At 45.8% G+C, this 144,179-nt stretch overlaps 3 protein-coding genes across 4 annotated transcripts in view; all 3 read right to left on the bottom strand.

The window, feature by feature from the left end:
* Positions 1-5,265, bottom strand: part of LOC115325007 — an 8,624-nt gene extending 3,359 nt beyond the window's left edge. Inside the window, exons 1-5 of one of the 2 annotated variants that reach the window (XM_029985703.3) lie at positions 5,002-5,265; positions 4,766-4,914; positions 2,808-3,093; positions 2,485-2,720; positions 2,064-2,242 (exon numbers count right to left, since the gene is read on the bottom strand). In XM_029985703.3, coding sequence (XP_029841563.2) covers positions 2,064-2,242; positions 2,485-2,720; positions 2,808-3,093; positions 4,766-4,914; positions 5,002-5,137 — 986 coding nt within the window. In that variant the 5' untranslated portion in view covers positions 5,138-5,265. Of the gene's footprint in view, positions 1-2,063; positions 2,243-2,484; positions 2,721-2,807; positions 3,094-4,765; positions 4,918-5,001 lie in introns of both variants that reach the window. The other variant, XM_040219898.1, reaches the window with a different exon arrangement.
* A 10,526-nt stretch (positions 5,266-15,791) lies between these two features.
* LOC115325008 lies at positions 15,792-25,380 on the bottom strand. The gene is made up of 5 exons (XM_029985705.3): positions 25,013-25,380; positions 24,223-24,480; positions 24,025-24,125; positions 19,639-19,732; positions 15,792-17,465 (listed from the first exon to the last, which is right to left on the bottom strand). The coding sequence occupies exons 1-5, from the start codon at positions 25,242-25,244 to the stop codon at positions 16,609-16,611; spliced, it is 1,542 nt and encodes a 513-aa protein (XP_029841565.2). The 5' UTR covers positions 25,245-25,380; the 3' UTR covers positions 15,792-16,608.
* A 41,256-nt stretch (positions 25,381-66,636) lies between these two features.
* LOC115325013 (SKI family transcriptional corepressor 1 homolog-B) lies at positions 66,637-120,394 on the bottom strand (the record flags this gene model as incomplete). The annotated part of the gene is made up of 10 exons (XM_040504602.2): positions 66,637-67,973; positions 68,876-68,923; positions 69,980-70,045; positions 75,370-75,444; positions 78,008-78,082; positions 79,859-79,915; positions 80,031-80,114; positions 80,535-80,577; positions 108,140-108,527; positions 119,181-120,394. Coding segments are annotated over 10 exons (2,133 nt in total), but the record flags the coding sequence as incomplete, so codon positions are not given.
* Between the last annotated feature and the right edge of the window lie 23,785 nt (positions 120,395-144,179).

The raw sequence follows: 144,179 nt of genomic DNA, 5'->3' as shown, positions 1-144,179 counted from the left end.
CACCAGGCTCAAAATACAAACGTGCGATTGTCATTTACGGATATTGTTGATCATATTCAACCTATTTTTAAACACGACGGTAATATTTCAAATATTGTTGAAGTATCCCTTTAATAAATGCAATAATGGTATCAAGTTGCATATGGTCTTAAAGGGGCACTGACACCCCAAAGGTTGTATTTTTTTTTTAATTGTCTAAAACAATGCAAGTTGTAGTCATAAACACGCAAAAAATACCGCATCGCAAAAAAAAAAATTTCTTTACGCGCACGCGCGCCTTTTTATTTTTGGCGTTTTTCTCTCCCACTTCTGACCTCCTCGCTTTTTTTTATTTGTGAGGTCAAAAATCATGAAATTTAGAAGCTTTGCAGGCAACATTTCTCTAACATTTAATAATGGCAGTCGTAAAACATGATTCGAAAACTCTTGAGTCCGGTGTGACGTCACCTCCTGGATTTGTATTCTCCCTCGGAAAACTTGGCGGCGCCTGACGCACGGAATCAAACCGGATGTTCCCAATCCGCCGGCGCCCTTCTCTCCTGCTCCTCACCTCCTCGCTTCGGGTTGTGGTGGCAACGACGGTTTAGAGCAAGGAAACGTGAAAGAAAGTCGACTCGCAGGGCTCCGCAATATTTGACGTCATCGCACTGGTGCAGATCGTGCGGGAACTTCAAATTCGGCAGGTGTAAATTGTTTTTTTTTACTTCACAAATACTGAATTCACAAGTTTTGAATTTTGAGTGTAATGTCCCGGCATCGTTTTCAATTGTTTCAGATATTTAAAAAAAATAATAATTTTGATGTGTCAGTGCTTTTTTAAGGTAGCAAAACAATAGACAACAGAGGACTGAAAACTGTATTAGAATAATTTCTTGGTACACACCTAAGATTTGTGCAACCCAGACCTCTTTACAAGTTGGGGTAAAACACATACATATCATTTTCGAAATTATGAACAATACTTTTGTCTGCGTCATGCAGGAAAGCAATTACTACTAACTGCTTACTGCCAGGATGTCTACCTAAGCTGCACACTGTGATTAGAATGATTAGATTCTGAATTATAATACCCACATCATTTTTTAATGAAAATTGGGGCCTACAAAACCTGAGCATCAACATAAATCTTACACCATAGAGGAGCGCACAGTTGTGCTAGCTAGTATGTCATTACTGGAAAGGATAACAGTGTTAAATGACAACAGACAAGTGTAATGATTGAACAGATGGAGCAGTCAATCTGTTAGCTTGTTTCACTTATATATTGCCTACATTCCAGCTACACTAGGGTAAACATTGTCAGTAGGCTTTAGAGTATATACTTTGTTTTATTGCATTGCCAAAAAAAACATGCAGCCCACCTCCAAGTCACAAGCTCTACATTCATGTGACCAAAGCCAAAGGCTTCTTTGGAGGCTCATGTCAGAAAGGCAGCCATTTTAGCTATGTGAATGTACGGGGCAGTGGTGCAGTAATTCAGCTGATATAAAACAAACTATTGAGAGCCAAAATTGCAAGTTTTTTTTTGGCAGAGCAAGTGCTCCAAAACTTTGTAAAACATTTAGAACTGAAAGTATGTACCGTATTTGCTCGAGTAATAGACGCAGTACTTCTGAGCAAGGCCCTTACATCTACTTTCCTGCAGAACACACATACAACCGATCATCGCGGTCTGCTTAAAAAAATGCAGCAAATCACAAAGTCGAGAACATGATCCTCCATAAAAAATGTGATCCGAGCAGATAGCATTTTTGCGCAAAGACGTTATCTCTGGCCCGTATATCGCTGTCATTTTTCTGTCTGCTATCCCCATGCTCCGTGGGAAAGCAGATCCACAGGCTTTGTTCATGAACAGTGCGGCTATGGCTTGAGCAAGTTACAAGTACCCAAGTCTGAAGACGTACAAAATGTTATGGAAGGTATTATCCTGAATGCTGAATATGCCCTTGGCAATAGTGACCGATGAATTAGTGCTCTCATTGTCTTCTGTGCAAAATGTAGTTTTTGCAAGGAACGTTCAGTTTGTGTTTTCAAAAGCAGGTGGAATAGGTGAGGCATCCAACCTTTTCGTAGCACTGACAATTGGTTCCCTCAGAATCCCACCAAATCCACAGGTGTCATTTCTATAGGGAAGTCTCTGAAGCCACCCTTTACACAAAGCTTCGGTGAGCTTGGCAGAGAGCAGGGGGATCCAGCTCGCAGTTCTAGTGAGGTCTGCTTCCATAGTGAGCGAGCAAAGTCCCTGGAAACATAATGATCATTAGTATTAATTACATTACCCTTTGGTAATTAACATTTTATGCCACACACAAGCACTTGTGCTCGTTGCAATATTTATCAGTGTTTTCACTCATATATGGCAAAATGTTTAAAACTGAAGATAGGTGTGGGTTACATTTGATAATACTATGTACTGGCCATAAAACTTGCTTTATCATAATCGCAAAGCTTACTCACAGTATAGTTTGCCTTAAGAATACTTGCCTCATCTAATATCTCCAGGGCAAGGTTGCTCAAAATGGCACATTCACCGGTCGACACTGCCAGTAGGCAGTCAACAGAACAATCATCAAAAGTGACAACGTTGGGACAGTGTTTCAAGATATTGTACCACATCTTTAGTAGAGAGCATGAACAAACATTCAGGCTCCTATCTTCACGTTTGGTATGAACAGCAGACCACCATTTTCTCACTGTGTTTTCAAGCCTTGGGGTTAACCCTGAAATACAACAAGGAGGTCTGTCATGTTCGAAGTCATAAGCATGTCTCATTTCCTAGGCATTTTATGGGGGTAAAAGTTCTGTACCATTGTCGTCATCCCGTTGAGGTTCACATGATTCGAGGGAAGGACAAGAGGGTTCTTGCCCATGCTGAGGATGGCTGCTTCTCGACTGCTGACTCAACATGAAACTTATCAACTTGTAGTACCGGTCTCGTTCTTCTTGTAGAAGAGTGTCAAATCTAGTCACCTCTTCGTCGAGGAATCTGAAGACCTTACTCTGTATGGATTCATTAAGCGTAGCAAGCGAGCTCAAGGTAAGCATGCAACTGTGGCGTATGAAGTTGTCCGGTGTCGCCAGATGTACCTTGAGCTAAGACAATAAAAAAGAGAAACAAAAAAAATACCCCCATTAGTCTTTATATCCTCACGTATTACAATGTATTTATCGTAAGTGAGTAGTAAATTGCTCCAATTAAATAAAATAAGAAAACCGGCCAAAAAAAACTGTTTCGAAGCTGGAATCCAAACCTCTGATTATATTTGTGTCTGTGACCAAACCAAGGAAATGTGGTGTCGGACAGCTGAAAACTTAATCAAAAAGAGGCACTGAACACGCCAGTAGGCACATACTGTGTTAGTTTATACAACTCTTAAGTATGGTCATGGCCCGAATATTTTATAAGCTGCCCTTTCAGTCACCAAGGTTCCTAACAATGGGTGATCGGTGGACAAGCGTGTTAACGCACCGCAGCTCGGAGCATGTAGAATTAAAGCTTACGCCGCAGAACCCAGGGATCCCGGGTTCAATCCCCACCCATGACTGTTTCAACCTGGAAGAGCATCGCACCAGCATGCGGTTGCGAGCCGCTACTGTGTGATGCAGTAGATGACGGTCAATAAACGACTATGCGTTGTTAAACCAGTGCATTGTGTCATTCTCTAAGACGGAGAGCAGCGAGAGAATTCCTACAACGTTAAAGACAGCAGGCTATCAGTGGTACTGCACTGGCTAAATTTCTCGTCTACAGAGGAGTTACAAGACGTCCACTAGGGCTGACTGATACCTGTACCACACGGGCAACTCGAATGCCATTTACAACGAATGACATTTGAACGACACTCCGAGCGTGGGGCGTTCCACGCGCGACAGATCGCGAGCCGATTTGTCGATCACACGAATGTCATTCGTTGTAAATGGCATTTGAGTTGCCCATGCGGCACGGGCATAACTTCCTGCTATCTAAAATACATCATTACCTTTTGGTAGAAATATTCGCTTTATCGACATTCAAACAGTAACCAATTCCAGTTTATGTTTTTTGCCAGTCACCACAGCTAGGGCATTATTTGCAGCTTGTGACTGGCCAGATGTGTTTGCAAAGACAGTCAAACCCATATTTGGCCAATGGCATTTTCTCACTTTTGTGCCAGTGCCATAGATGGAAGTAAATAAAAATTCTGGTTTGATGCGTACGTCCGACATAAGCCCAGATTTGTAATCAAAGGTAGAATATAGTTTCAGTCCTTCTATGATTTCAAGTTACCACCGTTCAAGGTAACTTGGAATGTTAAATTTACTAATTAAGGTGACAAAAGCTCCTGTCTCGGTGATAGAGGAATTGCAAGACATGTATTTCCTGCACCAAGTAGCGCGTGGTTCTGTCGATTGCGCAGAGTTGTTGATGGTGCTGAGGTTTTACGTATTATATCGTTGGACCTCCCAGTGCTGGGACACTTTTGGTCCTGATGCGCCGGCCACCTGCATAAATGACACGTCTCCAATGCCTCGTTGACTAACAAAGGCATTTTTGCTTTAATTAAAGTTATGGTGAGCGCGTTGGTCCAATTTTATGTGAATATTTGTGTTCTTAAAAAGCAGTACATTGTTTCCCAGGACACTCGGCTGTTGGCAGGCACTACGGTATATCTGTCTATACCTCTCTATCTATAGCTTAGTTTATGTCAGACTTAACGCCATGAAAACACTGCGTTAGACGACGCAACATGACAGATATAAAAGACACATGTATACTTGACCGTACCGTAATTTGAACGATTTGGCATTGACGACCTATGTTCTTCACAATTTCTAAGAGCGCGGGACATATTTTCCGAGAACGCAAACTTTTCACCGCAGCTTCTGATGTGACGTGAAGCAAGGTAAGGAGAATTAAAGTTGACTTTTCGTCGCCTGAAACAAGCGGAACAATTAACACGCACGTCAACATAAGGTTTCTCGACATGAAATACTCATCTATTCAAATGAAAAAGTGGATACCTGCTGGCGTTCGTCCTTCTAGAAAACTGTCGATCAAGGACTGGTACTCGTGCTTCACATCGCACGCGCATCCAGTCGATAGAGCGTCGTTTATTTTCCCCGCCTCTAAACCACTGCATGTGGTATGAAGACTCATTTCTCATACTGGCAGTATTCGATACCGCGGAAAAGACTGCAAACGAGACCTTATTCTACTTTTGTCTCCGAGTGGCAGGCGAGCTGAATGATGAATGAGCGCGGCCATTTTTAAACCAATTCTGTCACGTGATATCAGGACACAAATTAGCAAAGCAATGTGCTAGTTATATTAAAACTGACTAGTTTAGGTTTACTAATTCATGTATTTGAAAATTGCAAATAATAATATTTTAATATTTACATTTAGTCATTCAACTATGGTGGCTAATTCAACCATAGAGTTATTATAATGTACGCTAGAGGTTCAACTGGCGCTAGTGTCTATGCGACTTCCGTGACGCAAATTGAAGCAGACAGCAACCAGTCTGCTTTTCCAGTCTTCCTGTGTATTCTTATGGGAAAACGCGCGTGCATTTTGTCTCTTCGCCGGAAAATAACACGGAACACTTTGGTTATTTGGGTCGTACCGAATAGTATGTACCTTGATTAACACTGTAAAAGTGTAATTGCTTTAGTTAGCGCATTTTTCTTCATCAGTGACCGATGTTTAACTTCGCTACATTTCAGTCCCAAACATGTGTTCCGCAGCAGGTGTGTAAAAACAAGCGACGATTCGAAGCAAAATTAAATAGAAAGGAAAGCAATCCGGTGACGCTTATATATTGATAATATGCCAGTCCTGCCACTATATAAAAATGAACCCGTCGTGCATGAGCGGATAAAAACATTCAAAACGTAGAGAATAAAGTCCGTGGGCTATAAAAGTTGTCTCTTCGTATTGTTTTCTCTGCCGGTTAGCTTTTATCGGGCACTTGTTCTCAACGATTTCGAGCGTGCGAGTGATATTTTGAACGTAGAACAAGCAGCTTCGCCCAGAGCAGAAAGAATAAAACGGTACTTACTTATTTAAAATAGGAATAGATTACGTGGCCTTCAATTAATTTTGATCGTATATGCACGTGTAGTTACTGATCCGGTGTTACTGCGTAGTTCTTGCCGTCTTTCTTAATTTCCAGATGTTCTTCGTTCGTTTGGCACGTATACATCCCCCACGCTTAAAAGCGCCGACGTCGTGTTCGCGCTAACAGTGTCCGACAGTGCACATAAATACATGTACGAAGATGTTTTAGCACCCTTTTTAATGCGATGAATTTGAAAGAAAAACACCGTAACTGACCAATTGTTTCGTCGGCCTGACTGAGAAATGTTCCAAGCTACCTAGTACGTATGAATTATTCGGGATATTTGCTCTTATGATCGAGCGCAGAGAGAAAATGCACTCACTTTTTCCCATAGAAATGCATTACCGGAAGTCAATTTTCGACTGGTTGCTGTCTGCTTCATAGCATCCTCGATCATCCGCACCGGTGCGCACCGGGGCACTGAGGTGCGCCCCTTCATCTTCGATCAAGTGCACCGGTGCGCACCGTACGTCCTCGATCAACGAAGCGCACCCCCCCGGTGCGGCTTTTCGTTGCCCCAACGCGCACCAAGAAAATTGGCGGTGCGCCGGGGGGCAGTCCCATCAGACCTTGCGGCCAGGAGCGGGAATCGAGAAGATGGCGGGAGTAGCAGACGCGCAGACTATCGAGATGGCGATCTTGCAAAAACGAACACGCCTCGCAGCTGCACTAGATGATTTCCTCGGGTCTTCTGACGGCGAGACGACGAGCTTCTCACCATCGCCGCGATTACTGGCGACTGCTGCGGTGGCAAGGAGCGCCCGAAAAGCACGAACTTCGTGGAAAGCGGCGCGAGGCGTTTCGATGACAGCGAGGTACGGCTATTATCTGGTGTTTCGTTTTCTTGAACTAATAATGATGGCCAACATATACATGTGGACTTGTCACCCGCTTCGTGACCCCATCGACAATCACGTCCACGATGTTTATTTCTGTGGGACCGTCAAATCCGCGAGTAAATAAATAGAAGAAATTGACAGCAGACGGGCACCGTGCGCTGATTTACGCAAAATAAACGAACAAAACGCGAAGTGACGCAAGGTGGAGCTCGCCGCGGTGCACCGGCGCGGCGCAGTTTGTCTGGTTTGTCCTCGATGTTGCACCGGCATCGCGCTGCACGACCGAGGAGCGCTGTGCACTGTGCTGGTTTCAGGGCGATTCCGGTGCGAGTTGATCGAAGATGCTATCAATTTGCGTCAGCACACTAGCGCCACTTGAACCTCTAGCGTACATTATAATAACTCTATGAATTCAACCACCTTAACATGGATGAATTCAGGTGAGCCCTTTGAATCGGGCGGTAGCTTACGCCACCTAGCCATTTTGTTTTACCATTTAAGCTTAGAATATTTAAATGTGAAAACTATACGCACTCCGCACTGAGAAGAAAGTGAGGCTATAAATATCCCTTGCCAGATCGCTTAGTATCTATAGTCCGTTGCAACGGTTTCAACCTGAGAACGAAGGGCAAGGGTAAGACGGGCCGGGGAGGAGGAAGCGGACGGAGCGCTAAAGCATAGAGATCATACATACTAACTCTAGAGGAAAAGGTCCGCCATTTTCCCATACATTCTGGCTGCCGCAAGCGGCGGATCATGCAGGCAGACCTTCTGGGTCCGAAACACGGTTACATCATCAGAGCAGTTTCGTGAACTTCAACAATTCACGAACTTACCGGTGGAAAGATATTCACGTTCCTTTCGAAGCTTTCTTTTTGAAAAGCGCGCAGATGTACGGCCTCGCGTTAACGCTAAACTAAACCATATACCCGGCTTCGCCAGTGGGGCGCGGCTGGCCGCGGTTGAGGAATACGAAACTGCGCAACCACCAGATTTCGACAGAAGGGAAGTTAATGCAGCGTAATGAGTTTATTGCTTTTTATAAGCGTTAGAATAGCTCATAATTTAGTTTACAACGTTAAATTATCGCTGTTTATATTGCTAAGAGTTTTCACTCTTCGCGTTACCATGGCAACGTTGCTTTCTTTCTCTCGTGTTCTGTCGCTCTCTTTTACGTTCGTTCACTCGGGACCCAGGATGTCGGCGCACGGGATTTGCCACCCCTCCTCACCCACCTTTACCCCCCTGCGCTAAAGAGAGGAGGAGGTTTCCCCCTCTCTTCTTCAGCGTTCCGTCTGCTTCAACCTCCCCGGCCCGTCTTACCCTCGCCCTTCGTTCTTACTCCCTCGCGTGGGCGCTGCCATCTTGGAATTACGTGACCCGGTAGCCATTAGGTTGCTCCAACTGTTTTTCCGCTCCCCCCTCCGCGCCTTGGCGGATGCGTTGTATTAGTGCATTATTCGTGTTTTTCGCCGCGTTTCACCGCGCTTTCTTAACTTACTTCGGCAACTGTAGTCCGATACGTCTACTCGGCGACTAAGACATCACGAAGGTTCAAAGGTCCTTATGACAACTGAGGTTTACATAAGAAGCGCGTATATTTATATCGCGCATTCAGGATCGGAAGGCGTCAAAAATAGTCAGCGCAAGAAGGCTATATGTATTTAATGAAGTATCATTTTTATTCATAATATATCGAAAACAGTTCATGTTGATTATGTGAGGAAACTCGCGGAGGAAATGGAAAACGAACGATTCACTTGTATTTTATCGGAGGATAGAAATATGGGCACTTCAACATCAGGCGATTTGTTTGTTCATAATATTACACCTACATCTGCATGAAGTTCTCAATCTTTTTTTTTTCTTTTTTGCAGTGTAAACATTTGGTTGGTCGGTTTACTTCTGAAGTTTAAGAAATTTATACCATGCTGGCTACCATTTCGACAGTCAATTAAGTGATTTATTAATTATCTTTAGATAACCAGATCAATTTACTTAATGGACCTTTTGTAGAAACCTCGGTTCGAGAGTAAATGGTTCCTGTACCCTCTCTCTCTTCCTTCTGGCCGAGCAGAGAGGGAAGATGGTTTCGTTGTGTCGACTTCGGGGCGGAAGATCACCCACGATGGGGACAAAGGCGAGTTTGGGGGAGCCATATCTAGGTCACAGCGCCTCAATGGGTGAACGGGATGTAGCTGACGCTTCGGGTGTGGAACGGGTGGGAGAGGCCTTGTGCGCGCGTTGTTTTCTCGCCACGTAGCCTCGAACCCAGTCGCGTGTCTAGGTGGCAGCACATATTCGCCAAGAGGTCCATTTATTTTAACAAAAAGGTTGGGACTTAGTAACGGTTAAGAGTTGAGCTTGTTGGTACATACTTGTAATTATATAAGCTTGAACTTTATTTATATATATTATAGCGAGTTCGTTTCACACATTTCTAAAGTTCAAGCTTCCTGTGTAACTGCCACAGACAACTTCACAGTAGCAAGTTTTAGAATCGCGTGAACAAAAAAAAAAAAAAAAAAAAAACACGTCATTTTTATTTTGAAATTTAAACGCGATTTCGATTCGGCGCATGCGCAATAATAACAACGTTTTTTTTTTTTTTTTTTTTTTTTTTGCGTACGTTGTTTTAACTTCTGTTAGTATCTGGCAACGTTGGTATCTGGGGTCAGCAACATTTGCCGCCGGGAAAAAAAATGTCTGCATTTTATTTTTTATTTTATTTTTTTTTTTTTTTTTTTGTCTAGGGCTGTCGATGGCAGATAGAGGTTTACTTTTGGTCCTTGGCGACGCCGAAATTTACAACGCGAATCTGTTCAAACAAATAAATGTTTGTTCACACAAGCCCGTGAAGTGGCCGGTGCCTAGCGCTAGAATTCAGCCAAACTTTCCGAGCTATTTCTCTTTCGCCCTTTAATTTAGTTTGGCCAATTTTACGGAAGACAAATGCCAGATTTAATTTCACGGGTCAGTCACTTGCATAATATCTTGAGTAAGCAAATGACATAAGAATAATTTATTTCCTAGGGCAAATATCGCGAAATGCTGCTTATGAGTACAGGGTGTCACAAATGAGAATTTACACGGTCTTTTTTACCGCAAAAATAAACTAGGCATCGCCGAAAGCTCATTCTGCGCCCAAAGGTAGCGCTAGAGGTCACAACCAGATGCCAAAGTTTCAGCCCGATCCGATAACTTAATCAAAAGTTATAAGTGATTTTCTGAAAATTTCAATGGGAAAATTGAGCCGATTTTTGTCCGTTTTCGGTTTCTGGTGTCATAGAGCTCCATGTGTTTGAAAACTCCGTCGGCCGCCATCTTCCCATTGAAATTTTTCAGAAAATCACTTATAACTTTTGATTAAGTCATCGGATCGGGCTGAAACTTTGGCATCTGGTTGTGACCTCTAGCGCTACCTTTGGGCGGAGAATGAGCGTTCGGCGATGCCTAGTTTATTTTTGCGGTAAAAAAGACCGTGTAAATTCTCATTTGTGACACCCTGTACTTTAGGAGGGCTGATGAAATTTCCTACTCGGCCTGTCAAAATATTCTCGAGTACTAAATTTAAAAAAAAGAGGCCGAGACGGCACTGCTTGTTTATATAAATTATCTACGTCATTACACGACACTTTTTCAGTCCGCGAGGTTCACTAAAGTTTGGGTTCCCACGAAAACCAAACAGTGAGTAGTAAACTCGCAAGTTCATCTGTTCTGCTCGATTCAGCACAATGCTAATCAAGCTGTCGATATGCTTCTTTACATTTCCGTGTTAGTCTCTTCATTAGTTGTATTTTCTCGAAGCTAGTGTCATCGGGTACGGCCGTAGAGGATGGTAATCTTCCCTGCGCATTAGTCGGGCGTTTCGCAACCGACCATAATTTGCTACATCAAAGGAGTTCGTAAAAAAGACCGCAATTTAGGCTAAAAAATGCCTTGTAATCCTCAAAGTGGCTCAATGTCACTGCTTCATAGGTTCTGTGCTACAAGCAAAATAATTGTATCACCAAATTAAACAAAAACCATGTAAAACAGCAACATAACCGCATGCACGCGTTCAAACCGAAACCAACCAAATTGAAGCAACCTAATAGCGCCGAGTGTTTTAGCGCTCTCTATCCGCCGGTGAGGCAACTACTAAAATGAACACTCGCCATCAAGATTCATTTTTTACTTTTTTTTGTTTGCACAATTTGTAGTCCCACACCTCTCTTGGCTTCCCCCTTCCCTCCACCCCAAAGTAACCAAACAAACAATGGAGCAGCAACAACCAACCTCCCTGGAATGAACGACTTTTAGCGAGTTCGTTTCACACGCACTGGCACGGTTCGAGTTCTCTCCCAGAATGCATCGCACTCACAGAGTGTTGCACGGAAAACTGGACTCAAATAGGGGTGTCGCGAACTTTTGTCGAACCAGATTTTTTGGTCGAACTTCCGGGGTTCGACTGAGTCGAACCGGTTCGACGAACCTTCGACCTTTTCACCAGATTCGACCGGTTCGACTTTATGCTATGGACAGTGTGGCCAGTCCTTAATACAAGCATGTCTAGGTTTGGAGAATCTTTTTTTATGCAAGGGGTTATTTTATTTTGTGAACAGCTGCAATTAAAAGAAACTAATTTTAATCACTGAAGAAGTTAATAACTTAATTTTTAGTGCTGTATTGACTGAAATAGCCAATCAGCGCTCCACTTAATTCATCTCTTAGCCATTACCATCCAATCCGAAGCCAACTGGTCAGCCTGTCGTGCATGCGCACACGAGTCGAACCTCAATACAAGGTTCGTCGAACTTTCCACTAAAAGTTTGAAAAAGTCGAACCTGGCCGAACTCGAACCACGACCGGTTCGCGACACCCCTAGACTCAAACGAACTCGCCAAATGCACCGAGTGCAGAAGACTGACGCTGCCGCCATCTATGTTGTAGAAAAAGTACGGACTTCAAACCGAAACTAGCGCCTTTCTGTTCGGAGTGATGCGTGGGAATGCGAGAATGCAGTCGCTACCAACGTTTATCTACGAACCTTCAAGCAGCTAGGCTTCCGTAGAGATGATTACAGACGGCGTAAATTTCCGCAACCAGCTGTCTACAAAGCAGCTGGTTGCGATCTTTCAATTCTTATAACCGTTTACACTGAAAACTGATGATGCTGTCCGAGCAGAAGCTTGATCTGTTTGAGCATGGTATTATTCGTGAACCACTGAAAGGGTACGGCTTAAAACTAGCCTGTTGGAATATCCAGCAAAACTGGGACTTTCGATTTGGATCGTCATTATAGGTGGATTAGATATTAGCCTTGGTGAGGGCGTCGAGAACGAGAGCTTTCTCGAACAAAATACGATGGGGCAAGTTAGCTGACGTAGGTAAATGTTAAACATGGTGATGTTGCCCAATCCTCGGGTAAAGTCTCCACCTTTAGCTTTCTCTGATGCTTATTTGGCAGTCAGAGGTTTCTGCCGGGGGAGTTTTGTGGACAAATGTTAAATTTTTCACCCGCACATGGATGGTGATAGACATCTCGGGGGCCGCTGTTGCGTTTGTTCTGAGCATTTCTTTACACACTGGTATATTTCAGCGTTTGTGCGGCAACAGAGCGATTTAAAACCTGCAAATAAATCACGGGTTGTCAATTGCTTCCTTCGTGAAATAGCAGACGCTCACAATTCAAGCTCGTGTTTGATTTCGTTGCCCGCAGGACGCGATTTCTATCAGAAAATCTACTTTTTTTTCCGTTCGGTTCCGCGACACATCGTAGCAGACGAACCCTCGTCGTCTGCTCCCGCTCCTCGCCGGCCCCACCGGAGCGAGGCATGACAGGATTGCATTTTGGCGCACTCCCGATTTTCTCGGTGCAGCAAGTGCATGCACGCGTGGGGTGTCAGCTGTGTCAGCGCTGAAACGAACTCGGAGAGTGCAACCACTCGTGGAGTGCCGGCCGAAACGAACCCGTTCCACGCTGCGAATGGGCACGCGTGGGCACGAGTGCCGTGAAACAAACTCGCTATTTGATAGCACCATGATGGAACTTAACCCGAGACTGGGGAACAAACAGAAACTTAAAAGTAGAAGGGACAAAGACAAGTGAAGAAGAGAACGTTTTGAGACATTCTCTTCTTCACTTGTCTCTGTCCCTTCTACTTTTAAGTTTCTGTTTCTACCCCAGTCTCGGGTTAAGTTCCATCATGGTAAATATCCACCAGCTCGCCTGCACTTTAACCGTTTTTTCTTTGATAGCACCTTAGCTTGGTTGCGCTTCTCGCGCAGGGGTTGCGATGTTAGAACGCCAAATTAGTGTTGGCCGATTGGAAAAAAAAGTGGGTAGACATCAAGGCATCTAGCATTGATGTCTACCCACTATCCTTTCAATCAAAGCCACTCGGAACTCGGCATCGTCGGCATCGTTCTGACGTCACCGCAACCCCTGCACGAGAAGCAGATCACTTGCTCCCCCCATTACTTTTTATCTGTACGCCGACGTCCACTACGGTCGACGTTAGGTGGAAGGATTTGTTTTGTTTAAGACGTATTTTAATGATTTTTCCACCACCTCGACCTTACGTCATTTGTGGGGAAGATGAGGGGTGAGAGATGGGGAATACGATGAGGATGAAATGTTTAAAAACAGTGCCGGAAGTCGGCTTCTCGAACAAGTCCAGCACAATCTTCCTGTGCTGTATGTCGCCCCCTGGTCGCGTCCATTCTACGAAAGTTTTGGGTCGATGACCGCCTTGAGCGTACAGTGGCTCTGCATTCCCAGAGAAGATGTATTATAGTTGCTGAGAAAGGGTAAAAGTACAGGCGAGCTGGTGAATAACTTCCAACGTAAACAGGAGACACGGCAAAATAAAGAATAAATAAATTAAAAAAAAAAAACGGACAAAACAACCTACAAGTCTAAAAAACGAGATAAGGCTTGTTGTTTTGTCCGTTTTTTTTTCTTATTTTGTCGTGTCTCCGGTTTACGACGGAAGAGGTGAAAGGAATAATTTTTTTATTTCATGTTTTTTTTTAATTAGTTTCAGTCATGGGTGAAATGCCCTGTATGAACATACTAATCAATGAACATCCTAGGAGTTACAAAATCACGCCACACTCTCAGCAACAGTGCTGATCAGGATCATTTTAATACTTTAGGAATGGGATTATCCCAGCATGTCGATCCAGTTATTATTGTGGTTCAGGTCGAGTTCAGCTTTGTATTTTGTTAGTTCGGTACGTGGTTTAATTACTGGTCCCACCAATGCAAACCAGCTCATAACTCTACCTCAGATCGGGGCCGACCCTGTATTTTGTGCAAAAAAAAAAAAAAAAAAAAAAAAAATGATTGTCATTTGTTTAAAAAAAAAATGAAAAAGTGAATTTACTTTAGCATATTTGCATTAAAAACCACCAAAAAAAGACTGGTCACCAGTAGAAATTCTGGCAAAACGGGAACAGCAGAACAAATATGTTTAATTTTGCTTTGCATTCTCAACTCGGCAACAGTATGCAAGATCAATCAGTCAGCCCGTGCCATAGAAACCGAACCAAATTAGTCGTTAGATGTTTAGACAGCTTGAGGTTATAGTCACCCAGAGTATGGCAACATTACCTACATGCTGCAGATGAAAAATATAGCCAGTGCGGTACAGTACCACTGCTAGCCTGGCGTCTTTATCGTGCATCGCGCAGTAGTGATACATGACTGCATGCTAATATGATGCTCACCTAGATTGTAACGGGCAGGGGTAGGGATTCAACCTGGGATCCCAGGGCACGACTACTTACCTTGAATGACCGATTTTGAAGACAAGAAGGACAGCAAAGGGCAGTCAAAAGATTATTTAAACACGAAAGGAAAAGAAAGGAACAAGTGATATGCTCAATGTGAAAAACAACCTCTTTTTATGCAGCACCCAGAGCTACCTAAAGCTAATGAAAATCAGTTCATCGAACAACATTTCCTCGACAGATTGTTTCATCGACAAATTGTTTCATCAACAGCATCGAACTAACTTTTTTTCTGTAATAAGTTGCATGAGACTGTCGCTGCAAAGCAGCGTGTCAAGTCGGTCAGGTGGGTTACAGTTTTGTAATGAGCCATCGCAGACTGTCGCCAGAAAAGTGGCGTGAATGCAGGTGGGGGGGAAGGGGGGGGTTAACACGCATCCCAGAGCAACACGCGTGATGAAATGTTCCTACTGCGTGCCATTCGCGCAACAAGTGTCGATGAAATGTTCCTGTCGACGAAACGTGTGTCCATGAAACGCGTGTCCATGAAAAGTTGTACACAAAACGTAATTCTACAAAACGAGTTTCAATGAAACGATAGGGACCACCTAAAGCCCTTTCGTGTTTTGAAGTAGTGTTAGGTGCGTCGATGCAAGAGGCACGTGTAACATGCAGCCTTTGGGAAGATCATGGTGGCACAACGCAGCACTTGGCTAGATTTCAGATGCCATGTTCTTCCCAGAAGTGGCGCGCGGCACGGGTCTCAAGCATTTCCGCAATGAATGGAGTCACTTTTCCAAGGATAGAGGGGCTTTAGAGCTACCTGGCGATAAGTGTCCCGGCACACTGCCTGCCATCATGCTCCTCTCTCCAGTTGTCTAAGTGGCACCTCCAGTTTTTGTCACCACAGAACAACCAGAAGCCAAAAGCACCTTCTTTTTGTCTTTTCTTTCCTTCAAGATTGTTTTGCAGCAGCAAAACAGGTAAAGAAAAGCTCTTGAGCCTCTTGGCATAGTCAGCTATGACTTTAAAATAAGGCAACTTTTTTTACCGAAAAGCAAACAGTAAGAAGGGAAAGGAAATTAAGAGAGGATGCTTTACAAGTGAGAAAAACAAGCACACACAAAAAAAATACTTGATGTTCTTGCTTGCATGCTTTTATACCAACACTGAATGCATACTGCACCGCATTGCAAACCACAAATATCACCAAATTACTTGGGGACATTCAACTGACTAATGTACAATGCGTGCAAGTTTTAAGAAAGAACTTAGAAGTGTGAAATTATAACCATAATGCAAAAGCATAAGAACCAAACACAACAGTATGGTGGGCCCATATTGGGCGGCACCACATCAGTACATGCTTTGCAACATGGTGCTGTTTCCTGGATAAGGCATATATCAACCTCATTTGCAAAGACTCAAAACAATTTTCAAAACAATTCCACAGCATATTCAATCGTCCTTTGGGCTATGTGTCTACTGGTGGCATGGATGTCGGACACCCTGGATCACCATTTGACTTGTTAGGAAGATCACAGTTAAGAAGAGGTGACGCAGCTGCATACCACTAAGTTGCCTCATTGCTTGGCAGATGGTCCTCTGCTGTAGCCTCATCATTAATAAACAAAGTGGAGTTCAGAGGCAGTTCACAAATGTCCTTTACACAGGCCAGACCAGACACAAAGACAAGCTGCTTTCCTTCCAAGAAAGGGTGCAGGATTGAGGACACAATTTAAGAACCGCCACGACGTAAAAAACCAAGCTCGCACCACATTCCATCATAGGCAGTTCCCACATGGCTAGTGACGACAAGGACCCTCGGAGCGATTTCTGAGCACAACCAGACAAGCTCCATCACAAACTCTTTTAAAGCAGAGTTATCGATGCACTGCCCAACCAAGAGATAGGCAACTATGTGTGTCCAATGCTGATTCATACCAGAAACCTTAAACATTAAGATGCAGTTTCGACTTCTCAAGGCGCTCTGAATGTGGCACAGAACCAAGATGACACTCCACAACTTGCGCAATCTCCATCTTGTCAACGAAAAGTATATAGTCTTTTTCTGTGTCTTCCATGCCCTCAGTCTTGCACTTTAGTACATCAAAAGCTTCCAAAAGAATGCCTGAAAATGAACTCTGGCTCTGTAACCTTCGTTCGAGAGTTGAGATAGATGGCAGTGGGTACCCCAGGTTCCTTAGTGTTTCATAACCTGCCTTCCCACATGTATCTTTGATCTGAAGGGCTTGCTTGATGGTGTTTGCAGACCAAATGAAACCTTGCACACTGTCCCCTAAAAGTGCCTGAAGCTGATCTTCATTCAAGAACTTCATACCATACTTAAGATTCTGGAGTTCAGTCTCAAGAACACCTACCTTCATCCTTAGACAGCTCATGTCCTTCTTTGCCCTCTCGCAGTACTCCTGTAAGTCTGCATTCTTCCTCATCACATTAACCAATTGCCTTCTAAGTTCAGCACATTCCGAGCTGGCAGGGAGGTTGCTCGGCTTTGCAGAAGGGACGCTGGGATTCGACTCTCTCCGAGACAAAATCGGAGGGGAAGAGGACGAGCTATCACCAGCTGCTAAAACATCTTTGTGCAGGTTATGCAGGTCCACTGCAGATGATGGTAATGATGTTGAAGGAATTTCGGTGCTTTCTGCTTCAGCAGAGTCTTCAAGCAGATGTATGCTCACTTCACATAGTGTAGATAGATCACAGTTGTTCTCAGGACGAGCAGGAACAGATGGAATGGACTTGGACCGTCTCTGCAGCACCGGTTTCTTTTTCTGTTTCGATGCACCTGTGAAAATGGAAATTGACATGCAAGATCATTGGTGACTGCAACACTGAATGTGGCAGTTTTTGTTGGCAGTGCCAACCTGTGCCTAATGAAGTTTAACTAACCATTAGCTACTATGCATTTGTGGGCATGTCCTTCCAATGTAAAAACAGCCCTAGCTACTTCTTTGGCAGTCTTTGAAAAAGTTACTTTTCTATGCATATTCACATGTGCAGATAACTTCCAGCTTTAATGAAAACTATATTTACAGATAGCTCCTGTTAATCTGATTTGTTGACGCGGAATTGTCCATGTCATTATTTATTTTATAGATGCGAGGTTCTGAAACGTCACCAGGACCAGTTGACACGTGAAATTTTTGAGGCCTTAGAGATAGCAAGATCAGGCGCTGTGTGTGTCAGCAGTCCTTCGATTGCCCTGCCAAGCAAAGAGATAGATTTTCTTGTTTCTTAACTTGCTTGTTTTGTGTGCATGCTCTGTATAACTCTTGACTGTGACTGTGTTCGTGTTCTTTGTTCTTGACTGTGCAAGCATATATTGCAGTTATAATCAAGAAAATTTAGCGGAGTCAGCGCTATATGTGTTTCTTCATCCGGTCTCTCATTTTTTGCACTGTTAGAATTATCAAGTTCTATACCAAATCTTTTTTAGTATAAAACGTGATTGTTATTAAGCAATTAATTTATCTTAGAAGTATGACCCACTTATGTAGAAATGCTATCAGGAAAAGTTTGTATTTTCCTCTAGTTGCAATGTAGAAAGTCAGGAATGGTTTGGAATAGGTTTATGACTGCAGTTACAGTGACTTCTTTAGTCAACAGCTTTGTCTGTTTTGTCCAGGTTTTCCTAAATAGGTTCCGAGAGAAAAGAACAGCTGGATTACAGTACTATTGCTAAGAGTATGAGTAGGAACACCAGAGCTTGTGGCCTTTGATACATCTTGCGGTACACCGAGGCTGAAAAAACTGTGGACTGAAGCGGGGGCTGTGAGAGTGTGCGCTTACTCTGATGAACACACCCTCACTACTGCCGCCCCCCCCCCCCCCCCCCCCCCCTTCTTTTGTTTTATCAGATCTAGCGCTCCTGGTCACACTGTTCACGATAGTACCATTGGAACTTACCGTAAAATATTGGGCAAGCGCCCACTCAAAATTTAGAAATAATCGCGAAAAAATGGGGGATGGGCAGTTGTCCGGTCATCAATTTTACATATCAATGTACTGTGCATATTTTCTCAGATCTTACAAATTTGGGAATGGGCGCTTAATGTGGAATGGGCGGATGCTCGGTATTCTACGGTAGTCCATTGCATCAAAATATGAATTCCCAGTGTGTTAGGATGGACCCAAAGCAAAACGATCCATGCTCGCATGGTCGCACCTTGGGATTATAGTTTTGTATTGAAGGTTACGTTTACGGTAATTAAACTTGCCGTTCATAGAAACCTTATTCACAAGCTTTTCACCTTCACTGCTATACCAAAGCAGAGGCTTCGGGGCATATTTGGGAAGTTCACAGTTGGTGAAACATTTCTTACTTGCGTTCAGAGTGACTGAAAAGTGGTTCAGACATTTGCATTGATTATGCCCAGAGCAACACCGGCCGGGAAAGAGTGTGACTTGTGAATGCATGATGAAGCTACTGCTTGTATTGCTTGCCACAGTGTATGGCAAGCCCCTGTTTAGGTTATTCTTGTTATTCTGGCTTATGTCACTTTGGATGGAACCAATGAAACTGTCTGAACCAGCCATAAAATCAAAGCAAGAATGAATTTGCACGGACAAGTGTTTACAGTGTGAGAAGCAATCCAAGAAGTAGCTTCATGAAGCAAACATGAGCTATGGTTGTATCAATGTCTGTCGTTGCCGTCATTTTGGTTGTTGTGGATTGCAGCCGAAGCAGATGTCTGCCAGGCTGTCAAAAAGTTATATTAAATGCCCTTTACACTGCCCTATTGGTGACGGAGGTATATAAAAAAAACTAATATTTAGATTTTTGTTTGCCGTTGTTTCCAATGTGAGTTTCAAAACAACTCATGCCCTTGCAACACGCTTAAAAATTAGACTCAAAGTAAGCTTCCCTCTGGATCCACTGAAAGGTTTGTGAACTTATTTCTTGAAGCTTTTCTATAGTTACCAAACAACAAACAGGTGCGACAGAAGCGTCAACTTACGACGAGAGGGAGGTTGTGTCGGAACCGCGTCTGGCTTTGGCTTCTTCCAGTTGTCAAGCCTGTTCTGCTTGTAATCACATGGGCGAGAGTGTGCCTGCAAACGCCGCAAGAGGTGTGGATCTTATCAAAACAGTCTCTTCCGTTCACAAGAGCACACTGGGGTATTCACTGGACGCCATATTGAAAGCAACGTTTAGAGCACATGCTCAGAACCAGCTTACATTAGCTTCGTTCGATTTACCCGCACCTCCTGCACTGGTGCAATAAAGCGTAGAACGGCATACTTCCGGTCGGATCTCAATACAGATACCAAGAGTACACTGCCCTACACTTTTCTGCACTGCTGCAGAACGTGCAGGTAAATCAAACAAAGCTATTAAGAGCCTTCCAAGACCGGCAATCTTGATAGCACAAAATGAATGTTGCAAAAGAACTGGCGAAGCTCGCCGTCAGCATGCGTTCAGCAGCCGCGCACACGGCCAGCGCTGACACAGCCACGGCCACTAGTGAATAATCCCCATACATAGTTTTCACAGACATCACTGCCGGGGCTTATGGGACATGTCAGCGCCATCGCCTGGAATTCCACACGCCAGGTGCGGACTATAGCCCGGAAAATATGGTACATATAGTTCTCACGTGACGTCACTTCCTGTACTTCCGCCCGCCATTGCAAAGTATTAAAGGGGCCCTGCAAGGAATTTTTTACTGGTTTATAATTTGCACCGAACCAGAGTGCACTGAACGCAGTAACTCAGTGAAACTTTTCTTTTCTCGAAATTCGCTTTATTTTAAAAGTTATAGGCATATTAAAATTACAAAGACAAGCAAAAAATAACCTCCCTCATGACGTCCTTGGTTGCTTGAGTGGCCGTGAACTAGAGGAGGGGTAGTGAGCTCATCGAGTGCTCACAACTACCGCACTCCCGTGTCGACGGCGCGAGAGGGCACCACTAAAGCATGTTCTGGATAGGCTGTATGCAGCGGGCAGCCAGAGCGGCTCTTAATGCATTTGCTGCGTGATTTAAGACTAATTCAGCATGACACTTCATTGGCCACAAACAACAGCAAACACGGGGTAAAAATCAGTTCAGGATGGGAGCCATTTCGCGCTGCCATACCGCGAAACGGCCAAACCGCAAGACAAAGTTCCTCGCCGAAGGCCCTCAGAACGCTCGGAGCCGGTCGGATCCTCCTGTCCATACGACCGCAGTGCCGCCGAGTACATCCGGGACCTTTCCGTGTCAGCGCCTGATCCCCCTACTCCTTTCTAGTATGCGCCGCCTTTTCTACCGCTTGGTGGCGGGTATGTCGACGAGTCATTTCTTGTTTCTGTACTTTATAAACTGCATTCGTGTCTTTTCTGATCTAAAATACTGAACAAAATCTACTTTTATGAATAACTGAAATGGTTCGCGCCAATTCTATTTTATATCTCGACTAAAAAGAAGCTTTTAGCGGCTCTGACCAGTAGTAAGCCCCGAACCAAAGACGTCACGTTTTGCGGGCTTTCGGTACCGCGAGTCGCCCTCGTCGGTGGAGGAGGTTTCCACGTCGTCCGGTTAAAATATGACGCAGTGGTATTTAGTTTCTTTCTCCGTGCCCGCTGGCTTGCCCGAACCCCAAGAGATGTGGAAACCGCAAAAAAGGTAGACGCTTAAATATGAATGCAGGACCCCTTTAAGAAGCTAGACGCGGACGCTGCTGCCGCCGCATGTGCGCCGCTCGATTGTGACCCACACGCAGCCTTTCAACAGGGTACAAGTGCCACCGGGATATTGACTTCTCGTCTTCAAAAAGAAAAAAGAAACGAATGGACGACATTCACGAGGGGCCAACTGCTGAACGGGAACCCCAAGTTTGGCCACAAGTGCAACCGACTGTGCCACCTCCACCAACAGAGGAAGAGCTCAGTATGTTCCACTCAAAACTTGCGGAGGCCGGAGGCTCCTTCGCAACTTGTTGTCCAAAGAGGCTCAATCGTAGGACTTGCCAGTGCTGGTTTGCCGTGCCAAGAAGGTACTTGCAGAACTTGTTGTTACTCAAGAAATGGCTGACAATGTTGAAAAACACACAAGGGGGCAGTCGAAATGTGCCAAGTGGTATGCGTATCATGGAGGGGGAATTAATGCATCAGTAATAAAAGGCGTGTACTCAACAAGTGCGACTAAACCCTCAGGAAGCGCACTGAAAAAAATAAGCTACCCTGAGCAACAGATTTTTTCCACTGCATCCACAGCTTGGGGAATCGAGCATGAGGGCGACGCCATTGTGAGATATGTGGAATGTATGGTTAAAAGTCATACCAACTTCAGGCATCGCATGACAGATGTTTATTTAAGCACAGAGTACCCTTATCTTGCAGCCAGTCCCAACAGTGTAGTTCGGTGTGCATGCTGTGGCAAAAGGGTTGTCGAAGTGAAATGTCCTAGCACATTGGCTAATAGCATGCTGAAGCAGAATAAAAAAACCCTGACTTCTGTATAGGTGATGTCAATGGCAGCCTGCACCTGAAATGAAATCACCCGTTTCTCTTTCAGGTGCAGACACAGATGGTGGTATGTGGTGCCCCGCACTGCGAGTTTGTTGTGTGGGGTCCACTGTCAGAGCTGCATATTGAAAGAGTGGCCAAGGACGATGCATTCTTTGAGGGTATAATTTCGAAGGCATTAGATTTTTTCACACAAGCAATCTTGCCAGAACTGTTCTCACAATACTTCACAAAAAATATAGACCAAAGTCAGGGGCAAGTGCAGGCCCCTTTTGCTACTGTCGGGGGCCTGAAGTGGGAAAAATGCTTGCATGCGATGGTCAGCATTGCAAGTATGGTTGGTTTCACTACAGCTGCCTGGTATCACGCGAGCCCCAAAACAAAAAGAGTGGTTCTGCAAAGATTGTGCCGCTGAGAATAGGAGCCAACAGCGAACCGCTCATCTTGCCAAGAAAACCGCACACAGATGTAGTCCATTGTTGAAGTAAACATAACATTAAGTGCTTTGTCTGCCATCAAGTGTCTACGCGAGATGCAGTAACAACACCTGCGTAGCTCCAGTGTTATGCTATGGTCTTCTCGTTAATAAACCAAAGTGACAGACTCCACATGCATGACTACATTGCTTCTTTCCAAAAGCCAGGATTACCAAACTGAACATTTCAACCGGCATCATGAACAACATTTATTATGCGCCGAAGGATGGTAAAATGCTCGCTTGGAGAAAACCCGCGAGCCACGTAAAGGGAACCAATAAATTATATTGTGATAACTCGTACTCACACATGAAAATAACAGCTGGCATTGGCAGTTGACCAACATATTCAGCAGTCAACAAATCAAATGCAGAGGCAAGTGAAAAAAAAGATGATTGAACCATCTTTTTTTGTCTGTTAACAAGTTGTTGTCATGAAAGGAACAAATGTTGCAACTGTGGAAGAACATCATGTGGATATTCTTTGGTTTTTAGGAACTACACAGGGGCAGAGGTTAAGAGGGCGCAGCAGACTGTCACTATTTTGTCAAGAGGTGCAAACTTGTGTCCTTGTTTAAAAGTAACAAAGTCAATTGGCTGAACAGACAGACTTCATGATATTTGTTGTGCACCACGCCAATAACCCTCTCACATGAATTCAAGCATTTGCGAGTTTTCAATTTAAGGCAGAAAGTTGCTTCTTGCCCTTGGTGAAGGCAGGAATGTGGAGCTTCACACAGTACACACCTAAAGTGTCAGCAATATGGAAGTCCCTGTCTGCTAGGACTACATCCCGGCCCCTTGTGCTAAATAGTCGAGAATTCTAGAGTTTTCAGTTATGTGCTTATCACTTGCTCTCCCACCCCAGCCTTCTGATATAAACAGTATCGCACCTGGAGGACAGGTGCCAATTAGAAATTTAGCAGTATTGCTGCCTTTGTATTGGGATCAAGTCTCGCTTTTTGGGAGCAAAGATGAAGGCCGTCATATCTTTATCTCGAAGCAGCCAATGATGACTGCTACCATTGGACCAAAAGAGTCAAAGAATGCCCGTGGCATCGTTTTCTGAATGTCGCTCCTCGATGGTTACAGAATTTGCGACTTAAGCCTCCAAAATGCAGCGTGCAGCCACTTTTCAAAAATCCTGCGCTTACAGTTGCGTCTGAGATGCCGAACCTGTAAGCAAGATCTTGAAAAGGGAAGTTCCACTTGAGCTCTTCATTACAAACATGAGGAATTCCTAAAACTTCTGCAAGTAATTTTGTGGTGTGTGCTTTACAACAGACTCTACCAGCTGAAAAATTGCAAACAAAACTGAAAAGTTAGCAAGGCCTGTATAAAAGAAAACATTCGCTCTGTGATCACAAAGCGATGCTCCGGTTACTTCAAGCTGTTCCTTTTGCTTTGCCAATGTACACACCTTTCGCTTTGCCAATGAACGCAGCTCAGAAGCAAGCCTCCTGTTATCCGCTTCAACTGCTCGCAGGTCCTGTATCGCCAATTCTGTTTGCATGGCAGCATCTATGCCAACAAAAAGAAATTTTTGTGCATCAAATTTCAAGCGAAAGGAATGTCATTCTCAGCTGATTAGGAATGTAAGGATATGACTCAAACAAACCTTTGTTGCACGCTGCTGAGTCTAGTATGCAACTAGAAGAGGGAACATGAGAGTCCATGGTGCAGTCTGGCGAAGGTGCGTTATTTTCAAGGGATTGGCAGAATTCAGTGCTCGCTGTGGCGGTTAACGCTCGCTTTTTTTGGCGTTTCTTGGAACGCTGGAAACGGGAAGCCGGAGGTTGTTCACTACGTTCGTAACCCAGGTGCTGGGTAGGCACCCAGTCGGGGTTTGTGTCGTCCATGAGAGCTGAAGGTTTGCCTGCAAACGAAGAGATGTGCCCGTACTTGACGCATTAGAATTCGCAGCACCTTAGCTGTGTAAACTCGGCGCCACCGCCGCCGCAACACTATCGACAGAAGTGTGCCACAAACACCACACAATTAAAGAAACGCTGTGAGAAAGGTAAAAGCAAAGACTAATAATGCCATACGCACAACGTCGTGCACCTCGACCGGAAGTGGCTGTACGCAAAGGCGCGGAGAGCTCGTGCCGGACGGCGAGTGTATCACTGGGGAGCATGTGAAGCCACTCACCTCCCTCATCCTGCTCCCCCCTTCCCTTCCCTCCTCCCTAGTTTCGTGACACAAGATTTGCCAACAAGATGCATCTTGTGAATAGACCTTACGCTACGCTACAGCTTCGAAAAACTCATTTTGACCATCCAAACAAGTTTCGCGAGGGGTCGAGGTGCACCGTGACGCTACTCTGCTTCGTCCGCTGTTGCATTGCGCACAGGGCGCGAACAGAAGCATCCAGCGATCCACGTACCGTTGAGCAACTGATTTCTTACCTGTAATGAAGTGACGACCGCAGACACGGACGTTGTCTAGGTTCTTAAGATCCTTACGATGTATCCGAGCAAGCCAGAGGCTTCGGCGTTTCTCAGACAGCACCTTTGTACGCTCACACTGTCGCGTTATCACCTTTGGCAAACAGTGCAGCCCTACATTTGGCTCTGTGTTACTCTGCTGCGCAGAGGACTTGCTGTTGCTTCGGCAGCCGAACATTGCGCACATTGGCATGACTGCACTGACTGCACCACCGGCACCACTGTGGACTGCACCACCACTATGGTGCCTGGAACGCGTCTCGGACTGGTGTTTTTACCGCAGCCAAAAAAGTGGTCCCTCGATTTCAGTCTGATGACGTCATAGAAGTGTCACGCTGTCGCCAGTCGCGACCCTGGCGGCGTTTCAACAGTTGTGGTACTACTAGCAGACGCCTGTTCTGCTGCAGGCCGCTCTCCACTGCAAGGCGTTCTTGCTCCACTGTGATAGTTCACGGAAGCTTCGGCAGCCGGAAGTTGGGACGCCTGGGACGCCGTTGCCAAATACCGTAGATCTCTCTGGCGTGACATGTCACGTGTGAGAATCCTTCTCACACGTGACATGTCACGTGTGAGAAGGATTCCTTGCAGGCTTGCGCGCGCACCGTCCGGTAGGTTTTATTAGACTAGGCTGCAGCGGATTACCAACTTGATTTTAAGCGGAGAAGCAAACTAACCCCCCCCCTCCCCCCCCCCCCCCCCCACCCCACCCCAGGACCGGGGGGCGACGCCGGCCTGTGTTTCTCCTGCCCAGTGGCGGCTGTTTCAGGGGGGGGGGGGGGGGGCGGCAAGACACATGCTTTGCCCCCCCCCCCCCCCTCTGAGAACGGGGGGGGGGGGGGGGGGGTGCAAGGGGCAAGCCCTTGCACTCCCGGTTGGTACGCCCATGCTAGCCTAGTGTGTTCTAGCCAGTTCTAGCACCCCATAGTTAGACGAAGGCACGGTGGGAGGACGAAGGCTAGCTACGGTCACGTGATGTCACGTTGGCTGTTCTATGGTGGCTAGAGAGTTGGGTGTGTCGAGCGGCGGCCGGCGCGCGGCACCAAAAGGAAATCTGTCGCCAGGAGGCGCCTCGGAAGCCCTGTATGCTATCCGACCGCGGCGTCAGCGGCAGTTTGGCTGCGCTGGGACCGAAATGCGCTGCGTGCGGACCTTTTACCGGCCACTTGTCGGCTGTGTTTTTTTACAAAATTAATTGGTGTGGCATAATGAAAGTCTGATAAAGCTGGATTCGATAGTCGACCCGATTTTGGAGCGTCGACGAAGGTAAATCCGCACTTGAAGTCGTTCTCTTCTCATCACAACGCTCTCGGGGTAATATAAAAAATGGGGCAATTTATTTTTTTTTCTCTCGTGTACTATGTTTTCAAAATACGTGAAACGACCGCCGAGGTATCAACAGCCGTGACGAAATTTCGCGTTTCAAGCCGCTGTGTTACGTCTATCAAATGAATCGACACTGAACAGCTCAGGCCTTTTAACATTAAAATATGTGTGAGGACGCTGGATACTTCTGGAGCAATTCCCCTGTGATTCAAGAGCAGACATGGCTGGCGAGAAACAACGCGAAAAGTTGTCATGACACAAAGCAAACAATGCATTTTTGGCACTTTACATGTTTATGCAACGTGGAAAACTAGCAATGAAATACAAAATCGATTTTAAAAGAGAGTGAGCGAAGTAACATATTATACATCATAGGCTGTTTATTTATAACAAAATCGGCGGATGTTTATCGGCGTTTATTTATTTCACCAATACCGGTGCTTTGGTGAATTTTCTCATGCAGACGCTAAAAGCGGGGATCATCGGGGGTGGGGTGGGGGGGGGGGGGGGGGGGGGGGGGGGGGAAGGAAGGGAAGAGAGAGATTGCGAATGTAAACCACCGCTGAAGACGAAAAACATTCCAAATTTTATTTACGTCTTTTACACAACCTCTTTCACACAGGATTGTTGTTGTATATGCATGCATACATTCCTAGGCTCATGTCTGTCACTGACGCCCGCTCCTTCCTGTTGACGACGCGAAAGGTCAGCTTCATTAAAGTCGTGTTGAAAAGTGCATGCAACCAGCTTAAAGGGATGCTGAACCGAAATTCGGATTTCAGAAAATAAGGCCGCAGACAGCGTTGGGTAAAATACATCTAAAAGATACTTCAGGTAATTAAAGTACAAAGTAAATGAGACGTGATGTGCTTTAAGTAATTTTGTATGAAATACACTGGGAACAACGTACTTGAAGTAAAGAACTATAAGTACAATGTACTTTCAATGTAAAGTACAAGTATTTTAACACAATCTTTCATGATGCTCTTTCATTCCCCTATACAGTGTTTTTTTTTTCCTTAATTGGTATGCATTGCGGAGGGGTAATCAAGGGTGCAATGCCTCAAAAACAGCGGCAAATATTTGATAAAATCAAGTGGCCATAATTTTTTTTTTCAGGAGTGGAGCCAAATTCAGAAGACCCTCTTCTGAATTTGGCACCCCTTGCACTGGATTGTAGCACCCAAGGGGGTTAAATGTAATAGGACAGAGCATGACGTCAGCCCCATAGCTCTCATAAAAAAATATCCTCTAATTAATAAAAAAAAAAATGCCTGTCCAAGCGAGCTGGTGATAATTAATCATAACGTGACACCTGAGATTTGGGTGCAAAAAAAATTAAGGAACTTTCAAATAGAAGGAAAAGACAAAAGATAATGTCTTAAAACATTGTGACGTCCTAGCTCCTGTGTTGTCTTTCACTTCGACTTGAAAATTTAATTTTTTCGCATCACAGTCTCAGGTGCTACATTATGATTAATTTTGCTCTCCTGATATCTTAAACCTCGTTGCTTGCGCTGACCGACAGAGAAGTAGCGAGAGTTTAAAAAGCTACGGGAACGCCGCCCCCAAAACAAACGGAGCGATCCGTCGTCTGCTCACGTTTCTGGTGAGAGTAGAATATTCCTCCTAGTATTTCTTCGTAGTTGACAAAGCGTCATTTCGTGACACAAATTTAGCAAAACCAAATTCGGGGAATGTGCTTTGAAGTCGGGAATTGTACTTTCCTCGGAAAGTAGCAGAAAAAAAAGTACATTACATACTCAGAGAATGTACTTCAAGTAAAGTACGAGTTTCCTAAATCTAATTTAAGTAGTAATTTAAGTGCAATGTACTTAAGTACATTGTACTTTAAGTACAATGTACTTAGAGTATGTACTTCCCAACGCTGGCCGCAGACGTGTTCAGCAGGACGCTACGAGCCCCAAAACATCACTCATACAGCGATATATCGAACGGATCGAGCGATACTTTAGAGAAGTATCGCTTGATGTACCGCTCGTCAAAGCGAAGTGCGCACACCACAGAGTTTTCCTGAAGATGCGTGTCTCCCCTCGAAATATTCCTGTCCCACTGAGAGAAGAGGACTGGGCCCTTCGGGACGGTGAACGTGTGTTTTTCTTTTGCAGACCTGTAGCCTGTCGTGTATCCTGGAACTGCTTTTTCTTTACGCCGGAGGTTGACGGGGCAATGTCCATGGTCTCCGCATGTCACCTGACTGACGGGCACGCAGGAACGGTTAAAATAAATTCACACGAGCGCTAACGAACAGATGAAAGCGGGCGTGAACTCGTCGCTACCCGCCTTGCCGCACGGAAATCAGTGCGCCAGCTGCGCGCGCCTAGCATACAGGCTGATTAGAGCGCCCCTGACGGTGATTTTCCAAACCGGCCGCGGCGATGCATGGGAGAGCCTGTGTAGGACGCCGATCTCACTACCCCTCCGCTTCGACTACGGTAGTGGTTATGGCGTACGCCAAAATCAATACCGTAGTCATTTCGGCGTACGCCATAGTCAATACCGTAGTCTTTTTCGCATACCCCAAACACACTACCCTTACGCCAAATTCAATACCTTGAATAACGTCGGTTCAGCAGGGGTTGAGCTCCGCATTCCGCTAAAACTGGCGGAAGTAACTTTCTGCGGCAAAGTACTCTGATTGTTTGTTGTTTGTATGAGCCACGACCAACTCGCGCGCGGCAGGCGTTGTTAATTTTGATTAGCGTTGATACGGCTGACGGCGCACAAAGCTGAAGGGCACAAGCAAGGAAGCTTGGAGTGATTCTGTGTCGATGTGATTTGACGTCGCTTCTTTCTGTTTCTTCAATCATGGTGCAAATGCAGGTGCCCGACTCCCGAACGATTCGAAGGCAAGAGTGGTAGCCTGCCTATCCGCTGGTCTTTCAATCGCATCCACTGTCGTCATTTTGGGCACAGCGGAAGAAAATAAGACGTTCACTATTTTAAATAGCGTGCGATCGGCCTGTCTAGGTTCTGGCGATACCGTTTCAGGCTGTAGATGAGAAAATTTAGCCACTACAGTACGACTGCTAGCCTGGGGTCTGTGCCTCACAACAGATCGAAACGGGTAGGGGTGGGGATCCCTGGCAGCGGGACCTTTCGCCGTACGAGCTGCGGTGCGCTAAACACACTCGACCTCCGATACCCCCTTGGGTCACAGCGCTTGCTGAAAGAAATTTGGATCGTTTTACGCAGATTTTGCAGTGCGTACGAGACGAAAAACTACGTACTACGTCCTAGATGCCCAAACTGAGGCTCGCTACGTGTTTGCGGCTCTCGTGATCTGGGGAACAGTATGCTCGCCATGAAAATGTTGCAGTGAGAAGTACGGAAAAGTAATATTATAAAAGTAGAGTATTTGAAACTGGCTTGCATTGTCGCTGAACATATGAAAATAAAACTGATTAGGAATGCTGATCAGATCGGGTGGGAATGTGATAAAGATCTTTAAATAGGCTCGGGTTATATGCGAAGTTGCGTCGGAACAAGTGGGCAGGGGTGCTATACTCTCCATCCCCCACATAATTCAAATTCCTTGCCCCCATCCCTGTTCCTATATTCTTCTAATGTTACTGGCAGGTTCTTTTTTCTTTTTGTGCCTAAAGCTGCAGTTTTCTACACTTCATCTCCCCTTAGCATGGACTGTTGTTAGCCAGATTCTACAAGTTTGAGCTAATTGCTTTGGATCACACCATGGCGGTTGCACGAGTACTCATTCACTGCAAGCGCTGTGAAGGCAGTCGAGGCTATACCATCTTGTGCTTGCGCAGCCTTTGCAGTTAGAGGTTTCGAGGTCCTTTGTTTTGGCCTGTTCTTTTGTGTCTGGGTTTCATGTTTTTTTTTTGTTTCTTGTTTTGTATGCTGGATATGGTTGGAAGTTATGTTACCCCTAGTAGTAGGATCTTTTGTAGAAACATTGGTTTGAGAGTAAATGGTTCTAGTACCTTCTTTCTTTTTCTTCTGGCCGAGCAATGAACCTTTTGTAGAAACATTGGTTTGAGAGTAAATGGTTCTAGTACCTTCTTTCTTTTCCTGCTGGCCGAGCAGAGAGGGAACATGGTTTCTTCGTGTCGACTTTGGGGCAGAAGATAACTCACGATGGGGACAAAGGCAAGTTTGGGGGAACCGTGTCTAGGTCACAGCAGCTCAATGGGCGAACAGTATGTGGCTCACGTTTTACGTGTCGAACAGGTTAGAGAGGCCTTGCGCGCGCGTTGTTTTCTAGCCATTTTTTATTCTCAAACCCATTCGCGTGTCTAGGTGGCAGCACGTATTCGCCAAAAGGTGAATTGTGAAGGAGGTATGGACGTGTATATAAGGCGCTGTTTGTTGAATAAACTTCAACCTGTGTCCGATACTTCAATGTTCATTTCATTTTTTTTTTTTTTTTCTTAAGTCTCGGGTTTACTATGTTTGTCATTCACCAGCTTGCCTGTGTTTTCTCCCTTTCTTCATTGAATAATGTACTGGTCAAGAATTATCTGGTCTTACTCAAAGTCGAAGGAAGACCAATGGAGTTTGAGGTAGACACAGTAGCTTTCCACCTTGACCAGGGCAAGACCCTAGATGACGTGTTGCTGACACATGAGGAAGTTCTTGACCCAGGGATGAGCAGGCACAAAGAACCCTCAGTGAACCTGGATCTGAAAGAAGATGCAGCACTGCGCTTTTTGAAGGCTAGCCCTGTTCCGTTTGCAATGTGTACCGCAGTGGAGGCAGAACTCCGGATGCACCAAAGCTAAGGCACATGCAACACTGAACGCGGTTGAACAACTGGCGGTAAATCTGATGCGGGCTGTAACAGATTTTGTGGCGAGCGTGCTTGGAGGCACTTGGAGGCACCTTACTAATAATAATAATAATAATAATTTTTATTTGCACCAGAAAGTTTGCCTACTCAGCGGCTTGCAAGGCTAGACAGAAAGGTTAGTACCCTTACGCATGTTCACCTGCTAGCCCGCTGCTGAGTAGGTTTAAACATAAACAAACAGTAGTCGTAAGTACAAGATAACGCATATACACGTATGGAAACAACGAATAATCATAACCCAGAGGGGAAGGTAAGAAAAATCGCTGTGCCCAAACCCACCCCCATGCAGACCACAGCAGAGGCCCCAGCCACAAGGCATTCCACTAGCTGTGTGTGACAGTGGAGACAGCAGATGTGCTCACCATAAACACCATCAAAGGACTACACAGAGTGAAAAGGATGTTCTTGAAAATTTCGGCTGCCGCGGCAACTTTCCAGCTCTACAAGGAGACAGTCCTAGCAGGAAAACCAATCGTGGAAATTTACCTGGGTAATGTTATTGTGATGATCTGGATCGGTCATCAAGATAAATGGGCACCGTGCTCAGGAAAGACATGTCAACGTCATCATCTGCCATGCCAAAACTACTTTTGTTTCGATCATGAGCGCTCGCACGAGCCGCTTCAGAGCAATGTCTCTTTTGCAGCTCGTCACATGCCAAGGTTTTTAAGTGTCAACCTGATATCACGCTCCCACGCGACAAACACTAAACAAATACTGCATTGAGCAATAAACACATGATTCAATAATGATATACATACGACGTGATAAATGAGAAGAAACTGTATAAACAAGTTTGCATGCTACACATTACAAAAGTTCAGTCCCCAGGTAGAGGCTGCACAAATTTGACGACCGGCTTCAGTTTCTCCACGTGCACTACATCGCGGCCAGTGCTGTCCACGAGTTCAAACTCGCAGTTCACGGGAGAGAGCCGGCTCACAATTTGGCGAGGGCCAGTAAATCGTAGTGTTGCCTTGACTCTGATGAGTGGGGTCTCCTACAACACGAGCTAGTCCTTCTTGAAAAGAACATACATGTGCCACTGTCAAAGTCGCTTTCTTGCTTTTCTTGAGCAAGCTTGATTTCTCTGGAGGTCAACTTCCGAGCTGCATACCGCTGTTGAATGTGACACCAATGTTGGTGCTGAGGGTTGACAACTTTCCAAGGTTCTGAGACAGAAGTCCCCTGGCAAAAGAAGGCTTGATCAATCCGAAATTGGCTCAGTGTCCGCATTGCTAAGCTTAATTGTCTTGATGCCCACTGCAGCAGCAGAGGTGATGTGACAAACTACTGATGAATCCTTCCAGGCGGTAGGGGCATCAGGTTTTCACTTTCCTTCGTCAACAATTAATTCAACAAACTCAAGGTGCCGTTGCCATTCCAGAAATTCTGGGGTCAGCTCTTGCCGGCATCGTGTGACCCCCCCCCCCCCCCCCCCCCCCCAAAGTGGCCACTCGTCTTACAAATGAGACAGAGCGGACGAACTTCACGGTATTGGGACGAAGAACACCGAAAGTCCCGCGAAGTTTTTGACGCATGCTGAAGCAACACATGCTGCTTCTCTTGCTTCTCTGTTGCAAAAGGGTGCTGGTGACGATTGCTGTCGTCAGCGTTCCAATGAGGCGGTGACCGGCCCTGCTTCGAGAGCAGCAAGGAGCGCACTTTCTTTGCCCCTAGCTACACAGCTTGCACTGGCTCTGCAACGAAAGCCAAAACCAGTGTCTTTGGTTGGCTGAAGACAACCTGGTCAAAGCCAAGGAAAGAGTCCAGCAGCTCATTTAACGAAGCAAAGCGCCTGTCGAAGCATGCTTTCGTGCTTTGTGAAAGAGTGTGGCCAGAATAACCTTGCATTTCTCCGCCTTCGTCTCTGGGTAGCTGCACTCGTAGATGAGCTCCAGTTTACGGAAGGCGAAGTTGGTGCAGGACTCTCCCGAGTGCTGACTTAGCATGGACTGTTTCACCCCAGCTTCGTTGTCCAGGTTGTAACGACGACGGAAAGCTTTCTTCATTTGCTCCTACGTTGTTAGCTTGGCTGTCTTGAGGTGGTACCTAATCCACATGGAGTAATTAGATGGTAGCTTGGATACAATCAATGGGACGGCCTCACCTGGTGCAACTTTAAACATCCCAGGCGAAAATTTTCAACTGGGACCAGTTGGTCCCAGTTGCAACTGGTTTATGGAACAATTCCCAGTTGCAACTGGTCCCAGTTGAAGTCGTCCAACTGGGACCAGTTGGTCCCAGTTGCAACTGGTTTATGGAACAATTCCCAGTTGGAGTTGGTCCCAGCTGGAATTGGTCCCAGTTACAACTGGTCCCAGTTGGAGTTGGTACCAACTCCAGCAACAATGAAACACGGCACAAAATGGAAGGTTGACAATACTTTATTGTCAAAAACTTGGAGAATGAAACTAAATATGTTCGTTGACGTACACGCTCCGGGTTTAGCCACTTGCTTGCGACGGTTGAATCGCTTTTTCAGAGGTGGTATTGATGAGATGAAGGAAGATCGGCCGCTGGCGTCTGTTAGTGAAGACGTCCTCAGCTTCTCTTCCCATCGCGTGAAGAAAGGTGCTCACCCGTGATCCTGCGTTGCGCAGGTGAAGTCCTGATAAGATGCGGTAGCGCTCCCACCTTGCGATCTCTGTCACAACAGTCGAACATTTTCGAGGTAGACCTCCCGCCATTTTCGCCATTGTGCTCTCCGCGGCGTGTTCTCTTCCGTCCGGTCTATGTGCGTCCGGTCTTTCCTGGGTGCCCTCCGATCGCTGAACTCCATCTTTCCATCCTCGAAGTTCACCGCCGCCACAGTGGTGCGTGTACAGTTAGGTCCAAAGAAGCGCAGCTGTAGTTTTAACATTTTCATAACCACGCCAACTTGGGCGATGGCGACCCTTCTCTACCGCGTCCGTCCGACTCCGGCGTTCCCGGCGTCAGCATAGGCAGCGCCATCTGTCGACAGCGCGTACCACTAATCCGCACCCGCGTGCCACGGCGGCCGGCTAGCTCTGATTAGTCAAAAGATAAATTTATTTATTAAAAGAAAAAAAAAAAAGAAAAAATACTGTAGGTATTTAAATAAATGTTTTAATATATTTTAATAATGCACTAAAAGTGTAAATGCAGGTGAACACATTTTGTCACTAATTATATTTTCCAATTAACAAATTATTTAGTTAATTAAAATTTTTATATTATTTTTATAAATATATAAATGTACCCCAGTAATTAAAATTCCCTATTTGTATAAATCTAAAAATGTTAGTGTTTTTAGTTTCTTCATTAGCAAAGGTCAATACACCCCCAACTTGTCCAAATTGTTGCCCAGTGTGAACTGGGAACGGGAAAGGCATTAGAAGTCCGACTGGGAATCGCTCCAACCAGTTACTTTCCTAACTGGTTCCAGTGCACTCCATTCCCAACTGGGAGTCAAACCAGTTGACTCCCAACTGGGAATGGTTCAAACCAGTTGACTCCCAACTGGGAATGGTTCAAACCAGTTGACCCCTCAGCTGGCCCCAGTTGGACTCCTATTGGTCCCAGTTGATTCCCAGTTGGGACCAGTTAGTCCCAGTTGATTCCCAGTTGGGACCAGTTAGTCCCAGTTGAAACCAGTTGAGGTGCCAACTGGTCCCAGTTAGAAATTTTCGCCTGGGATCTGGAACCAGAAATCTATCTGGTGAAACCAGGCGATGATGTCCGTGCCCAGCTGAGAAACCGAGCTGACAGTCACGTTGGTCAGCGACTGCAGTGTCTTCGGCTGACTCAGCTTGAGCAGGAACCTTCTTCCTAGGCGCCTTGGACCTTTTTTTCTTTGCGGACTCTTGCAGCAGTGTACGTCAGAATCCACGCTGCACGAAAACTCCGAGGACGAGGTTTTCGGCATCCTTGCCTCAAGCTGATCAAGACGATCCATGATGATGACTGGTGCCAGCAGGTTACTGATCAAATTCAGTGTTGCCTGTAGATGTGCGTTGAAGAATCTGAACGCAGACATTTTGAGCAGACTGCCTTTCATGCGGGCAATGAAGAGCCCAAACCTCCCACAGTTCTGCTCATGTTGCAAGTGTTGACAAGGGCGCTATAGTCTGTTGGAGGTCAAGAATAGCATGAGAGTGGAGAAGAGGAAACCACCTCTACTTGTCACGATAGGTGGTTTGCTCCTCTCCAGTGTTTGCTCCGCCAATGTCGGGAGAGAGGGACAGAGACTTCTCCTGAGCTATTCTTGACCTGCAGCAGACTCTAATTATGTTCCAGAAGCTGGCAGAAAAGACCACATAAAATTTCACTCTTTCGCACGTTTCCGACGCAGTTTGGAGTAGAAATGTCGGAGGCCCCAAAGAGGATATTTTTTACCTATTCAAGAGTTTTGTTACGTTGCTGCTGCCGCTATTTATTCTGGGAACTGCAGTCCCGTGCACGCGCGATAACCCCGCTGAGGGCCTGTGCGTGCAGCACACGAAACGACATCACCTGTCTTGTGCACGGCCGTCTGTCCCCTGTGAGGAGTTATGGCGTCACCAAGCATGTGCACAATAGTTGGTGAGATCAGTGTGTTGGTGACATGATGTTGTTTAAGGCAGGGATCATGTGTTGTGATACCAATGGATCCACGGTCTGGGTCGCTGACTCTGGTGCGCTCCGTATACTGCAGAATCATTGCCATGAAAGCCTGTGCCAGAAGCTATATGTGTGATGGCCAGGAATTGGTGAAAATAGCATATATGGCAGAGTGTAGGACAATATGAGCCCGGACAATATGGTCCCAGACAAAATGGTTCCGGGCAAAATATTCCCGAACAGTATCATGGGCCCGGACAATGTGATCCCGAACAATATGGTTCCGAGCGCAAACCTGGACAAAATGGTCCCAAGTAAAATTTCCGACACTTCTGACGCACTGTCTGGAATGTCGCTGATATCTGCAGCGATTACTTTTAAGGTGAGTGATAGATATGAAGTACGGTCCATTCGTGACATGTCGATTCGTCATAGGGGGAATAAAGGCAATTTATTGTGCAGATACCGCATGTTTCGATGCAATGTTAGAAAATAAGAATGGAAAATAATAAACATGCTTTTGAACACATGACACATTTTATTACGTTCCCACAAAAGGTCTACCCTTGTTTGATGCTGTTTGGCCTCAGCAGCCCTTACGCCATAAAAACACAATTTCCAATTCAAAAGGTCTACGATCTTGAAACGGCACTTAATTGGCCCACGCCCTTCAGAGGGTCATTCATGATACGGCTCCCTTGTACGTACTGTGTGCAGATTGTTTGAAGTTGCTGTTGCAATTCTCAGTAGACTGGTTGAAACTCAAGTTGAACACATGAAAAGTAGTACAAATGGCGAAAATTATGCGTGAAAAATATAAACTCTAGATTGACAAACGGCTCGATATACAAGTATTTTGCGAATCACGTACACTTAATAACATAACCCTGTGAAGACCAAGCAATAAAAAAAGTAACTTCAAAATGACCAACGGCTCATATGTCACAAATGTTTAGCAAAAATAAAGCAAAAAGCAAAAAAAAAAAAAAGAAAATTGCCGCGAAAATGACATGGGACCATTTTGTCCAGCCTAGCACTTGGGACCATTTTGTCCGGGACCATATTGTCCGGGATCATTTTGTCCGGGACCATATTGTCTGGGACCATAATGTCTGGATCCCGTACTCATGCAATGCCAAACAACCAGAAAACCAAGCTAAAAGCACTGACACATTGAGAATGGCCAACAGCCTGAAATGAAATTCACTTAGGCTTTGCTGGTTGAGTGGAAGGAAAAGCATTTCAGGTTGTTTTACACCAAGTGGCTGGAGGTGTGAGTGGTTAGCAGCATGTCGTCGAGCGTAGTAATCAAGTATCTATGGTCTTTGTCAGACACAATTGAAGTGCTAATGAAGGTTTGTTTGGGCAACGGTATGATTTATTGCATGAATATCATCTGAGTCACCAGCGAACCTCATCACCGGCAACTCACAGGCTGAGCAGATGGTACGGGAGCTCAAGCAATTGCAAGGGCAACTACAGTAGATCAAAAAATTTCAGGTTTATGATTGGTTAAACGTCATGTAGGTACAACAGCGCAAAACAAAGAGGACCAAGGAAAGGGACAAACACCACAGGACGAACGCTGCACTAGTCCTGTGGAACTAGTCCTCGTTGTTTTGCGCTGTTTTATCTTTAGCCTTCAATAAAGTGACCAGATGTCTCCATTTAGGCGGGGACAGATAACGCTTTTCCGACCAAGGTCGCTGTCCCGCCAACGGGCTTGTGACAGCGCGCTTTTTCTTTTTTTTAGGGGCAAAGCTCCTTAGGGGCTAGCCATGGATGTCCGTATGTCCATCCGATGTCTGGCGTCGGGTGCGAAAACAACCGCATCTCCACGTGGTGAATGATGTTGATGGGGCGAAGCTCTGGTGGTGCTTGTCTGCGTAGACGCGCTGAGCCGCAGCAGGCCGAGCCTTTCGTTCGTTTTCATCCATGCATGTCAGAAAGAGAATGTGTGGTATGGGACGTGGTTATAAGCATTTGAGCATTTGACCGCAGCGTGACATGGATGAAAACTAGCGAAAGGCTCGGCATGCTGCGGCTCAGCATCTACGCAGACAAGCACCACCAGAGCTTCGCCTCAATCAACATCATTCACCACGTGGAGATGCGGTTGTTTTCGCATCGGCTGCCCCGAACCCAGAATAGATGAAAGACACGGTTAAACGAAACTATCGCACCAGTTGCTTTCCCTGATGAAGGGACAAATTATGCTTGGCAAAGAAGATGCTGGTGCTGAAGGTTAATTTGCGTATGACATCCCAGTTGAGAATTGGTTTTCAGAAAACCAATTTATCCCTGCCAAATGGCAGCCGAATTCGCTAAAGGGAAGCTCATCGCCATCTTCTCTAAACTGGGTTCTCCCGATTCGATAAACCAGGGTCGATAAAACGGCGTTCGCTAAAACGAGCTTCTCTAAACCGGATGCCTCCGAATTATTAAATTCCAATTGATGAGACCCATTGGCCAATGTGCTGATTGGAACCCACTAAAACCAATCGATTCCGGTTAAAACCAGTTAAAATTCCAATTGGATCTAATGGGAATTTTAGCTGGGGATCTACTATACTAAGAAATATTCTAACCAAATGTATTAGATGTGTATACCAAACAGTATGCAAATGGCAAGGAAATGTTTTCACAGTGTATACGGAATAATAAAAAGGAGTGATTAGTTACCAAATTTAAACTTTTCAAGTCTCGTAACACAATAATACCCCCTCCCCCCCACCCCTCCCCCTGCAACACTACGATTTACTCATGTATACACCGTGGCGCGTAGCCAGGAGAGACCCATGGTGCCCAGGCTCCCCCTGAAATCTTCCATTTTGCTGGGACCACCTCTCCCCCCTCCCCCTCATACAGAATTTAGTCATGGGCGGGCGCCCCCCGAAACAAAACCCTGGCTATGTGCCTGCACCGTGCAATGGCTTAAATGTCGGCTAAATATTGCTTTGAGGCGCTTTTGCAATATGTGCCTAATAACTAGTGCCTACCCTAACCGATCTGTACCCGTGCACAATCATCTCCATAATACCTCACCCCCTTCCTCCTCATGCCTTCCGCATCTGTCAGTTGGAAGAGCTGGACCACCCCACCCCGGGAAGCACAACTGACACCATGGCCCCAATTAGTGTCACACATTCTCAACGTCGCAGGGACCATGCTGCCGCCCTCACTACCAGCATCTTTTTGACCGCTAATGAGATGCAGATAATGCAAACGAAGCATCATTGTAAATAAAATTTCTCTCTCTCCCTCCTAGCTGTTAGCCAAACGTCTCCAATTAGATAAAAGTAATTGATTTTTTGGCTAAATGGATACAAGCTCAGCATGTTAGATTTCCTCACACCTTAGCATGGACTAACCACTAGGGCTGCATGTGACCCCCCCCCCCCCCCCCCTTCCGAGGTCACATGACCCCCCCACCTCCCCGAGGTCACATGACCCCCCCTGAGCTCACATAACCCCCCCCCCCCCCCCCCCCCGACGAGATTCAAGAATGAGGGGAGGAGGAGGATAAGGAGGTGAGGAGGGGTATACCTTCCCCTCAGTACTTCCCTCCTCCTCCTCAAGAGCTGCGCTCTAATTCGGCGTTACAGGGTTGTAAACGGCTTTCATTTTTTAATTCGAGATTAAAGAAAGAATATTTTATATGGCAAGATTTGTAAATTCACTCAATTAGGTATGATTGGCTGTCTCTATAGGATTCATTTTATATCAGATCCGTCGTTTACTTGTCATCCCATGACATCAGACCTTCTGAGGTCACAGTTCATAAATATTTGATAGTTAAACTTACCTTATAAATGAACAAGTAGAACAACCTTCACAATTTTAGCTGGGTTTTCGTCTAAGCATATAATAAAGTGAAAGGCATGGGAAAACTTTTCAATATTCAAATTAAAAATATTTGGCCAAAACTTTTCGCTTCAAACTCAAAATCCACTACAGTAAAACCTCGTTATAACAAAATGGGATATAACAAACTAATGGATATAACAAAGCAATCATAATTCCCCTTGCACGCCAATAGGGAAGAAATGGACATCGGCTATAACAAACTAATGGTTATAAAGAAATAATTACGATCGCTCCTTCAAGTTTGTTATAACGAGGTTTTACTGTATTTGCATATGACTATAACTTAGAATAAACCGTTTTTCAAAATTGTCATCGGCCCGCTTCAGTTAATATTTTTGTTTATTTTTGACCCCGAAACGACTCAGGACACGGATGATCGCATAATTACCTCACGGGATATACTCGGAAGCAGGCCTGAACGTAGCGGGTCAAACAGTTTCGAAAGAATATACAGGAAAGGAGACAAAGTGAGGCCTTCTGGTGCTCAACGAGAATGTACGACGACCACTGCGGGGTCTCTGTCGAAAAAGCCATTTGTGGTTCCACAACAAAGCGTCCAACCATTGAGGTGTTTCTTGAGGTTATCAACGAAAAAGGCAATTTCATTTGAACCTGCCTTCGTGTTTACTCGAGCGGCTCTGAAGAGAACAAATAAGTGAAACAAGCGCCGGCTTTCTGCACAATGTGGGGACGGCTTCCTTGAAAACTAATAGCTAGGGAAGAGGAGACAATGACCCGCTGGGTGTAAAAATGACAGCGCATATCCTACAAAGGCGAAAGGAGAGGGGGGTGCAGACACAGCCCAGACGGAACACTCAGAGACATATTGCACAAGCACCGACACCTACAGATGGTCCCCACATGAGAAGAGTGAGACAAAGTCGGTGAAACGGACATTGTTCGCCACCCCTACCACCGTGGGTGCTGCTTCCTTTATCTCCCGGTTTCGTGCTGACTCGATTCTCAGTCGTGTGCTAAACCAGACAATTTTTCGTTTGTTTAATGCGTGGAGTTACAGTTACAGTTACCCAATACAAAAGAAACAGTCTTACAGTTACAAGTTACCAGCAGTAAAGAGTAACTTGTTACCAAAAAGTAACTCTAGTTACCAGTAACGCATTACTAGTAGCTAGTTACTGCCCAAGACTGCTTGTCATGCACGGTCTGGATACGAGTGCTTCGCTCTTACCAGCGCTTTGGTCGTATAAAAAGCGGCCTTTGGGGCGTCATCTTCGATGTCGCTCATCAAAAGCATTGGCTTATCAATTATTGCAAATAAATTATGCACATCAAAATGCTGAAATGGCGAATCACACAAAAAAAAGAAACACCCTTTGGGTTTAAATTTTTCTAATTTCTCAGTTTACCTTTCTTCTTACTGTATAGTGTAACAAATAAAATAATATTGTTTTGGTTTGTGATTTCTTAAGTCCAATTTTTGTACTGTGACGAGAAAGTAACGGCGTTACTCTTTTTGCAGTAACTGTAACATTTTACTTTTTGAAGCCGGTGACTGTCACTGTAACAGTGTTACTTTTCCCCCCTAGGTAACTGTAACTGTAACACTGTTACTTTCTGCTGTTAATGTGCCCACGACTGATGACTAGGTTCGATTTCTTTGTTATGCTGTGGTAGTAAACACTGGGCCGTGGGGACAAGTTCAAATAAAGTACCCCTTATAGTTTGATCTCCTGCCCATCGTATTATCGGGCACCGAACAATGGTTCTGAGCACTGCGACACTTTGCGCACCATACTGCTCGACATTTAAAGTCTTTACCCAAAAGGAGACTTTGCTATCTTTGACGACTTAAATTTTCCAAACATTGACTGGGTTCATCTTACCACGAGCAGCTCGAATGCTGCGCGAGAGTTTTTCATGTTTGAATTTTAACCCGTTGTTGAACAACCCACCTGTGGCGACAATATTATTGACCGTACCCTTACAAGCACACCAGAAATAATAAAAACTGTCAACTGTGTTGCTGGCTTAAGTGACCACGGCATCTTGAACATCGAGTTATCTATCCCTGTGCCGACGCTGAGCCCAACTGTTCAAACAATTCGTGAGCTATAACAAAGGTGATTACTACGTCACCATAAATCGGAATGTGTCATCGTTCTATCAGTCGTATGTCGAAAACCTTCGTTCAAGATCGGTGAAAGAAAACTGGGCACTATTTAAAAACAAACTTAATATTTTAACTGAGCAATTTGTTCTGAATGTTATTGTACAGAGCGACGGGCATAACCCCTGGTACAATATAAAACTTTACAATCATTATAAATAACAAAAAGAAGCACATGTATGAAAGAGCTAAAAAAGTAAATAATAACAAAGTCTGGGACAAATATTTTTCATGTCTCAAATCTTGTACAGAGCATAAGGTTTGTCGAAAAAAAAGTTATTTTCTTTGGGCCTGCCAAGAATTCTGCAAAGTAACCCCCAGAAGTTCTGGAAGGTATTTTCACCCAGAGATAATACTGACTCTATCCGACTAAAGAATGAAAATGTAGATGCCGTGTGTGAGCCACATTGCGCTACAGCTTTAATCAAATATTTCTCTTTCATACTATCAAACGAAAGCGTTGATCATATACCTATATAGTTTGCCTTGCTCTGGTTTTGAGCCCATGACCCCCATTGACACTAACATTTCTGCTTCCAGAATACTTTGACTTATAGGTTTAAAACTCTCATCATCTTGTGGTCCAGACAATATTAGCCCCAAAATTCTTAGCAACACCAAAGTAATATGTAGTGAATTCCTCACATTCATATTTTCTTAGTCATTGCAGCAGTATTGCCTATACTCCGTTTCACCTTCAGTCCGAGCACAGCGGACGCTAGGAGCCATCCCAGCCAATCCAGCGTTGAGAGAGTGTCATGTGACCTTGAGCTCCCTGCGTCGCTCTGGCCAACTGAAAGGTCACACGATTTTCTCCCGACGCTGTATCGGCTGGGATAGCTCGTGGCGTCCAGTGTGCTCAGACTGAAGGTGGAACGGCGTACACCATTGGACTGGAAGCTGGGGAAGGTCATTCCGGTCTTTAAAAGCGGTGATCGTGTGCTGGCCTCAAACTATCATCCCATATCATATTTAGAAGCCAATCATATTTTTTACAATCATCAACATGAATTTCGTAGGGGTTTTTCATGCGAGACGCAACTCTTTGAACTCAAACACAAGTTAATCGCTAACCTTGACTCGTAGGGCCAAACCAATGCTGTATTCCTCGACTTCTCGAAGTCATTCGACAGAGTTCCCCATCGTCATCTAATTTCAAAACTTTCTATCCCGGGCATCGACCCTTTGGTCCTTTCTTGGATTCGTGACTTTCTCTTTTCTCGCACTCTGGCTAACAACCATAAGTCAGATTTTACTAACGTTATATCTGGGGTTCCACAGGGGGCATTACTAGGTTCACTACTGTTTCTTATTTTTATTAACGACTTATCAATTGTAGGCTTTGTCTCTTTGCTTATGACTGTGTCCTATATCGCAATATTACTTTGTCTGATGACCATTTGAATCTTCCGAGTGACCTTGACCTGATTCATGCCTGGTGTTTCAAATGACTTATGTCATGAAACATACCAAAATGTAAAGTACTTCGCTTTACTTGAAAACATGTAACACCATATTTTTCGTATTCCATTGGCTCTGGACTAATCATCTCTGCCTGCCTCCATCTATAAATATCTTGGTGCAACACTGCCTAGTGACTTAACCTGGAATAACCACATTGAAACAGACTCAGCAGAGGCTTCGCACACTCTCGGGTACATCAAAAGAAATCTGAAGGTGCCACCATCTCATCTCCAGAAAATGGCATATGAGACTTACGTTGGACCTAAGTTGGAGTATGCAGCAGCAATTCGGAATGCTCATCAAATTTATCTCATTAACCATCTTGAGTCAGTTCAAAATCGCACGGCCAGGTTGATTCTTAATGATCATTACCGAAGAACTAGAGTCTCTGCACTGAAATTCCAGCTGTATAAGTCACGCCATAAGATATCATGCTTAACCCCATTTCATAAAATTTTCTATTATAATCCAATGCTTCATAACCCACTCCTACTTCCTCCTAGAAGAGCATCGTCACGACTAAACCATCCATGTCACCATATCTCGGATCACAAACTATTTCAACCAATCGGAGAGGGAGAGAGAATAAACTTTTATTCTGAGCATTTCAGCACGATGGTCTCTGCCAAATGGAAGGGCTTCCCCCTTCACGAGATCCTATATGCTGCCTTGTGTGCCTGGCCCCTGTTGACCAATTGAAGCTGATTTTTCAGGGCGGGGCTGGACAGCAAGTTCTCCCATCGCTCTACAGGGGGAAGGGTGGGGGTAGTGGGTGGTCTTGATTGAATCTACACTCACCTATTTTGTGACAGAGGGTTCCTATCTCTTGGCACACTGGGCAGTTCCCACTGTATTGAGTGGGGAACATATACAACTGAGTAAAAGGAGGTGAGGGAAGGACCCTGACTGAATTTGCCTATATGCTACCTGTTCCTCCAGCGTTAACTTAGGATGCGGGGCTGGCAGTCTTCACCTTTCCTTGCAGTAGAGTGTGACTAGCATTTCCTTTTAGGTCACCATGGGTTGGTCCTGCACCTCTTCGATGGCTGTGGCCCGGTAGGTCAGCGCGCAGGCCTGCTGGTGAGCAAGTTTGTTGCCCTCTACCACGAAGTGGGCAGGTACCCATTTAAATTCTATGGGCTCCTTTGGGGGTCTTTTGTTTTTGAGCACCTGCAGCGCTTTTCAGGACACCGAGCCCGACTGGAAGCTCCGGTATGCTTGGTGTGAGTCTGTGATTACCGTGGTTCTGCCCGGCAATAGGTGACCTTGTCTTGTTCCGCAATGCTTCGATTACTCTTTTAGCTAGTGTATTTATGTACCAGTTTTATTTCACACACACTTGTTCTCACTGTTTATATTACTCACCAGCCCTGTAGGTGTCAGCCACCTGTCTGTTCATATGTTGATCTTTTGTATTTTTCATGTACTCCCCCCCCCCCCCCCCTTCCCTTCCCTTCCCCCGCCCCTTATGTAATGCCCCTGCTGGGACTTTTGAAGTTACAATAATAATAATAATAATAATAATAATAAAAAAAAAAAAAACTGCCAGTAACATTGGAAAAATTTAGGAGCGGGGGTGGGGCCAACAAGTTTGAATTCCTGTGCCGACGCAACTTCACAGATAACTTGAGCACATTATATCACATTCCCACTCGATCTGATAGGCATTCCTAATCAGTTTTATTTTCATAGGTTCAGTGACAGTGCAAGCCAGTTTTAAATACTCTACTTTTATAATATTACTTTTCCGTACTTCTCACTGCAACATTTTCATGGCGAGCATACTGTTCCCCAGATCACGAGAGCCGCGCACAAGTAGCGAGCCTCAGTTTGGGCATCTAGGACGTAGTACGTAGCTGTCGTGCGTCTCACCTACGCACTGCAAAATCTGCGTAAAACGATCCAAACTTCTTTCAGCAAGCGCTGTGACCCAAGGGGGTATCGGAGGTCGAGTGTGTTAGCGCACCGCAGCTCGTACGGCGAAAGGTCCCGCTGCCAGGGATCCCCACCCCTACCCGTTTCGATCTGTTGTGAGGCACAGACCCCAGGCTAGCAGTCGTACTGTAGTGGCTAAATTTTCTCATCTACAGCCTGAAACGGTATCGCCAGAGCCTAGACAGGCCGATCGCACGCTATTTAAAATAGTGAACGTCTTATTTTCTTCCGCTGTGCCCAAAATGACGACAGTGGATGCGATTGAAAGACCAGCGGATAGGCAGGCTACCACTCTTGCCTTCGAATCGTTCGGGAGTCGGGCACCTGCATTTGCACCATGATTGAAGAAACAGAAAGAAGCGACGTCAAATCACATCGACACAGAATCACTCCAAGCTTCCTTGCTTGTGCCCTTCAGTTTTGTGCGCCGTCAGCCGTATCAACGCTAATCAAAATTAACAACGCCTACCGCGCGCGTTCCACTGCTCATACAAACAACAAACAATCAGAGTACTTTGCCGCAGAAAGTTACTTCCGCCAGTTTTAGCGGAATGCGGAGCTCAACCCCTGCTGAACCGACGTTATTCAAGGTATTGAATTTGGCGTAAGGGTAGTGTGTTTGGGGTATGCGAAAAAGACTACGGTATTGACTATGGCGTACGCCGAAACGACTACGGTATTGATTTTGGCGTACGCCATAACCACTACCGTAGTCGAAGCTAGACCTGTGCGCCGGTGTTTAAACCTCCGGCGGCGGCGTGTTGACGGCGCGGCGATCAACGGACCGGCGGCGGCGTGGCGCGGAAGAGAGAGGGGAGGGGGGGGGGGGGGGGGTGTAAATTAGAGAGTGAGGAAGAGAGAGAAAGGAGTCGTTTAAATTTGGAAAACAAGATGAAAATACCATAAAAAGGAACACACTATTTTATTTTTTTCTCTGAAGAGTGCGTCCGCTAGAAGAATCAGGTACTTCGGCGTCTTGTTTATTCTCGTTTGTAAGAGAATATGTCGCCGGCTGGCAGCCGCGGCGCAAGATACTCCGCAGGATGAGGACCGACGACAACAGTTATTTTATCACCGCGTTCCACCTCACCACGCGCTTGTCGCACGCCCCGTGCCAAACAAGTCGACCGAGCACGTCCTTCGATTTTTAGAACTCGTACTCTCATTCGATACGCCGCAAGCCGTCATCACCGACAACGACAAGGTCCTAACCTCTCGTTCGGCTTCGCGGTACTTCGCCGACAGGCACATTCAGAGCATCCCTAACAGTACTTTACGCTCCCGAAGCTAACGGCTTTGTCGAACGCGCCAACGGAAAAATCCTTCCATGTCTGCGCGAAAGAACGTCAACGGCGACATCGACCATTGGAGCGATTATCTCTAGGCAACCAGCTTAGAAGTGAACCAGCAGCCGTACGCCGGACTCCAGGCATCAGCGTTCGAACTCCTGTTCAACTTTGTCTTACGTCGACCAATGGAATTTTCCCCGCTTCCCGGCGAGGTCGGCGACGTCCGCGCGAACTGCGACGCTGCAAACGCGAACCTCGCTTACCTTCACGGCATGAAGCGTTCCTACGATGCAAAACATCGACCAGCTCCATTCAGGGTCAGTGGCGGGGTATGGTACACGAACGGCGTTCCTTCCTCGAAACTTGGCCTGCTTTTCCACGGACACTTAATTCATCACCAACGTGAACAATCAAACCTACACCATTTCCGGGTTTACCCCGCAAGGCACACCGGATTGCCGCCAAGCTGCCGCCACGATAGATCTTTTCTTCTTCTTTTTTTCTTTTTTTGTTTTACGAACAACCTGCAGCGATTGACGTCGATTTCAACCAACTCGCCTTGCACCGCGGCAGATCTTCCGATTACAAGCGCATCACGCCGACGCCGCCCTCCCCGATGGCGAGACGCATAACAGAAGATCATGACAACATCTACAAAATGTGCGAGGGTGCAAGGATTTTGAGCTCGGGAGTGTAAGCAAATACTTTGGCGGCAAAGACCGGTAAGGAGAGCCTCCCCGACTCGACCGGATGGGGGCTCGACTTCGACCCCCGATGCTGGATGCCGGCGTGGAAACGAGAAAGAAGGACCCCCAGAAACACGATGTGACAGGAACAAGCCAGGCGTGTGGATCAAAATAAAATACGTTTGAAAGAAGCCTGAAAAACGGACGCGAATATAGCCCTTTTGTATCAAATTATTTCACAAAAATTTCATTTAAATCGTTTTGCGGTCTACAAAACCGTTCATTCCGTTATAACACTTTAAAAACACAGGCGAGCTGGTGAAGAACTTCCATAGTAACGGGAGACACGAAACGATAAAAATAACGCACAAGACAACAAGTCTCAAACACAGGTTTTATACCCGTTTTCACATCAAGAACTCTAGTAAAAAGAGTCCGACTCCTTGCGAACCATTACTAATTTCCACCTTTATGTGGAGAATTAAGATATATGTAGCTGGATTCTACTATATATATGTTATCAAGACGTACACGTTCCAGTGCCAAAATCATCGCTTTTTTCTCCGACAACCAAATCTCGTAAGACTTCGCGTCGCGTATACGAACATCTTTGTTTCATGTATGTGCTTTCCCCCTCTGTAATGCCTTCGGGCCCTGAGGGTACTTTGATAAATAAATAAAAAAATAAACAGTTTATTTTAATAAGGAATTAACGCTCTTATATATACGTCAAGACCCTCACAACCAAAAAAGAACTCTTTAAAAAAAAAGGGTATCACTATACACCCTTTTGTCCCAGATAACGCACCCCAAAACTTTAGTTTGACGCACAGCGCACAGACGGCGACACGTTTTACAAGGGGCTTGATAACGGAGCGATATAACTGATTAAACTAAAGTACGTATCAAAGACCACAGAAAGAAAACACTGATGTTTCGCAGCCCCGATTATTATTTTTTTTTTGTAGTCAGTAAAACGTACATTAGCTATTTTAATAAGTTGTACCACACGGCTATCAAGCCTCTCGTGAAAGTTAGTACCGTCAGATCGACGTCTGAAGTTTTGGGGTGTCTTATATGGGACAAAAGGTGTAAGAATATACCCTTTTTTTAGAGTGTAGGTCACTGAAAGCCGGACATTCGGGCAGATCCAAATGATTCATGGTCACACTAACCTGCCACCCAGACGACCCCGCTTGATGACTGACCAGCCATATATGCGATAACAGGCAACTCCATCAGAACCCTTACTAATATATGATACACGCGTGACGAGATGTCCCTACAGCGTGCACTTCGCCAAAACGTGCGTCCGTGAAACGTGTGCCCATGAAATGTTGTCTGCGATAATTAATTCCACGAAACGAGTTTCGACGAAATGAGAGGGTCCCTACACCACTCCTGCCTGAAAAGTTACATCTGGGTTCTTATGTTTTTTCTCTGGCGCCCCTGAAGACCACCAGAAAGGGGGTTGACCTTTCTAAATTGTGCTGAGCTTTGAAAACTAAATTTACACCGATCGCCACTGATATAAAGTTATGAGAGATTCCATGGTAGTAAGGCACACACACGACATTCTTCACAGCCGGTTTTTCCACGGGAGCCGGATTAAACCTTCAGCACCTTGAGCACAACTCTGACAATTACATCATTGTGATGGCCCGCTTCCAAACGACGCATCTTTTGCAACTCAACTACCTCACCAACCCAAAACATACGGGATTCTTTACAAGCGTTATCCATCGCAGACGCCATTACACCACTCTTAACTATTTTCAAGTGACAACTCTCAGCTGCCAACAGAGGCTTGGCTGATTCCTTGCCGTACATCCAGCACAGGCCCTTTTCCGTGTGCAACAGTAGGTCTATAAGTATTTAATTTGACTGTGGCGATGGCAGGGTTTTGCGGTCCAATCGACAAGGACCGCACAACCGTGTCAACGTGTACATAAGTCTCGTTTAAAAAAAATCTCGGACAACACTGGAGCAATTCACGACCCGATACACACACCCTGTTTTTGAATAAAAAGAGAACCATCAAAGTCTACGGCAGTGGACTCTAAATGAAACTCCAGAATGCTGATAAAACTATCTACATCAATCCCATTGGCAGGCTGCAGCTTCACTAGATTATCATCACACCACCTCCTGACCCTTATTAACAGCTCCGACTTATCCATAGAGTAACGTAAGTCCTTGATGTCTACAGTTGTCACATCGCACCTTCTCCCATGATGCGGATTCAATATTTCAATCAATTGCTCAGAGTTTTTGAGTGACAATGGGCTGTTGCTCCACTCCTGTCAGGCATTTCTAGATAAAAACCGACAACACCTTCTGCCAAACTCAATTTTCGTTCACAACCATTTGAACAATTACACCAGGATGGGATTGTTACAGTTGTGCTCAAGGACCTTGAGCACAACTGTAACAATCCCATCCTGGTGCAATTGTTCAAATGGTTGTGAACGAAAATTGAGTTTGGCAGAAGGTGTTGTCGGTTTTTATCTAGGTGTAAGGAACGTACGTTTAATCCGGCTCCTGTGGAAAAAACCGGTTGTAAGGAATGTTGTGTGTGTGCCTTACTACCTTGGAATCTCTCATAACTTTATATCAATGGCAGAGAGGTTCGGTGTAAATTTAGTTTTTAAAGCTCAGCACAAATTAGAAAGGTTAACCTCCTTTTCGGGGTAGTCCTCAGGGGTGCCAGAATAAAACACGTGCACAACACGTGCCGGAACTATTGATGGCGTCCGCCTCAATTATTTCTCTAACATTCTTATCTGTGTGCCTAGCGAGAACAGTGGAGGAAGCAAATAATGGTTTGCACCTGCAGTCATGCGTGGTTTCAATTGACTTTGCAGAAAAAGAGATCGCTTATTCGCAGTCCGCGGCGGGGCCACGGATTGGTTGCGATGTGGTGTGGTGACGCAGTGTGTATCTACGCTGAGGCGCTTGGATTAAATCAGTTGAAAGTAAGCGCTCTGTGGTGTTCTTCCTCTGTCTATGTCTTAAAGCGCAATCATGTTTTCTCACGCAGAATACACACTCGCCCAACAATCAGCAATGGTCGGAGAGTTCTGAGGGAGACCATGCGTATTTTGACCTCTGGTAATTGAGCAAGCACACCGTCCTTGGCATTGGACAGTGATATGAAGCGTTTTTTTGTGTCTGTTTTCTCAGAATTGTAAGGGCTGTGCTGGAGCTGGAGTTGCCTGTTATCGCATGTGGCTGGTCAGCCCTCAAGCGAGGTCATCAGGGTGGTGTAAATCATTTAGATATGTCTGAATCATGAATCATATGGGTTCTGTCTGAGTGTCCGGCCCTCGGTGACCTAGTGAAGGGGAGGTGTCTCTTTTTTGGTGGTGAGGGTTTTGAGGGATATGTAACAACGTTCGTTGTTCAAATAAACTACAGACGGTGTTTGAGACTTGTTGTTTTGTCCGTTTTTTTTTGTTTGTTCTGTGTCTCCGTTTTTTATGGAACTTCTACATCTATTGATATATTTACAGGAATAAAAATGAAAGGCAAAACAATCTATTCATTTTTTATGCATAATATAGTACGTAAACCCCATATAGAAGCAGCAAAAAAAACAAAACACCAATACCCCCCCCCCCCCAAAAAAAAAAAAAATGACGGCGCCGGCGGCGCGCCGGATTTATTGTGCGGCGGCGGCGGCGGCGTGCTGGATCTGGGGAACCCGGCGGCGGCGCAGGGCGGCGAGAGCAAAACAGGCGGCGGCGGCGGCGCACAGGTCTAGTCGAAGCAGAGGGGTAGTGAGATCGGCGTCCTACACCCGGCGCGCTCGACACACCCAACTCTCTAGCCACCCTAGCTGTTCCAAATCTCACCCGAATGGATCAGAGATACTCCGGCGGGTCGTGTCACGTGACATCATAGTTTGAAAAGCGCTGGACGCGGGTAGGTTTTGAAACACCAAGGTACAAAACCCTTACCCTGGAGTAAGATCGAGTAAATTTTGGAACACGGCCGTTGGCAGATTTGTGCAACTTACCGCCCATGGAACGCGTCCGCAGCGCCATTCGAATCCCCTGGTATCTGGTGGCTGTACTAAAATCAACATGGCGGCACAGCGAAACCAAAACCGAAACCGCACGGCAGCGCCATTCAATGTTGAGCGCCATTGTACTTGGATGGATGGGTGGTAGCTTGTGCCACCTAGAATAAAAAAAAAAAAAATAATAATAATAAAGATTGCAGCTTTTTTTTTTGCCATTCTTTTTGTGTTTCTTTGCTCGGCTTCTGCTGCTTTGTTGCTGGTTTTCGCGTTTCAATGCTGGTTAATGTGCGTTGAAACGCACACAAGCCAGTACTGTAACGCGAGACCAGCAGCAAAGCAGCAGAAACCTAGCAAAGCAACGAAAGTGAGACATACACAAAAAATACGCGATACTTGTTCTTTGGCCTTCATTTTTATTCAACAGGCAGTAGAAAACACAGAAGGAATTTCTCACTATTTTGCACACAAGAATCAAAGAAATGAACAACAAAACAGGATAAAACGTTAAGGCTACGTGCGACGAAGGTGATGATATGCGTCCTTGCAAAAACACTTTGCTAAATTTGCATAGACTCTCTGTAGGCTCGTGATCCTTTTCGAGCTTCTTGGCGTATACTCACAAGCCTCGCGCCTTTCAGCCACAGGCGTGGAGCCTAGCAAAAAAAGTTGAATTACTTGCTTGATTGGCCTTTACATGCCTGACATGGTCAAATGAAAACAGCGAGCATTATCTGTACCTCCTTTCAAAAAACGGTACTTCAAGTTCAACACAGCGACATTAAATACTCGTGTCGCCTCCGTTTTTCTTCTCCTTGAGTTAAATACCTCCACACTAAATTGACAATCATTTCGAATTTTATTATAAAAGTAAGCGTAAGTAAAGACCTACGACGGTGTCTTGTAACTAAAGGAAACTAAGCAATCAGGATAAAAAAAAAAAAAAAAAAAAAAAAAAAAAAAAAAAAAAAAACAGAAGCTCAGTCTTTGGTACCGAGTCTTCATCGAGAACCTGTATTAGTTTTTAATATTATCACTTAAATTTACGAGTGCGTCACTGCTAAACGAAACGGGAAACCAGTACGGATCGCTCCATCGCTCATCCTCAGTTCATCGACAAATATTTAGGCTCATTTTCACTCCTCGCGAGCAGACGCGTGAATCGCTGACAACAATCCCCAAAAAAATAGCTCACTGCAAAAAGTTTACCATCTTTTGAAGTGAGCATATGTGCTCAATCTTGATATTATATAGAAGTCGCCAGATATTTGACAACGACATATTTCTCACGGGGAATGAACAAGGGGAATCCTAAACAATGATAGGATTTGGTTTCGTGATTTGAAACCATCGCAGCTATTGGTAAAATCAAACAATTAATACTCACTATCACTGCGACAGTTAGGTTCTGTTGCAAACATTTAATCAGAAACTTACGCAAGAGAAGACCAAAAGAGCGTACCTCACGTCACGTCCATTGGAACTCGAAAACATCGGTTTTCCGGCTTTCGGTGTGGTCAGTGTTGCCATCTTCTTTTTTTTTTTTTTTTTTTTTTTGCGCGCCGCTAAATTGAGATTAGGAAGTCACTAAACAGTCGCTAGATTCGGCAGGAAGTCGCTAAAATATTCGCTGAATTCCAGAAGCTTATTAAACTCTTTTAAAGTAAGTGAACCTCAAATAATCATATCTCAGGTATTTTGAGAGGTTAAACTTACACTGAAAAACAACTAGGACGGTTTTTATTTGTAATTTTTTATTTGGGAAACGACTAGGCGGTAACTACGTAAGTACGAATAAGAAACGGGTACTTGTTAATTTTAACACGGAAATAATGACTGCTTTGCCTTCAAGAACAGTTCAACGGAACAGTCTAGAAGACGAAGAGTTCTTCCTTGATGGTGACTGCACTCAAGTCACCTAAATCTGCCGATGTCGACGGTTCGTTGCCAGCTTTGTAGGCTTCAGCTGTGCCGATTTGCCGAACAACTTTTTCTGTAAGTTCGTAGTCGAAACACGTTTTTTCGTGCCTTTTGAGGCCAGCTCTTATAGTCAGGATGACGTTTGGCGGAGAGCACGTGGGTATGTGGGCGCAGGAGAGATGGTCTGCAGTGTTGACAGTGTTGACATTTTATTTAAGCGCGCCGCTAAATTGAGCATATATCCAAAGCAAACTCGGCTAGAGAAGCAAGAGGGTTTAGCCAGCGAGCATCTCAAAATTGTTCAAAATAACAAGATTACGGTTAAACAACAAAGTCGATAAAAAGATCGCTGACCGCTAAATTAAAAAAAAAAAAAGAAAACTGTCGCTAAATGTATAGAAACTTGCTAAATCTAGCGACAAAATCGCTAAAATGGCAACACTGGGTGTGGTGATGACGAAAATCTATGCTTGACAACATTACAAAAACAACGAGTTCCCACGAAAAAAGAAAAGCCGCGCACGCACGAACGTGGCACGAATCTCGCGCCGCGACGCACCCCCAGACGCGAAACACCTCGCGGGCTCGTGTCTCTCGCGCGTTCTAACGGTCCACCGACTTCGCCGACTTCCCGGCATCAGCGGCCAGCGGTGTTGGGCCAGCGCATCTCGAGGCGCTAGGCGCTAGGCGCGGGTTCGGAGAGAGAGAAAGCGCGCCCAGACACGTTGAGAGAGTGAAAGAAAGTTACGATAACACGCTTGAAAGCCATTCACACCTCTAAAACAACTTCATCTTTATTTCACTTCATTAAATGCATGAATCATATTTATTAAAATAAAATAACCAGTGCCAACGCCCGCTGGGAGCGCGGCAATCCGAAGCAGTTCGTCGGACCGGACGAACGTCATAAATATACGCGGCCGGACGGAAGTAGCCGAGAGCTTCATCCCCCTGACGTTGCCTGATAAGTGAGGAGAGTAAGGAGGAAAAGGAGAAAGAGGCGAGGCGTCAAGGGAGCATGGCTTGTGGAGGCTACGCGGCCAGGGTCATGCCCTCTCCTACCCTTCTATCCTCCTTGGACAAACACCTCTTGGGCGGCGTGCTGTTCGTCAACGCCCCTGAAGCGCAGCGCCACCGCCATGTCTGGTTCGTACGTAACGTCCGGCTTTAGGCCCGTGCATTCCGGTATGACGTGCTCCGCCGTCTCGTCTGTTCCTTGCGTGCACATGACGCAGTTCACTTCCACGTCCGTGTACTTCGCGCGGAGCACGCGGGTCCGCAACATGTCGCCTCGGGCGTCCGAAAGCAGTGCACTGCCCTTGCTGTTGTCCATGAAAGGTATTCGCTTCACCTCCTGTTTCTCTCTGGCATACAGGGCCAGCGCTGGTTTCCGACGTGCTGCCTCCGCCCACCGCCGCGTCTCGCTCTCCATCACCCTCGTGCGGATGCTCTGCTGTAGTTCCGGCTGCTCCGCGGCTGGGTAAGGAGTGGGCCGCTGACCTCGTACCGCTGTGCCAGCTGGCGCGTCCGTCGTACCCATCGGGTTGGGACGGACCGAAGATGCACGTACTTGAAAGTCTGTCTGGCCCAGCGCTCTTCGCTCATCCGGCTGAGGCGGCGTTCGAAGTCCAGCTTGGCTCGGGCCTCCCTGGCCTCAAGACCGGACCAGCCCATGTCTCCTTGGACGGCCTCGTTCGGTGCTGTTCGGCTTGCTCCTAGTGCTGACCTTCCCACCTCCCTCTGACGGGCCTCGAGGTATTGGCGGGTACCTGTTGGCAGGCACAAGCATGCACGCACCGAGTTGCCGAAAGTGAGCCCCGGCACCGCCACCATCTTTCAGACCGCTCGGGTGACCTCTTATCGGTTATATCCCCAGAGGGCCCTGGCCGTTGCTATGCCCTTGTTCCTCCTGCTCTTCGCCTTGACCTTCATCTCGTGCTCTAGGAGGTAGTGGTGTCCCTTCTGTAGGTTTATACCCAGATATATGTAGCGGTCCACCCAAGGTACAGGGTTGGCCTGAATGGACAGGTTCGCGGTACCATTTTCCTCTGCTGCCCCAAAGGCCATCAGCCCAGATTTGTGCGAACTGAAGCTGAGCCCCAGGGCCTCTCCCATTGCACCAAACTCGTTCATGAGCCCCTGCAGGCCCTGCAGTGAGTCCGCCATCAGCACCATATCGTCGGCATAGATGAGTCCCGGAAGTTTTCCTCCCTTCTGTTCCCCACCCTCCAAATATTCCAGTGAGAAGCCCTCCCCACTCTCCTGCAGCCGCCTTTCGATTCCTCCTATGTAGAGCATAAACAGCAGCGGCGACAGCGGGCAGCCCTGTCTCAAGCCTTTGGAGCAGGTCACTGGATGTGTTGTCTCCTGCTGCCACTGTGCCACCACCGCCGTCCCACTGTACATTTCTCTCAAGAGGTCTATCCACTCACTGTTGAGTACCCGCTCTGCCAGCTGCGTCCACAGTTTTCGATGTTCGACCCATTAGTAAGCCTTGCTGACATCGAGAAAACAGAGGTAAAGGGGGCGGTTCTCCTTCTGGGCGATATCGGTGGCCTGAGTCAGCACAAATAGATCAATTGCCCTCTAGGCGTCTTCCACATCGAAAGCCATTCTGCAGCTCGCCCAGGATCGCCTCTTTCTCTGCCCATGCCTGCAGTCTGTTCCGCACCACCTGCATAAACAGTCGGTACAGCACCGGTGTGATTGTGATAGGAAGGTAGCTGCCGAACGAGGACTTGGGTCCTTGGCCCTTGTATGAATCGGAGCCTTGATTTTCGCCATTCGGCTGGAACTTGTCCCCTTTTCATGATCTGGCTCAGGGCTTTCTGCAGGAGTCCTCTTGTCTCCGGCCCCAGCTCCTTCACCAGCCTCATTGATAGATTGTCTAGTTTTGTGGCTGTTGCCGCTCCCATCCTCCCTATCGCTTTCTTCAGTTCTTCCCTCGTGATGTTGTCCATGCTCGGCTGTACCCCTCGCTCCACCAGTCCCTCCGGCCCCCCATTCTCGTCCACTGCGTCCGTGCTGCTCCCCGCAAACATCGATCTGACCCTCTCTTCGATGTATCGGATGGTTTCCCTCGGCCTCAGCTGTCTTCCCGTGGTGTCGTCTTTGAGCATTGGATCCTCCCCGGGTTTACCCGTCTGGTCCCGAACATGTCGCCAGAACTTGCGAGGCGCTTCCCTTCCCGCCTCCTTCAGGTCCTCCAGGAACCTCTTATCTGCCTTGGCCATCTTGGTCTGGAACAGGGTCGTCACTTCTACTTTCCTGTCCTGAAACTCCCTCCATGCCATAGAATCCTTCCCTCAGAGGGATTCCCCCCTCCATTCTCCTCCTGATCTCTCCTCAGAGAGCTCTGCACGCCAGTTGTCTTCCCGTTATTGCCTTCCTCACCTCAACGTCCCACCATCGCTTTCTTTTCCTTCCCTTGTGACGTGTGGGTCTCTTCGCTTTTTCCAGGTGGGGAATCCACCATTGCATGAGGTCCTCGTGTATTTCCAGCTGCTTGTTTTCAGCCTCTGCTTCTATAGTTTCTCTGCAGTCATTTGGGCTTCCCTTTGTGTAACATTGCACTGTACAATTGATTTGCTTTCTTTGGTGTCTGCCGAGTTTCCTCGAAATGGAATGAGTAACCTGTTGTGGTCGCTTCCGAGGCTCCTGTCGCCGTCCTCATCTATCTCCATGTACCTTAATTTCTCGTACACGTCTGGGGACATTAGGCAGCAGTCGATAGTGGAACTCATCTTCCTGGGTGTCCATGTTATCATCCCTGTGCATTTGTTCTGACTGTTGACTACTATAATGTCCAGATGTTCTACCATGTCCAGCAGCAGTTTACCATTGTAGTCTGTTCTTCCACCAAACTCCTCAAGGTGCGCATTAAAATCGCCCATTATAATGGTGGGCCTTCCCAGTTTGTGGTAGTCTCTCTCAATACGCCTGACCAGTTCACTGTTCTTTTCCCTACTGCCTGCCCCGGTCCACAAATAGACCACTAAACCTGCCACCTCTTGCCCCGCTATTCTCCCCGTCATCCAAGGGTGTTCTTGACACTCTGGATTCTGTCTTTGCCATCCTGGCCCACTGAAAAACCCCACCCCACCCCACCCCCTCTTCTCCCTTTACCCTCTTTGTTACATCCTTCCCAGACCCACCCTTCACACTCTGGGGGCCTTTCTTCATCTCTAAGATGTGTCTCTGCCACTCCGAAGACACCAATGCCGTCCGCTTGAAGCATTTGGAAAGCCTCTTCCCATTTTCCCGCTCTTCTTGATCCCTGCATGTTTAGAAAAGCCATCCTTACTTCTCTCCGCCTTTTCTTTGCTCTCCTATTTCGTCCTTTTGCTTTCAGACCCGTTGCCCCCCCCCCCCCCCCCCCCCCCCCCGTGTTTTTTTTCTTTCACTGTTGGTTGGGGGTCCCCTTCTCCCTCTCTCGTCCTCCACTGTTCGCTCCTCCTCACATCCGGCTACTGCCTGCAGCCGATACTTCGCAGGGGGTACTCGTTTCGCCGTCTCTTTACCAGCTGCTCTAATACATCCCATGGGACGTCTACGCTGGGTAATTTCCTTCCCTCGCTGGCATTTCGAGGAGTCTTTGGGCGGGTCTGCTGCCCTAAAAAAGGGGGCTATCATCCCCGCAATCTTCTTTGTCACTCGCGTTGCACTCCCTCATTTGAGTACAGCGTGCCCTCGAGGACAACGCGACATCACCAGGGTGCCAAAGGAAAGACGGGGACGAGCCTGAAAGGGACAGGGAAAGGACGGCAAAAGATAGACAGGTGCACTCGTCGGAGTCAAGTAACAACGGAGAGCAGAGACCAGCCGGAGTCCCTGTCCACCCCACGGAACCAAGACGGACCCGAGTCCCTACCCAGCCCACGGAGCAGAAAAGGGCAGGATCGACACCAATGAGACCACCAAAGGGGTTCAAGAAAGAAATAATTCTGGCAGAAGATTGAAATGTAGAAAGATTTTCGTCGGTGCTGGTCCAGGAAGTGGGGGTGAAGGACAGTGGTGTATTTCTCTATCAGAGGGGAGCGACCTTGGACCAAACTCACGAGGCCATCCGGGAGTATGAGGCACAGGCCCGAAAACTCCCTAGGAAATATGTGCTCCACTTGGGCCTCAACGAGGTCTTGCAGGGCACAGTGGAAGACCTGACGGCCAAGTTGGAAGAAACATGGAAAGGACTGGAGGCCGAGCTTATCATCTGTTCGATACCGGAGGTGTCCAGCCGGGCTGGCGCCCTGGTGATATCATGTTGTCCTGGGCTTGTTCTTGGCCGGCTGTTGTTGGCACTACGCTTTCTCCCTTCGCCCCGGGCGCCATGTCCTCTTCCTCAATCCCTGTCGGTTCTTTATCTTGTATCTCCATCCTCCTCTCCAATCTCGTGTACCTCGCTGCCTCAATCTGCCTCTCGTTCTCTAGACTCTCTATCCGCTGCGCGAGGAGGCCAATCACAATCCTGTCCGCCTCCGATTGCCTCACTAACTCAGTTAGCTGTGCAAGCACCTCCTGAAACCGCTCCTGTTGTCCTTGCCCCAGGGTTGTCCGTCTTTCTATGTCCATGCTTGTCACTTCCTCGCTGTCTGTCTTTCCTTCATTTTCTACCCTGATTGCCTTCTCCCCGTTCTGGACTGTCACTTCGCTGTCCTCGTCTACCCCTTTTGGGTTCCGTTTCCGACCTGGGAGTTTCTTTGATCTGTCGGAGGTGCCATCAATCCCTCTTGCCTGACCCGGTCTGTCTCCTGTATCCTCCTTTCTCCTTCTTGCGTCATGTGAGGGCTCGGAGGCCTCCTTTCCTTCCTTGTCTCGCCTTCCATTTCCTCTAGTGTGTTGATGAGCTCTGCAACTTGCTTTTCTAGCTTCTCCCTTTTAGCTTGTTCTGCTGTCCTCAATGTTTTCTCCTCTTCAAAAAGCGTCTTGCGACACTCCTCTCGTTCTCTTCATTCTACTTTTGCCTTCATCAGGGCGTTCTCTAAAATCTGCTGTAGTACCTCGATTTTGATGCACAGCGCGCAGCTGTAACGGCTTGCCTCTGCTTCGTCGAGTGTTTCAAATGGCGTCGCCTCTAGATCTACCCACCGGTCGCATCCCTCGCACTTTACCATCCCTCCACCGTCATTCTCGATCGTATTTGCATGCTTCGTTGTCTCCTTCTTACTCGGTTTGCTGGCCTTGTTGTCTGTCCTTCCCCGAGGCGTGCATTGGGGTGTTTTTCTCGTTCTTGCATTTTTTTCTGCCTCGCTTGCCTCGATCGGAGTCACCTCTCGCTCCTTCCAACGGTCGCATCCCGCTTATTACCTCCCTACCAAAAACGCTGACTATCCCCTCACCGTCGCCGTGTGGCAATTAGACTCTTATCACTTTTCAAAAGTACCCACGCATTAAAGAGCCTCTGACACGCCAAAAAAAAAAAATGTTTTTTTTCATGCTAGGCGTTCAAATGGCATATCAGGACATCACAAAAACATTTTTTCACTATAGAGTTGCATAGTTTTTTTTATAAAAAAATAGAAATACGAGGCCCAATTCAAAGTTCCCGTCGTGCACTGTGACGTAACAGTGTACCGCAAGGTGTCGGGGCGGTCAGAAGGGAGGCATCGCCGGAAGTCACGCGAGTTGTATCCCTTTTCGTGCTTACCGCGAGCGCGTGTAATATTTTTTTTTAAACATTTTTGTTATTCTTCGGATCTCCACGAGCGATCCAAGCAGACAAGGTTTCTTTTATTTGCTTTTCATCGCTTAATAGACAGTTTTAGTGGACCGTACGCTATAAGCTTTGCGTACGCAAGGAGATTGCGGGTCGTGAGTGCGCATGCGCAGAACACAATAGAAGGGCTAGCACGCAACGCTGGGGATTTTGCGTTGCTGGTTAAGGTGTATCCACACGACGGACCGGGCCGCGGACCGATTGATCACGTGATGCACGGCCCGCGGGCCGCCCGGCTGCAATGAGCATCCACACGGCGGACCAAAAGAGCAGACGACAGAGCGAACGGGCCGGTCTAACCCTCGACCTCACAGCTCCGCCAAACGCATGGAGCGAGCTGCTTTGAGGCTATTTGTAAGGAGCCAAGATGGAGGTTGAACGAAAGAGACGTTTGGCCGCGGTGGCCTTGGCGTTGACTATTGAGGACGAGGAGGACTTAAGTGAACCGAAAAGGGCATGGGGACATATTTAGATGATTATTTGGGTAGTCGTCGCGACTATTGTCCCACGGAGCGGGGAATTGCCCCATGAGCGCGATGAAGTAAAAAGTTGCATCGTCGGACAACAAAAGGTTCGTCTTCTTCGTCTTCAACAGTTGGCGCCAAAAGAAAACGACTTTGGATATGGATTCCAATCCAAACAGCAAAAGTCAGCTTGTTGCCAGACTTAGCGCTTCAATTATACTAAAAACGCCGCGGTCCGCCGCCAAGGTCCGGGCAAGAAAAGTCGCTTGGCATTTCTCACAAGCGCGGGCCGCGGACCGCCGGCGGACCTCAAAAACCGGTGACGTAAGATCACGTGATGCGCGGCCCGCGGACCAAAAGAGCGATTTGGTCCGTCGTGTGGATACACCTTTAGCGGGCTTTGCGGGACGCTCTCGAGAGATCTCGGACCCAACGAGAGCGCCAGTTTCAAGATGGCGGTTGCCTCGACTGGCGCAGCGAGGGCGACGTGGTGTTTTCGAAGTTCTGTGTTACGTGAAATTGCGTGGTGTTCAGCTCGGCGATTCTCTCTGGGACGTACCGCGGTCGAATCAGATCGCCCTGCAGCTGAAGGAGTGCACAGTGGAAATGTTCACCGCTCGCAATGTGCGTCGACGCTGCGATCTGCCCAACGCTAAGCCTATTCCCACAGTTTATCGCCGACGGACGAACGACTCTAAAAGAAATCGCCGAAGTTCTCGCTATGCACTGGACATCAGGGTCATGAATTTCATTCCACGATAGCATTGATAAAAGGCGCCGTTTCCACGGGACGACTGACGGAGGCTCCGTGATCGAATTTGGCTACGCACTCGTACTCGTAGCCTCTGTAGCCCGCAGAAAAGCGCGCTTTACGAGGCAGCTGTGGCTTGGTTTAATCTGAAATAAAATGATTGGACACTTTTTATTTTTCAATATTTCTTTTCAGGAGCATGGTTGCGCTATAAGCACGCGGAATTCTACGGCTCTAGCAAATTTAACCAAGATCATGTGTTCACTCGAAAACGTAACGCACAACTAAATTCGGTCCGAGCAGGTCATTTTTAGCGTACGCTATTCTATTGCGTATTGCGTACGTAAGATCCAGCAACGCTATACTAAAACTGTCTAATGTTGCTGTAAAGGTAGAAGAAGCGGAGTCAGTGAATTGACGTGATCTACAATGCCTAGAAGGTGGTGTGTGAGGGACTGTCCCGGTATTTCAGCAACTGAAGAAGAGATCACACTGCATGCATTTCCGAGAGACATACATCGGCCGCATGTGCACCTAGTAAACAAGTTCTACTCATGTTCTAGACAAAATACGTACTTTGTGCTCGACGTTTACTTGTACTTGGTACACAAACCAGTTCGTATTCTTTAGACGGCAGGCATCTTTAGCCTGGAGAGTATCCGATGATTCAACGACCTCGGTGTCTGAACCTTCAGCAATGCGATCGGGCGTGACGTATGCTAGCAATCCTAGTTTCTGCGAGCGTTCTAAAATTTCTTTTTCAAAACGTGATAGCTTGTTTTGCGCCCAGTATAGCTCTGTATCATCGGACTGACGGCATGCACTCGTACACTGGCTTGTACTCGCAACGTTTTCATCACGTCGATCCACTGACTCTTCGTCCTCAAATTTTACAGCACGCAAACTAACCAACGGTGCAGCGATAAAGAGCTAGTGGAACTGAAACTTCGTTTTTTACGATCGCTCGTACGAAGAGCAGAAAAAAAAAAAATCTTAGGCACGGTAGCGGAGAGCACGAGGAGTGAAACTCACGTGACTTCTGGTGAACCCACTTTTAGTGATGTAGGTCGAAGCCTCCCTTCTGACCGCCCCGACACCTTGCGGTACACTGTTACGTCACAGTGCACGGCGGGAACTTTGAATTGGGCCTCGTATTTCTTTTTTTTTTTTTATATAAAAAAAAAACTACGCAACTCTATAGTGAAATAATTTTTTTTGTAATGTCCTGATATGCCATTTCAACGCCTAGCATGAAAAAAAATTTTTTTTTTTTTTGCGTGTTAGAGGCCTTTTAAAGGGCAACTCCGCTCAATTCTGAAAAAATTAGGTTTACATGTGATTCAAATTCACAAAGCACGACTGAACAACTCTACGTCTTCGGATTCGCGAAATGTGGAATATTATTTGTGTAATCCTAATTTAAACATGAGCCGATACCGAAACCGAAACTTCGGTTTCGCCAGGCAACATTGGTCTCGTGGGGTCAGAGTCATGGCCGCGTCACGTCGAACCACGTGGTCTTGTGACGTTCGGGAGGGAGCGAGGGACAGGACACGCGACGCGGAAAGGTCGCTTCGCAAGGCGTGGACGGTGATGGCCCGGGGGAGAGGGGGAAGGGGAGAATACGAAAGACGAGAAGGAGAGTGGAGAAACAGAGCGATAAGCGCGCAGGGCAGCGCAATCTAGCGTGATCACGTGGAAGCCCGGTCAGCCAACACCGGGAGGGGAAACTCATGACATCATCGTTTAATTTCGCTCTGAGAAGTAAAAACAAACAAAACGTGAGAATGACGTAGTCATGCCTCTGACGTGGTGGTTCAACGTTGGCCGCTCCAACTACGTAGCATTGACTGCGCTGACGATTGCGCCTCATGTCGCACGCTATAGAGTTGGCAGATTTCGGCGACTTGGCTCACTTGAAGGTTTGTTGGCCAGTTTATTCAATATATAAACGGAATTAGATCGTAATATCTTACATGGGGTCTTCCTATGTGATACTAAAGAGGGCTACATAGTTTTCTAAATATAAAAAATGAAGCGGAGTTGCCCTTTAAAAGCACCTCTGTAACTCGTTACAATTACCTACACTGCGACACAAATTTGAAAATCACAAACACAGCAGTGGCCAACGCTGCCAGCGCCGATCCCGAAATCGAAACTATGTCGGTACCCGGTAATGGCGCTGACATATCCCATCAACCCCGGTTGTGACGTCCGTGAGAGCTATTTTCCTAACAAAAAGGGGTAAAACATATGCAGTTTATGAACTTAGTCATGGTCATGAAGTAATGCATCGTTCGCTACTTACGCTGTAGACTGAATATGATGGAGTTGGCTGCCAGCCGTCGTGTTTGATTTGATCGAGCCAGGACCGCCCCCTCTGGGAATTTGTTGGGAGACAGCTGAATAGCCACTGCCCCTTCCTAGAATGGTTTGAACAGTGTGGCACGCAACATCCAGGCATTTTGCCATATGATCACAGACACTGATCTCTGAGCTGAATGACTATTGCTGGATCGCGCTTCCCGCTCCCGCGAGTGAAGCCACCGAACGGCCATCTTGCTCGTAGAGGATTTGCGGTTTTGCTAGCGTAGAGGCTGGCGGCAGCATGCTGAAGACACGTTTTCTACTCGTTCGTCGTCATTCGTCGAAAAATTGTAAGACAATATGTAAGGGTTCAGACTTACCGTTGACAACTCGAGGAAATTTTTACGAAAGCGCAGTGCAGCGGGAAAAAGCCGAAAAAGTAAATAAAGATTTTGTACTGCTGATTTGATTGGCATAAGCGTCTAGTAAACAAAACAAAACAACGCGCCGCTGATGCCCCCCCCCCCCCCCCCCCCCCCCCCCCCCCCCCCCCTCTTCCGTCGCCACTTCGCCACTGGACGCTGGATCAAGCTCATTTCTGGACCGCAAGTACCGCTAGTTACAAACACAGTCAGAGTAAAAGTTAAACGCTGCCCAGAGGTACATACGACTTCACGCACATTGAACTCGCAAAACACATCCACACGGCGCCGAAACAAATCTTGATCGGTATTCAAGCGTGCAAAGGCACAGAGACGCAGCACTTCGGTGTGCCAAGGAAACTTTGAGCAGGCCGCGAGACCGGTGACACTTGCTTTCGACGAGTTGTACTTTTTGATACGGCTTCACGCACATTGCACTCGCAAAATGCATCTACACTTTGTCAATTCTTGATCGGTATCCAAACGTGCGAAGGCACAAAGACGCAGCACTTCGGCGTGCCAAGGAAGCATTACACCCGCCGCGAGACCGGCGAAACTTACTTTCGACGAGTTGTACCTTTTTCCTGTGGCACTGCGCTTTCTTAAAAGTTTCCACGTGTTCACAACAAGTCTCAACGGTTACACAGAGTCTTAAAAAACGTCTTCTGCGAATGACAACGAGTGAGTAAAAAACATGTCTAATCACGCTATAAAACCGCAGCAAAACGCTAGCAAAACCGCAAATCGTCTACAAATAAGATGGCCGTCCGGTGGCTTCACTCGCGCTCAGTGGCACAGGTTGTTGGATCGCGCAACCCCGCTTGTTCGCTGCAGCGCGAGTGCGGCGAGTGTATGAGCAATTCTTGTAAATTTCTCCCGCTAACCAGTACAACAATATTTCATGAAATGATGAACTATATACAGGGCAACACACTGGCAAGGTTTGAAGACCTTTGCTTTTATAGATACGGAGAAAAAAAAAAAAAAAACTTTAATCCAGAGCGTTATTGCGCGATGTGCCGTATTTGCGATTTTGTTTCTCAAAATAGCGACCCTAATACTCGGTGATTAATACTTTTTGTCAATTCTTCCTACGCCTAATTTGTCAGTAAATATTTCAAGACCCATAGCCAGGTCCGTTTTTTTTGGGGAAGCCGCCCGAAAAGCCAACATCGCGTGATACGTAAAACGCGCACGTGGTGCTTACAAATGTTTTTCGCAAAGACATTTTTTTTTTTTCAAAACAAGAATTGGTTTTATTTTTCTGGGTATGGAGCCAGCAAAATATTTTTTTGTATCAAATTTAAAAATGGTTACCGGACATGGTTGTTCGATCTTATCTGAAAACGTCCTATAGCGAATAAAATGAACAGTCCCATTTAAATCAAGCTTGTATATAGTTGTGTACGTCCTTCTTAGTTTATTCCTCATTTGATTTTTAGACACTCGTCAAAACTAGAGTTCCTTCATGTACACGCGTTTTTGCTTGTGTGGTGACATCTCCGCCATTTTTTCTACCTAATTGTTTTTGTGCGCGGCTTTTAGGCGCCCGTTTCCGGGTTGAGCGGCGTCGGCGTCACCGTCGGCGCCGGCGTAACCGCGCTAAATTTAGCGGGAAAATTGACGTAACGTGACCTCAACACCAATTCAATTCCCCGCTATATTCAGCGGGGAAAATCAGTCTCTCCTCTAGATTTAGCGGACAAATTCAGTTTGTCCGCTAGCCTTTTAGCTGTCGGCGCGTAGCCTTTGCTAATACTTAGACGCTATTTTACCGCATAAGTCACGCGCTGAATGCACCAACGATTTACGCGCTGCACTCAGTGCGACAAAGGATATCTTCACCCTGAGGCAGACAAAATGCAGGCACCCTAGCCAACACGTTCGTCGATGACCTCTTATTTCTTTTTGTTTTGTTGCATGCTTGCATTTTTTTAGGGTGCTAGGAGGAAGTCACGCCACACCGCAGAACAAACAGGAACAATTTATTTCTTAAATATCTTCTCTTATCCGGACGTGAAGAACACACAACATCACAAATTCGAGTTAGTCGCGCTTGTCGCAGCCACATTGCTGCGCAACCTGGTACATATTCATGCACGTCATCTCAGCTAGCTTTTGTGTATCGCTTTCTAACAATTCGCGGACGGTTGGTTCTTCCCATTTTTATTTTTAATACATATTTAAGATACAATATTAATACAGTGGTTATACAAAGTTGAATGTCGAGGTCACAGCGCCTAGGCTTACATCTCATCTCGCCGAGTGACCCTGGCAAGTGAGAACTTACGGGATGTTCGATGTTCAGTTAATCATCTTACATCATAGGCGGTAGTGAAGTAAAATATTTCTTTCGTTGGACCGAATTTCGGTGAACTGGCGTGTTTAGTCACAAGTCGAGCTGCTCTCGAAATCGGAACACCCAGAAGCTCATCCTAGTCGTGTTAAGATGTCTCACTGCGCTCAGTGTTCATCAATTTCAGCGTTTCCTCAAACGCAGCTTCTACTAAGACGAAGATAATTATGAATAAATATTAAATAAATACGTGAGCTCATGAACCGGTACATTTTTTTTTTCAAGTAGACAATAGCTAAAGAAAATGTTTATGCAGTCTAACTCACTCGGCTCCTTGCTAAATTGGCAGCTTCAAGTGGCCATGTTTCTAGGACAGTTTGATGTTTCCGGCTAACGAATGAAGTCTAAGGCAGAGAGTTCCATTCTAATAGAGTGGGCAGCGATTGGTTCAAAACAGCCATTGTAAATGTTGTTAACACGTTTCTTTCCTAGCTTGGTGTGAAATAAGCAAATCATTCTAAATTAAAACTAGACTATAAAGAGCCCCCCCCCCCCCCCCCCCCCTTTAAAAAAGAAAAAAAAGAAAAAAAGAAAACGACTTTTTTGGCAGAGCTTTATCCACAAAATGGCTGGCGAAGCCTCGAACCCAAGCTAGTCGCAGTTGTTTTCATGCATAGTAAAATCAACGGAGTCTGACCCCATGCCTTATACGTGTATTTCGTTCGAACGTTTCTTCACGTTGTTGCTCGCCGAGGTTTAGTGCCACAACGGGATGATTCAAAACGGCTGCCACTTAGAATGCCATCTTGTTTGTGAAGTTTCTCAGCGTGTGGTGATTCTGCAAAACGAAATCTAGAATTCAAACGTCGACAGCGGAGTAAGGAGAGAGGGAAGCGATGTCGCTTGAACTCGATACATAAATGACACCACCTAGAAACTTCTGTTCAAGTAAGAGCGGAATCCCACTCGGTGTAGTACTTCTAACCGACTTCAATCGCAAAGATGACATAAACAAGTTCTGACGACCCAGGCGTAGTCTAACGGTCATTCTTTTTGACATATGTGTTTGTTTTTCCAGCGCTGTAGAACAATATTGAGTTTTCTATTGTGATGAACAAGGCGTTTCTGTCATGTTTGCGGGTACGATTCGTTGATCATTCTCTTCATTCTGTAAGGTACTCCCGATTTTTTGGAAAACTGACTGGCTAACGTCTCATGGTAATATCTTGTTTACTAGGAATTTAGATGTCTGCTTTTAGGTAAATGGTTAATTAGTATTCGATTTTTGACTTCTTCTAAGTAATCGTCTATAAACGCAATGTCTAGATTTCTTGTGAAATATTCTGTCGGGGTGTGGGTTGAAAGTTGCACCAAACAGAAAGTACGTAGACTTGACTCTTACAAGCGATTCTGAAAGAAACTAGAGAATTCTTTGTTGCGTTCGCCGAACTTGAGCCAAAATTCAGGCTCAGAACACTGTAATTTGGTGGGCACCAATCAAATATGCTTTGATCATTACTATAAAATAATAATAGTACTAATAAAAAAGAAACCTCTCGATGAAGTGGCCAGAAGCACGTCGCCCGACGGTATTTAAGTAAATGAACTTACATAACTCTTTTCAAATGCCACAAGTAAAAAAAAAAATACAAACACGAATTCAGCCTTTCGAACATAGCGTTTTCGTTGCCTTTCCACAGCTTGTTGCGGCTTGAATTGTCCCGTAGTTACGCTTCATCGTTGCAGCTCTGTCGCGATGAGGTCGTGCGAGACGGCTTCTGCGGGCTTGGCTTCCCTCCTCTCCGTGGTGCTCGATTTCACGTTACGGCCAGACGCGCTCTTTTCTGGATCCGCGCCTTCTCACTCGGGCTTGTAGTTGCACTCGGCACAGTGTCTGGGGCCCAGGATCTTGCAGGCGAAGTGGTGCATCGTGTCGTGGCTCTCTGCGTGAACCACCATGGCGATGAGACGTGCGCTGAAAACGTTCGTTGTTCCAAGTGAAACCTCGCATCTAAAACAAAGATGGCACAGACGGAAACGAGGATCAGGGAGAGAGAGAGAGAGAGGAAGAGAGAGATGGGCAACATTTGTCTGGAAATTATGTTCCCGTGACGGTGCCAGGGAACACGTCTTGGACTGGTGTGTCCACCGTCCTATCCAGCTCACGCACGATCAAAAGTGGTCCCATTGTGAAAACAATTGACATCACAGAAGCCGGCGTGTCACGTTATCGGATGTCGCAATCCTGGCGGTTGGAGCTAGAAGCTCCGACAAAATGTACGAGCGAACGCGACTGTCGCTGTCCTCGCAGAGTTCCAACTCCTGCAGCTGCCGAAGCGTCCTTGGACGGTCAATCTGGAGGGCGACCTGCAGCATGACAGGCGTCTGTCGTATTCACCACCGCTGCTGTCATATCGCCAGGATCGCGGCCGGCGACAACGTGACACTTGTAAGACGTCGTCAGGCAGAAAATCGAGGGACCACTTTTTAGGACGCCGTATACGTCTCACAACGCTTCGATCAAAACTACTCACGTTTGTTCATCTTTGTTTCCCATGGCCGTTTGTAGTGGCCGGCATACGCCTTACTTCAGTCACGGGCATATTGCGAAAGGTAGAGCGTGGCCTATTATATCACGCATCTTGTCTTGTGATTCGTTGGCGTTCTTATCAACTATTGCCGTAATCTCATTTGGAGCGAAGCGATAAGAATACGCTGGAAACACGTCCTGCGCTTCTTAAGTTGTTGCTTACTATACATATTGCACACGTTCAATAAAGCGTCTTGAAGACAAAGGCGGACGTGCGTGGCGCTTCGGTAAGACAAACATATTAAATAAACTCACCGGCGAGAATGCTTCTCTGCTGGATCTGTTGATAATGTAGTGAGACTTCTGGAAAAGAGAAAGGAACAGGATCGTGTAAAACGTGATGATCACACGCGCACAGTGTTATGATCAAGTCAAAGTGAGCGTGAGTCACTAGAGGCATGCAACACTATTTTTTAACGATGGAAGGCTGAGCTACGTCATGTACGAGGTGTGAACAAAAAGCTCCGGGACTGAATTTCTAGCGTAAAAAGAGAAGGCAGCACAGTGATACGCGCGCAGAAAGGAAGGGACCTTCCTGTCTCGTTATACCAAAGGGCGTTGCTCTGAGAACATTTAGAGCTGCACTAATCGCGAGGTTTTATCACAACATGCACGGGCACAATTGCGATTTTACTATAGACAGCAAACCAGAGCGAGAGCGAACATCAATTCTGGGTCAAACTCGGCAAATATCAAACATAGACCTTTGGAATGATTCAGCAAACTTGTGTCAAAACAGCAGTGAATTTTGCCACGTGTTTTAAGTGGCACTCGCGCTTCGGGAACGGCAGAACATTGCTGGAAGACGAAGAGCGCGAGGGCGAGCTTATCCGACCTCTTTTTGAGTTCAGTGACGTTCTGCCATTCTTGAGGCGCGAGTGCCGTTCAAAACCACCTCGCACACCTCACTACATTTTGACATCAGCCTTCTACATCAATTCAAAGGTCTCCGTTTTAGATTTGCCGAGTTTGATGTTCGCTCTCGTTTTGGTTTGCAGTCTATAAAGAGATCGTCATTATGCTCGTGCATGTGTTCAAACAAACGTGTGTAGCGCAGTTCTATATATTCACAGGGCGACGCCCTTTGGCAAAATGCAGCAGGAAGATCCCTGCCTTTGACTGCTGCACGCGCATCACTGTGCTGCCCTCTTTTTTGACGTAACAAAATCAGTCCCGAAAATATTTTTTACCACACCTCGTAATTTGCTAGTGAAGACCAAAGTTGGTGCATGCGCTCCAAAGCTAGGTTTAAGGTTACACTGAACACTTTAGAATCCAGCTTTACGCTTTCTTGGCCTAAATTGTATCGTCGCGGTGACTGGTCAAATTGTCATTCAAACTAAGGACAGAGACACGAACCTTTTAGCTTTGCTTGGACCGCAAACCTGGCCTTCCGTTCTTGATCAAGCTCTTGGCACAAGGCATCTGGAAGCAGGGCAAGTACACAATTTTCCTTGAACGAAAGTAACATTGCTGAACTGTTCTGCTGACTGAGTAATTAAAACAATACCAAAATGGTGCTGCAACGATTGAGAAAGCATGAATGCACGGTGCCACAAATAACAGTAAAATTTGCTCGCATTAGGCCTTGCGACGAATCAAAGGGAAGTGGCTACACAGATGTTTAAACAGCGTGAAGATAGCCTGCCATCAAGCGAGGCGATGTGTCACTTCGCCGTAGAGTGACATTTTGGACAGTACAGAACGGCGTACAGCTTGTGAGGAGCAATAATTTTAAACGAAGTAGTGCAATTGGCTTATTCAGGAAAAAAAAAAGTGGCAAGTGCCCTTCTTTGATTATCGCTTACGCCGCATTCACGCTGGCGACTGAACCGCATCCGCAAAGCGGTTGCGAACGCGATTACTTAAATATGCAATAAAATTTTACATGTTGTTGATATGAAAACGAGCGGATCCGCTTCGCGGTTGCCATTCGAACGCCAGTGTGAATGTTGCCTTAGGGTGTGCGAGAACACGGGCATAACTTTGGCTTCATTGCCAAAAACAAAAAGTCATTTCCGAGCGTAAAGACGCTTTGCAGACGCGCCAGATTACATCCGCCATTGCTGACCTTCTCTTGTCTTACCGAGACACCCCAAAGGCCAATGTCAGGGAGAAGGATAGAGTGAAATCTAAAATGGCAACAACCTGGAATGCTATGGTAATGATGAAGTGAAGTAAACGGAATGCGAGGAAACAAAAAAAACACAAAAACAAAACAAAAAAAAAAAACAACAACTGAAGGTCCGTTATGATGGCGTCCATGTACAGCTGCTGCAGAGTGTCTATAGACGCTTTGCAGCAGCTGTGCATGGACGCCGCCATAACTGACCTTCAGATTTTGTTTCCTCTTATTTCGTTTATTTCACTTCATCATTACCATAGCAGGCCAGGTTATTGCCACATTAGATTCAACTGTGTCCTTTTCTAGAGCATCGGCTTTTGTAGAAGATCGTTAACTACCGTTTCAGTTGCTCGCATCTTGGTAAGACAAGAGAAGGTCAGCCATGGCGGCTGTAATTTGGCGCGTGTGTAAAACGTCTATACGCTTTTCCAATAGAAGAACCTGGATCCATTTGCTGGCGTTTTCCACGAGCATTTTCTGGCGGTCGCAGCTGCGAGCGCGCGCGGGGTGGGCTGTGATCGTGCTCTCTGTTATTTCTGCAACCGGTAAAATCGTCTGTAGTGTCACGCGCGCACGCCTTCCGCAGTTTGTAAACCTGGTGTTCCTAGCTCGTGACGCCACGCGACTACCAGCCAAAGTTGCAGTGTAGGTACAGTGTACTAGAATACTTGGGTAGTGTTGGGACCGAAGGGGCTTGCCTGAAGCGCGTGGTATTGATCGCGACAGGTGTCGCGTCCGGCGCCTTATCCGGAAGGTGTGCGCATGCGCGGCTGCACGCGCGAAAATATGAATCTTTGGTGCCGCTTTGGTGGAATGCACATAGGATTTCTGATACAGCTACGACCTGCCAGCGGTCGTACCGCGGCATCAATTACGCTGCGGCACGATCGTTAGCAACATTATGCTTCAATGTATTGGACGGTACAAGCTACATTACCCTTCCTTTACATAAAAACAATTACGACTTTAAAGAAGTGGTTTCGGTTTGTCGGATGGTGAGCATTTTAAATGAAATGCCCATTTCCTTGGTCGCAAATGCCGAACATTAGATATTTGAAAGGGATATCTAAAACTCGGAAGCAGTTTTTTTTTTTTTCCTTTCTTATTTTATAACAGAACGAAACGGCACATACTAAAGTTCGAGATTGTTTTAGTATGTTTTTAATACCCCAGGTTAACTTCTCTGTCTTCTTTTCTGCCCTTCTTCTTTTTCTTGACCTTAATCAGCTCGCTTCACTTGTCACTCCTTCTTGTGTCCATTTATGCGACGAGCCACCCAAGCGACGGTCGCAAAGGGGTGAGAATCTTCTATTTCTTCGTGGCTGCCACGACCATCCGAAAATCACCCGACGTTCACTTGTAAGAAATGGCTTATAAGCCGTGACAATTTTTATCACGCGTTTTAACATTTAACTTAAGTCCAAAAACTGAGACAATGTGGGCTGAACAAGTAATGCTTTATAAGATTCAAAGAAAACAAGAAACTATTTCACATAATTTTGAGCAGAAAACATGAGCACACGTAGATCAGGCAAGGAAAAAGTTGTAATAGTTTACAGCACGGCATTGAAATAATGGCTACAATGTACAGCGCATACATGGTTACAATATGCAGCGCATTATCCTCTTGAGGGTAAACCATCTGAAACCTACACGCTCACAACAATACATTTAACCGACAGCTGCTTTCTGACAACCAGGTAAGTCTCGCCTGAGCTGGGTATTCGAAGGGAAAGACCCATGGTTCCACGGGGGGCGTATCTGGTTCACGCAGACATTCAGGGTGTTTTTGTTTTATTCTTTACAGAACTTTACATATTTTACAAAAAAAGGATGTGGCAGATATGTGGATGCCGCCTTTCGTTATATCTGTAGGGCTCGGTGGACAATGAATGGGTGAATAACCGTTGCAATGTTTAATAATGAACCAAGATCTGTTAGTTAACTTGTTTATAACCGGCTTAATTGGCCATGGTGCAACTGCAGTTTTAAAAGGAGTCATTATTAAAGGCAAACACAATTTCGACAATTCGCGAAAAGGCCAACGAGGTTCGCAAAATTAATCGTAAAAGTTTTTCTTTCTTCGCTTGATTCAAAAACCGCGTTATGAAAATAATACGTAGAATAGTAACTTAGTCGTCTTGATGTGTGGCGCCGGCGAGTCCACCGAAGAAACGCTGTCGAGTTAGTGACGAGGGGACAGAAACAACTGCGTCATTCTTCTACGCATCAATATCAGCACAACCTCATTCGCGCTTTCAGCGCGCAGTTTTTTTAATTAAGTGAAGAAAGGCAAAATTTTAGCGATGAATATCTCAGGACAGAACGAGCGGGTTGGTAGAGATAATTAAGCTTGAGGAAGAAACGAAAATGGACGGACAAACACAGCAAAAACGAACGCCTCGTTACTTTCGCTCAAAGCTCGTTGTTTGTTCGCGAACTTTTTTAAATTAGGTTGGCCTTTAATGATGGCTCCCTTTAAAGCTGCAATTGCAACATGACCTATCAAACATTTCATTAACCCTTTGCCTACCTCAAAAATTAAAAAAAAAAAAAAGATTTGAAAATACCGATTTTTTTTACGTGCCTTATAGCCTGTTTCACCTTGTGTTGTACCGCAGGAAAGGCTACAAGCCCGAGCTCCTTGCTCTAGGGCACATCTTGGCGGCACGAGCTCCCGTGCACCAAGGGCAGCTGCCAACGCTATGAGCTCGCGCTCCTAGCTTTCGCTACATGCACCGCTCAAAAAGAAAAAAGAAAAAAAAGAAAAAAAAAAAGGCGGGCTGCGCGAGCCGGATAACTCGACTACAGCGCCGCCCCGAACTGTCAATACACGCGCCCTCACGAGCTCCCGTTGCCGAGCCGCTCCGGTCCCAACACTACCCAAGTATTCTAGTACACTGTAGTGTAGGAGCTGTACAGATTCCCCGAAAGAAGTAACGAAGTGCTCTGTAGTAGTATGCGTTGTTTTGTTGTTTTTTGGGGGGAGGGGGGAGGGGGGAACCGACGGTTGTTGGGGCGTAATTAGACGGCATGTCACAGTCGGATGCTCTTACGAATACACACAATTAAAGCACACCAAGCTGCTCTTGGAAATATTCACGGTGCTACTCCTTCCTGTATTACGAACGCACCGAAAGGTACCCAGTGGTTACCGTGTCACTGTACCATGTAAAAAATTAAGGTTTGCCCAGCACTTTACATCGGTTGCATTAATACTAATCAAAACGATAGGAGTGAGAGAGTTACCGTGACAATCTTACTCTGTATGCCGCTTGGCCGCCAGCTTAAGAACTAGGAGGGTCTTTCACATCGCTTGCGGCCCACCGGTTACATATAGACTGTTCTGGCGATTACGTCACCTCGGTCGTTTCAATGTCAGTGCATTCAACCGACGGCCATGTATAAGCCAGTCATTAGATTTAACATTGTTAGGCAGGTTCGCATAATTGCGACTGCTTCGGACCGGAGAGGCTTAAAACCTGTTTTTTTAAGCAAAGCAGCCTGTACACACTGTGTAAGTACAACAGTATCAGCCTGAGTATAGCTAATTAAAAAGCTAAAAGGTGGTTGCAAAAAAGGCTACATTAAAGGCGCTTGAACATATTTGCTTTAGCTTTGTTTTATTTGTTTGCAACTTTGCTTAAGTGGTTATTAATAGGAAGTGCTAGCAAAGTTGTTTTTGCAGGCCAAATACGAAGGCGCGCACTTCAAAGCAAGCTTAAAAATGGAATCAAGAACTCCCAATACCAATATTGCCCTACGAAAATGTGGTATGATAAACTCTCCAATACATCAGAAGCAAATATATAGGTCTTTAAGGTTTGTCTAACATCATACTATGTCTGAACAACGATGCTGTATTTTGCAGGATGTTAAAAACATAATCAGTAAAACCCCCGACACTAAAAAAAAAAAAAAAGAAATGTTACCTTGTGTTTGTTTTATGAGAACAATATTAAAAGACGTAAATCAGTCACTTGCATTTTTTAATCGGTGTTTAAAGGGATACTGAACCGAAATTTCGAACTTACAAAACAAGGCTGGACAGATAGGCGGGACGATGCAAAACCCAAAAACATCACTCATACAGCGATATCTCTAACGGATCGCCATATTTTTAGAAAAGAAGCGCCCGACTAAACCCGGCCGACGAGGCCGTCAAGGCAAGGCACGTCACGATTCTTATTCCCTCTCCTCCTCACTACGTCCCGTGTCGAGCTGGTGAACCGAAGCGAGGAGGAGAGAAGCGAGGCCGCTCCCCCTCATTCTCAAATTCTCCCGGAGGACAGTGATGTCAAAGGCCTCGCTTGATCGCGCCCTTCTTTTCGAAAAGTGCGGCCATCCGTTTGAGATATCGATGTACGAGCAATGTTTCGGAGTTCGTAGAGTCCCGTTCAACGCTTCTAGAGCCTTATTTTGCGAAATTCAAATTTCGATTCAGTATCCCTTTAAGTTAAATTCCTCTACGGCGCGATTTATGCTGAAGATTTCAGATTATAATTTACACTACCTCCACAAAATTGTATCTTTCGTACATGAAGACGTCAGAAGTCACATTTGAAAAACATTGATGTGTACAAAAAGTTTAACATATTTTGATGTAAGAGCAGATCATTCATACCTCGAACAACCTGCAGCTGCTTGGCGAGCTCTTCGCGGTACGCGATTTCTTTCTGCACTTGCTCTTCGAACGTTTCTGTAAGTACAAGAAAGGATTTGTTTTCTTGGATTCGCGCAATTCAAACTAGAGGTCATAATAAAACTAGAAAAAATCGAAGTTCTGCGATTACAAAATCTAGACAACGTTTTTTTTTTTGTTTAGTTTTTTTATGGTTGCGAGATAAAACATTTGTAAGTTAGAAAAAAACTATAGTAAGTTAGAAACGATAATTTATACCATAATATATTATGAAAAATATGTATGCATATAACAATCTCTAAAATGCATCCCAAAAAGGTGCATAGGCCGTAAAATACAAAACTAAAAACACGAAGGAGTGAAAAGAGGAAAAAAATTTCGCATTGTCGTTTTCGTTGTATGTTTTGCTTAGAGGAGTTTATGGCAGGCAGCAAACGTACCAGCCAAAACACGAGGATAAATAATTTGGAATCTACCGAGCATTGCTTCGTAGTTTCGAGCCTACGGAACTTTTACATTTATGTGTCATTCGCGTTCTTGTTTATTTTCTTTGTTGTTGTTGTTTTGATTGACACCGATATTCGCACTAACCTGGGACAGTACCCTGTCACCAGTGATCACGGTTGAGCAATTCAATAGGAGATAGCGGCCCGGAAACACGCACCAGGGACCGTTGCTCGAGGACGACTCTCAATGTGTTTGTCCGACAGATTGGCGTGCCAGTCTACGGCGCAGAGCGCGTCTCTATTTGACATGTGGGCGGAACGCGCCGTTCATATCTCTGCCGCCGCAAACGGGGCGTCGCACGAAAGGTGATCTTGCGTTGACCATGTCGCTTTCCCATATGCGTAAAAGATTACGCTCCCCGTACAGCGCGCATACACGCAGGCGTTTCCTCCTAATTAAATGTAATATATAGACATATATTGTAGTAAATGTGAGACGTGTTTCCTAAAGCAAAGTGCGTCCAGCAAGTTTGCTAACTGTTTATCGATGAGAGATGAGCGTCTGATTATCACGAGGGTGCATCAACCGAATGCTCCGATTTCGCAGTCCCGTAATAAGGCAAATCGATTGTTTCGAACTTTGTTCAATTTGAAAGGAGACTGCGAACACCGCCTTATATCGCAAAAACAATTTTTGTATTTTTTTTATTCTTAGCAAGTAGACGACATTTTTTTTAGGAAGTAAACTGCTAAAACAATAATCTAATTATGAATTATTTTCAATCAAGAAATCATAAAATCACGTTTTTGTCCCTTAGAGTTAGACCAGTTGAAACTTCAAAGCATTTGGCTGTCGAATGCCGATGTACAAATTTAATATACTTCAATACGTACGCTCATAATAGCAGGCAATTTAAATTGAAAATTACACCTGTGTTAATGCCGTGTGTCTATCTCATAGCAACTTCGATCGCATTTGTTTGCCAAAGCAAGACAATAATTCCATGCGTCAGCGAATATACGGAGCGAAGTATAGTTAGAGTGTTCAAAAATAAAGGCACTGTTCCGAATACCGATTGTTTGCTGGGGCTTTTGGTGTGGTCGTGTTACATACGAACCGACAATGAAGGCACCTTCCAAGCCGGCTTACAAACAGTCGTTTTCTATAAAATATCTCAGTTTCATTCTTTCATCGGAATCTTAGAAGATTATCAGCCCTTACTTTTTTTTTATTACACTCAAGACTAACTTGACGTCACGGTGACTTCATATTGTTTAGCCACCATGTAAAATTAGATGGGAAATAAAGCACCGCAAACAAAATATAAATCAATGAATCAATCTATCCATGCTTTATTCTGAGACAAACAGCTGCCATGGAATAGGGTTACACTTGTGCGAAGTGAAAGACAGATTGGACAAAATATCTTTACATACTATAAAGAAAGGATGAGTATTACACTTTTCTTGAAATTGGCAAAGGTAGAAAAAAGCTGAAGGTCAGGGTTAAGAAACTTGTCATATGTGAGCTGCATCCATGTCAACGAAGGATTCAACACCAAATAAGAATGGTGGAAAAAAAGCCATAGATCTAGTTTGTCGCTGGGAAACATGAATTAATATTTCACTCAGTAACAGGGAGGGGGGGGGGGGCAGGGATCAATAATAGCGTTCAGCAATTGATATAAATACAGCATATCGCGAACTAGTGGTGTTTCCGAAGAGGTGAAGGACCAAGAGTATTCACAATGCAAACATACCTAGTCGTAGAAGGCTCTCCGCCCAATATGGCAATCATATAAAATTCTTACGAACCGTCGCTGCATGCACACTAACCTTAGCGTTTTACCGAAGCGTAGAGAATTCCACACAGAAGAAGAAAAGTTCAACCTCGATAAAACTAACGACCGAAAGAGGTGCAAATGTAGGTGTAACTGTAGAACTTCCAGGTAATGCGTTAAATTATGCCTAAAATGCGCAATGAATAATTAATAATTTTAGAGACATGAAAATTAAAATTTAGACCCGTTAGATATACATAATACTACGAAAACTTAGGGGCTCGTAATAATGTCAAAGAGAAACGTGGTATGGGCTTTGGTATGATAAAAAGTTGTTTAATTAGAACGTCGATTTCAACCAGGTATGTTCAGAAACCTCGAAACTTTTCGTACCTCTCATCAGGTGAAACTCTCGTTCTGCTTTCTTCCTTCCTTCGGCCTCCTTGAGCAAGACATCTCGGAGCTCGTCTGTACGCAGGGACAGAACAACTGGGCTAAACAACTGGTCAACTGACCTAAAACTGAGGGTTAATTTGTTTTTTTCACCACATATTTTTTAAATTACGCAGCTCTTGGCTCAGCCGAAAAATTCTTTCAAACTGCAATGTATCTCATCACCAAACACCTAAGCTATTTTAGATAGCGTTAGTATTTACTATTTTAGATTGCTTATGCGTCTTTGAAAACGCACGATTTAATTTTAGGTTTTTATTCTTTTTTTATTTATCAAGCATATTTTTAGACAGGTATGATATAAATAGGTGTACTTTTTTTTATCAGATATACGGCCTCGGCTGAGTGAATTACAAACTACAAAAAATGTCTGAACAATTTCGTCGAGACAAAAACCGGGTGTTTTTTTTTTATTTCTTTCAAATAATGAAGAAAAAAAAAAGTCGCATAAGATCAAGTCTAGGGTTTGTGAATTCCGCTATCTTTACACTTTATAGAAATATTGCATAGGGCCCTAAACAGGTGTAAACTTCTGACATGACGGTAGAACTTTATTCGTTCTATCGAATCATATGCTATTGTGACATAATACGAATCCACGGTTCAACATCCTGACCATTAAAAATCATGTAATGGCTTGTGGTTCTGCACAATATAGTTAAAAGTTCAGCTAGCTAAAAAAATGGTGCGTAATGTTTTTTTAACTGGAAACACAGCTTCTTAGCAAAGCTGAAAAAATTTGATTGACATCAGCGTGAATGAAGGCTTCTCTTTTTTTTTGTAGAATATATAGAATGCATAGTTATAAAGCGAGCAATGTTATACCGAACTACTTCTATAAAGTATTGTGGCTAGCATTTTTCACCAAACGTTCAAGGTGGTGAAACTTGGGATTTTTAACGCGATAGCGTTTAGGAGCTGGTGTTGCAGATAATCCGGCGTCGGTGTCGATGTCAGTGTCGGCGTCGGCATCGGTGTCGGCGTAGGCGGGACCAAAAATCCCATAATTCAATGCGCGCAGCCAGGTGTGTCACAGGTGGCTGCGTTGCATTATGGGATTTACTTGCTTGTTTGGCTTCCCGCCAAATTTAGCAAAATATTTTCCGCCAAACATAGCGCAAAATCTTTCGCTAAATTTACCGGGTCGATAGACTCATGACTTCACAGCCACGTGTGACGTCACGCGTCACGTAAAATGACGTCACACGTGATTCTACTGACTAGAGCACGCACACACGCTTGCACGACTTGGAAACGCAAGCGGGTTTATATGAGAAGCCTTTGCGAACGGGGCCCGATAACGCTATCCCGTTCTACCCTTGAAGGCGAAGCTTAAGCGTCCTTCAAGATTTTTTTTTTGGTAGGGGGTAGTTTCAGTTGGCTCATTTTAATTTATACCAGAATTTAATGCCGAACTTATATCTGACAAGAACAAACCAAAATATTTCACGATACTCCCTTTTCTTTCCCACCCTTTGCACCCTTCTCTTTATTTTCTCTGGTGAACGCTACGACAAGCTCAGATGTATATTCAAAGATTTTTGTCACAGTTTTATTCAGACAGGCAAAAGTCAACCGCTAAAACCAGTAGACTGATTTGACGTGTAGCGATTGTAATATCCTCTTCAAGCATTTCTTTTTTTTTTTTTCCTCCTTGTCTTTTTTGCTTCTCACTTTTTGGTGAGATATTTGCACTCGCTGAAAGAGGTTTAAATCTACCTAGATTTCTCCTTAGCGCTAACTGCCTCTTCGGTTCAGATACTATAAGGATGTAATAAAAAAGTGTCTCACCTTTACTGAGTGAAAATATATTTCGAGGATCTAAAACATCATCAGGACTACGCGTTTCTGAAAAAAAAAATAAATAAAAAGTTTAGTTTTATTTTCAGAGCCCGGGAGTTTGAGCAGTGAACGCGTGAAGCGGAGCTCTCGCAAAAGCTCCCGTCATGCTAGGGAAGCTCACCCGAAGGTGACGCAGTCGCTTTGACGGAATCACGTTTTCGGCACTCCTCCTTGATCAGCTGCACCACGGACGTGACCGTGTTCTCTGCGAAAGAAACACGAAAAGACACTCCGCTAAATGGCTATCATATCACATTCGAATGTAGGTCGAATCGATTCTTTTATTTTTATATGAAGCGCGCCATTTAGTAACTTGAAAATTGAGTATTGAATTTGAGATTTAGTATTGAAAATTAGTGCTGTGTCAGCGTTGGGCGAGGACTCCAATAGCTCGTGCCCAAAAAATAGTGAATTTGGGATTGTAAACAAGCTGTCTAATGGTGCAAAAAAAAAAAAGAAAAAAAGGAGAGCAGGGTGCGTTGTTAGAGCACTACAAAGAGAGTGCGTGATATATAGTATCGAATTTTTTTTGTGTTAGTTGGTTAGTCTACGATCAAATTACGACATATTGTTCGTGTGAACAAATATGGCATGAGCGTTAAAAGGATTATGAAGAATAAAGTACCTGGTTCAGTGACTGGTTTTGCCATCTCCTCTTCTTCATCCTCCTGAGACAACAACAAAAAGGGTAAGAGAATAATACACGTGACGCTGTATCACCTTCGTATTTCGCGTTACATCACTGTGGACATTTTGTAAGTCTTCTAAAAGATTTCCATTTATTGTGCTCTCTGGGGCATTCATTTCTGTTCAACTCGGAAAATTTGAACTTCTTGGGAAGCGACGTCGTAACAGCCAACATCTGAATTAAAAAAAAATAGTTAGCTTTATTATAACGAAGAAACTTAATATTTTTATACTCATCAGTGTGTCAACGCACCCCAGTCCGCGTGGTATGTTTCTTTATCTCAGCTTATTCAACATTTGACCGCTCGGAGGTGTATCTCCTGGACGGAGCTTGCTCATTTCAGCTTACATTAGAGGTGGCAAAACGGGAATGATTGGATCATCATCGCGTTCCGCCACACCTAGCTTTGCGCCTGCTGCAAGAGTAGTAAATTTAATGGAGCCCCCGAGTTTTCCACGAGCTTCAAGTCGTTCTAAAATGAGTTGATTTAGTGGTTTTCGATGACGCTCAGTAAGTTTCTAATTGGAACCATATTTCGATATTTACTAATGACAAAGTTAATTAACGAACATTAATTAATTAGCTGACTTATCGCAAAGATTAGCCACCCACATAATGCCCCACTGGCCGCATAACTCACCAGCACAAACGGCATAAATGTAACTTTCACGGCTTTTTGTAAACAAATCTGTAAAGCTAAAAAAAAAAAAAACAAAAAAACACACACTCTGCATATTACTATGTCTATGCAACACATGCATAAAGCTAATGATGCTTTCGGATACTTTTCTTTAAATAGTGCATGTGCACGAGTGCGTGCGCGCGCCTTTGTGTGTGGCTGCGTGTTTTGTTTAGATGCTTTTGATAGGGTGCGCTACAGCTTTTAACTATCCAGAAACCGAGCACATTCATCAGGCTCGCCCGCTTTAACCGTCCATCGCCTAAAATAGAATTTAAATTTATGCGAATAAACTGGCGCATTCGCGAATCATTTACGGTACACTCAATAGCGGAAAATAACTTTCAAGTTTTGAATTTTCAGAAGACTAGTGACTTTAAAAAGGAATCTAAAAGCGTAAGCACAAGCTCGGGGCTTTTCAATGAATAAGACTCTATGTAATGTCTCGTGGTGGCACTATATGAGCTGCCTTACCTACAGAAATGTTTTCATAAAAAAAAATACAATTTCTTTAGAGATATGGAGCAAATAAATAATCTCAGTATAAAGCCGAATCAAAAGGAGACACGCCGAGTTACGCTGAGTCGCCGCACATTGATGGAAGTATATTTCTAGACGATATCGTCAAGTACTAACGGTGCCTATTTATTTCATTCGCTCAGCTTGGTATCTTGCTAAAATAACCCGTGAATGTATAGCGTCGAAAATTTTCCTACAGACATCGGTTGAGCCTGAGGCGCTCTGAAGAGATATTTAAATTTGCGGCTTTTCACAGATACGCGCGTGCGATGAATGATGGCTTCTTTATACCTCTTCACGACTACATATTTTTTATTCGTTTGCACACCCAGAACCTTCGATGAAATATTAAAAAGAAATGCAGATGGAATATTAAAATATACAGTTTACCTGCTTGTGAAGCGGAAAGCTGATCCTCCGATAACTTTAAAAGGAAAAGCGAGGATGCGAGGGCGCCTTACGATGAAAAACGCGGTTCTTATAGCCCGAGGCGGTTGGCTTTGCCACACTCAAACCATATGCGCTGTGGAGTATCCTTCGCAGAATACGCATAGATTTGCGTTCGGTAACGTTTATTTAATTTATTTATTTTTGTTTTGCGTTTGTTTTTAAAGGCGCGTGGACATTTTAAGTAAAAAAAAAAAGCGAAGGGTACGCATAAGTTAACTTCAGCTTACAAAATTACAAGACAGTTTTTGATAAACCTTCCTTCTTAAAACACGGAATGTTTTATCAGCCGATTGTTAAAAAGTTATGTAACGTTCGGGTAGAACAGGCGACTGTAGCGGACGGCTGTAACAAAACAAACACCACCGAAAAACGTCACGCTTATAGGGAACCATATTGGAAGACTCGAGTCCCCCAGTAGGATTTGAATTCACCAACTTCATATTGCGAGCCAAGTGCTTTGCCGACTGAACAATCTAGGGCCGGTAGTCGCAGCATGCAAGAGCGAAATTGTTCGCGGGGCGCGTGAAGGCGCGGTCGCAAGGTTTCGCGGCGGCGCCATCTCACGGCGTGTGTCAGAAATGAGAGCGAATCTTTGGTAGGCGGCACCGTTCAGACGCCCTTCTCTTCTAAGGCCTGTCACGCATTCTGTGCTCGTCAGTCTCTGTCAGCGTGATCAAGGTCGTATAATTTTTATGTCTTGTATTAAGGGGGGTCATGCCACTACAAGCACCCAAGTTGGATTATTCTTTATATTACATTTTCATAAACTACAATAATATATACACAGAAAGTTTCACTATCTTTAGGGCTTTAACATTTGTAAACGTAGTTTCGTCTGGGGTTCATTACTTGCATATTGTGACCGGACAGCTCTGACAGACCTTTGACGTCACAAGACCACGGTGACCCACCCTTTCGTCACTTCGTTGGAAAAGGGATACCTTTATAACGCACGAAACGTTAGGAGCTCGAGAGAAGAGATGCTCATGTACATGCTCCGAAAGAAACGAAGAGACACGAGGGCTGCTATATTCTGCGTCTCATTAGAGAATTTTAGGGAACTGTGTTTGCACATCCGATATGGTACGATGGGCCCTCCGGTACGGACTACGCATATCCGAGTCTTCTGCGATAGCGCATGCGCAGTTCGAACCGGAGGGCCCATCGTACCGTATCGAGTGTGCAAACACGGTTCCCTAAAACTCTCTATTAAGTCGGACCACAGCCAGCGCTACGATTCTGCGAAGCCAATCAAACAGCGCTAAAAGTGCACCGTCATGGAGCTAGTCGCTTTTGTGTAATTTCTATCACCGTCTCTAAACTAATCGCGCACAAAAACAAACGCAGGATCAAGCCGCATGCACTGTGCGTAAATTGTTTAACCATCGGTTGAGGGTGGGCTAACGACGTCACATATTTTTTGAAAAAAATTGTGCCATTTTGAATGGTCCGATCGGTGGGCCCTGCAATCGAATCAAATGTACTCGTAAAACTAACGCAGTGATTACAAAACAAATTTAGTAAATGTTATAAAAAACAAAAACAACATCATGTAATGGGTTCTGTGGTCCAGTTACATGCAATTTGTTTCGTGTGTGACACAATCTCTTTACGTCGCGCGAATTCAGAACGCAACTTAACCGTGTTAGACGAATCATGTTCAAAACAAGTGGTACCTGTAAAACATGCGTATGTTTATACAGCCTAGAGTTTAGTCTGCCTCAACGGGCGACCTGTCTCCCAGCTATAGATGAGAAATTTAGCCAGTGCGGTACAACCGCTAGCCTGGGGTCCTTAACCTGCATCACTCTGTATGTACGACTGGAATTCATTATTAGTACATGACCATGTTACCGCTTACGACTTACTCGTTGATAAATTTAAAGAGATGAATAAAATATATGTCAAAAATGTAAAATTGAAGCAAAGAAAACACGAAAATGTCTGGATTTAGGAAGAGATTTTAGAACTATCCCATTTGAAAGACAGGTTATGGCATAGATGTAAACAAAATCCGGGTAATACCACTTCAAAAACCGAATATCGTGTGCTAAGAAATAAGTTAACTGCTAAAATTAGATTGGCCAAAAGAAATCATTATACTAGCAAATTTAGTTCTGCAAAAAACCCAAGGAAAACATGGGACCTCGTGAATGAGTTGATGGGCAGGAAAAGGAAAACTAACACTGACGATCCTATTAGAAAGAATTTTCCAGCATTGGATAACTACACGGAATTAGCCGGATCTTTCAACAGTTTCATTAGTACAGTACAAGCCCTAAGGCAAAAGATAGCGGTGCATGTAAATGATGAACCGGCTGACCAAACTGACTGCGTAAATTCAGCACATCTACCAGAAATAAATGAGTACGATATCATGAACATTATTAATTCAATGTCAATAGCGAAAGTGCCTGGAATAGACCAAATTCGCATTAGGGATTTGCGCTACAATTTTTCAAGTCTAAAGCTGGTCCTCCTCGCTATAACTAACGGATGCCTGACAACAGGAAAAATACCGGAAGGACTAAAATTGTCAATATTGAGACTGCTATACAAAAAGGGTAGTAAGAAAGAATTAGAAAACTATAGACCGATATCAATATTACCAACAATAGCTCACATTCTCGAAAAATGAGTACAAATATGTATGAATGGCTCCTGTGAGAGATTTTTGTTATTGAACGACGGGCAATACGGTTTCAGGCAACAAAGGAACACTATTTCGTTATGTGAAGTTTTCTCGCACTGTGTTAATGAAACGCTTGAAAATAATAAAGTAGCCCTTGCCTTGTTTTTGGACTTGTCCAAGGTATTTGATACAATTGATCACGCACTCCTCCTATCAAAACTCAATAAGCATGGTTTCAGGGGCCCGTTTCAGAAATTCTTCACTGACTACTTTACAAACAGGTTTCAGAAGGTTAAAATTGGAAGCAGCACTAGTACAAAACTCAGAGTCAATTGCGGCGTGCCACAGGAGAGCACACTAGGTCCCTTATTGTTTAATATATATGTGAATGATCTAGGGTTATTACAGCTACGATCTAGAATGTTTCAGTACGCGGATGATACTGTTCTGTTACTACAGCATGACAACTATAACCAGGCGGTTCCGCTGCTTCAAAGCGATATAGATGTATTAGTTAACTGGTTCTCAAGTAAACGCATTTCTGTGAACGTCAATAAAACTAAATTAGTCTGTTTTCGTGATCCTAATGAACAAATTACTCTAGTACCAAACATATATCTTCACCTTCATGATCATGCTCAACACATTTGCACGTGTAGACCATTACCTTATGACTCCTCGGTTAAATATTTGGGGTTAATATTTGAACAACATCTCCTTTGGAACCAACAAATTGAATATATTATTATGAGAATGCGGGTGGTATGGCGTATCTTTACAAGCTAAAAGGTGCATGTTCTGTAAACTTGAGGATAATTATTTTCAGATCTCTAGGAGAATCAGTTATACGGTATGGAATTACGATATATGGGAATTGTTCCGAGTAGAAAAAACAGGGAATTGATAGAATCATAAAATATAGTGTAAACAATATTTCTTACGGGTCAGTGTTCGATAAACTAGACATTGAAGAAAAAACGCGCGCGTTAGAAGTATTGTCATTTAATCAGTTTCATAAATATGTGATAAAAACAAGTAATTATTATAGTAGAACTTTTAAACTAGAGGTAAAAAAAAAGAAACTTGTGGCGTACAGATAGGTTCAAGCAGAGCCGTTTATACTGAGAGAGTTTGGCCGATGGGCGGAGCTTGTTGGCCGCTAGAACCAGCGGATTTCGCGATAACACAATATGGCGTTACTTATTTGTCTTGTTCATTCCTGTGAAATCGCGTAGAGTTCCTATGAGTCAGATCCACAATATGGCGGACGGAAGTAGTCATCCCCCGGTTGTCAGACTACGCTGCTGTGGTTGTCAGACTGCCAAAATCTCCTTAAGAAGGCCAAACTCTCTCAGTATAAACGGCTCTGGGTTCAAGGTCCCTAAGATAGAAACAAATTATGGAAAAAAGTTAAAACGACACTATGTCCCTTCGATGTTCAACAGTTTGCCAGAGTCTTTGCTTAACTTATCATCATTTCGTGCGGTAGAACGGAATGTAAAAGAATGGTGCCTCACGCTCGCGCAATGATAATTATATAATTACTTTGTGCGTATTCATTTCCCAAATTTCTACATTATTGTTGTTTGTTTGTTTTGTTTCTCATGTGTTCAATGTGTTACGGTATTTTGTTGGCTGTCCGGGCCCACATACGTGGGCCAGCATGCTTACTATTTTTTCAAAGATAATAAAGATATTATTATATTATTATTATTATTACTGCATCACGCAGTAGTGATGCGCGACCGCACGCCGGTGCGATGCTCATTCAGATTGAAACGGGCAGGGGTGGGGATTAAATCTAGGATCCCTGGGTTCTGCAGCGCGAGCTTTCGCTCCACGTGCTCCGAGCTGGTGTGCGCTAGCCGGATCGTACCCGTAGAACGCATTAACAATGTGTGCACGGCAAGATATTCGGCAAGCTGCGCTTGTCCCTCTTAACAATGGAATCGTGTTCGCTAAATGAACGTGCTATTTGTTTAGCGAACAAACCTACGGGATTCTCCTGTGTCCCCGCACACAGTAGGAGTGGGACCCCGAAGTCTAAAGACTGTTATAAACAAAATGAGTAAGGCAACTAACTCTGCCCATAGGTACCCGGTTTCTTGACAAAAAAGTTACCGGGCTTTTTAAATGCAACAATGGGACTTAACATCATCGCATGGTTGCTTTCCCTCTAATGTAGGATGCCCAGTAATGACTGTATGGCTTACAATTTGGTACGGGCTTACACTTTGTTTTATTCTAAACAAATCATTTTATGCGACGCTACGTTTGGTGCACGCATACTGCAAAAGTGAGATATCTGGGAGAGCAGCGGGAGTTAGGCGAACTTTCTTTGTCTTAAATGTCATTTGGTGCGAATGGCATTCCCACCTAGGTGAGGCGTGGCTGTATCGCATTTAACGCCAATTTGATGGATTTTGAAGGCTCTGGAAATGTCGATTTGGCAGAGCTGTAATTATAAAAATAGAAGCGAACTATGGGGAAACTACGTGGTCGTTACGTAAAAGGTTGGTGGCATCCTCGTGGGTATCATGCCAGAGTGAACCCGCGGCGGTTCGGGAATTGGAAACGAGCCGTGCGTTAGCGTTGGGCTCGAGCTCCGATACAATCCGTGACTCGAACCACATTCAGGGTTGGCGCTCGTGTTGAATCGCTCCGGGTAATAAAGACTGCCGAGTCCTAACAACGTCCGGTGCACAACAAACGCATCTTTGTGTGGCAACTCCGAAGCGCTTGGCTGAAGGACGTTGGCACGCCATAGATTCGGCATCATACCACGTGGATGCTTGTCCTGTTTACGAGTCCAGGGACGAAGAGTGCTCGCATTTCTAAAGTACAAGCTGTAAGTATACCCAAAATGTGTCTCTTGTACAGAAGTACCTGAAAACGAGGTCTAGCGTAAATTGCAACTAGACAAAAGTGTGCTTGCGGCGCCATCCTGCACATTTTTTTTGTGCGCGATTGGATTAGTCGATGATCGAAAACACATCAATACCGGGTGTGTTAAATAGCGTCTAGGCTCTTTAAATCGACCGCAAGACTCGGCCTCTTAATATATCGCGCTACGATTTTGTGCAGCGTGGTGGTGCATTTTTACTATAAAATTTGCAAAGAGCGAACTTACATAAGGAAAAAAAAAAGAGGCTTAACTCCTATGGGAACGCAGCGAAGCCACCGGTCTTCAAATAATAGGGCGCCCTACTCTTTGAAGACCGGTTACTTTGCTGCGTTTCCATAAGAGTTAAGCCTTTTTTTTTTCCCTTACTTTTTCCTCAGGGAAGTTTGCTCTTTGCAAATGTTATAGAAAAAGTGCACAACATGTGGGCAACGCTGCACAAAATCGTAAAACGATAGTTTAAGAAACCGATTTTTGCGGTGCCTCGGATGTGCACTCGGACTTAGTGTGAAACGGAATATAGTTCCGAAAATCGCCTCGCAATTTACACCAAATCGTTTACGCCGGAGGTTTTTCGGTGTTTTTTTTTTTTCACGTTTCTAAGAGAGTATTTTTCCGTAAAGCCTTACTTTAGATAACGAGGAACGGGTTCTACATAAAGGAGTCATTTTCCGACCACAACGAAGTGGCAACCAGTGCCTTATTTGCATTTCTGTTAGCGATAAATAAAACCAAGAGCGCTCGCGTTTTCACACACTACTAAACACATGCGCGCGCAGCAACCCCCCCCCCCCCCCCCCCTTTTTCCTTCCAACGAAAAAAAAAAAAAAAAACTGGAGCGCAAATACGACGGGATGTGCGTGAGAAAAGGTCCCTGTGACTATAAACCCTCGACGCGAACGGAGGGCGGGCCGGGGCCTTATTTTGCGAGCCCGGCAGCGCGGAACGGAGCCATGCATAGTTAACGAAGGGCTCGGAATGACCGCGTCGCACACCAGCGTCCGTCGCTTCCTCGCCGCCGCGGGGCAGCCGCGCTCTCTGGTAGGCGTTGCCCTGGCCGAGGTTCGGACTCTTCGAGCACGAAACGAGGTTTAATGTTTCTCCTTCGATATAGTACACGCCGCACGGAATCCCCGGAACCTAGGCCCCCCCCAAAATATAGCCTTCTTTTCGCGGATATATTGTGTAGAACGTACGAGTGAGGTCGAAATATTGATGCGCAGTACAACGGAAACTTTGCCCTGCTGCTTCGCTACGGCCCGCCGCTTAAATAAAAAAAAAAATGGCGTGTGTATTTTTATACAGCCGGAAGTTAGTCTGCCTTAGTGGGCGTCTGGTGTCTTAGCCATAGATGAGCAATTTAGCTGGTGCGGTACAACCGCTAGCCTGGGGTGTTTAAAGCGCGTCACGCAGTATAATGGCACACGACCGCACGCTGGTACAATGCTCATCCAGATCGAAACGGGAAGGGGTGGGGATTGAACCCAGGATCCCTGGGTTCTGCAGCGCGAGCTTTCGTTTAACGTGCTTCGAGCTGGTGTGCGTTAGCCCAAAAGAATTGGGCTGTGTGTATGTTTATACAGCCTAGAATTTGGTCTGCCTCAACGGGCGACGACACGCCGGCTGTTTTTTCGTTAGACTATGAGCAGCCTGCTTGTTATAATATTATACGCTAACACTTCACATACACCATTTCTGGAGACATCTTTCGATGAAGTCCCACTGCCCCTTGTCCATTGATGGCGCGGAATGCACGTTGTTAAAGAAATGTGGAAGCTCGCGGTCAGCACGCGCTCAGCAGTCGTTCCCATAGCGCCGGCTTTTCTGCATGGTCCTGGATTTTTTTGCTCGTCACGTGACCGAATTCGACGAACAGCGGCGCCTCGCGCGCAGCCGCGCATGGGGGAAAGGAGAGGAGGAGAAGGAGGCAAAAGCAGGTGAGCATACGCCGGGGTACGTGCAACCTCGACGAAATGACCGCATCGATGGCTTTCCTGCACGGCGCTGGTTTTTTGGCTCCTCACGTGATCGATCTCGGCGAATAGCGGCGCGGCGGCACGCTGAAGACAGACGCGCAACTCGGGCTCCCGTAGAAAGCCTATACGCCTCGCAAGTGGGTTCATTTTCGTCTTCTGCGCATGAGAAAGGAAGTACCGGTGACGTCAGAACGCCGAGCCCTGATTGGCTGATCGCGACCCCCCATCTCAGCGTCGTCTGCTCCTTTGCAACGTCGTCTGCTCGCAACATCGCCTGCGTCTTTACGAGCGAGCTCGACTTCGCCTTTCAGAGAGGGCAGCCGAAATAACTCGAGCGGTACGTTGTTTTTCTCTAACAACTAGCAGATGCACATCAAGGAGGGAAGTCAATGGACTCACAGGCGAGGTGTCCCGAGGTTTGTTTGCTAACAACCGAGAGTGAGCGTGTCAGTGTCCGCAAGTTCCCTCCCAAATACTTTTTCCCTCCCGTTCGTGTGCGGCGAGACCCCTCATTCTTTAACGGCTTCGGCGGGTTGGCGCAGTTAACGTCGTCTGCTTTACGTCTGCTAGTCAAAGCGATGGCTGCTTTACCTTTCCTGCGTCTGTCGGAGATTCACCGCTTTTTCACCGGCGAGAGTCACCGTTGCCTCGGGAAACAAGGAGATAACAAGAGGAAGAAATTGACCTCTTAATCTAAAACTGAGGTCAGCGATCAAGGTATAATACGGGAAGGGTTCACAAGGGTCGCGCGGGCATATTCCATTCAGCACACCAGCCGGTCGTGGGCAGACGGTCGCCGAGTCGCGGAGTGCCTGCTAGGCCTAACTGCCGTGCTCGCTTGGTCGCGTTCGGTGGAATCGTGGCCGCAGGTGCTTTTCCCGGGTGTCTGTGGATCCAGCGTTCTTGTTCGTCGTGGTCTGTTTCAAGTACTTTTTACTTTTTTCTTGCTGCTTGAAGTCGGGACGCGCGAGAAGCGCACGTAGAAAAATAAACGTCCGTGGGTCGTCGCGACCGCGGCGCTGTCGGCCATGCTGATTTGATCGTAAGAAGTGCGTAAGACAGCTTCGGAGCTGTCGTAGGATTTCGTAGTAACCTGCGCAAAACTTACAAAAATTTCGTTTCGTGAATACGTATTTGTTCTTAAGTTATGTCTTACGCACATTTTTGGCGTAAGATCGTCGCCTGCACTTCCGAAAGTCGCAGGAAAGGTAAGACAGACGCAGACAACGTTGCGAGCAGACGACATTGCAAAGGAGCAGACGACGCTCAGATAGGGGGTCGCGATCAGCCAATCAGAGCTCGGCGTTCTGGCGTCACCGCTACCCCCTGCGCAAGAAGCAGACGAACTTGCCCTCCGCATAGAGGAACTCTGCCATAACTAGAGTTCCTGTATAGGCTTCCTACGGGAGCCAGAATTGCGCGTCTGTTTTCCGCGTGCCGCCGTGCCGCTATTCGCCGAGATCCTATCACGTGAGGAGTAGGATTTAATGCCGTGCAGGAAAGTAGACCTTACAAGCGCCCCGGCATATCTGCCCCTGTTTTTAAACGCGCCGCGCGCCTCGAACGCGAGGAGCCGCTATTCGCCGAATTCAGTCACGTGAGGAGCAGGATCAACATGTTACCGGGCAGGAAACGGTGCTATGGGGATGAACGCGGAACTCTGGCTCCTGTAGTGCAGAGCCGTATATGTAGAGAGTTTGGCCATTCGTTGGGAAGTATAGGAGACAAATGAGGTGGCGCCATTGGCCGAAAGCGGGCTGGGCGTGTTCCAGGGCGTCTTCAGAAATTTGAATGTGACCAACCAGAAGCCGGAAATAATACCCTGGCGGTGGTCGCAAGAAACAAACCTGATAACTGCATTGGAGTAACTCTCGATGGCTGAAAATATGGTACACGTGATGTTTCAATCACACTTATCTGAAATGATGGAGGAAGAGTGCGACTAGCAGAAAGATCGACATAATCCTTACGCCAAACGCCGAGCGCCGGGAATCTGCCGTCAGAGCGGTCACACTCTGTCCGCGCAAAACAGAGTTGAGAGGCGCATTCGTTTCTTACATCTTTCTGCATGATCATGATGAAACAACACGTGCACCCTATTTTCAACCACAAAGAGTTACTACAATTCACTCTTACGTACTTACTAAAACCATATACGAACATAGACCTTCGATGATCGATCGGCTCAGAATTGTTTCTCGCTACCACTGCTAGGGGATTCTTTTCGGCTTCTGGTTGGTCAAGAGAGCATGCCAAGCCCTCTTTCCGAGTCTGTCGCACGCCCTGGCTCTGCCCGCGCCTCCCATTGACCAAACTTTCTACATATACGGCTCTGCTGTAGGGAGCCTATACAGGAACTCTAGCCATAACTAGGGTGCCTAGATGTCTGTCTGTCTCAGGGTGAAGACATCCACTGTTGCCCTGAATGTGCCAGCGCGTGACGCTCTCGCGCACTCGGTGCGTGACTTGGGCGGTAAGATGGCGTCTATGCATCAGCCAAAGCTACGCGCTCGAGCTGAGTGACACCGGATTGCGCGCACTTCAAAATGCATAAACAAACGATTGGGCGGAAAAATGGCTGAGATGTCACCACTCAAGCAAAAGCGCGCGTGTGTATGAAGGCACTCTAGCCATAACTAGAGTTCCTGTATAGGCTCCCTACGGGAGCCAGAGTTGCGCGTTTGATTCCACGTGCCGCGTGCCGCCCTCGCCGCTATTCGCCGAGATCCGATCAGGTGAGGAGCCGTATCAAGTGTCGTGCAGCAAAGTAGACGTTGCAAGCGCCCCGGCGTACGTTTCCCGGGTTTTGAGCGCGCCGCGCGCCTCGAACGCGCGGCGCTGCTATTCGCCGAATTCAGTCACGTGAGGAGCTGTATCCACATGCCATGCATGAACGCGCAACTCTGGCTCCCGTAGGGAGCCTATACAGGAACCCTAGTTTGACATAGAGTTCCTGTACATAGAGTTTCTGTATTCTCAAAGTACCGCTAAAGCAACTCCTTTTGGAGTGTGACGTCATATCCAGTTTTCGAAGTCTCCGCTCTCGCGCATCTTCAGCGCGTGCCAAAGCTATCACCCTTTCTATTTAAAAAAAAAATGAAAGCCGTTTACAACTCCCTGTAATGCCGAATTAGAGCGCAGCTCTTGAGGAGGAGGAGGGAAGGGTATTGAGGGTCACGTGTTCTGGGGGTGGGGGAAGGAGTCACGTGACCTCGGGTGGGGGGGGGGAGGTCATGTGACCTCGGGGGGGGGGTCACGTGACCCCCCTCCCTGAGGTCACCGAAGGTACCCGAGGTCCTCCCGAAGGAACCCGAGGTTCCCCCGAAGTCCTACCGAAGGAACCCGAGGTACTTCGGGAGGACCTCGGGTTCCTTCGGGAAAATTTACCCATAATGCATCGCGCGGTTACGCCGACGGCGACGGCGACGCCAACATCGCTTAAGCCCGAAACGGGCGCCTAAGAGCTGTGCTCTAAAAGAACAAAACCGTCACGATTGGCGTTAGTGCGGGGGAATATAGGAAATATTCTTTGGCGGCCATAGCTGTGTGGGCGACTGGTGAGCGCGTAGTGATGGCGAGCTTCCACAGTTCTTTTGCAACGTGCATTCCACACCATCAAGATTGTCGGTCTTAGCAGCCTATTAATGTGAGCTCGTTCTGAGCATGCGTTCTAAACAGTACCCACAAATATGCCGTCCAGCGAGCGGCGAGATGTTTTGGTGGCGCCCTCCTATGGTTCCCTCTCGTGACGTCATTACCTTGCGGACAGCAAATTCGACGGTGTTTGCAATGAGCATGGTGGAAGCTTGAAATCATTGCGCTCTCAAAGCAACACTGCCAGCACCGTCATAATTGAAGTTCTTACATTTCTCTTTTTTTTTTGTCGATGAGAAAACCTTTGCTGACGTCATAGTCAGCACTCGGCCAATCCTGCAAGGCCGACCACAGCGACGCTTTCGATCGCCCACGTTGCCAATAGACGTTTTCTGTTTCCTGTTGTTCTCAGTCACATAGGTTCCGTATCTGGCAGGCAGGACGAAAAAATAATAAAACCTTTCAACCCGGAATATGGCAGAAATTATAGGTGAGGCAAAACAAAACTGTGGTACAATCAGGCATTTATCGTAAACATTTTCTAGCGGCGTGAAGAGGTCAAAACGATGTTTTGCCGCATACCAGAAGTGACGACATTTAAGATGGCTGGGCCCTTGCGGAAAAGGTGTATACCTGGCAAGCTTACAATTGCACGCACTGCCCACACGAGTGGCACGCGCTTGGCGGCAGAAAGACATGGGTATGACGTAACGACTGATCGGTGGTTTTTCGTGTTTTCTGGTGTTCCGCTATATCTTCGTGGAAAAGGAACGTACATTCACATTCACGGGATAAAAATACTTTATACTCCGCTCACCCTTAAGCGGAGACTGCAAGCGCGAGCTAGCCCGCGCTCCTTGCTTTGAGACACATGCATTTCTAGCGCGAGCGCTCGTTCTGCAGAAGAACGCTTCAAAGCAGCGACCTCGAGTTCTCGTGCTTGTGACAGCGGCTACAGTCTCAGCTTTAAGCCGGGGTCACACTGCTTATAGGAGGTATTCACTGGACGCCATATTTGAGGGCGATGTTAAGAGCGCATGCTCAGCCCGAGCTCACATTAATAGCATGCTCAGACCGGCTACCTTGATGGTGCTAAATGCACGCTCCAAAAGTACTGCGGAAGCTCGCCGTCAGCACACGCTCAGCAGCAGCGCACACGGATATGGCCGCCAGTGAATACTCCCTATACATCATACCATAGCCTCCTTTTTACTGACAAAGCCTGGCAGATCGCCACGAGAAGCGGCCGCCGACATTGAAAAGGTAGAGCGGCAGACAACGAATGAGAGGAGAGCCACGTGACGAGCGCCCCGCTGCGGCAAGACGCCGAAACACACTTCTCCCGAGCCAATGGAATGTCCGCTCGTGCACCTCGCGTTCTTCGCGCTACCGCTTCTTTTCTTGTCGGGTTTGAAAACCACGTTTCGGGTTCTCGCCACAGCAAAAGTTGTGCGCTGACGTCCAGGTTCTCCGAGAAATGCTCCGTGCTACCAGATCCTCGCGCTCCCAATCTGCGAGCGGGCACTCTATGGCTCCGCCATTGAACTCCTAGGCTTTGTGAGTATAAAGGAGGCTATGATCATACAAAAAACAGTCTCCATACGGATTTGAACCCGAGTCACCCCGAGGTCCGTGCTTCGAACGCCGAATCGCTACGAGTTAAAGGAGAAAACTTGACACGCGGTATTGGAACCACGAATATTGCCGTGATTCGTGTTTGCAGACTGTCTTTTGGATTATGTATGAACAGTGTGACCCCGGCTCACTCCGTGCCCCGGCTTAAAGGTGAACAGAGTATAGAATTCCCCTCTAACTCGTCTTCTTCAAGAACGTTTTCTTCAGCTTCACTTTAAATAAATAACTAAACTGATGGCGGATTCCACTTTTTGCGTTCTGGAGCGCGCCGGGATCAGTTGACCAGATCCGGACTGGAGCACACGATCCGAACGGGGTCGCGCCACCTACAGATCCCCAGTAGAACATGACCACTGCTCCGGGATCGGCGGATGCCTTCCCGTCATTCAACTGCCGGGGAATCCCCTTTCCGCAGCCGCCGCGGTCGTTTCGAAGACGTTTTCGCAATCGCGGCACGAGCGGCAGGAATGGCTCAGGCGCTTCTAGGAAAGATTGCCGGAATGCCCGTAGCGCGGCAAATACCTTCTCTTCTCCTTCCTGGAAAACGAACCGGCTATCGAGCCAAGGGGTAAGCAAGCGGCCATTACGAATTCTGATGTCGAGATGATCTAGGAGCCCAGCCCGCGACCTGCTTCTTCTTCTTCTGAGGCGAGATGCCCCACGAGAAAGGAAGTCACGTGTGTGCGCCGAGGGCTGGCCCGGCTGGCTTCCGGTTGAATCCATAGAAATCGTGGGAGCGACTTTTCTCGGATCCAGATCGAGATCTGGAGCGGGAGCTAATCCAAAACGACCAGTGAAACATGTCGGTCTCGATCCCGATCGCCCAGTGAAATAGGCTCGCTCCAGAAAAGTCGATCCCGGCGCGTTCCAAAACGACCAGTTGAATTCGCTATGAAATTATCGAGAGCGTTTGTGATTTAATAGCAATAATCTCGTGCGCAGATTAATCCCCCGTGCGCATGAGAGCGTTGTCGCGTGGTGGAGAGGGTAGCAGGTGGAGAGGCCGACGAAATGCTTGAGACGTTCGTACATGATCGATACCTTCGCCTCTTCCTCGAAAATTGTTTTGCAAACGGGGCTCATAAACACGTGACTTCGATCGAGCAGTTGGACATACTCTCAAATCTAGGCACTCTAACGGACAACTCTGAGTCATACTTGGGTAGTAATTTAATTACAGTAATTAAATTACTGTAATTTAATTACTTTTCCTGGTAATTTGTAATTTTAATAATTACTTTTGGCTAAAAGGAATTGTAATTGTAATTTAATTACTTTCTAGCGTCAGTAATTGCTAAATTTCATGCACAATTATAATTACTTTTGCCAGATTTTGCGGCGGCGGCGCTTTTCCTCCCTGGCCACGGAGACGACAGTACAGCCAAAGCGACAGAGGAGAGAGTGTATCCCAACCTGCTCAAAAGGAGGGAAAGGGAAAGAGAGGCTGGGATAGAACGAAATGAAGGATTTTGCAGACTGTAAAACGATTTAATGAAGAATTTGAGAAATAATTTGATAAATGAGGGCTACATTCGAGTCCGTTTTCCTTCCTGTCGTAGTTGAATCTGACTCTTCGTCTCGTTCGCTTCCTGTTGCTCCTGTTTCTAGGGCTCTTTCTTATTTCTCATTCCCACACGGGGGCATCGGGGGTCGAAGTCGAGCTGGTTGGCTCCGATCACATCATCCGGTCGAGGCGGGAAGGTTCGAGGTTCTCCTTACGCGTCTTCGCCGCTAGCATATTCGCTTAAATACTTCAGTCAAGTTTGGGGACCTTTTTGTTCATGAATTATGAATTTTTCACGTCCTTCTCCTCTATCTCGTATGTTGGTACCACTAACAGTAAGTCGTGCTACTCTAACATCGAGGCGAAGAACCAAAGAAGCAGCAGGTCTCATTAACACGACTCACCCTGCTTTACTTCCAACTGTTGTTGCTACACTGCTCTTCCTTCTCCCAATCCTCGTCTACCGTTTTGTATAAATCTTCATTATTTAGTATTCGCTCTACCTAACCCTTTCAGCCGTTTGTCAGCCTGATTGGACGAAATTCCAGAACTTACAAATCGCGGCTTTAGACTGTAGGGAGCTTGTTTTTACATTTGTTGTTCGTTAAAGGCTTGTTTTTATATAGAGGGCTTGGCTTGCACTTTGTTTTTACACCTCTATCGTGACCCTCCACGGGTTATCCTCTTGTCCTGGCCTGTGGAACCGTCCAGAGGCGCGCGGTGCTACTTTGCATTGAGAACCAGCAATTCTTATCTACAATGGAAAAGGAAAGGCTGCCAGGGCCTTGTTACGAAAAATTCTTTCAACAGATTAGCAGCAATGTAAAAAATATAATCGTGAGGTGCAAACTCTCCGCACCGTCTCTGTAAATAAAATTCAACAAACCGAAAGGCGAGCTCCAATTTCCGGAAACATTTGCAGGTAGGCAACTTTTTTGTCACTTTCAATAATACTTACAGTTATAAATAAAATATTAATGGCTTGTCTATATCTTCCAACTGAAACACGCTCAAGTAACTCATCAGTGAAATCGAGGCGTCCAAGAGGCCGCAGTTCTGGAATAATTCGCGGATTCTAATTTTCGTAACGCGGTGGGGTCGCAATACAGATTCCAATGTGTTTACATTTTACCGGAATTGCTCGCGGGACTTATTTTCGCGAATTGTAGGCGATTCGCGAAAATAAAGTCGTTTACAGTGTATCATTAATTTTTCGAGGTTGTTCTTGGCATGCTAAATTCAAATCGGTCTTCTTTATGAGACGCATAACATCGATACAATCATTGCTATCCTAAAGATTAGCTACGTGACGATCCTAAATTTATTATCTATCTCAGGAGCTTTTTGGGTGTTACCGTGCACTGAATTAACCCAGAATCCCTGGGAATAGAGTTGCTGCTATTGTGACACTAGTTTTGTGGAAGCGAGCACAGTTCGCGTGCTACGGTTACCCAACTCCGGCATGTTACAAGTCCACAGACAGGGAGAGGCAGCGAAGCATCCTGGCTGAAATGTTTTCGTAAGTTGTCGTATTCTTTAACTGTTTGAGGTCGTTTACAAGTTTCTCTTATTAGCCATTTTTACGTGAGTTTTATGATGCCAGTACTGTCGCATATTTGTTTCCTTGTATTATTTTTTAAGTTTATTTTTGTTGGTTTGACTTGGATACCATTTGCATAAGCTCTAAGGAGATTCACCTCGCACCTGTATATTTTGTCGCCATTTATTTTTTATTTTTTGAAAATATAAGAACGCAGGAGTTCATTACTCCAAAATATTAAGTTCTATAATCCATCTAACAAATTTCATAAAAGAAAGTACAATGCGTGACATTTATACAGCGGCCATATAACCCGTTTACAGTTATATGGCCCAAGGTGGGTAACTCTCACAAATAAGTAATTGTAAAGTAATTGCATTACTTTTAAAAAGTAATTTGTAATTGTAATGAACTACTTTCACGTAGTAGTAATTGTAATTGTAGTTAAACTACTTTGGGAGCTAAGTAATTGTAATTGTAATTAAATTACATTTTGAAAGTAATTTACCCATGTATGCTCTGAGTGTGAGGCACCACGGGGTGTTGCCGGCTTCAATTCCTGAGCGTTTCGATCTGGATAAGCATTGTACCGGCATATGGTCGTGTATCACTAGTCCGTGGTGCACGATAAAGACCACGGGCCAGCGGCTGCACCGCGATGGCTAAATTGTTCATCTAGAGCTGAGACACCAGACGCCCGTTGAGGCAAACTAACTTCCAGCTGCATTAAAATACACGCACCATTTTTTTTTTTTTTTTTTTTGCGGGAAAGTGGGCGCGTGACGATCTTTCAGAGAGTGTACTTTTCGCAACTATATGGGGTATTCACTGGAATGCACGTTGGAACGTTTGTTGCAAAAGAACTGTGGACGCTCGCCTTCAGTACGGGCTCAACATTCGCGTACACAGGCCGTCAATGAAAATTCCCCATACTCGCATTATTCATGCGCTGTGCAAAGTCCAACTCGCTTACACCTTTCCATTAAATGCATTATCATCGTGCGACGTGGTTCTTACAAGATTTGGTTGTCGAAAGAAGAAACGATGCTCTGGAAGTTTCAAACGTGTACGTCTTAATAAAATAGCGTAAAGCGCTAATCTAAAATGCAACTACAAACATCTTAATTCGACGCATGAAAGGAGAAATTAGTAACGCTCTGCAAGAAGTACGTCTTTTTTTACTATGGCTCTTGATGTGAATACGAGTTTAGAGAATTAGGTTGATAGATGCTCCGAAGAAAGTAAGACCATAACGTGAAGAAAACTCGCTGTGCCGCTTCGGGTCCTGTCATTGCTGTTTTTTTTCTCTCGCCTAGGCACGTTCACACCGGCGATGTGGATGTCTGTTTTACAGACGGTTCATGACTCTTTTGCAGACGAGCTTGTTTTAATTAGACGCACAACCATGGTACACCGCGTTGTTCGCGCGAACACAACATCGGCGCTTTTCGGCATTTTACTAAAATAGAGTACTTTGAGCCCCAAACCTTGACCGCTTGGGTTACTGTCCTGAATAGAGACATTCTGCAAAATAATATTTTTTTTTTTATCACGGCAACCGCACGATTTTAAGAGAAAAATCGAAAAACCGGTAATGACATGTATGAGTTAACAGTGTCGCGTTGTGTACGTGCTCTCGCAGTATTGCGGAACATTGTGAACCTTGACATTATAGTTAGTACAAACTAGTTGATTCCGGGTAGCATTTCTGTGAGAGGGGGCAACATTTTGAGCAAGGTTTTGTTAAATTTTTCGAAAGACGTAGTTTCAGAACATAATACAGCTGGTATAAATATATGATCACCGTATAGTTTACCCTTTACATGCAGGACTAGAACACTGTGATGAAGAAAACTGCTATAGTATGACTAAATGCGCCTATGTCGGGTGAAATCCTGGCCGTTAAGACCACGCAAAATTAGACAGCATCCCTTATACGTGAAATACGAAAGGGTTCTGATGTCAAGTTCTTGCTGAATACATCACGTAGTATACACAATAAGCTTCGGCCCCAGTAAGGGACAACTGAGAGGAAGTTTAGAAACACCCCAACCGTCTTCGCTCAGAGGGCATGACGTCGTACGCCATGTTTCCACATACACGACATACTAAACAGCTGAAGACCCCCAAGTACCTCTAACAATAGAGAGGAAGACAAAGAGGGAGAAAGAAAGAGAAAATAAAGTGATGGAGAGATGTTGGAAAGACGGAGAGCTTAGCCCGAGTAAAATTTCTTAGCAGAGGGCAGAGCGATGACTCTCTGCCGTACAGCTTGCTGCTCCAGTCAGGGCACAAAGGGCGTGCTTCTGTTTATATCTAAGGACTTCTCTTTCAGGCGTTGGAAACGCTCAGTATGTCTCCCAACGCGCTTAGTTTCTTATTAAAAAAAAAATATCAACCACAAAAATTGATAAAAAACACAGAGACACACAGATTCATATAGCAACGAAAGTTCACCGGTTATGTTATTTAGTGGTCATACAACGAAGACGTGACAAAACTCGCTTGTCTCACGGTTCGCATCCCTTGTGTCTACCTCGCTCGGCACTCTGCAGCGTGACCTGGAGCCCACGAGGTCGCTCTCTTTTTAACAACAAAAAAGAAGAATCCTGGTGAGCTCCGCTCTCGCGTCCGATGAGATCCTTCCCGCGCTCCTGTTAGAGGAAAAGACAGCTCCCAAAAATAATGTCACATCGCCCGCGCGAAGCACCTTGTTTGCCAATCCCCCGTCACCGCCCGTACACCTGAATAGAATTAGCGACGCGAGCGGTTATTTAAGTCACTTTATGTGCGTCCGGAAATATCCGAAGGGCATCGTGCTATCGGCGACCGTGTTCCGTTAAGCGGTATAGAGCGACACCTTCGAAACTTCATTCTTGTTTTTCTTATCGTTTTGTCGCTCGCTTTCGGGCGTAACTCCGAGACTTTGATCGCAGTATCACCCGAGCGGAGCGCTTTTCAAAAACCCGGTTTTCTACCGTTGCACAATTTCCACTCTAGCAGCCCTCTTGTCGCCACCGCTAATGAATGCGAGCTCCCTTCTCGCCTTCTCTATTCGGGCGTATGCATGTGTGCGCTAGAGTACTAAGAGGAGAGAGAGAGAGAGGGAGAGAGTAATGGAGGGAGTGATTCTTTGTTTCAGAGGCACGGGTATATCACGGCTGCTGCATTGGATTGCCCTCGGGGCCGATTGGAAGGAGGGCAAGAGAAGCGGTGGCGCTAATGTCAACAGCGCCTGTAAATACAGGCGCTGATTTCACGCGCCGGGGCGCGTTGACGGAGAACGGCACGGTGAAAGATCGAATTAAAACAGCCCTCTCCCCTCCCCGCGAAACTGCGGCGCGCTCCAGAGCAGCGCGCGTGCCTCCATTCGTTGCGTGCGTCGAGCCTTCTTATTTTTAAATTTTTTAACCTCCATTCAATCTGGGACTATCAGAGAGAGAGAGAGAAGGCGCATAGGTAGAAGGGAAGGTTAAATTATAAAAAAAAAAACAGACGACTACAGGAAAGGGTACCGAAAAGGAAGGGGTGAAAGAAGATGAGGAACGAAGAGGATGTGACTGAGAAGGTGAGACGATGTCTGTTTGTGCACACTGGCTTCCGATTTTAATCAGTGTTCAAGGATCCGTTCCCCGGCCTTGCAACGAGCGAGTTGAAAGAGTTACGATGTGTTCCCAACTCCCCCTCTCCCCCATTCCCGTTTCCCGAAACGGGCGCGGAAGGATACACAAAATCGGAGCGCGGGCTCGCGGGTCCGGCAACAATGAGAACCCAGGTTCTCCCGCTGCCTCGGCCCCGTTCGGCTACGGGCTTGCTTCCACGCGAGAGGCGTATATGTATATTCTAAGCGTGTGTGCGCGCGTGGCCTCTGTATGCCTTCGTTCTACGATCGTGAACGGCAGCTGGCAACGCTGGAAGGCAGGCAGAAAGCTCTACCAAGTGTTTTCCCCTCTCATTCGCGGCGCAGCTACTTGCGTCGATACCTTTAGAAAAGGGTGATTTTCAATTTGCGTTGTACTTTGTGTACACTGCACTCACGGGAACTCCCTCCCCTCCCTCCCCCGAAACTTTCCCGGCACTGCGTCCGGTTTTCCCCTTTCTCGATTGTGTCTCGTGTTTGTGCAAGACGTGTCATGGTTTAGAGCGATGCCTCGTGCCGGGAATGTAGCACTCTATAGACGCCGAGAGCGGCAGTTTTGGGAGCGAATGGGGTACGAGTGAGGCGCTGGGTATCGAAATTTTTATGTTATCTTTTTATAAATATTTGACGGGAATGCTCCTGCGTGGGCAGCGTTTACAGTGAGAAAATATGTTATTTGCTTTTCACTGTCTTTTTTTTTTTTTTTTTTGCAGAGAGCGATTGAGAAACACGAGATTGGATTCGACCGGAGTTCGAGTTTGAACGGGAACCATCACCGTACGAGCCAAAAGGATGTCACATTTTTTTCTACTTTTTCTGTCATTTCAGGCCTATGCGGGCACCTCGCTCATTTGTATTATGATATATATCTTTTTTTGAATGAAGCCAACATGGAAATGAACAAGGAGCGATTTTTTTTAAAATTTTTATTAGGGTCCTACATTTTTTATTCCGAGTTCTTCTTTATTAAATATTTTTTTTTATAAATTGAAATTCTAAACTATGAAGGAAGATATTACTTCAACGTTTCTCATTCAAAAGATGCTAAAAGGCTCAAAAATGAGGATTATAACAATTTCGATCTGCCTTTTAATAGAAGGTCGCCTCGCTTAAGGCAAAATACTTCTGACTCTGCACGGCTACATAAGCGAAGTGCAGTCGAACTTATAAAATTTCCGCAGCTTTTCACCACGTCATGTGAAGCTACAGCGAGAGCTGTTACATTTGACTCGGCGTGTCGTTCACGTGTGAATTTCCCTGTTTTTGTTTGTCTTCTAACTTATTGTTCGCGTTCCTCTTCTAAGTTTTCACGCTTCCGTCTTTGTAGAATTTCTACTTTTGGTTCACGTACTTACACATCACTGCGCCCCCGAGCTGCAGTGTGCTCTGCACACCCACCTGCCCGTTGTTCGTCGGTCAGTGACAGCAGGCGTTCACGCCCGGCTCCAACATGGCGATCCTTGTATCCCCCCCCCCCTCCTTTTCGGAAGATTAATTTTGCGTGGCCTCCCCTTGTGCTCACGCTGAATTTCAGTGCAAAGGAGAACTGACGTGATGGGACGTGGCCTTTCCTTTATAAACATTCTAAGGCAATGGCTTCCAGCAACGCCAGGTCCGCCCGCCATCTCTAGGCCGAGAGGTAAACTAGCCTGGTTACATGTGGTCACGTTATTTGATAACGTAACAAAGTTTTCTGCCTACAGCAACGCCGACAGCGCAAATGCAGCCAGAAAGTTCCTATAACAGCTATCGATGTGTCCCTGGACCTTTATTATCTTTAATATATACTTATGATTTCCCGTCAAGCATTGAATCTATCATCAAGCTATACGCCGATGACTGCACGCTGTATTAGAAAACTTAATCCCCGAGTGATCACATAGCTTTTCAAACTGTTAAATTTTAAAGCAACAAATTTATAGTGTCACTTTGTTTAAATACTTAGGAGATAATTTCACAAACAATTCGTCATGGAAAATGCATATACAGCGCACAACCAGTGATCATTGTAGGAAGCTTTTTCTTTTTTTTTCTTAAACGGTACATTTATTCAACTCTTCAGAGAACGAATCTTCTTGCATATAAAACAATCATCCCTCTTAAACTAGAATATACCTGCATAATGCGGAATCTACAGCAAAAATATTGAACGTTACAATTAAAGGCCTTTCAAAGCAATGTTGCATGTTACATCTGCCACAAGTCCTCCCCCCAAACAAGCGTCCCAGGTCTGAAGAAAATTGGGTTTATAGTTTCTTGAGAAAACCGACGAAAACTTGCTCACTTATGTTTTCTTGTGACATTTATTATAGCGAATTTGTTTTCATAACAAACAACTTCATACATGATTGGTTCACATCTGTAAGGGCGATAATTCATGCAAAGTCGAACCAAGTAAATCACGAATTAACTTGTTTTTGTTTTCCCCACTGGCCCTTTCCACAAAGGACAGGAATAGTCTCCCATGAAGAGCTGAGTGGTTAACTTGTTATTAACTCATTAACTTTTGAATTTTAAATACTAATTGCTTTTGTTGCGCTTGTTGGTGCACTGAGTTCTGAATAGATCATCTATTTATCTTGAGTGTTTCACACTGTATTATTTAAAGTCGTTAAATTATTCAGAGCTCGAGCTAGATAAGTGACGGAAACATTGCGCGGGTGCCTTACCGCAGCCGCTAGCCTTGTACCTGCTCCACGAGTGGTAACTTTAGTTCACTACTACGCTTCTCACGCGCTGAAAGTCTTTCTCAAAATAACTGATTTAGTGGTTTTCGATAACGCTCAGCAAGTTTCTATTTGAAACCATATCTCTATTTTCACTAATTAAAAAGTTATTTAGTGAATTTTAAATAATTAGCTGACTTATCGCAACGATTAGCCACCCACAAAATGCCCCCCTGGGCGTATAACTCACTTGCACTAACCACATCTGCAAGAATCTGCAAGATTAAAAGAAAAAAAAAAAAAGAAACACCCGATATATCACGACTTCTCCAACTTTCTTGCTTTCATCCTCATGCAATGCATGGCTAGATACCTTTGCGGTAAAATAAATGATAAAAAACTGTTTCTAGATGTAATCAGAAAACCTCCTGTCTTAAAAAAGTCCCGAAAGCATAAGACTGCCAGTATCAGTTTCCGACTTGCCATGACATCATGCAGCCTCAATCGCCGACACATAATAATATTTATTTCGTTAATATTTATGTTGCGTGTATTTCCTACAGCCGGAAGTTAGTCAGCCTCCGTGGGCGTCTGGTGTCTCAGCTGTAGATGAGAAATTTGGCCAGTGCAGTACCACCACCAGGCCGGGGTCTTCAACGTGCATCACGCAGTAGTGATACACGATCGCCAGGCCGGTTCACACAATTCAGCGTACCACGAATCCAGCGTGCCACAATTCCGATAGCTTTAAAGCACGCCGTGAAAGTGATTTATTTGACTTTTGGATAGACGTGTAGCGAAAGCTTGCAAGGCAGAACTCGAAATAATTCCGGTGTTCGAAATATTTATGGCAAATTTCTAGGTAATTATGTTGCACACGCTAAACGCTCCAGCATCACAAACGTCTAGCGATACTTTTGAGTTTCCAGACATCAGACGCCTACGTTCACGGCGCTCTTCATCAGATACTTTAATGCGTACCATGTGTACACTTGACAGTTGTTCCTAGAATGAAGCTATACGACCAATAATCGGGCTGATAAACCTGGCCATCTTCCAGAGCCTTCCATACTCTCAAAGTCCTCTCCCTCAGTGCTCACAGGTGGTCGAGCTCTATCCTCGCCTACTTCTCTGGTCACATACCCTCCCCGTTAACCAATCAGCGTTGAGCACCTCACTCCTCCTCTTCCACCCGTGAACCAATCAGTGTCGAGCCTCGCGCGGCCACGCTTTTATCTGGACTTCACTAAATGCCGAATACGTATCCAAAGAACGTTCCGCGTTAACAAGCAGGGCCGATCCACGCCCTAGCCCCTTTCGAAATAAATGGACATCGTACCGGCGTGAGCTCGTGTGGTCTCACGTGCATAATTTACGTTAATGAACCCAGGCTACCGGTCGAACTGCATTAGATCAAGCGTCTACAAACACGCGAACACTATAAAAACGGTAGGAAGGGCTTTCACTTACTACGCTTCCAGCGCAAGCTTCCAATCTTAGATGACACTTCGACGTGTCGTGAGCCTCGAACGCGCACGCGCAATGAATGCACAGCGGAAGGCATCGAGGGCGTCATTCGATCAAGATGCCTCACTGCTCTCATCCTGCCAGTTAATATTCGCAGCTCCAGCCCGCCGCTCGCCCTCTCGCGGATGGACGAAAAACCAGAGGTGCGGGGATGGCGGCGGAGACGGTGACAGGGACTGCCTTGGTGAAGCTGTTAACGCATGGTTCTGGTCGGCGTGTTCGTGCATCATGCAGTTGTAACGAAGAAAACAAAAACAAAAACGAGTGCACTAAAATAGGAACTGTTATGTTCCGCTTCGAAACTTCTAAAAATTAACACGCTTATCTTCATAACGCACGTCAACATCTCCATCACCTGTGGTAAGCTCCTGTTTTTATCGCTTCGTATTTATAGCCAAATAAATTAATTTTAGCACACTGATTGGCACCAGCGAGCAGGCGCATGGGAAATCCTGGAGAATCTATCCCCGTGTCCTCCACCAACTAGGAACTACCACCCCGCCATCTATAGGGCATGGCTGTTGCAAATAGGAGGCAATCACACGCCGTCAGTATCACGACCTGTTGGTAAAGCAACTTATCGTCTGTCACGAACGACAGCTTCGTTGGTGCGAGAGGCAACTGGCGAACACTCGCTGTTCGCACGCTCTGAGGAACAAAGCGCAGCTATGATTGCCAATGAAACTCTCTACAGATGCCATTTCGGATCTGACTTACTTCCCAGTATCATTAACTTGAGACAACAAATTTCCTCTTTAAAGGAACGATGCAACAATTTTTGTACTTTGCGCAAATACCGCTTAAAACGGACCCCTAATGTTAATGACCTATGAAACACGCGTTCGTTTTTCACCCCACGCAATAGAAGTCCCAGAAAAAAATTAAAGAAAAACGAGCAGCGTTCACCCCCTCAACTCGCAGCCAGAACAAGCGGCCACGTGATCTGGAGCCGATTATATGCCGCCAGTGTTGATCGTAGCCACGCGCTGGGGCTGGCAAAGCGCAGGACACGCGCTGAGTTCCAGACATTGTTATGGCTCGGCTGTTGTCGTCGTTGCAGCGATTGGACACGGGTCACTACCCAAATGCTTCTCGAGCTAGCAATTATCACGAGCCCAAGTCGAGTGCCCACGCAATGCTCGGATCCAATCTATGAACCGCATTCAAATATCGTCACTTGGGTGTACCGCGATCCCCACGTTACGTCATCAAATTTTGCAAAGGAGAGATTGAATGAAAATGATCGCTTTTCTCCTTGAAATTACACCGCAACAAAGGAGTTTCTTGGCCAGTGGCGTTGCGTATAAGTATCCTTGAGTCCCAGGTGTGCCAGTAAGCTCGTGTCAAGTGAAAAACATTCCAATTGAATATCGTTGCACCGGTCCTTTAATATATTGTAAAACGCATAACGTTAGAACTGTATCGTACTCTCGCGCATTTAACGCGCATGTTGATGAAAACTGTAGTATGTTGCAACACAAGATCTGTGCTAGAGGCTCCACCTCCAGCGCGAGGTTTTCACCTTTGATAAGACTTCGGCGCACGCGCAACCAAAGCATGGCGAAGGGCAACGATAACTTCTAGGAGGCGGAGCTTATCCTGCAACACTCATATCGCAACTATCTTACACAGACTATTTTAGGGTTTACAAAATCAGTCTAGGGCGGCTAAACGTTTCTACAAAAAGGTACACATCCGAAGTTACAAGCACGAGTGTAGTAGCGTAAACAACGCTCGCTCCGCACGCGCGCAAGTGTGCACATGTGTACACAGCAAATGCAGCGCGTATGCGACATCCGCGCGTTTTTACACCTCACACGTACAACTAAGTTACTGCGAAACAATAGATTTTATGGCTTAAGCTAGGCTCCACATTAGCACCCTCTGCTACTTTGTAGCGTTCTTCCTAACAGACTTTCAGCTCTGACAGCAAGACGAACAACATTGGCAATCGCGGGTTGTTGGAGACCCTATCTAGCTTCGTGCACCTTAAAATAACCCCTAAAATGCTTGCTTGTAAGCTTTAGCGGCAAAAACACGTGCGCTCCGTCCGTATCGCGCCACTACGTTACATTCATGCCGTGCTCCCATGCCGCCATCTTACATTTATCTTTCCAGCCACAAAACGAATTTCTAATTGAAATGAAGGCCAATTATGGCATCGCCCATTTACAGCTCCCTAAAAGCGCTTATACAGTGCGAGAAAAAATATTTAGATCTATCACTTTTGCACTTCTCGCATTTATGTTTACGAGGGTTCGGAAATGTGACCACCGACCTGCCGCGACCTCCTCCTAGCATTGGGTGCCGACGGCTCGCTCCCGGCGTCGCTGGTGTCCGGCACGGGCGTGCGGGCCTCCCTCTGCTCCGACGACTGTTCCGCCGACTCCGACCCGCTCCGGTGGCCGCCAGTGCCGCTGTCCGTGGGAAGCGCGGCCGCCCCGACCGACGTTGCCGACGCCGAAGCGCAGGCGACTCCGGCCGCGCGGGTGACGCCAGACAGCCCGTCCTCGCTGCTGGTGTCGGTGACGTCCACCTCGCCGTGGAAGCTGTCCGAGTCATCGTCGTCCTCGGAGCGACCGCAGTCGCTGCCGGCGTCTTCGGCGCCGGCACCCACGCGGCCCGTGTCCGTGGTTGTGTCGCACGTCGGGGTCGCCGCGCGTAACCTGAACGGGTAAGGGGGGGTTCTCGTACGTGGTTGCGTTAGCGCTCGCGCAGACGGACATCTCGTCGTATTGTTTTGCGGGAAACACTTCGCTGACAATAATATTCAACGTTTCGTGTTAAGCCTGGTTCGCAGGGTGCGATTTTGCTTGCGATTTCGCAAGTGAGACGGTAAGCACCGAAGCCTCCACGATGCTTTTGTTTTTTTCCCACAGGAGCGACATCGGAATGGTTAAATCGCAAGAAAAACCTCTCCATGTGAATAAGGTTTTAAGCCCGATTCAAGCCTGGAGCCTGATCCACACGGTGCAATTTCGCTTGCGATTTCGGAGTTGAGACGTCTCTCGTGCGTCAAAAAAAAAAAAAATAAATAAAAAAAAAATAAAAACGGGGTGGAAGCTGCGGTGCTCATTTTACTTGCGAAATCGCAAGTAAAATCACACCATGTGAATCGGGCTTATAGCGTTCAAGAGCAACAACACAAAATGCAATAGGAAATATTTGTTCCGTGTTATACATGCGTAAAGTACAAACCAAAGTGATTAGGCGAACTTTTTATAGTAACCTGTCCTTATATTTTTTAGGGTTATCAGCGTGCGCATCAGTTAGAAAATGCTGATACGTGCCATTATTTGCACCCGAGAGTTTGCCACCACCTTTGGTCAAACAGAGATTGTCGTTTCATGGCTTCATTTGGTCTACGTTAATTTGCCGTGAGAACGTTCACCACAGACACCGATATCATCTGAACGCTGCGGGAGTGATTTGTGAAGGAGCGACAACACTTTTACGCCGGGGTCACACTGCTCCTACATCATACAAAGGACAGTCTGCAAACAGATACGAACGCAAGTCACCACGAGGTCCGTGCTTGGAATGCCGCATGGCAATGAGTTCACGGAGAAACATGGGCATGCGGCATTCGAACCACGGATATTGCGGAGACTCGTGTTGGCAGTCTGTCTTTTCCATGATGTATGTATGAGCAGTGTGATTCCGGCCTTAGGGCAGCATTGCTCGCAGTTGTAAACGATAGGTTTCTGCTTTCGGTGCCATTTAGCGCCATCCGGCTCTTTATATTCGTCAACTCCCGGACATAACGAAAACAAAAAAGGGATTTTTGTAGTAAACACACATATACGCACACTCACACACACACAGGCGCACGCACACTCACACGCACACACGCGAGAGAACATATTCACACAGACACGCACATACAGAAACACATATCCAGCGCACGCACAAATATGAAGAGACACGCGCGCATACACGCGCGCACACACACATACATTAACGTACGAACATACGAACCCACACCCTCACACGCGCTTGCGCACAAGTACACGATCGCACGCACACGCACATAGACGCAATTGCGGGCACACACGTATACATTCTAAAAACCAAGGGATATAAAAATACGTAGCTGTTGCCGCGTGTTTAAGAAAATGAAAGGCTAGAACATGTTCCGACAAACCTACCAACAAAAATATAAACAACCTCTTAGAAAAAAAAAAAAAAAAGGTACGGAGGTTTTGTTTTTATTTTCGAAAGTCAAAAGATCCGGAACCCAAGTCTCCACCCATAAAGTCTCAACAAACATCACATATAGTGTTTTGACACGTTTTACTGTCTAATCATCGGGCAAGGCAGGGATACTTTACCGGAGTACTTAACTTTACAGAGCTCTAACTTGTGTAATTGAGAGGTTAGACGTGCAATGGTGTCCAGATTAGAAGGCGTGAAACCGGCAACGTGATCTCGAAAAAAGCAGCTCTCGTGGCGGTTTGAACGTGTTTCCACAAAACACAGTCATTAAAACAGCAGCTGCGGTCGGTTCCAATTACCCGCGTTTCAACCATTCGCGCTACGTGGTCACTTTCGACGAAATATAATGGCGTGTAGTATGGAACGTTTTGAACGTCTGTGCAGCTAGGCAGTGCACAGAAGTCCGCAGTTCAGCAAGCGTCCATATTCAGTCAGTCGTTTATATGATAAACATTCTAAAGCGTTTCAGTGATTGACGCTCAATACCGCTGACGACGTACAGGGTAAAGTGTCTTCCCAAAAAAATTACAAGTTTTTTTTTTTTTTTTTTTTTTTACCGCAAAAATAAACTATGCTTTATGGAACGCTCATCGTCCGCCAAATTGTAGCGCTAGTGGTGTGAACCAGATACCAAAGTTTCAGCACTAACCGTTATCTAACTCATTAAACCGTTATCTAACCCATTTTGGCCTGTTTTCGGTATCTGGCGCCATAGAGCTCCGTGTGTTATAATTTATAAGAGGTCCACCGGCCACAATTTTGTGACCGGTTGAAAATTTCCCAAAATTAGTTTAACCTTTGAATAAGATAACGGTTAGTGCTGAAAGGTTTGCATCTCGTTCGCACCTCTAGAGCTACATTTGGGCGCTCTAGCGCTACATTTGGGAGGAGAATGAACGTTCGGTGATGCATAGTTGATTTTTGTGGTAAACAAAATATTGTAAATATCTTTCTGGGGACACCGTGCAGTTAATTTCCCTGTTTTTTCGATGGCCTCCGCAAGAAAGAGGCTAGAGCTTCCCTGCTCCTATTTGTAGAATACTCGTTTTGATATGGTTACGTATATAGGTAAAGCTTGCGACGTGAGCCTTAAGAAAAGGCGTTTTTCTCTGGCGCGAGTTGTGCCATTCGCAATTCGCAATAAGCTGGCGGGATGGGGCGGTTTCCCCCTGAAGGATTTATGTATTCGCCTACTATAATAATATTTTATTGTCTACCTTGGGAACAGTTAGAGTATTCATGTGTGTGAGCTTATTTTGCACGAAGCCAAGAATCGTCATCAACAGCCCCCACCTTTTTGATTTGGATGACTATTTTACAGGCGTGCGGTCACGTAATCGCTGTTGCGTTATGCAGATCAAAGGCCTCAGGTAAGATTTCGTACTACTCAGTATACATTGCTCATCTACAACGTTGAGCCACTGTAGCGTATACACCTCGAGGGTAGTCCGACCTCTCGCTGCAGGAACACTTTCGAAGTCCAGTTTGTTTTGATTTTTTGTCATTGGGCGTTTTATAATTCAGCTGATATTTGTACAATGACGTAAATCCATTCTGTGGCCGAAAAGAATGCATATTGCCTTATCCATAAAAATTGGTTGCTGAACATTGTTGACCTTTTTGATTTGTAAATAAACCACTCCTATCTTCTCTTGTTGCGCTGTTATTTGATATCGTTTTGTAGACGACACTGACCTATACTTGATTTCACAGGTTACGTTCAGTGCTAGCTATGTCAAGGGCATTAGAGTGCAGCTCTGTGGATTGTTTAGTTTGCCCGAGCATGTAAGATGCACTTAAAAGGCACGCGCTTGCAGCCTTGTCTTTTCCAGAGCAACTTGTGAGATGAATGATGTATAAACCTTTCCCGAAAATTAAAAATGTGGCACCCCTACCACCGTCAGCTGGACGCATTGCGACGTTACGATGTATGGCACGTGAAATTATGCACAAATCAAAGACGAAGTCGGCGTTGGCTAAACATTTTGTGATTTCAGAACGCAGAGAAAGGGGAAGAAGAGCTAAACAAGGTGTGTGATAACCTCCTTTTTCTGTTTGCTTTATTTTTTTAGCGTTCTGATTTTCTAATGATAAGAAAAAGTGAATCTTGCCAGTGAATCGTGAAAGAAAACATAAATTGTGCCCGAGCGTATACATCTGAACAGCCCCACAATTCCCCTCTCCGCGAGGTCTCCTGTGATTTTCCGGAAAGGTCTAATGTTGCGACGCTGGGCACCTCCTTCTAACACCGCTCGATGCAATTCACGCTACGCTTTCAGTTCCATACGAGGACGACATTCATTGTTGTGAAAATGCGAAACTAATGTATTACAAACGTGTTAAAAAAACATGATCAGCCATCGGTGTTTAGATAGCTAAGCTAATTCGAGTTCCTGTCCCTCACAAAATATCAGTGTGCACGCCAATTGTGCATTGTTGCATTCGCCTCTCCGCGTTAAAATAAGCAGAGAGAGAGAGAGTTTTTATCTAATGCTCCTTTCCGTGAAGAAATAATAGCTTGTTGAGAAAGACGAAGAGCTCATAGCCTCTTTGTTTCGCCGCTTTCGATCTTCAAAGCCGTGGTCACACTGTTTGTACATGAACAAAGGACACGTTGCAGACACGATGAGAGACTTTTCTGCGGACAGGCCTAAAGCATGTTTGCTTTGCTTCGAAAATGTTCGAAAACAGCTATACTTTTTTCCATGTGAAAAGATACAAGGAAGAAACACGCATCAGACGATGCTTCCAGACTGTCTTTTTCATGTTGTATTATCAATGTCACCTTGGCTTAAACAAGGCCCGTTTATGTATACTTTCCCGGAGACACAGAGCAACTTCTGACGGCCTCCATTTGCAACGAGCTTCATTTGTATTTCTCAGAGGTTGTATAGTGTCTCTCATTCTTCGTGTCGAAGTCCTCCTCATGCAACGAGCTCCTTTGTCTACACTGCACTCGTCAGACGCGTTCGCACGCGATAGCCAAACGCCGGACGCCGGCGTTCCTCGTGCTAACGCCTTCGACGGGTGCAGTGGAGACAAAGGCAGCTAGCTTCGGGTCTACCCACTAATCGGTCCAATCAAAGCACTGCGTTCTGACGTCACCGCGCTCTCTCGTCTCCTCCTCTCCCTCAGTTCCTCGGCGCATAGCCTCGGCGCGCGAGCAAGAAAACGAAGTGCGCAGAACCGAAAAAGCCCCGGCATAGCTTTCACGCTAGTAGACCGAAACGACGCTAGCGTCAACCTGTTGGCGACGAGACGTTTCAGTGGCGCCCATTTATGGTTCCTGTTTCTGACGTCATGATGATCAATATTATTAGCAGCGAGCGACAAGATTCCATCGCACGTAAAAAGCACGGTGGAAGCCTGGTCATCGCGTTCCTAGATCAACACCGTCAGAGTTTAGAGTCTGACTGTTATTTCCGTCGATCTGAGCAAAAATAACCCTACTCAAGACTTTATGGTGAGAGTTCGGCCATTCGTGGCAGATGGATTACAGCGACGCTTTCGATCGCGCTCGTCGCCATGGTATCGAGGCAGCGAAGTTAGAAGTGGCGCGTGGGCCAACGTTACGTTGAAGTTCTACGGCGTGCAAGTTCGTCTCTGCCCCTCACGCACCTCGCGCACTTGTGTACCCCCCAAACGCGCACGTTTGCTTTTGTTTTTCCCCGACCCCTACCAACGGCGGCGCGTGCTCGGCTGCCTCGTCATCGCGCGTTATCTACAAGCTATTTATGTTGCCCTTTGATTGGTGTGCTCCTCCTTACGTTCCGATGCGCCAAGGACGTGTTTTGGAACACTTGCTGGCCGTATAAGCAGCCAAGACACACGGACATGAAGCCGTGTATTAAGCTTATACTCACTAACAGCTCAAGGAACGCAGGGTGTGGCAAATATAACCCCTTTTCAAAAGTCCGCGACAACGCCTGTCCCCCACCTGTCTGTCTGTCCTGGGCACGAGGCCTGCCACACCGTTCGGCGTGAGCTCGGTTCGGCTCGTCTGAATACGAGCGAGACGTCACTGTTCGGCGAGGACTCGGGTCCAATCACGCGTTTCGTGTCGAAGCAATGGCGACCGCCAATGTTGCTCGATCGTCTTTCAAAAAATGGCCCATTATGCCCGTGCTTCTTGCATCGCGATTTGTTCCTCGGTATATTTATCGGCAGAAGCAGCGATTTCATGGGCTGCGGAGCGACAAACAGACGCTCGGAACTGCCTTGCGTCTCTTAGGCTGTGACACTGCCTTCTGCAACATGACACCTTCGGGAGAAGCTCCGCTTCCATCGCGTACCCGTCGCCTTCCGTTGTGCTTTTGCTGCGCGTGAGCCGGAACGTGATCAAAGGTCGACAGCGATCGCGCTGAAAAGTATAGCTTTTATTGGAGATCGTTGCAACGGACTATATACGTGACTTAAACGTGACGTAATGTTGTCGTGCTGCGATGGCTATTTCTAGTCGTTATGGGTGACACCAGCGAAATTAATCAACGGCACCTAGCGGCTAGGACAGAAAGCTGTGGCGGCAGGTTCGCTTACCAGCCTTCTAGAGCGAATCGAATGTTAACAGCGCCTGGCGGTCTCAAGACCAAGCAGTCAAAGTAGTTTCCAAAGCACGAGGTGAAAATCACCAATTTCCGAGGAAAAAAGAAATACAGCTGTGCGACACGGGTTCTACAGAAGGTGTACGCGCTCAGCAGTAAAAGCAGGCACGTAGCCAGGGGGGAGACGCATGGGGCCCGGCCCCCCCCCCCCCCCCCCCCCCGAAATCTTCCGTTTTGCTGGGACCTCCTCCCCTCATACAGCATTTTGTCATTTTGTCATGGGCACCCCCCCCCCCCCCCCCCCCCCCCCCCCCGAAACAAAATTCTGGCTACGTGCCTGAGTAAAAGTATCGGGCCGCACCAAGGTACGGGCTAAGGGGGCTGCAGCGCGGGCCCCAGGCTGTCAGGGGGTGCAATGCTAACCCCTGGAAATAATTCATAAAAACTGTTAGTCGTTTTTAATTTAAGACAGCTAAGACAAAAAGCAGAATGAACATTCAGAACGGCCTCCGGCGCGTTGCACTCACATTTTCTTCCCCCCCCCCCCCCCCCCCATTTTTGTTTGAACGGGGAGATAGGGTTGCCGTAAAGTTCCCCGTCTCTAGAAAGCCTGGTGTTTGTGAGCTCGGTATTCAAGAGCGTGCCAAAGTAAGAAAATGTAAAGCGACCTCCCCTGTCCATTGTGGGACGGGGCAAAGCCGTCGACGTTGTCGGTCGCGTTGAAGTTTTTTCTAATTGAACCTCAGAGGAAAAACGGCCATGGAGTTCTCTTTTGTACTGGGGTCCCTATGGCGTGCTTTACGTGCACAGTGGTGGGCCGGAAGTTAAGCAAGTGTTATTAAAGACTACTCGAGCTGCAAACATGGTATAATTTTTTTTCAACCTTTCAGCGAATAGCTATATGGAGTTTACCCCAAAACGACAAGTTTAAAATAAGTAAAAATATGCTGGTAAAGCAATTCGCACTCTATCTTTATAACAACAAAGGGGCGTTTAAAGAAGCCGGTCCTTGAGATGTCCCGCAACAGTTTTCGGTAAGCGCTGACTGCAAGCAACTGCCCTGGAATCGGTGCCTAGTCTGCACTTCCACCAACTGACGCGAATACTGCAATGGTTTCACCAACCTCGGTACGACCTCATACATCCAAATGACCGCTATGGTGTAAATGACTGAATTTAAAGGAACAAGATTACTAAATTCAAACTTGTCAAAACATTTTTCTCCTTCAAGCAGGCAGCGTGCAGATAATAAAAAAAAAAAAAAACTATTTATTTGATTTTGATGTAAAAAGTTTTCAATGTAGATGTGCTCGAGCGACGGATGTAAATGTATTAAATCGTATGCAGTTTCTCTAATGGTTTAGTTGTGGAAATCTGTGTCTGCTTGTCACACGAAGGTTGCAGTTATTAGAAGAGCCTGAAAGAAGTGGCTTGGTCCCATGAAGACTGCCTCAACCACCCAAATTTCCTTCTTGCCTGTGTTGCTTCCTTGACTGTTCACATCAGTAATTTATTTACAAAGAGGTAGTTAGACATAATTCAATCATTCGAAAAACGGAAGCTTCTTAGTTTTTTTTTCAGAATTAAGCTTGCTGGATGTTAATGGAACATCCGAATATTTTCCCCAATATTTTATTTACTTGAGTTTTGTACCCAAAAATTGCGCTATGAATTTTCTAATTAACAATTGCCTCCACCTCATTTCCATCAGAGGAAACTAGCATTACATCGCGTTAAATACTCTAAAAAAGGATCGAAAATATAATAAAATAAAAATATTTATATTTCACAAAACGGTAAATTATATATATTGGCGTCCTCGTCGTTAACTCCACTACTATCATCGTCACCATGGTCATTATTATCGGTAGGGGCCCTTAACAGCCTCTTTAGCGCGGGGCAAGCGGTTTAGCTTTTAGTCAAGGGCCACTGGCACAGCACCCTTGTGACGTCACGTTGTGGTGGAGCTCCGGGTGATTGGTTGTACTATGGTGCCTGGATAGCGTCTCCGACTGGTGTGTTCAAAGTGGCAACAAATGACGTCACAGAAGCCGGAGTGTCATGCTGTTGCCTGTCGCGATCCTGGCGGTTGGCCGTAGAAATGCTAACGAAAAGCACGAGCGAACGTGAGTGTCGCTGTGGTCACGGCGTCCCAACTTCCTGCTGCAGTAGCTTCCGTGGACTGTCGAAGTGAAGAGCGACCTGCTGCAGAACAGGCGTCTGCCACACACCGCACAGCTGTTGGAACGCCGCCAGGATCGCGACCGGCGACGACATGACACTTCTATGACGTCATCAGGCGGAAATGGAGGGACGACTTTTTTGGCCGCGGTAAACACACCAGTCGGAGACGCGTTCAGGCACCATGGTTGTACCGCGTATCGCAGTACCACGATGACGCCACTTCGCGGTCGTACGCCTAATGATCAGTGTCGCATCCCTTTAGCAGGTAGTTTCGGTTTTACCGTGATATTTACAAAACTATATTCAATATAAAAGAAAAAAACAATGTACCTTGTGATCCAGGGACACAGCTTTCGTTTAAAACACTCGTAATCCTAAATTAAAAAAAAAAGAAAAAAATATTGACTGGAGTTGTCTTTTAAGCGCGTTCTGACATTCAGCATTCGTCAAATCTCAATCGCAGTCTCAACTCTTGTTCATCGCAAACTATAAGTTGCTTTAACCGCAGCTTGTGCCGATATCGACATGCGAATACCTACTATTGTTACGTGTTACGCACGCAACTGATCGATACTTCGCGCTGGGAGATTTAGTAGCGCTCGCAATTATCGGTAGACGCAACCCAGTGTGTTTACGCGGAGGCTCGGAGCAACGCCATGCATGGGTTTCCAAATCACTCTTGGCTCCCTCTAAAACTGATTTCACCACCGAAGAGAGTGCCGAGGGGATAGCGTAGCGTCCGACGGGAACGCGGCAAGCACTTGGGTGGGTGGGGGAGTCGGGAGCTGGTAATCCCTTCAGCTTGCGCGAAGGGGGCCGCCGCTTTCGGTGGAGGATCGCTTTGATTACGCCGCGGTCCCCGCAATGCTGAGGTCGAGCTGCATCAGGGCCCACACTCGCGGAGAGCTACCGCAGCCAAGGATTATCCGCTCTCCCCTCGGTCCCTTCACCGGTCCTTTAGTTCTTCCCTAATCCCTCATAGAAAAGGGGAGCTAGAGCAGCGCGCGCGATGCGGTCGTTGTGCTAATGAAATATTTTGCTCCTGTTAATTCGTGGCTTTGTCAAAAAGCCGACGTTAATGAACGCTTCTGAGGAAAGAAAATGAAGACGGTTGGAGAAGCCTTCAGTGGGCGAGCGAGGAAAAAGCTAGAACAAACTTTATAAGTACTTAAAACAGAAAAACAAAATGTGTGTGCGCGTGTGATCGTCGGCGGGTACTTGCTCCCGCGTATTAATTCGCGGTTCTCTCTTGTATGACGTAAATGAGCGGAAATTGGATTAGGAACGTTAAACCGACGATACGAAACGAGTGGACGTCGTCCGATTTCTTAGGAGGGACTTCACGTCTTCCTAATTATGCGCTCGTGGTTCCGTCTTTGGTTGCCTAAGACGGGGGGGGGGGGGGGGGGGGGGTACAGATTGAATTACGTCGTGTATAATGCACTATTTGTACTTTAGAAGTTACGTGCTTGATGAGTTGCGGGCGGCACAATCAACTTTTTTTTTTCTATTAGAAACACGATTTTTTATAATAAAATTGTTGCAGTTTTGTTGGTTCCGTAGCTTCTTGTCTATGCGAGGTATTTTATTATTTAAGGGATTTTGCGAGGGTGTTTTGAATATTTTGTCTAACGACTATCAATACCCACTTTCAGTGAAATTGTGATATTTAAGAAAGGGCCAAGATGACCGTCTTTTCTTGATGTCCTCTATGAAGTTATCATTGGCGTACGTTACTATTATTCGTGCGACTATCAAACTATCTTGTTATTAAAATAAGAGATTTGGAAATCGCTGTGTCGCTGTTTTCAGCCGACTTAAAGATCGATCGTCTTTAAAAAAATTGATATGTCGGCGGTCTAACAAAGCTACTCTGATGTCTCAACAGACTGCTGTCTGTGTAAGGTGTTAAAATTACCAACAAAAAAAAAAGTTAAAAAAAAAAATAAAAGCACGTTCGTGTTTTTTCTTTTTGTTTCTAGGTAGGCTAAGTTTATTACTCAACTTTACTTAGTCAGGCGGGAGGGGAATTGTTTATATATTGCTCTAGTCGTTCACGTATCTAGCCACATTGTTTAGCTACAATTGAAAGTAGAACACTAATATCAAATTAACATTTCAGTAATGAGAGTAGTGACTTCCAATATCTTCAAACGATAAGTTTGAAATCTAAAGACATCGCTGACATTATGCATATCAATACTGACTGATGCGATATGGTTGTTCAATGCTTACACGTGTACGCGTTCATACTATATACGCCTTCTGTCTTTCATTTGCCTCGGTGCCCGGTTCGGCCCAGAAGTACGTTCATATATTTCGGTTAGATGATGTCTTGGCTGGTTTCCTTCCCTCTTTGAGAACTCAAGGCATACTCACGTGGGAGATTTGGACATGCGAGCGACGCCACCGGCAACAGGTCTGAACGCCGAGGTGTACGAAACCGGGCCCATGGCCTGACCCGCCCCCGCAGTCACGAGTCCCAACGCCAGCGTGGAGGGAGGCGGTGGCGGCGGCAGCAGGGCTCCCGCGGGGTCCTCGGAGAGCGGCGACGAGTAGGGCCCGGGGTCCGGGGGCGGCGGCAGCAGCCTGTGACTCGGCGTCGGGGGCCAGAGCACGCCGGCGGCGGCGTAGGGACTCGGCAGCGACAGGGACTGCTTGGCGCCCATCCACACGTAGTCGCCGAAAGTGGACGGCCGCAGGCCGGTGTTCGGAGACAGCGGTTTGCCGGCCAGGCAGAACAGGGGCGGCGGGAAGAGCGCGGGCATCGGGGCGCTGCTTGACAGCGGCAGCACCGGGAAGTACGGGGGCGCCGCCGAGGGCTTGGACGACGCAGCCGCGGTGGTGGCCGCGTCCCTGTCCTGCGCCCCGGCGCCGCCGCCACCGGACATCCTCGGGCGCTTGGATGCCGAGGACGAAGAAGAGGAGGAGACGGCAACGCGTCGTCGGCTTCCGCCGTTGAACATGGCCTTGACGTCCTCCCAGGCGTAGCTGACGTCCTCCGGAGGAGTCCCATTGAGCTTGATGTGCCTCCGCCAGGAGTTGAAGTTTGCTGCGTCCGGTTGCACGTACTTGGAGTCCGGAAGCCGGTGCGAGTGGAAGATGAACTTGTTGGGCGAGAAGAAGAGCGCGCAGTAGGCGCACTTGATGCACTTGGCCCGGGACGAGTTGTAGCGGGCCGGCACGAAGTTGCCGCGGCAGCCCCAGGCGCACTGGTGGGCCACGTCGAAGGCGAAGTTCTCGGGCAGCTTGGGCGGCGGCGTGTCCGTCAGGAAGGACTTGCAGAGCCGCTCGGCCTCGCGCTTGGTGATCATGCCGCAGCGCCGCGAGGACACCGGCATGGCGCCCGCGCGCCGCAGCAGCTCCAGCTGCACGGGCGTGCACTGGACGCACGTGATGCCCAGCGCCACGCGCCGGTTGTGGATCTCGTTGTAGGAGTAGTCCTTGAGCAGCGTGTTGGAGATCTGCGCCAGGCTGAGCCGCTCCTGGCCCTCGATGACCAGCGCCACGATGGGCACGCTGTACAGCAGCACCGTGCGCACCTCGTTCGGCCCGCCCGAGGTCGGCGGGGCCGCGAGGCTGCTGCCGCCCGGGTGGCGCCCGCCGCCGCCGCCGCCGCTGGGGCGGTGGTGCTCCTGGGAGGCGGGCGAGGAGCAGGACACAGAAGGTCAAAACACCGGGTAACACTGCTCGTATTGGGAGCAGTCAAACAAAAGAGTGGTTGGTACTTTTTAGGACCTTTTCTTTATTCTTTGATGTTTAAAACGGCCCCACGGGACAACCATAGGGCCAGAGGTCTCGATATTAATACAAGAAAAAACGTTTTCACTACCTTCAATGTGCATACATCGCTTTCACTGACGTCACATTAGCGGCCATCGCGGTGTCCTTGCTGCTGATCGAACGAACGCCTTCTCCAGAATGCATTCCCCACCATCCATTTTTTTTTCTTTAAAGAACAAGCGGGAATGACCACCGGCATGATGCGACAACGTTACATGCAAGCCATGTAGACAGTTGCGTCTATAAGTTGACCTTTAACATGTCAATTATTTGTATTTTATTTATGCTAGTTTCAACGCCCTAATATTTTAGCTTTTCTATAAACCGTTTAACCTTTCTAGCGACTCTTCAATCGCTTCTTTACTGACTCTGTTTTTCCCATTGAATGTAAAGGCAGAATGAGGTGAAATGAAGTTATTTTGCATTCAACAAACTCTCTTCACAATTATCGCATAAATCCCGATGCCACTTAAGCTCGGCGCATTTTTTTTTTCTGATCAAATCATTTAGTATAGCGCATTATTTACAACTATAGGCGATAACAGCGGCCTTCAGGACTGTCCTAAACAAGCTAAAAACCTCTAAAGGACTCTCCCGCTTTTCCTTAAGTATCTTACTTGAGGTGTTCCACCCTCACGTTAGCCATCGTCTCAGAGAAGTTTGGGTGGCAGCATTATTCAAGCAACCAAACGCTTTTGTGTTTTACTCATCAAGCGCATAAAGACAAAAACTCGCACGTTTGTGGTTGGTATATTGAAGTGCTAACACTAGTGCTTATTTCGGCTAGGTTTGAACGACCTGGTTCGTTTATTTCCAGAGTGTCTAAAATTCTGCAAGCCCCACAGGGTTTAACAGTACTCCTTCGGCTTTTGAAATGTTTCTATGTTTGACCGCAAGCATTCACCTTCAATGGGAGTCCCAATACGTTTGCGCGCTAATAGCTTGACGATAGAGAGTTCTAGAAAATGGGACTCCAACCTTTTGGGACTCCCGAGCAGATTGGGAAGGGTTTAAAAGTACTCCTTCGGCTTTTGAAATGTTTCTATGTTTGACCGCAAGCATTCACCTTCAATGGGAGTCCCAATACGTTTGCGCGCTAATAGCTTGACGATAGAGAGTTCTAGAAAATGGGACTCCAACCTTTTGGGACTCCCGAGCAGATTGGGAAGGGTTTAAAAGTACTCCTTCGGCTTTTGAAATGTTTCTATGTTTGACCGCAAGCATTCACCTTCAATGGGAGTCCCAATACGTTTGCGCGCTAATAGCTTGACGATAGAGAGTTCTAGAAAATGGGACTCCAACCTTTTGGGACTCCCGAGCAGATTGGGAAGGGTTTAAAAGTACTCCTTCGGCTTTTGAAATGTTTCTATGTTTGACCGCAAGCATTCACCTTCAATGGGAGTCCCAATACGTTTGCGCGCTAATAGCTTGACGATAGAGAGTTCTAGAAAATGGGACTCCAACCTTTTGGGACTCCCGAGCAGATTGGGAAGGGTTTAAAAGTACTCCTTCGGCTTTTGAAATGTTTCTATGTTTGACCGCAAGCATTCACCTTCAATGGGAGTCCCAATACGTTTGCGCGCTAATAGCTTGACTCCCGAGCAGATTGGGAAGGGTTTAAAAGTACTCCTTCGGCTTTTGAAATGTTTCTATGTTTGACCGCAAGCATTCACCTTCAATGGGAGTCCCAATACGTTTGCGCGCTAATAGCTTGACTCCCGAGCAGATTGGGAAGGGTTTAAAAGTACTCCTTCGGCTTTTGAAATGTTTCTATGTTTGACCGCAAGCATTCACCTTCAATGGGAGTCCCAATACGTTTGCGCGCTAATAGCTTGACGATAGAGAGTTCTAGAAAATGGGACTCCAACCTTTTGGGACTCCCGAGCAGATTGGGAAGGGTTTAAAAGTACTCCTTCGGCTTTTGAAATGTTTCTATGTTTGACCGCAAGCATTCACCTTCAATGGGAGTCCCAATACGTTTGCGCGCTAATAGCTTGACGATAGAGAGTTCTAGAAAATGGGACTCCAACCTTTTGGGACTCCCGAGCAGATTGGGAAGGGTTTAAAAGTACTCCTTCGGCTTTTGAAATGTTTCTATGTTTGACCGCAAGCATTCACCTTCAATGGGAGTCCCAATACGTTTGCGCGCTAATAGCTTGACGATAGAGAGTTCTAGAAAATGGGACTCCAACCTTTTGGGACTCCCGAGCAGATTGGGAAGGGTTTAAAAGTACTCCTTCGGCTTTTGAAATGTTTCTATGTTTGACCGCAAGCATTCACCTTCAATGGGAGTCCCAATACGTTTGCGCGCTAATAGCTTGACTCCCGAGCAGATTGGGAAGGGTTTAAAAGTACTCCTTCGGCTTTTGAAATGTTTCTATGTTTGACCGCAAGCATTCACCTTCAATGGGAGTCCCAATACGTTTGCGCGCTAATAGCTTGACTCCCGAGCAGATTGGGAAGGGTTTAAAAGTACTCCTTCGGCTTTTGAAATGTTTCTATGTTTGACCGCAAGCATTCACCTTCAATGGGAGTCCCAATACGTTTGCGCGCTAATAGCTTGAGGATAGAGAGTTCTAGAAAATGGGACTCCAACCTTTTGGGACTCCCGAGCAGATTGGGAAGGGTTTAAAAGTACTCCTTCGGCTTTTGAAATGTTTCTATGTTTGACCGCAAGCATTCACCTTCAATGGGAGTCCCAATACGTTTGCGCGCTAATAGCTTGACGATAGAGAGTTCTAGAAAATGGGACTCCAACCTTTTGGGACTCCCGAGCAGATTGGGAAGGGTTTAAAAGTACTCCTTCGGCTTTTGAAATGTTTCTATGTTTGACCGCAAGCATTCACCTTCAATGGGAGTCCCAATACGTTTGCGCGCTAATAGCTTGACGATAGAGAGTTCTAGAAAATGGGACTCCAACCTTTTGGGACTCCCGAGCAGATTGGGAAGGGTTTAAAAGTACTCCTTCGGCTTTTGAAATGTTTCTATGTTTGACCGCAAGCATTCACCTTCAATGGGAGTCCCAATACGTTTGCGCGCTAATAGCTTGACGATAGAGAGTTCTAGAAAATGGGACTCCAACCTTTTGGGACTCCCGAGCAGATTGGGAAGGGTTTAAAAGTACTCCTTCGGCTTTTGAAATGTTTCTATGTTTGACCGCAAGCATTCACCTTCAATGGGAGTCCCAATACGTTTGCGCGCTAATAGCTTGAGGATAGAGAGTTCTAGAAAATGGGACTCCAACCTTTTGGGACTCCCGAGCAGATTGGGAAGGGTTTAAAAGTACTCCTTCGGCTTTTGAAATGTTTCTATGTTTGACCGCAAGCATTCACCTTCAATGGGAGTCCCAATACGTTTGCGCGCTAATAGCTTGACGATAGAGAGTTCTAGAAAATGGGACTCCAACCTTTTGGGACTCCCGAGCAGATTGGGAAGGGTTTAAAAGTACTCCTTCGGCTTTTGAAATGTTTCTATGTTTGACCGCAAGCATTCACCTTCAATGGGAGTCCCAATACGTTTGCGCGCTAATAGCTTGAGGATAGAGAGTTCTAGAAAATGGGACTCCAACCTTTTGGGACTCCCGAGCAGATTGGGAAGGGTTTAAAAGTACTCCTTCGGCTTTTGAAATGTTTCTATGTTTGACCGCAAGCATTCACCTTCAATGGGAGTCCCAATACGTTTGCGCGCTAATAGCTTGACGATAGAGAGTTCTAGAAAATGGGACTCCAACCTTTTGGGACTCCCGAGCAGATTGGGAAGGGTTTAAAAGTACTCCTTCGGCTTTTGAAATGTTTCTATGTTTGACCGCAAGCATTCACCTTCAATGGGAGTCCCAATACGTTTGCGCGCTAATAGCTTGAGGATAGAGAGTTCTAGAAAATGGGACTCCAACCTTTTGGGACTCCCGAGCAGATTGGGAAGGGTTTAAAAGTACTCCTTCGGCTTTTGAAATGTTTCTATGTTTGACCGCAAGCATTCACCTTCAATGGGAGTCCCAATACGTTTGCGCGCTAATAGCTTGACGATAGAGAGTTCTAGAAAATGGGACTCCAACCTTTTGGGACTCCCGAGCAGATTGGGAAGGGTTTAAAAGTACTCCTTCGGCTTTTGAAATGTTTCTATGTTTGACCGCAAGCATTCACCTTCAATGGGAGTCCCAATACGTTTGCGCGCTAATAGCTTGACGATAGAGAGTTCTAGAAAATGGGACTCCAACCTTTTGGGACTCCCGAGCAGATTGGGAAGGGTTTAAAAGTACTCCTTCGGCTTTTGAAATGTTTCTATGTTTGACCGCAAGCATTCACCTTCAATGGGAGTCCCAATACGTTTGCGCGCTAATAGCTTGACGATAGAGAGTTCTAGAAAATGGGACTCCAACCTTTTGGGACTCCCGAGCAGATTGGGAAGGGTTTAAAAGTACTCCTTCGGCTTTTGAAATGTTTCTATGTTTGACCGCAAGCATTCACCTTCAATGGGAGTCCCAATACGTTTGCGCGCTAATAGCTTGAGGATAGAGAGTTCTAGAAAATGGGACTCCAACCTTTTGGGACTCCCGAGCAGATTGGGAAGGGTTTAAAAGTACTCCTTCGGCTTTTGAAATGTTTCTATGTTTGACCGCAAGCATTCACCTTCAATGGGAGTCCCAATACGTTTGCGCGCTAATAGCTTGACGATAGAGAGTTCTAGAAAATGGGACTCCAACCTTTTGGGACTCCCGAGCAGATTGGGAAGGGTTTAAAAGTACTCCTTCGGCTTTTGAAATGTTTCTATGTTTGACCGCAAGCATTCACCTTCAATGGGAGTCCCAATACGTTTGCGCGCTAATAGCTTGAGGATAGAGAGTTCTAGAAAATGGGACTCCAACCTTTTGGGACTCCCGAGCAGATTGGGAGACAGAAAGCGTTGAGGCATCGTGTTCTAAAACTCGCAAATATCTGGTAAACATTGACCGGGGAAGCTTTGTGTGAGCAAACAAAGTTTACGGGCATGTATGGCTTGAGTTGAAAGCCTATTACTCACCTGTGTGCCCCGGCTCCACAGAAGATCACGCGGTTCTGGTCGTGTTGTTGACGGGGGTGAATGTTTCTGAAAGGAAAGCGAAGTATTATTTTGGAGGCAATATGCAAGTGTGCAGTATGACTGTGTTGAATTAACCTCAGAGTGGGGTCGAAAAAAAAAAACTCCAAAACGTAGAAAAAACAGCAAATGGACAGGACGACATATTTTTCATCGCAAAAACGATTGGTAACTCCAGCGAAATCAACGGCATCTAGCGGCTGGAACAAAAATCTGCGGTGGCAGATTTGCTCACTAGCCTTCTCGAGCGCATCAAATATTCACAGCGCCTGGGGGTGGAAAGACGAAGCCGTGAAAGTAGGTTCAAAAACACGGGGGAAAATAAATACATATTTAGCCTTTCCTGGAATTCAGTGCATACTTAGTTTTTAAACAAATGAGTAAAAAAAAAAAATGCTCTACACGACCGACGTAGGGAAGCTGTTTCGGTTCCCTAAATCTAGACGGGGACCCTATCGACACCGCATCTTCTGCAACGGTTCTACGGGAATGACGGGGGAGAGTGTTACTTGCACCTGGCACCTGCCTAAGCTTCCACTCCAGACCGTACCTGCTCCATTTCATGTGGTCCTGCCCGCAGTGTGCCGCACATTGACAACGGGCATTGGCATCCATCGAACGCGCCCCAGAATACCCTCACCCTAGCACGCCTGGGCCTGCCCTGATACCATCAACCCAGTCGAGCACGCCCCAGAGCTTTGGCCTGGCCTGGTCATGTTCCTCAGAGACCCAGCGGCGCCTCCGCTAGGAGACCGGGTTCTGACCACGACCAGGAAAACGAGACCAACTCCACACTCCCCTTCAAGGACTACCGCAGCGTGACAAGCGCAAATATATAGTCATTAAAGGTGTGTGCAATCAACCAATCCACAGGAACAGAGATTCTTTGTTTTAAAAATATAATTAAAAAAAAATCAAAAAGAGATGTGTCTGGATTAATGCTATTATTCTAGTCACACTTGTACTAAATTCCAGGCAGAGCGTTGTTAGAAAAAAACAAAACAATTTTTATCATCTAGAAAACTCACATGAAAAGTTCGTGTTCGTTAAGAAACTGTACAAGCAAAGCGATTTCTTCCATATTCCTTTGACTCCCAGGGTTTATTTCTCCCGGGAATGATTATTATCTAAAATTTAGTTTTATTTAGATAAAACTAATTAAAACTAAATTTTATCGCTGAAAACGCCTACATAATTCAGTTGTTGCGCAAAAATATTTGGAACTTCCTCTTCAATATCAGGTCATAAATTTTGTTAATGTTTGAACCTGTTGGTGTCAAAATTACGATAACGAAAGAGGGACATATCCCTCATTCCTTATCGTAACATAAACCTTGATAACAATTTATTAAAAAAAAAAAAAACAGCAACGAAAAAACGTATTACTATGGTGCTTGGGGCACGTCTCCGACAGGTGTGTTTAGCGCCCTATCTCGACCATACATCACAAGTGGTTCCGATGTGTCAACAGATGACGGCACAGAAGCCGGAGTGTCATGCCGTCGGATGTCGCGATCCTGGCGGGTGGTTGTAAAAATGTTGGCGAAAAGCACGAGTTAACGCGTCCCAACTTCTAGTTGCAGAAACTTCCGTGGACTGTCACACTGGAGAGTAGCCTGCAGCAGAACAGGCGTCTGTCACATACACCACCACTGCTGGGACGCCGTCAGATTCGCGGACAGGCGAAATCATGACACTTCTATTACGTCACCAGGTGGAAATCGAGGGACAACTTTTTTGAACGCAGTAAACACAACAGTCGGAGGCGCGTTCCACGCGCCATAGCATTACTGCGTTTTATTTCTAATAATAAAACAAAATTCCGCATTTTCTTTTTTTTTTTTTAGTTGTGCAACTTCAAATGTTTTTTTATGAATTACGTTAGTCTTCCGATGCTTACATAAAATAACAATGTGACAAATTTGTTTCGCTGCTCTCGCAACATCCCAGCTTCCTTATGCGCGACTAGAAGTTGGTAAAATTATGTCATTCTGTCCATAAAGAAACTGAAAGAAAGAAGGAGAGGAAAGCGTGTGGTGACGTCAAACGCCGAGCTCTGATTGGAAGGATTAGTGGGTAGGCGCAAAGGCTAACTGATTTTGTCTCTACCCGCTGCCAACCTCCAATCACAGCAAAGAACATCGTATACTCCTCGCGCATAGATTGACATCCGCATACCCCTGCGTTCGGCACTTGGCGCTCGAACGCTAAATCCTGCATTGGAAGCAGATGACGCTCTTGTTACCTAGCTCTAATTGGAGGGAGGCAGCAGGTAGTGATAAGACATCTAGCCTTTGTTTCTACCGACTGATCAGTCTAATGAGAGATCCGCGTTCTGGCGTCACCGCACGTTCTCATTCCCTCCCTTCCTCTCAGTTTGCCTTCGTATAAACTATCTTGTATAGTGAATGCTGGTGAAGCAGATATGGGGATGCTAATCTACGAATGTCGCGCGTCCAACCGAAACCATTCACGAAACCCGGTGACTTTATTGTTGGAAACTGCATAGCATACGTGCGGTGATCTCCGCTCCTATACAACACCCTCGAATGCTGGATGTCTGTTTAAAAGTTGTTCCGATTCCGAAAAAAAGACGACGTCTTGATGGTCTCCCACAGTCTAACTCGCCAGACCTTCCTTCCGGTCTCTTGTGTAAAGCAACGAAATGATCTCATGACTCTTCGGACACCCTTTCACGATGTGCTGGGAGTTGATTGGCGTTTGAATAACTTTACCATGACCACTCCTCTCTCAATATTACCCGGTAACCCGTGGATTAGCCTCGCACCAGTTGGAGGCATGGCTCCCTTTCAAAAAATTTCAACCGGCTTAATTTTTTTTTAATTTATTCATTAAACATTATCACCAACCATCCCGCTATAATCAATTTCACAATGAAAAGAGAACCCCAGACCTTTGCTTATGGCTCGTCTTGTTCGTTTATGTTCAACGTTTTTTTCGATCTTATTACATTATTCTCTGATAGGTGCGGAATACGTTCGCGGGGGGAGAGGTTGTCGTTTCTTTACAAAAGGAAATAGAAATGGTTCATAGCGTTTTCTTCGGGGCATATATAATAAAAGGGCGCGCGGTTTACCAGAAAGTCCATTACAGCTGCTCGAGTTTCATCAATTCACTCTTTGTAGTCTGCTGTTTTGGGAGACCTGTGTTAGGTCGCGCCCCCTGGCCATCGCCTTCCCTCTTTTTTTCTTTCCACATTTCCCCCACGAACCGAAAGATTATCTACCCCAGCGAACTCGCGGACTCGCGCGCTCACCGTGCTCCAAACACGGGTCTTTTCTCCGGTTTGAACGGTTGGCTAGTTCCAAACGATGTTCATGTCATGTTCCGCTTGTTGGAAGATTAGAGCGAAATTGTGGGGGAGTCCGTGTATAGAAGTACAGGTATCGCTTGATTGAAACGAACGGTGATTGGGAGCGGTCTACCCGTTCCGTCGAACGGAGCACCGGTTTGAAGAAAGGTCGGCTCAGTGCACGAAGAGGATTGGAAAGTGGCGATTGAGTGTGACTGTTCAAGCGCGTATGAATTAAGTATTAATGCAAGGAAGAAAAAAATTATTAGAACGTGAGATTAATGCCGGATGTATAGAAGCAAAAAAAAAAGTGTATTAGCTTTTGTACTTATATAAAACGCCACAGAAAATACTTATTATCCGGCTTAAAGTCTCATGGTTGCAACAGCGAACGTTTTAGCGCTGCGTTAAAGGCCGATGAGCAGGAAGCACTTTCTGCCAGAGAGGAAATTCTTTCCCACTGTCCTTCTCTCGATTCCTTCTAGTTGTATTCTCCTACCGACGGCGCGGGTTCGGACAGCCTAACGAGACCGGAGGGCTTGTTATGATGTTCTGTTAAACGTGAGCACGGATTAGACACAAGTGCTGTGTCACATTTCCCATACAGGACGCTCTCATAATTTATTGGGCGCTCTGCTCGCGGCCCTGTTTGTATTTTCCCCAAAACACTGTTGCCCCATTTTCTGCGAAGAAAAACACTGTTTTTGTTGCATGAACGTTGAACACGCCCCAGTGTTAATTGTTTATTCTTTCTTCATCCATCACCTGAACCAACACGCTTTTCTCCCAAGCATACGCCATTTAGTTTTGCTTTTTCTTTTTTACATTTGGGCGCACTAACTGACCACTAAAAATCATCCTTGTAAGTTGTAACTTGCGTTACTACAGAAGGTACCAGCTTATACCACCAAAACGCTGATTTCGCTTGGGTGGCGGAAAAAAAAAATAGATGTCTCTAAAGGCCTTGTCGCACTGAGGCAACACGACGGCAACAGCAACAAAACATGTTGTGCAACAGTCGGGAAACTTGTTGCTCGCTCCCCGTGTTGTCCGACAACCCTGTCGGATCGCGGTAACAGCATCACAACATGGACGACAACAAAAATGTTGTCTAGGTATGACAGCTTTCGGCAACAAAACAGCAGTGACTTGTGGTGGACAGTGTGTGCTGCCCTGATCGCTTGCTAAGTGAATTTCAGGCCTGCGACTCGACAACACAGATAGCTTCGATTGCAGTGCTAGTTCCCCATCAATAACGTCTTACTCAAATAAAGGCTTGGAAAACGTTATTGAACAATAATTAAGGCTGGCGTGCAGCTAATATAATTTGATGAAGGTTTTACTGCGCAATTACGGAAAGCGATTGTCGAAATGGTCACAACTACGCTCGTGAACGTTCAGACTAGTGTTGAAATTAAAATTCCCGAAAGACCAGCTCACATTACCGCTAGTGAAATAAAATGGTATGCCTACTCACCCGCTGATAAGGTATAATAAAAAAATAATCCAGGAAAGCAAAGATTAAAAAAATTCAGGATTAAAACGACCGCTCTGATCATGATAGTTGATGCTAGAAACTTGGAAAGAGCCTCTACCAGACACCTGGGTTGTCTCAAAAATCCCCAAGACGTCTTGGAGAATTAAGCGATCACATAGCAGCGGTAGGCAAATAGACACCGTTGAAAAATATTTATTTCACCGATTGTTATGGAGGCCGATCGTGTCGATGTCGCAGGTTTTAAGCACTGTCAATTCAGCTCCACACCAAGTTAAAAAAAAAAAAAAAAAACGCTTTGGGGTACAGCTGGCGCTAACAGTAGAAATATGAATTTCACGAACACTTCATACGGTGGCGTAAATCCCGAACATAAACCAGCGATCTCATTTTCCTCGGTTAGGGCTATCTGCTTTGTCAGTGAATGAAGAATATTTCAATAAATTAAAGGGTGGAAGAAACTCCCCGTGTCAACTTTTCTAATCACAGACACTGGTTGATGTCGTTCCGTAATTATTTCCGGCCCTTCGGACGCACTAGCACTTTTGCAGGATCACCTTTCCAGCGACGCCGCGCCGCGCACGAACGAAGGTAAACAATCAAGATGGCGGAGTGTTTCCCGTGTTGGCCTCGCCGTCAGCGCGGTGTGACAGGGTGGTAGGACTACAAATCAGCCAACGCGGTTGCCGGGCGGAAGCAGCATGTTGTCCGACTGTTGTTGCCGCGATGTGACAGGGTCGCCGTAAACAAGTTTTCCTCGTGTTGCCGGATAGAGTTGTCCAACTGTTGCCTCAGTGTGACAGGGCCTTAAGTGTAACAGACGAAAGCTTACTAGCGACGACAATTCAGATGCCCGCGAAAAATGTAACAACCTGCGATTCTACAGAAGGTAGCTTACCCCGCCAAAAAGCTGATTCGGTTCGGTTGGCGGCCAAAAATCGCTGTCTCTTAAGTCTAGTGAAACGAAAGCTTACAAGCGACGGCGACGATACGAATGCCCGACAAACAAAAACATGAGTTCCCCTGCCGCTCGCACGCACGCTCACCCACTTTCGGTTCAAAGCGGATTTCCCGAACCACCGGCGTTACAAACAATTATCCCCGCGGTCTTTCCTCGCGGGGACATTGGAGGGGTTGGCGGGGTTTAAACCCCTTGGCTTTGGGGGACGCGAAGCGGGTGCTCAACAACCCCGGTGTCTCGTTTCTTTCTTGTCTTGTTTTGTTTTATGTTAGATGCAGCAACGGCACTTACTCGAAGGTAAAAAGAAAATGCCGGAGAGAACAGAATAACAGACACAATAGGATGGTGGTACGACACAAATCAGGATAGACGGGAAGTATGGTTTGGGTCGGGGGTGGAGGGGCTGGGGGGTTGGACACACATACTCTCCTGCACTTGGAAGCTCGGGAGTGGTGTGCTTGAGCCGTGTAATAACTCTGGTTTTACAGGTTCGGCTGCAACTCAGGGCGGACTGGGCGAAGGTAGCTTTTTTAATGCTTCGGTTGAAGGGGGTTTCGTTTGGCTTAAGGAGGAGTAAGGTCTTCGTTTTATTTTTTTTTTCTTGTTTCTGACTGTTTGTTTGTTCGCCCAGATTCTCGGAATCGAGTGTACAGAGAGACGAGTGCTGCGGGTAGAGAATCTATTTGCATAGCGGAATTGAGATTGTGGCTCAGAGTCCTTTTGCGGCTCAGGATCTTTCTTCAGAGCTGGAAGGATGATTGTATCCGGTCGAGTTGTCAACATCGCTTGAAGTGGTCCGTAGTTATTATCCCTCTGTTCAGTAAAGAGTTTCTTCGTTTTTTTTTTTTTTTTGTATTTCTCGTGACTATTTGCAACAGTGCGTTTAAGTTGTTATTCCAAAAGCGTATTTTTACATGCGCTTTTGGAATTGTTGCATTCGACAAAAAGCTAAGAAAATGAATATTTCTGCTACGTATAAAAATTCACTACATGCGCACTTTAAATCCCCTCAGGTATGGCCTGTCCCTCGTGGTTCGTAGTTATTTTTTTTACATTATCCAAAACAGAAGATTGCAGAGGTTCACAACTGAATTGTTGTTTGTTATGATGTTGACAGTTGGATGCACATAGCTTTGCACGCACTCTTGGCAACTCGTTATTGAGAGAATTGCACATATCGAAAGCTGCACAAAAATACTTTTCGGATCATCTATCCTCGAGATTGAAATTGAGTTTCTAGCGAGCCAAATGTTTTTTGTTGTATGTCTTCCGCAATAATTGTTTGCGGACAAACGCTCGCTTGGGTTTGCAATTCCGTCAGTTTCAGCAGGATTTGATGGCTTGCGAGACAGCAGAATAACAATAACCTCATTGCCCTCCTTCCCGGCGTCACCGGTAGTTCCAAGAGCGGCCGCGGCGAGTGGTGCCGAGCCTGGTGTTGTTATCTTATCGCCAAATATAACCCTTTGAGGAAGAAGAGCAGCGGTAGGCACCCTCGCGAATAATGCAGAAACGACCCTTTGTTTTTTAAGTTGCGGTAAAGACGTCATTAAAACAACGTCTTCAAGCAGTAACACACATTTTTGCGTGAAACATAATCGTTTACTGTAGAAACGTTTGCCAAACAAATATTAAGGTTTACCTTAAAATTAACAACGTTTACTATAACTGTAACAAAGTTTACCATGAATGTAAGAGCGTTTACCATAACAGTAAACCAGATTGCCCGTGTACCAACTTCTGTCCAATGTTGCCATTGCCGACAGCCCTTTACAGAGTTCAACTCGTCTTACATTACGCTATCCCGGGAAAGTCACTCCACTATTCATTAATTCAAGAACGCTGCGTGACACTCAAGTAAACACTGGCGAAAACGCTACACCCTGCTCCACGAAAAAAAAAAAAAATATCCTCCGGAAATTACTGTACCCCGTTATAGGCAACGTGGCAGGCTTTCCTGAAAACAGGCGTACCAGGTTTCCAATCCCAAACGAGCCTGAGCCTGCTCCAGCTGCTTAACTCAGAACGCCCTTCGATCGCGATTGTTTGGAACGGGGTGTAACGGACACCAAACTGTACATTTTCACGTGAATTCACCCCCACCCCTCTCCCCCTCCCCTCCCCGACAGACATCGCCTCCCCCTCCCTCTCCCTTTCCCACTTCTTCCCTCTCTCCGCCCCATCCTCGTCACTCTATAACAGGGCTGGGAAAGCAAGAAACAGTTGTGTGGCGGCGACTATTAAATTACTAATCAGCAGGATAATTAAACACACCTTCCTGGTTAATCTGCGAAAAGCAGCGGGCCCTCTTTCTTCTCTTTGAGATAGTTTCGTTAATTTTTCCTTTTCTTCTTATTCGTCTTTTATTTGCTCTGGAGGGGGCTGGTGGCGGTACCTGGGCAGGGGTTGCCTTTCGCTACTCCCATGATGCCGCTGTTCGCTTAGCGTGCTTTTCTTTTGTATTTGAGTTTCTGCTCGTCTTCGCCTCTTTTTGTTTTTCTTTTTCCTCGACACAGAGCGGGAATAGGATTCCCCGAACCGGAACCACCTTCCCAAACAGTTTCATTTGCGAGGTGGGGTCAAGCCCATGTATTGTGAACTTCACTAGCTCGGTTTTGTGTAACACAATTCCCCGCTGCCTTGTATTGTGCACACTTAACTATAGGTGCATCCCGCTCCGTTGGCGGGAACCTATGTCTATAATGCAGGCTGTTTTGTTGTTACGCTGTTGATGAGAAAAATACAAGATTGTAACGTTGCTTTAACGTAGCGTTTGGGTAAGCCCTTTAGACATGACTACGACGTCTGCTCAAGCGTGGTAGAGTCTCAGTCAAAATGCTTGCTTCAGTGATAATATGACGCAAACTTTGCCTGACTAAGAGTGGCTGGCTACTGCACATAAATGTAATAGAGGTATTCCTAAAGGTTGCCTTTTTTGTCATACTCTTAAAAATAAATTTATCTTCTACAGGGCAAATACAATACACTCGGAGAAGGCCTCTCAATTTTCAATAACTTTAACTTGTACAGAACCGAGAAGTAACTTATAGTTCAACCATATTTTCCTACAAAGTCTTGATTTGTATTGACAATTGCAATTTTGCAAACCATGGTAAAACAATTAGGACATAGAACAAGGAAATGGACAGGAAGGCGAGGAAACCACTCCGCTGTCAAAAATAACAGCGCAGTGGTTTGTTCGTGCTCCCGCCTGTGCTTCTGTTTCTGCGCTGTTTGGTCATGAAAAAAGTAGGGTTGTGCGAATACTCGAAATTTTGAATAATAGTTTCGAATTATAACCTATTCGATATTCGCTTCGAGAAGAACTGCACTATTCGCGTTTTTCAGAGTGTTGATTACGGCTGGTTAGCCTCGTTGAGTGCGCTTCTTACCTAGCAGCAGTGCACTGCGGAGAAGCAGTACCCGCGGAAGCGAGCTCTGCGGGTAATGCTTCTTCCTATTATATCGGTGCTCGGTAAGAAGCGCACTCAACGGGGCTAACCGACCGCGATAAACACTTGGAAAAGAATGAATATCGCAATTGCGTGCTTGGGAGAAAACCGGAAAAGAATGAATATCGCAATTGCGTGCTTGGGAGAAAACCATACATTCAAAGAGGGATGGTGCACGTGTGCTGGCTGTATTTAAAAATAAATGGAAACATTGTGAATATGTATACTGTAAAACCCTTTATTTTCGCGGCCCCTATTTTTCGCGAATCGGTCACAGAGGACATAGTTGCGGCCACTAAATTTCGCGAATTCCAGAGACCTGCATTGAAATTCTTTAGGACCTAAATTTTTGCGTGCCTTTAAATTTCGCGAATTTTTCAATTCGCAAAAATTAAGGGCTCGCGAACACTGGGGGTTTTACAAAATCTACACTGTAGTAAAAGTTTGAAAATTAAACTGGCAGTTTTGCAAGAGTATATGTTAGGCAGAGATACCTTTACAACCTGCGTTCATCATGCGCAATTAACTCTTTTTAACTCAAGATTAAAGAAAGGATATTTAAGTTTTGTAAATTCGCTCAATTGGGTATAGTTGGCCATTTCTATAGGATTCCTTTTATGTCAAACCCGTCTTTTACTTACCGTCCCAAAACATCAGACTTTCTGAGGTCACAGTTCATAAATATAGATAAATTAAACTTGGCTTATAAATGAACAAGTGGAACAACCTTCACAAGTTTAGCTGGGTTTTTGTCTAAGCATTATGCTAAGGCAGTTAAAGGCGTGGAAAAACTATTCGATATTCGAATCGAAAATATTCGCTCAAAACCACTATTCGCTTCGAATTCGCTTCGAACTGAAAATCCACTATTCGCACAAGACTAGAAAAAAGGCATGTTGGCCTCGTTGAAGTGAGTGTGAATTGCCCATCAGACCCCTGAATGACACAAGATCTACTTCGAGCTAGAATAATTATTTTGAACTTCTCTTTTGCGTCTATGACACTGAGACTCATTTTTCGCATGTACTAAAAAGTAAGTATTCAATTAACAAGAAACAACAAATAAGGAATATTTTAACAATGGAAATGCAAACTATGCGTGATCAGTGTCTTCATCATTTTTTCTATTTCATAAAATTATAGATATTTCTTTATTTATTTACTTGTTCTCAGCTTCTCCTTCAGCATGGGAATGTTGGTAAGCTTCTTGCATATGCATACCGCAGGCTGTGTTATCGTAAAACAATACTGGAATCAGAAGCTCACGCTGCCAATTCGAAGCTTGCTTTGAAGCGCGCGCCCAAAGCGGGTTTGCAAAAAACTATTTGCTGGAACTCTCTAATCACAGAGCATAATGTGGTACTGTGTGCTGTTGTTCTACGTGGGCTTTAAATTTTAGTTAACTACGTTGATTTCACGGTAAGGTTGTGCTCTCCTGTTCCCCCTCGCCTAGACCCTTCATTTTCTGCCCTGCTCCAAAAAGATACGACCGATGATGTTGGGATGTGTGACTTGGATGTGAACAACACAATTAACTTGAAACAAAAACCGACCTTCATGCAGAAACCTGATGCATGGTTCACATGGTGTGATTTTACTCGTGATTTAGCAGATGCAAAAAAAGTGGTGGAGGTTAAAATGTTTAACGTCGCAACTGGTGACATCGCAAGCAAAGTCGCACTATGTAAGTCAGGCTTTAATACTCCTTGAAATGGAATGCGATATCTCGACACTCAGTTTCAGGTTGTCAGAGAAAGTACCGGATATCAAATGAATCTGCCTTTAGTCTTCGATAATAACATTAAGCGCTGTTGAATGGGAAGCAAAACATGCCTAAAAAGCAAGTGAATCTTTCAAGCGCAAGTGGAGCACAGTACAATTAAAAAAAAAATTAATACGGCTTCAGACAAAAGAACATAATTTTATAGATCGCTCGATCTTCGGAGAGGCTGCATTTGATGGCAACCGTTTTCCAGAAATAGACACAGAAAGAACAGAAGTAGGCAGAGTTACAGTCAACACGATAAGGCTGCTGACATCAAACGCCTCGAAATCAGATAGTATTTTTCGGAAAGTTTATACTAAACCGAGAGGCGCACCTATAAATAGCTTTCAAAACCCGGCCCCGTCCCCCTTGTTTCCAACCCGGATAGCGGGGTTGTTTGTGTCCCCACGGGACACCCAACACCCTGCTCCACCCCACACGCGGCAACAGAGAAACTTCCCTCAGCGTCCCGAATTGGCAAAAACCGATCTGGTCGGACACTCGACGCCTGCCAGCAGCGCGTACACGTCATCGCGTCTCGCGGGGCGATCCGACTGACGTCCTCGTCGGTGTGCAAACCGATCCGGGCCCTAATTAAGGCTGCAGTCCGTCCGAGGCAGGTCCCACTCCCCACCGACCTTGCAACGGCGGCAGCGTTGTTTCCGTCCGACGCAATTAATTATAAAAGGGTTGTTGTCTCGATCATCTCGATCGCCTACCGGTGCCACTGATTAAGTAAGCCTCCTTGCAACTGTTTTTTGCTCTTGTAGATACTTGAGCGAGCGTTGTCGTCCCAGAAAGTCCCTTTCCCAGCGCTGACCGGTCTCTGTGGACTGTTCTGTCGGTGGCTGGAGGGTTCTTCGTTGTTTTGGGTTTAGCTGGGTGTATCATGGCTGTTTGGGTTCCTCTTGCTGCGCGGTTTTGTTTGTTTCTTCCGTTTTTACCGCTTTACGTCACCGTGTTACGAGCTTGTCGATGTATTTGCCCGACTCTGCATAAGCGGTATTGGGTGTCCCTTTTTCGACATTAGAATTTGTCGTTGTTTAGAGTTCAGGTTCTATGCGGACGTAAAATTTCTTCGAGCAATATGTATTTTGTTTACTCAGGCGTTCCTGCTGTAGTCACTGATAGACTAAAAACGGCAGTGCATCTCTTTTTGATGCCCTACCTCAAGCATCGGCTCGCTGCCTTTCGTCGCGGTTTGGTAGCGCCTGCAAAGACGCTGCATCACTATCGAAGGTAGGAAGCTTGCGCTGGAGGCGGGATGACTAAATGACCTTTCTTCAGTTCTCGTCTTGCCAGTGACTAATAGTAATTTGAACATCGAAAAGCGTTAATGCGGTATAGGATGTCCACAAAAGATCCCAGAGCTATAAAACGACACTGAAAATTGCGCCTGAACATGGAAAGCTTGAACTTTCACCAACCGTGCATAAAGGTGGTGAAGTTCGACTGGCAAAATTTCAAAATTTAGATTCTTTCTTGTAGAAATTGAGACCGACAAACTGCCAGGGTCCACGGCGGACGTCCTTGAAGACGACCGACATTTAAAGGTACTTAGGTTTGGGCTAGAGTGTTGTTTTGCTTGCTATGATTGAACTGCACTTTCGTAATGTTTAGAGCAATGTTGAATGAAAGCGGACGACCGAGTTAGAAATGGCTGTCACTTCCGTTGCCATCTCCCGATATACGCAGCGAGTAGACAATGCACATTGTCGTTTCTTTCTTTGTGCCTATTAGGAGCTGGCGCCAACTCGACCGTCTGCAAACTGTTTATCTCATTTTTCTATGAGAAGAGAACTACGCCTTTAACTTTCACAAGGTAAATTGCATCACTTAAACGCACATTCGGATAAATTTCGAGCTTTTTTTACAGATTTTTTTTTCTCTTGGCACAAGAAGTTATAGTTGTTTTAAATTATCCATGCTGCAAGCGAACTATATTTGAGGCCTGACGCGCCGCTCCGACTACGCAATTGTGACACGTTTTGGTTTGGGATGACTTCTTTTTTATAGAGACGTAGAAAGGACAAAGGATAATAAATAATTTTGTTTCAACCTAAATATGTGGGCAGCCGTTGTTAGAAAGAAATAGGACTAAGCCACAAAAAAAAAAGTTCAACGTCCAACACAACAGTTAATGTCTTTCCATGGGCGTGTCACTGTCCGCTAATGCAACCAACTGTGAAGAATGCGCCCTGAAATTTCACCTTTAGCTTGTGCGTTTGTTCAAGGAGCTGCGCTGGTGTTCCCCCTAGCGCTTGACTGCATTTCACTTTAGTGATATAGGCTGTAGAGCGAAGTCACACACGGCACTTTAGAATTAAAGTTTCATATGGTGCTCTTGGGTTCTTTATTTTTAATTATGTTGTCGAACGACCGATGGACATTTGTCGTTAAATTCCTCATTTATAGCTCCGACCTACAGGAGAAGTTTAAAGGACCTTCGACCTTTGTGTCTCTAGATATATAGCTTTTCATGAAAGAACAATATGGTATGTTTAAAATGGGACTGTTAAATGAGGAAATGTTGGTGTTACAAATTGGAAGAGTATCGTGCGAAAGCACTATTGAAATAGTATAAAGAGCCACCACCCTTTCACAGGTGCCCTCTGTGAATACATTTTTATTTTGTTTTCAAATGTATGCCCCCCTCCGTTTTTTTAACGAGTTTAGCGAAGAATTCATTTAAATTACGAAAAAGAAATCTTTAAAACTCCTCACCTCACTCGCCATTTTCTTCCTTCTAGTTAAGAAAGAAAACGCTCATGAAGCGGGTGCTGCAACAACACTTGCCTTCATTTTCTCTAGCGAAAATTGTCAGAAGAGGAAACAGAAGATCACGTCGCACACGGTTGCCATCGTCACTTGTATGACAGAAAAACCAACAACAAGGAAGTCGCATAACACCAATTAGGAAGGGGAGCTCATCAAACAAAGCGGCGCAAAACCCACGAAATGACGTAAAGGAGAGTCTTACGTTCGCGTCATCGAGGCAGGGCCAATTAGTCGTTAGGAATCCTCCATTAAGTCATTCTCTGAGTGATATTTGAATCGCAGGTCAAAAACGTGGAGTACCGGTGGCGTCGTAGACGATATGACCTTTATATAGGCTTCAGGCTTCCGAAAGATAGTGAAAGTTCTAACTGCGCCTACTTTAACTTCTAGTTCTTTGCTTTTTAATGGCTTTCGTTAATGTTTGGTAACTGACGCGAAATATCTGTAAAGTAATTGTGCTGTGTATATGTCTATACAGAAGGAAGTTAGCTAGCTCCAATAGGCGTGTGATGTATCCGCTGTATAAGAAAAATGTAGCCAGTGCAGTATTTCTGCCGGTCTCTCCTGGTGGTTTAAACGTGCCTCACGTAGCAGTGACACGCGACCGCACGTCGGTACGCTACTCGTCCAGATTAAAACGGGCAGGGAGGAGATTGAAGTCAGGATCCCTGGGTTTCTCAGCGCGAACTTTAGCCTCACGTGCGCCAAGATACAAAATAAATGTTTGTGTTTATATTTTTAGTGTTAAAAAATGAGCTCGGAGTTGCGAAGGGATGGGTGGTCGAGTGTGCTAATGCAAACCGTAGCTCGGAGCACGTGGAGTGGAAACTCTCGCTGCAGGACCCAGGGATTCCGGGTCCTCTCCGCACCTCCGGACCCTTTGATCTGAATGGGTATCGTATACTGGCGTGCGGTCCTGTACCACTACTGCGTGATGTACGTTAAAGACCCCCAGGCTAGCAGTGGTAGAGCACTGGCTCAACTTCTCGTACACAGCGGAGAAACGTATACCAGACGCCCATTGGGGCTGGCTGAAGGGCACAGCGCCCGCTGTTTAAACTAACACACAACATAATAAAGTTTTTTTAGTTGTTTTACGGGCGTCAAATTGAAGCCGCGAACACGCCACGTGCCTTCGAGGGTTAATCAATATTAAGTAATTCCAATCAATTTTTACCTCGATCTGCTCTCCGGCTCCGTGCAGAGACACCCCGTCGAGGACTTTCGCAACAGCCCCTGGCTCAACGTCGGTTCGTGCGCGGCAGGCGCGTATCTGGGGCCATCCGACCGACCGGAGCCCAAGTTGCAAATGAAGCCGTGGGATGTGCTTAAAATTCAGGCACCGTTGGATTGCCCGCGTCGCCTGTGTTCAGCGCGCGTGGACACAAGAGGCCCTCGGTTGAGCGGACAGCGGGCGCTGCCCTTCGGTACGCGTTTTCACGGGAAAAGCGGCTTCCATTGCTTTTTTCTGCGGGAAGGCACGGGCTGGTCGCTTGCGTGCGTGTTGAATAATGCAGGCTGTGTGTCCACTTGCCGAGTTGAGCGCATACAAAAGCGGCGCGCGTGCCCGGCCGGAGCGCTCCTCTCTCTTACAGAGATTGTTTCCCCATTTGGGCGCATCGAAGGGAGAAGCGCGCCTTGTTTGTGCGCAGGCACGCGGCTGGAAGCCCCCGGAACAGGGCATTTGAACGAACGTCGCTGTCCCAATTATGATGGCCCGTTTCGGCATATACGTACATTTGTGTGCTCGCACCCAACGTTGGGTCACCGAGCTGTTTGTGTTCTTTTTTTCTTTTCTTCAATTCCTCCCAGCTTTGCGTAGAGATGGGACCTGTCGTGATACGCTTTATCACTATACGGGTAGAAACTGAGAGAGGGGAGAAGACGAGAGCTCTGGCTGGAATGATTAGTGGGTAGACGCAAAGCTGGCTGCCTTTGTCTCTACACACTATGCGGGACGCAAGTTCGTCTGCTTCATGCACAGGGGTTGCGATGATGTGAGAACGCCAAGTTTTTAATGGCTGATTAAAAAAAATAGTTCGTTGACCTTAGACGCCTACACTGAAGTCTAACCACCATCCGTTCAATCAGAGCCAATCAGAGCTCGGCGTCGTTCTGACGTCACCGCCACTCCTGCGCAAAAAGCAGACGACTTGCTCTCGGCATTCGAACACGTTTGGACGCCGAACGCTGGCCTCCGGCCTTCTGCGTTGGCGTTCGAACGCGTTCCAACATCGACTAGGGACAAAAGCAGCTAGCTTTGCGCCTAGACCCGCAAATCATTTCAATCAGGGCTCGGCTCTCTGGCACTCCCGTGCGACATGATCTCCTTCCTTACATGTCAAACGTTAATTTAAGCCAGACTAACTTCTGCACTATGAATTGCGTGCTTGCGACTATCTCACGTTTCGATAGCTTACTTGCTGTTCAATCAGGTTGCAACCAACAGGAACTAGCAAGGACATTATTTGTGTAACAGCGTCGAATGTTGCCAGAAATGCCCCAAAAGCCGGGAGTATTTATAAGAAGAGTGTAGTACTCCGGCTTCGCATAACAGATGAACTAGCAAATAAACCAAGTTTCGCCACCTCTACAGGTGCAATTTTCAGTAAACACTGACGAGGCAACTTGTATGGGTGACAGAATGGCCATCTTTTCTTATTTCTGAAAGGAGATTACAAACTCTGTAGGCGTGTGTCGTCTCTTTTCTTTCTAACTGTGCGTTGTAGTAGCGGCGTTCTTGTGAGTAATGACAGCAACGAAAATGACCCCCTGTCAGAGGGTGCGAGGTTCCGCCTTTGGTTGGAAACCGGTTTCAGCCAAGGACACGGCCCTGTGCCAGGCTGACTACAAAAGAAGACGTATTGGTGGCCGCTCATGCCGGAATTTAACAAAGGGTAGTGGCTTTTAAACTGAGTTGATAAACCTATCTGCGGTTCCCTTTTCTACAAGACCTTGAACACCACAAAAATATCAATCAACGTTAAAACATAGTTTATTACGAAGAACTTTTCCGAGGCTATCTGTGTCAACTAAAAGGTGATTAGAGCCGATTTCGTGACGAATCACTTTAAGGACCTAAAGCAAACTTACGAACAATTCGAAGTTCGCCCAAACACGTTTAATCTCGGTTTACTTAAATCGAATTATACGTCAGTTGCAATATGTTTGACCGAGGTTCTATCAACAACAAAATGAAGAAATAAAAAAAATAAAAAACGATGTCAGGACTATATGCATTTTCAACCTAAAAAATATATATCTGGTTCATTTACAAAGGCCTAAAAATATGAAAAAAACCTGAAAGATCTTTCTTCGTTTGTAGGCAATTAATTTTACTATATGCCGTCGTTTCACTGCGTGGCAGACACCATTTGTTTTTGTTTTTAAAGCACACGCTACATGAATGCACGAAGAAGGCACTAAAACAGAGCCGCAAAGATTTCCCGCAGACGTTTTTTGTTTCTTTTAGTTACTTGAAACATTGTTTATTTTCCATCGTGAGCAAGGGGGGGGGGGGGGGGGCACCAAGAATAATATACAGCTTGACGAGCCCCCGTTACACCTACAACAAAATATAACAGCAATAAAAATAATAATTATAATAAAACACATTAATTGTACAAACTATATACGATTTTATACAATGTTAAATATGGCAGTTTTGTTTAGCAAGGTGACATTGATTTCTAGGGACGCAAGATAATTTACTAGTTAAGGCACTGCATATTTAACTCTTCGGCGTCCAAAGGTAGTGCGCGCTTGGGGAATATGCCATGGATGTATCTGACCAGTGTGATGTACTGAATTGTGCAAACGAAGGTCGGTAGAGATCAGAATACTTTCGTCCTGTACACCTCAAATACGCGCTTAAATAATTTCTCAGGGCCATACATAAATTTAAAAATGAAAAAAAATTAACCGAGTTTGGCGATTTAAAAACAAAAATATATTGAAATAATCTGCTTTTTACACGGTTCTATTTTAAATGGACCGCAGTAACCCAAGGTCTACGCGCGTGTTTATTTTTTCTAACCAGTTTTAACGGAAATGGTGAAGCATTTGTTTGTCAAACGCTAATGTATTCCGGTTGGACGACTTGTGACAAGGATAAAGGCGGTGATTATCGGTGAAGAAAATTATGCCCTGTACACTCTTTGTCAACGTAATGGATGCTGCCAGGGCGAGAATAATTGAGGTCCATTATTTTGAAGGAGCTCATCAAATAAACACGTCAAATGTTGATTTTTTTTTTTTTGCGCTTGCAGCACTAATGTTAGCTTTAGAATCGCCACAAATAGGCACAGCTTCATATTGTTTCTGAGTTCAGTTTTTGTTATCAAAACTTGAAAAGAGACGCACGGATGCTTTCCCATGAGAGTGACAGGATTTTCAGAACACCTTCTGCGACTGCGAGATGAATATAACCTACAACCATCAGGCCTTTTATAAAAAAAAAAAGTGGAACAGTTCCAGGAAAACCAAGACAGGGTGACATCGAACCTAACCCGAAGCCCCGAAAAACCCTAAAAAAACTAAACATATAACAATAAACGTATTTTCGCACCCCAGGCGAAGGGACACGTTCTCTAAGGTCAGTGGCCACACTCTAAGAAATGCCTGCGTGTCTACTTACGTTAAAAATAATCGAAGAGCCGATTTCTGCGATCTAGGAAATCAGCTCAGCGAATGATAAGGCGGAACATTCGTTTAAACCTAAAAATGAATTCTGCGCTGTGGCATTACGCACCGCAA

The sequence above is a fragment of the Ixodes scapularis genome, unplaced genomic scaffold, assembly GCF_016920785.2.
Source record: "Ixodes scapularis isolate PalLabHiFi unplaced genomic scaffold, ASM1692078v2 PGA_scaffold1__304_contigs__length_218370807, whole genome shotgun sequence".
In the NCBI taxonomy this organism is placed as follows: domain Eukaryota; kingdom Metazoa; phylum Arthropoda; class Arachnida; order Ixodida; family Ixodidae; genus Ixodes; species Ixodes scapularis.
The sequence above is the reverse complement of the archived record's forward strand: the minus strand, read 5'-3'. Positions and strand labels throughout refer to the sequence as shown.

Excerpts from the sequence above, each read along its gene's own strand:
- LOC115325008 (XM_029985705.3), bottom strand. The coding sequence starts at position 25,244 with ATGCCAATGTGCGCAATGTTCGGCTGCCGAAGCAACAGCAAGTCCTCT. Across the intron at positions 24,481-25,012 it reads CGGTCGTCACTTCATTACAG|GCAAACCTTCAGCTCTCATG; the intron begins GTAAGAAATCAG and ends CTTCGTTTGCAG. Across the intron at positions 19,733-24,024 it reads GTTCATTGGCAAAGCGAAAG|GCACACTCTCGCCCATGTGA; the intron begins GTGTGTACATTG and ends CGGCGTTTGCAG.